Source organism: Symphodus melops (genome assembly GCF_947650265.1).
Source record: "Symphodus melops genome assembly, chromosome: 19".
NCBI lineage: Eukaryota > Metazoa > Chordata > Actinopteri > Labriformes > Labridae > Symphodus > Symphodus melops.
This window is the reverse complement of record NC_136709.1, coordinates 16,589,241-16,733,419: the sequence shown is the minus strand read 5'-3', so window position 1 is coordinate 16,733,419 and position 144,179 is coordinate 16,589,241. Positions and strand designations below refer to the sequence as shown.

General features: G+C 42.1%; 2 protein-coding genes across 10 annotated transcripts in view; one reads left to right on the top strand and one right to left on the bottom strand.

The window, feature by feature from the left end:
* The window catches only part of meis2a (Meis homeobox 2a), a 76,374-nt gene extending 58,472 nt beyond the window's left edge, over positions 1-17,902 (top strand). For 3 of the 5 annotated variants that reach the window (XM_079370293.1, XM_079370291.1, XM_079370292.1), the window contains exons 10-13: positions 10,519-10,577; positions 12,176-12,286; positions 12,776-12,874; positions 15,986-16,124. In XM_079370293.1, the coding sequence (XP_079226419.1) occupies positions 10,519-10,577; positions 12,176-12,286; positions 12,776-12,834 (229 nt within the window). In that variant the 3' untranslated portion in view covers positions 12,835-12,874; positions 15,986-16,124. Of the gene's footprint in view, positions 1-10,518; positions 10,578-12,175; positions 12,287-12,775; positions 12,875-15,985 lie in introns of all 5 variants that reach the window. The other 2 variants (XM_079370294.1, XM_079370295.1) reach the window with 2 other exon arrangements.
* A 12,417-nt stretch (positions 17,903-30,319) lies between these two features.
* On the bottom strand, positions 30,320-85,871 carry cdin1 (CDAN1 interacting nuclease 1). Of its 5 annotated transcripts, none has more exons than XM_079370400.1 (12): positions 85,775-85,871; positions 85,390-85,503; positions 73,777-73,822; positions 72,712-72,776; positions 71,815-71,875; positions 68,807-68,879; positions 61,612-61,691; positions 60,802-60,851; positions 59,236-59,303; positions 57,677-57,742; positions 57,308-57,413; positions 30,320-31,215 (listed from the first exon to the last, which is right to left on the bottom strand). In XM_079370400.1, the coding sequence occupies exons 2-12, from the start codon at positions 85,488-85,490 to the stop codon at positions 31,035-31,037; spliced, it is 897 nt and encodes a 298-aa protein (XP_079226526.1). In that variant the 5' UTR covers positions 85,491-85,503; positions 85,775-85,871; the 3' UTR covers positions 30,320-31,034. The 5 variants fall into 5 exon arrangements, with proteins under 5 accessions (XP_079226526.1, XP_079226527.1, XP_079226528.1 ...); XM_079370401.1 differs by having other exon boundaries at positions 85,390-85,500; positions 85,775-85,861; XM_079370404.1 differs by lacking the exon at positions 30,320-31,215 and adding an exon at positions 56,079-56,691.
* Between the last annotated feature and the right edge of the window lie 58,308 nt (positions 85,872-144,179).

Sequence of the window (144,179 nt, the reverse complement as noted above, 5' to 3'; positions counted from 1 at the left end):
GTGTTTTTTTTAGTTTGGGATGTGTTTCAGGGTAGATGAATGTTGTGTGTATGTTTTGCAAAGGGGGGTTATGGGTGTGTTTGGGGGACTTAAAAAAGGATAAAGGTGACCAGGTGTAACAGAATGGCCCTGAGGGTGAGGGTGAGTGTGTCTGTGTGTGTGTGTGTGTTTTGGAGCCAGAAAGGACAGGAGCTCCTTCTTTCGCTGAGCTCTTTAAACTCCTTGAACCTCTACAAGGTATTTTCTCTCTGTCCAGGCACGCTCGATCTCTCACTCTTTCTCTCTCTGTTTATCTCCCTCTTTCACACTTTACATTCCCCCTCTCTCTCTCTCTCTCTCTCTCGATCTATCTGTTAGGGTATACAATAACAGCTTGTAAATAAGCATGCTCTTCTATCTTTGCTTTGTTTTTGTGGTGTCATATTCAGAAAACAACCTCCCTTGACCTCCATTCCCCTCCTTAAAGACACAATGAAAGTGAGTGTTTTGGGATATGAAAGGGGAGAGAGGACTGTAATCACATCCTCAACAATGTTCCAATGTGTTATTGTTACCTGTTGTCTGTGTGTGTTTCTCTGTATTTTCTGAAGCTGAGATTCATGGCCCCCTGCCCTCTGTTGCTTTGAGATGCAGGCCAATAAGCCCATCATGGAGGACCCTATAAATCAATACAGCCCTTTGTTTGTTTAAGCCATGCTCTGCCCCAGTTCAGGCCTGTTATGGATGAGATATCAGTGAAGTCAGTGCCAGGCAGAAAAAAAAAAGGAGTGGAAAAAGGCAAGAAGGGGGGGAGTCATAGAGCCTCTCCACTTTAAAAAAAACAACAATCCAATCTTAATTGGAATGTGGCCCAAAATCTTCTGCATATCAAACCTTGTAATTTGCAATTCGGGAGAGGTGAGAAATAAAAGCTGCAGCCCGCACATCAACTCACACACATGCATGCACTTTGATGAAGTTATCAGCGCTAGCTGGAGGAATTAGCTGCTATTAGGAAGCGCACTAACATGCATAACAAGATGCAGAGATACAGAGGAAGAGCTGGAGAGAGAGAGAGAGAGAGAGAGAGAGAGAGCACAATGAGGTGTATATTACCCTAATCTAGGGTTTTTCTCTCTGCCTAGGCTTATGAATATTTATTCCTCCCATTAGCGACAATGATGTTTCAATTGGGAGACTATTTGAGCATGTGCAGTGTGCGCTTGGGAGGGGTCTATTTCCCTGGGGGTGGAGGGTGTGTGCCTTTAGTCCCCCCCAAGACATATGCTCTGTCATCTTCTTATACTTTAAGGAATACTGGCATCACAGAATGAGGTAGAAAAACAGCAGAACTCCATGATGGTTTCATAAAAACAAAACAAAACCTTTCTTAAGAGTGAAGTCATTTGCGTTTTGAGCTTATTACTAAATCATGGTAAGACCACTCATGACACTACACAGGCTCAGATACCAGCTCCATATTCTGCAGTCTAGGCTGAATTGAATGTGGCTTTTGTGACTCACAGAGCTTGCTGTATTTGTTTCAGGCTGTCACATATGAAGGAGGCCAGTCAAAGCTGCACACAGTCAGTGGGAGAGCTGATATGAGAGGCATAGGGCTCGCTTCAGGCCACCAGGCACATCAGAGTCCCTGTGGTCTGCTCCACAGTGTCACTGCCGCTTCTGCCAGCGCTCCCCTCCACAAACAACATCAGCTATTTATATCAGCAGCCTGCTGCTGGGGCCTTTTTAGCCCTAAACCCTGCTTCTGACCGTGCCTGCACATGTGTGTCTGTGAGCCCTGTGTGTTCACGCTTATGTATGTCAGAGCGATTATGTGCAATTGAAACTCCGATTAATTATTCAAGAGTGAAGTCGGAGGCAAGCTGACAACATTTGACCAACGACTCTCGTGGTCACTAATATGAGTGAGACGCAAGCACACTCAAGTCAGACACATCATGGAAACGTGCTCCGTGGAAACACTCACTCACATGCCAGAGACACAATGATGAGAAGATGATGACATCCCAGTGGGAGGGAAAATCCCTTTCCAAACACTTACTGTAAGCACACACGCAACAGTGAGTCCTGCACCCAGTAGTCTGGCTTTAACAGACTCAAAGTGCAACGGCACCTAAACCCAGGCTTAAGAGTATTTCGACACTCTATCCACAAGGTTTAGGTGTCACTTTTTAATTGCTCAAACTGCTGTGCATTTTCACCAAATTCATCTGTAATACTGCAGCGGTGTAAGTGGGGGGAAAAGTCTCAATAATAGAGAGAGAATTTGCATTTCTATATATTTTTTTGGGGTTGAGTGGTAAACGGGGGCACCTTCCCTCTGCAGCCTCCCATTGGCTCTGACTTCTGTTAATGCATTTGAGATTCAGGAACCCAAGTTTATGTCTGCATGCTCAGAAGTGTACCCAAGCATGCATGTGTGTTGCGTAAGACCTAACAGTGAGAGCCCTCTTGGCAGCCCTCTTCTTCTACTTCTTCTTTGAGCTGAACCCATTATAGTCGTATAAAAGGAGGGAGAAGAGGAGACGTTTGATATGAGGCAAAGGAAGCAGATTGGCCTTATTTCCTTCCTGGCTGCCGCAGCGCAGACACTTGTGTTGCCTAGACGATGCAGCCAATTGACACTCAATTTTGTTTGAAATATCACGCCTCTATCATGTCATTATCAGCTTCCCCTGGTAATCCACAAAGCCGCCCTGTTTGATATCTGACAATAAGAGAGGGGGGAGTCAGAGAGTCGGGGAATCTCTCTCGCTCGATTACCAGGCAAAGAGGAGGGAAGAAGAGAATGTCGAGAATGAAAGGAAAGCAGAAGACAGAGAGAGAGAGACAAAAGAGGGGGTGAAAGAATTAGAGATAGTAAGATAGTGCAGGAGGGGGGCTAAAAAAGTCGCACATTAGTATCATAGGAGCAAAAAATGAATAGAAACAGACATTATACTTGCCCTCCCTTAAAGATTTACAAAAAGCCCAAGTGGCTGAGCATTGGGGGGGGGGGGAGAAATCTGGGCAATAAGGGTGGCACTCTTCACTAGTGAGAAAATAGGGCGATCTTGTAAGCACACCCACTCATCTCAGGAGGCCTGATGGGTAGTGAGGTTAATGATAGAGCAGGATTCATTCTTTCTTTCTGTTCTCCTCTGTGTGTGTGCCAGCCTGCCAGCATGCCTACATTCTATTTTTTTTGCTGGCCCTGCATGAAAGCAGGAAGCCCTCACCCACCCAAAAGGTGAGGTGCAGAGGAATGAGCGCTACCTTCCAGCGCTGACGACCTCTGTCATGCGCTGTGTGCCGGAACCTTTGACGAGGAGCTAATATTGACGAATGCAAGATGTTTTCAGATACTCTTCAAATAACGCAAAACACAACTGTGGGTCCCTCAGCTCCCGGGCTGGCAGAGAATACTGTTTGTGCACCTATGCACGCTAATAAGGTGTTCTCTTAAGGGAGAAACAAGGAGATTTGGATGAACTCTCTCCTTAATCCCCAGATCTGGTTGTGATGTTGTAAAAAATAAAAGCATTACAAAAACATTCCAGGGCAGAGGTGTCAGGCTCTAAGGAAAAGGGAGGTTAATGACGGAAAATATTAGGGGACTGTCTCAGAGACAGGAAGAGACAGATTAGATGATCCCACCCTCATACCGAGCATCAGAAAACAGGTAGAGCTAGGGCAGGTTAGCCACGCTGGGTTGCTACAATAAGGCCTCTTTCATACAGGTGTGTTGACGCCTGGGGCAGACTTGGCCTTGGTCCATTCCATTCACTCCGGCTGATTTGAACAATAACTATCATATCTCTTAAACAAGAAGGGAGGGTGAAGCATCAAGACGGAGATGCCTGAGAGCTGTGTCGGGGCCAAGAAAAACCCTGTTGCTGTTGTCAGAGCTTGTTGATGTTGTAGTGAGGAAAAAACGGGCAAGTTTTTTTTTTTTTTTTTTCTTTTTTTTACACTCCCCCCCCACCCCTTCATAAACCCCTTTTTTTTTCTTCTCCTCTCCTTTCTCTCCCTCCACTTCTGCGCCGGATTCTGTGTTTTTGTGCCGTAGGACAGAGTGTGGTGAGGAGACAGAGGAACAAAGTGCTGCTGTGTGGAGCAGCAGCTGCTGCTTGCCGGATCAAAGGGGCAACAAGCGTGGTCTTCCTGGCCCAACGCTGCTCTGGAGGTGTTTGACGGACAGTCAGCAGCTGGGTCCGCACAGCCCGCCATGCAGGGGTCAGGCTGCTGGACTGCAAGGCCCAGGGGTGACATGTCCTCACTGGACAAGGGGGGAGAGGGGAGAAGGTGTTAGATGGGAGGGTAAATAGAGGGAGAGATGTCTATGTTTATTTCCTTTGGTGTTTGTATTGCTCTTGTTGCTTAGAGAGCTTCTCCTGGATTTTTACTTCATATTTCTGTTATTGAAATTTGTGTTCGACTGTACACACAAAAAAAGTGAGAATCTGAGATTCTGTATCAGAATCAGATTTATGGGCCAGGTTTGCTCACACACAGGGGATTTGACTTCAGTGAACTGTGCTCTCGATGTGCTAAATTATAACATCAAATATCAACAATACAATGTAGTCTACAGTATAGGACGAATAAAGACCAAATAAGACAACAGTGGAGTGGTGGGTAGTGGTGTTGTAAAAGTAGATTGTATTAAATATATTAAAAAAATATTCCATGTGATATTTGTGAAGCAGCATTGAAGCAACTCAGGTGAATGTAGAGGAAAGCAAAGAGGCAGAAGAGACATAACAGCTCTAGCTAGCAAGCTTATGCTACAATAACTGTGACGATGTATTAAGAAGTAAGTTGCACAGTAAAGCCTAGAAACAGCGGCACATTACATTTATAAATGTAGTGTGTAGCTAGCTGTAGATATTGAGTATTTATCAGCTAACATTAAAGCAGCTTTTAAGCTAACTAGCATCTTGTAAAGATTCCTTTAAAGTCCCAGGATAATAACAGCTTAACCCCCAGTGAAAATGATGTATTTTCTCCATGAAACAAGCCTAAGATTGGCCTGTCATCACTACGGAGTCAAACATAATCTAATTGTTGCAGTAGTTGAAGCTATATTTTAAAGGTTAAACCATCAGTAGAATGGAACGTGCCACACTGCAGCTTTGCTCTTCGTTCTTACTGATAGAAAATCTGAGCGAGAAAAGAAAGACACAAAGAGAGTGAGTGTGCCGCAGTGCTATTGATTTATTTTAATTAGCTGCTCGTTAAATCGTGTCAGTTTGCAACACAAATATATAATTCTTTGTCTGATTTTCCACTTGAGTCTTAATGACTCGTACTCCCCGGGTTTCGGAGAGGAATGACTTCTGCAGCGAGACTGACAGAGCAGTGCAAATGTTACTCATATGAGGCTGAAGGGAGGGGGGGGGGGGGATGCCACAAAAGGGCAATGAGTAGAGTAATAAAAAAGGAAAGAAAAACAGGTCAGTGAAAGTCCATGGAGGAGAGGTGAAACAGTGCCCCTTAGAGAGGCAGACAAAAAGGGTGGGGAGGGTGTAAGGGGATGAGAGAGAGGGGGAGAGAGAGAGAGAAAAAGAGGGAGGCAAAACTATGTAAACACAGTGGCTGCCCTGAACGTGGGCCCTCTCTCTCTCTCTCTGACGTTCCTAAAAAATGATCCCGCCTCGCTCTGCTTCACATCTGCACTAAATCAAACACGGGGGTGAGGTAATGTTCGCCCGGCTTATGTCTCTTAACTCCTGTTTTAACTTAAAGACGGGAAGAAGGGAAACTCTATGTACGACAGGATGAGCTTGAGGAAGCTTCCTACCGTACCTGTTTTGTCCTTCGAGGAGTGAAGCCTGTGAAAGGTTCTTTGTCATAGTTTATGATAAATCCACAGATACCGTGGGTTCAGTCTGGTGGCAAGCTATGTATAAACTGTTACAGGGGGGGGGCTGTTAGAACCATGTGAGCTGATTCAATCAGTGTTGTTGACACTACAGTAGATCAGTGTTGGAGGTTCAGTAGCCCCAGACTTCCCCAATGTCTGAACGGACCATAATTAGTGTTTGCTTACACAAAACACACCCTCCTCATGGGGTTAATTTGCATGCACTTCCTGGTCAAAGGACACTGAACGTTCTCCTCCTTTCTGCCTGCCTGCCTGCATGTCTTTCTTTTTTTTATTTGGGAGGGAGGGGATCAAACTAAAGCCTTCCTCCTTTGATTCCACTGAGTTGTGACTCAATCGCTGGAGGTTTGGAATCTCTATTTCAGTCTGAAGTTCAAGTATGGAAGCAATGATCTTTAATAGGAACCAGAGGACAGCCATGTTTGCAAGCAGTGATCGGGGATTGAGTTCAGCACGTTCTTGTTCAGATTGTGTTGCATCTAATCTTCCCGTAAAGACATACAGGGGCCCAGGAATATGACTCACAAACGGAAACTTGCCCCACCGCCTTTGCACACGATGTTTAAAAATGGGCATGTGCAGGTCAGCCATGAAGCTAATAAACTGTCAACGATTTCTGCGTCACATTTTCAAAGCTGCCTACTCTCTTTGCCTGCTCTGCAGAGCTACATTTGGAGCCGTCTGACGCTCATTTCTCGGAGAAGACATGTTCAGTATTTCTCTGTTTCTCTCTCTGGCTCTGGCTCCGTTTCTTTCTTTCATCACAAACTTGTCAAACGAGTGACCCTACTCCTGATTGGCTGAGTTCCCTCTACTCTCCACAGCAATTGGCCAGACAAACAGCAAGTATTTCTCTCTGTGTCTCATCTGTCTCCCTCTTTCTTTCTTTCTCTCTCTCTTTCTCTCTGTTGGCCATGCTCCAGGGTAGGGTGGTTTGGCATGACGATTTCTCAGGGAAGGAATGCTGACAACAGGAGCGAGTTACCAGGTGTGGCTGCGAGTCAGTTAACCAGAAACAAGGCCTTTCTGACAGATTGAGATGAGGAAGCAAGAAAAAACAAAAACAAAGAATGAATGCAAGTACTGAGTCAGACGGACTGGTTTGCTTAAAATAACCTTCCAATGTATCTCTTAACATGATGCAGCTGGTCTGTTGCGCTAAAAGAGAGTCCATCAATTAAAATAGGTGTTCTAATGTACATTTTAAGATCGTTTAAGTGTGAGCAGATATTAGTAACCAGGGATGCCAAGTTGATCCAGCCTATAGCAGAGACTCTGCGTCAAGTGGCTCCATCGTTCATATCCGTCTGTTATTTTCCTGTGCCACCTGCACAGCCACAACACTGGGTGCTATGGCAAACGTATGTCTCGATATCGTCATGTAGAAGGGGTCCAAAGTCTTCGACTGAATTTTTACACTCGTGTGTTTGTACACGTGTCCACTTATGATATTTCCAGTGTATGTCAGCGAGAAGGGCTACAGTTGCCCAATTGGCACTGGGGTGTGAAGAATGCGCTGACATGCGCACACACACACACACACATACATATTGACTGACACGTGCATACACATTTGCATGCATGCTCAAAAGCATTCTTAGCACTGCAAGAGCGTTTTTTGACACACTACTTGAAAATGTGTTTTCAAAGGCTAACGGGCTAGAATAAAATAGCTGCCCACGTTTAACAGCAGTGGACTGCCGCCCCCGCCAGCTTTCTCCTGGGGTAATGTACACATTGTGAGCTCAATCCTGAGGAATAACCTCCACACGACCCCCTAACCTTGCCTTTAATTATTTGTTTGAAGACAGCATGGAGTTCCCATGCTGAGAGGTGTATTGTGTGTTCATGTGTGTGTGTGTGTGTGTGTGTGTGTGTGTGTGTGTGTGTGTGTGTTGCTGTTTCTGAGCTCTAACACTGAGCAGAGGCAGGCCATAATAAGCTAGACCACCAGATGTAGATAATAAAACATGGGCTTTTTTTGGTCGGAGTTTTTTTTTTAGCTAGTGTCCCCTGTGAGCCTCCTGTGTTCTGGTTAGCCTACAGACACACTGGCGGGGCTTGTGGTCATGTCCATGGTGTGGATGTGTGGATTTACGGCGTGCACGTATGTTTTAGCGAGTGGTTGGGAATTCCGAATCCCTGTGGTCAACCTCTGTGTCTCTCTCAGGGGGGGGCATGGGTCCTTAGATCCATCCATCCATCCATCTATCCCTCCATCCTGGTCAACCGGCCTTCATCTCTGGAGGATTCCTGGTGGTGTTGTTCTAAGCACACACCATTAGCAGCTCACGGGTCGAGGGAAAACAGTGTTATCAGGCCTGGCTCTGATAATCTCAATTGGCTTTACTCAGGCTGATAAAAGGTGCTCTAAGGCCACGAGAGGGGCCCTCGGTCAGCCCCCACTCCCTCCAGTTCACCGCATCAACTCTCGGTTACTGTGGCAACTTCTTTAGGGTACAAAAACAGAGACGTTGTAGGTGTGTGTGTGATATGGTTGTTGTCAGCCAATGGGGAATGTTTGCGAAGAGGAGGGAAATAAATGAAATATCCACATGTTTGTGCATCACAAAATTACCATTTCAATGAGAACAAACATCTTCCTTGCGAAACATTTTCCCCTTTATTTAATGTGCTGCATTTCCTGAAAGAAGTTTAAAGCCTAAGAGGAGGAACACAGTTTTGAAGGAACATTTCAAGATAAAAGTCAGAAAAAGAAACCTGAAAACTGCACTTTGATCTTACTCAGCTTACTCTCGAGTCCATAGAGAATTTCCTCTGCAGTCGCTGGAAACCGTATGGGCTAGTTTAGCACCTGGGAAGAACATTCCTAATATTATGTGTTTATGGTTATGTCCCAGAATAGGTAAGAACGCATGTGGTTGTGATTTTGAGTCCCTTGGTGTGTCTAGAAAGGGAGAAAGCAGGACATATATTTTGAAAGGCCTTGCAATCTGGTCTTACAGAGGGAGGGAGATAACAGGAATGTATTACTCTATTCTTGCTCAGCTGGTTCTGATGCTTAAAACGTCTTTCTCTCTTAAGCAATGTGGGCATTTCTGACAGCAGAGTTATCTCACAATGCTTCCACCCCTTTGTTCTTACAGAATAGTACTTTCACAGTTGATAAAACTTTATTCTTTATGCCTCCCTGAAATCGTAATTACAATAATATCATTTCCAATCCATCTCTCTCTTTTGCTTATTCTCGTATGGACGTGTTTCATCTTTTTCTCTAGGGGGCCAGCGGCTCCCCCGCGTACCTGCACTCTAGATGCCCTTCGGCAAATGAGCACTGCATCTTTCTTTTCCCAACCGTGCATTTTGTACATTTAACCATGTCACTTTGAGCCCGGCAGATTACAGGCGTTTAAGTTCATTGGAGAAGGTAAGGGCAGGTATCAGGGCTTCATGGGGGATTAGGAGCCCAAATTGGTTCCAGCTCTCCCTTCCTTCTAATGACCAGTTCTTTAGCCCCACTGACGGTGCATTAGCAGAGGGCGGTGCTGCCTTTTTTTTTCTCTTCTTCTTCTTCTTCTTCTTCTTCTTCTTCTTCTTCGCTTTTCTGGAACCATTGAAGGACTTCATGCTGGACAGCTCTGACGTGATTTGAAACCCCTCTTTAATATCAACCACATGGTGATACCTGTTGCGTTAAGTCCATGCTTTTTTTTTTTTTTCATATGAAAGAGGAGGATATAGAGAAAGGTGGAGAGCTTGAATGGCCTGAGTGGCCAGCTTGCCTTTGACACAGCCCAATGTGTCCCATTCTGAGTTTCAAAAAAAAAAAAGGGTCACCGCTGGCTGGCACTCACCTCCAGATGACCTCCAGCTTTACACTGGAAAAGCCACAGGAGCGAGGCCGGCTGGGGAGGCTTTGTGGAGCTGCACTTATTCGCTGCTGTGGTGGTGATAAAACTTCAGACAGCCTAATTGATGGGCTTGCTGACATAACAATACCTTGTGAAAGCACGGAGTGGCTCATGCCTGGTCCTCATTTCTAGACAGCTGGAAGGGGAGCAGAACCCCCTACAATGCAGCCAGAGTGGGGGTCCCACAGAGGGGAAGGGTTGGAGGTGGGGGTGGAATGGTAGGGAGTCATGAAAGGAACCATTTGTATGCTGCTCTTTGCTAACGTAAAGCTTACTTTGAAATTCCAATGTGTGATAACACTGCAGACATAATATTGTGTTGGAGGGTGAGCTATAGACATGACACTGTACTTCATATAAACGTCCTGCATTCGCTGGGTGGAACTGTCTGCAGGAAAAAAACGAAAGAGAAGGATGTGCCACAGTGAGGCTTCCTCTGTGCCCGAGCTGCACTTAATACTTGAGGAATGTCTCCCTGGTGCCCATAGCAACCGAACGTAATCAAAAGCTTTATTAAAAGCGGGGGGAATAGATCATAAGGAACATTAAAAGTATCCCTCACTGGGTTCCCAAGTCAGCACACAATTGCCCTTTTGTTTGTTGCAGTTTTGTTGTGCGCGCCTCTCTCAAGGACTCGCTGGCTAATGTTGCCATTAAGTCATGCAACACAGTTTTGTCTTTGTGCTAGCTTGTGATGAATCTTTCTGTGTGTGAATGCAGGGTTGATTTAACGTTGTTTTTCCTCTCCTGTTTTTTTTCCCCTCTCCTCTCTGCCAGGTTCATTAACGCCAGGAGACGAATAGTACAGCCCATGATTGACCAGTCAAATCGAGCAGGTAAAAAAAAAAAAAAAAGACAATTCAGCCAGCATTCAGACTACTGCTTCTCTCTCTCTCTCTCTCTCTCTCTCTCCCTGTCTGCATGAAGATACCCCTCTAAAATCCTTCACTGGCATCACTACAACCAAAAAATCCTAAACTTCTCCCTTCCTTCGATTTTCTCTACGAGATGTGTTCAGCAGTGGTGCAGGCCATTTGCTGATTGACTCTAATTGGAGATTTCCCATTCTAAGTGGAGGGAGAGCTATATTAGCGCTCTCTCTGTGATTTACTAATTGGACACAAGAGGAGTGCCCGAAAAGCTAGCAGCAATTTATGAGTGATCCTCTCTTCTTCTTTTTTTCAGTCCAGGCTTATGGGGCTAGCCTTAGTTTTTCTACAGCATTTTATTTTATCCCCATATGATCATTGTGTTGTCAAATAATCTATTTTTAGTCACAGGAGGAGGTTTGGATTGAGTTTCATTCAATTCCTTTACTGATTTAGAACCAATATTTGATCTAAAGGCGGTGCTGGGGAGATTTAAATATGTCATAAGGAGATTACAATAAGCTTCATATTGTTAATTGATAACACAGTTCATTTCTGTTTCTGTGAGATAACAAAAAAAAGCACAAAATGAAGTAGTAAACACATCACTGTGTTCTCTTGCAGAATAATTCAGTCACCCTAAGCTTCATTGATTTTGACATCACAAAAAAAAAAGAAGCTCAGTAAATTGTCTCAGGGAGGAGAAAAAGAGTGGGCCTTCCGTCTGAAAATGTCTCCACACATCAGGGTGAAAATTGTCCAAAACAAAACAAACGTGAGCCATGAATAAAACGGGATACACTCGCATACGTGGGTGACTCTTCCTACGATCCCTGTGCTCAGTGTGCAACAAATGTTGTGCCAAACAACAATCTGTCCAAAAACAGCATGACTAACAGCTCCCCTTTAATCTTTACGAATTACAGATTATCCAAGATAATACTGTTATAGTGGCAGAATACACTGTTCTACAGTCTGCAAAGAGCATTAGTTGATTAGGCCTAATAATAGACAAAGCACGATGCAATTAATTACTTGTGCATCTTGATGATTCATCAGGAACTTCTTCAACAAATAGAATCATTTTGTAGGTTTGTGATTATAGAACGATTGGTTTGCCTTTTTTAAGAATAGATGTGTAAAACGTTGGTTGTATGACTACTGAGGGAAAGAATTGCCTGCCATGGCAGAAATTCTTCTCATCCTGTCAAACTGCATGCTTTCTCCTCTCAACTAGAGAACAATGTATCTCCTGTGTGTGTGTGTGTGTGTGTGTGTGTGTGTGTGTTTGTGTGTGTGTGTGTTTGTGTGTGTGTGGTTTTGAATGACACTGGCTGAGTGTGTGTGTGTGCGTAAGAGTGTGTGTGCTTGCATGCGTGAGGACCTACTGTATGCGTGTTTGCATGCCACGCGTCAGCCAATGCGGTCCACAAACATGAGCACAATGTCTTACAGTATGTTTGGGCTGAAGCTGGGACAATTGCTGATTGTCTGGTGTGTTTTCTCTTCTTCTTCCACCCCCCCCCTCCCTCCCTTTTTCATGTCCACGTTTTGACTACAATCAGGTTTTCTTCTTGATCCTTCAGTGAGCCAAGGAGCAGCATACAGTCCAGAGGGCCAGCCAATGGGCAGCTTCGTGCTGGACGGTCAGCAACACATGGGGATCCGACCAGCTGGTGAGTCTGCCGGACTCTCCTCCTCAGCCCTCATGCCTGCTTTTTAAGACCCCAGTGTCACCCTTGGTTCTCGCAGAGCTGATCGACACTGATCCTCTTGACTGTAGCATGAGATTGAGTGACCTCAGCACGGTGCAGGTCCCCAAGCTAGACCTAACTCTAACACGTGAAACACAATAACAATCCTTTTTAAAAAGTCCCTTCACACACAGTATCTCCTGACTAACTCCTGTCTGTCTTGCTTGATTTTGTTTGATCTAATCTAACAAAGCCTTCACAACTGATCATAACAAAGGGATTTGTGGGATGCAATGCAAGATAAAAAAACCTTTAGACCACTTCTTTGTATCTCCCACTTCCCTTTCCACTAATCATTTTCCATCTAAAGCTAACCAAAACTCACCCTCTCTATCAGTGGCTCTCCTCTGACCTCTCTGTGATTCAAACTCCTGCTGACCTTTTTTCCTGGCGTTTATCTCTTCCTTCCAGGGCCTATGAGTGGAATGGGGATGAATATGGGCATGGATGGGCAATGGCACTACATGTAACCTCCATCTTGTAAAGCAAAACGCAAAGAAAAAGGGGGAAGTAAGTACTGGGCTCTTTTCCTTGTTTTTTTTTTGTCTTTGGGGCTTGGGGTTTTATTTTGTTTTCAACCATGATTCCCTTCTACCTAATCAACGCTACCGCTTCTCATACTACCCATCATTTTGCAGTGAGTTCCAACAATTTGATGCTAGCAAGCATTGGTGTTTTAACAGGATGGTTTAAAGGGTAAACGGGAGGGGTTACACGTCTTGGGAAAAAAAAAAAGAAAAGAAGAGGGATCGCCCTGGGACAGAGGGGATCCGACTTGTGGCGCCAGACAAACAGCAACAACAACAGAAAAAAAGGAGGGGAAAAGACAACCTGGCATGGCATGCACAAATTTATTTATCACAACAGCGCCATCGCTCTCCCCATCCCGGACAGCCAATGCAAATGTTGGACATTTAGGGAAAAAATAACATCTCCTGGGGAAGGGGCTGACGGGGAGAAATTAAGCAGGCTCCAGTGAAGCGATAAAGAAGGAGAAGTGAAACTGTCCTCCGAGTGACATAAATCTGTCCGGGGAAGGATTGATGCCCAAATTATCTTATATGCAAAGACGGGAACAGCGCAGTACATTACGCTCCCCGAGCGAGATATACGGGCCGTGGGTGACATGGCCGATCCTTCACTGGGGGTTTGGTTTGAGCTGTGTAAAGGGAGGAATGAAGTGGGGGGGAGGTGGGGGCTGTGGCTGTGTGTTTTGATTATTTTTTACTGGAGGGAGACGATTTAGGGGGGGGTGCAGTCTGACCTGAGACTTACAGACAAGAGCGGGGGAGACATTGAGATAAATTTATAAGGTTGTAGACACAAGCATGAGTGCATCTTAAAAGAAGGGGATCTCTTTCTCACATACAGATACAGTCTCTGTGTGTGTCTCTCTCACACACTCTCACACACACACACACACACACACACACAATCCCCATACGGCTAAATGGCGGCAGTCTGATTAAGCTGGCCATTTCGCCTCCCGCTAGTGTCACAGTGCTGACATTTGAAAAATCAAGACATATCACATCCCGAAGGCGGCAGGGCAGAAGAGATTTTATTTTAACACCTAAACTCCCTTGCCCAATGAGGCACAATATAATAACACTTACCTTGATTAAAAGAACCCTTTATATGTAAATGGAGACGGGATTTTCCAAAGGGTCACAGCGGCAATTCTGCCGACAGAGATCATTTCACCTTCCTTTTTCTGTCTCTCTCCCTCTCTCTCTCTTTCCGTCTCTCACTCTCCCGTCCCCTCCTGTCTTTGCTAATGGCAGCAGAAAAAAAAAAATCAGGAAGCAATGTTCCCTAAAACAGCCACACAGAGACAACATTTGCTCAGGTTGGCTAATTCTTAATATAGGGCTATATAATTTTGAGACTATTTAATTACGTAACATACTTTATGCTTCATGACCAATTACATTAATAGCTTAATACAGAGGAATATTATCCTCTCTTGATTTGATTACGCAGCCACACAATATGGTGTATTTGGTACTTAATTATGGCCAGCCATTGAGCAGGACTGCTGTGCCATAACAGAAGTGAAGGGAGGGAGGGAGGCAGGCATGCAGAGATGGAGAGAGGCCTCAGTTATTGTCTTCAGATGGTTTTACCACTCTTGTTAATAAAGGAGGGGGTCTCAGATCTACTTAACGGAATGACTGCAGCTTACAAGACTGGAGATTACCAGCTTACAGTGTCAAAAACATCTGTTGGGCCTTTTAACAGGAGCCACTCTAGGTTATATGGAGGTGAGGGTACCCATCATACTCCTGCACCCTGAGTGATTTATTTCGTTTATGACCCCGGTAGTGAGGTTTTAAGAGACCTGCTCTGACAAACATGTGCATTTCAAATGAACTGACATGGACAGGGGGAGTATAAGAAAATGGCACAGCTTTCAACCAATGAGGCTGGTCATTAATCTTAGCCTTTGCTGTCCCCCTTTTTTTCCCTCTCTCCCTCTCTCTCTCTCTCTCTCTCTCCTTTCTCTCCTCCTCTTCTTCTCCCTCCCCTCACCGGGGCCCTCCAGTGTAATTTCTTAATTGCAGTGTACTAAGGTGGAGGAATGCAGAGAGTGAGCATGCCTAGTGACCTTGCAGCGACCTCTCCCCTCCTATTACAGCTTCTAATCCCCCCGGGGTTCACATTACAAAGCAGGGCCAGCCCAGACCCAATCCCAGACCCAGGCCCCCTCTGGCTCCAGCGGGGGACCCCCTGCTCTCACTTGTTTCTCCCCAAGGTCCAGGCCCCGTAGAGCAGCCATGTTCCCATACTCCAGCCCCTGGCTCCAGGAACAAAACCCTCCACTTCCTCCTGTTTTCCCCTCTTTCTGATTACAACAAACAGCAAACAGTGGCACTGCTGTGTGACCTGGGTCCTGTCACAGTGTGAGATATCCAGCATGCTGGGGTCTCTACACATATGAAGTAGAGTCCATCTTTAAGCGACATCAAAGTCCCCCACCTGCTCTTCCCTTTTATCTTTGCTACTCTTGTCTTGCTGCTGTTTCCTTTCCTGCCCTCTTTTTCTCGACTTTTCAAAAAAAAAAAAAAAAACCCTACACTCCAGAGCGGCGCTTTGTTTTGCGTAAAACTCTTTCATGCAGGGGGAGAACCAAGGCTTTAATGCGAGTTGTCTTGGTGATGCAACCAACTGAGTCCTAAATTATTTAATAACTTCTTTTAGGGGATTCTAAATCACAAAAAGACGAGTCCCCATGAGACAATGTCACTCAAGCCGGCCGGGGAATTGACTGTTCGGCTTGTAAAAGTATTAGCACTTCTCCACATCAATACGCCTGCTTGGTTTTCATCACATCCTCGAGGAATACAGTGTCTGTCTGAGGATGACTGAGGATCATTTTTCAACCTGAGACCTGACCACAACGCTATTGGGCATTGTAAACCACTCACCATGGGCCTAAAATAGACTGACCAATAATGTCTCTCTTTACTTGTCGAAGCTAGGACACGGTGTCATAAAACCTGCTAAGCCCTGTGAAGTCAGCGTTGTATATAAATTGAATTAAGGCCTGTTAACAGAGATGTGAAAAATTGTTTTATTGACTGTGCGTATTCATTTCTTTTGTTTTCGTCTTCCTCTCAGGTCTGCCAGGCATGCCAGGGGAGTACGTACCTCAGACCGGTCCTATGGGCATGAGCATGGCCCCGCCCACCTATACCAACCCTCATCAGATGACCTCTCACCCCTCCCAGCTCCGACACGGACACCCTCTCCACGCGTACCTGCCCGACCACCACGCCCACCATCCTCATCATCCTCACTCTCACCACCACCATCATCCCCACCACGCCATGCTGATGCATGGAGGACCCTCTTCGCACCCAGGAATGACCATGTCTGCACAGAGACCCCCTTTGCTCACCCCCATTGACCCCAGTACTGGAGGACAAGGCCTGGACATCCATGCCCAATAGTATAGGGGAACTTTTTGTTACCACGACAACAGCAGCTACTACAAGAAAAACAGTTAAAAAAACAAAAAAAGAAGTCAGCAACCAACAATAAATCCTATTTTGAGACTATTTTTAAGAATAAAAGCGAACCCTTTTGACCAGAATTTGACACTAAAGAAACAGAATTCCAGATGAGCTGTGATAAATCTTTTCTTTTTTTTTTTCTTTTTTTTAAAGACTTGTCAATTTTCTTACTTTCATCCAAACGGAGGACCAAGCTGACAAGAACACTTTGTAAAGTCTTGGGCTTTTGGTAAAGATCAACAGAGGATGTTTTGACATACACGTGTGCAAAGAATGGACAAACGCGCACACACACACACACACACACACACAAACACACTTCAAAATCACACACTTTTTTTGGCACACTCTGGCACACTTACATACACAGCATCATAAACATGTTCAGTACACTTTAATGTCAAACGCTTTGAAACTAAAATCACTCTGGAAGATTAAAAAAAAAAAAAAAGAAACAACAGAAAGACTCCAAGAGTTATAACTACTGTAGTATAAAAAGTATAGATAAATAAGTTAAAACTTGTGCATTTTTTTGTTGATCACATGGTTTATGTTTCCTGAGCTAGTTTTAGAATTAAAGGTTAACCTTTTCTCTCTCACACTGTGTGTGCTCCTTCCTGGAGGAGAAACTGTCTCGCAGCACAGCACTAGACAAGAAAAAAAAAAGAAAACAATAAGAAGATGGAACATCTCAAAAAAGGCTCCAAACCACAGAGGGCGATCAGGTCCTGTCCCTCACAAGAACAGGGCATGATGGGAAAAGGCTGCTAAATGACACCGGATCTCTCCAGAAGATTCAGTTTGAACATTTGTCATGCCCTTCTTTCTTTTTTTCTTTGGTTCATGAATGAATGTTTCCCTGTAGGTTTTAAAGGAAAAAACGTTCTTTGTTTGAATTGCCCAAGCACTGGATTGTGTTGGTTTTATACATTTTTATTTTAATATTATTTTATTTTTTTGTACCCTGGACTCTCATTGGTCAGAGCCTATTGAAGGAAGCTTAAAAGTGGAAAAGCAACATCCTACGGAGCTTTCTTCATCTGCCGATCAACTCTCTTGCCATAAGGACAATACTGACACAAACGTTGATTCTGCAGCACTGAAGAAGCATTTGATGGTTGATGCACCAAAAAACTTATAACTTTAAAAAAAAAAAAAAAAAACGACAAAAAAAAAAAACTTAAATTATGAACTCAATGCTTTTGGGGGGAAAAAAGCTGAGAGAATATTGTAACAAACTTCGTACAGAGTTCAGTCTATTAATTGTTTCATGTTAGATATTCTATGTGTTTACCTCAATTGAAAAAGAATGTTTTTGCTAGTTTCAGATCTGCTGTGGCATTGATATTGTATGTCCATGAATTCCTTCCTTTTTCAGCACGTGTTCCTCACTAGATGATAAGATGCCGTCTCCCTTAAGCTTTGTCAAAAATACATTAAATACTTGTATGAGGACTGTGACGTAATGTTTAAAAGGTGTTCAGTCACAAATGCTGTAATAAATATTTCATTTTTGATTTTTGTTAGATTTTTGTGTGATTAACTGTGTTTCACCTCAAATAGTTTATTATGGTCTCAATTATCAGATGATCAGAACACAGGTCTTCTGGGTACGTTGTCTCCTCTCAACAAGCAAGTTTATTTCTGCAAGTGGTTAAAAAAATTCAAGTCAAATTTTTAAAAAAGTTTGAAAGCAGTATTTGCAGCAATTGTCTTTTTGACCACACTAGTAATGAAATTACTGAAAATTAAACTAACTGATTATAATTATACATGGCCAATTTATTTTGAAGGCCAAAAATGTTCCAAAAATTTTAATTGCTGTCACAATAATGCAAAAACAATGGTTCAAGTTAGTAAGGGATTTTCCCAGTGGCTTTGTCTAGCACCCAAAAGATAAAGGATCCATATGATGTGGTGCTAAATAATAATAATAAAAAGTGGTTAATAAGTCAAATGTAAGAATAGTTAGAGTAAAATATCATTTCTGAGGACATTTTTGCAAAGATTTTATGTGAGTCAAATTCCCATTAAGCTTTTTTTTTAAATAACACATTTAAAAATAAAGATTCAATACTTTTTTATATATATTTCTGACTTAGTACAAAAGCAACCTTAACTTAAAGAAAGACAAAGTGATTTTTATATATTTTTTTTTTACTTTCTTTGCGTTCAAACAAAAGGTTTACGGTTTTTGTCCCCAGTGAATCTGCCTCTGTATAGAACCATGAGCTGGCCCTGTCTGTGTGCTCGCTCTTCACAATCTGCCGTTTTGCAGCGCCGCCTGTCGGTTGAACATGGCACCTCCGTGCAGTAAAACACAAATGGGCTTTGATGGGCTACCTCCTTTTTCCTCTCCATCTCTGAGCTTGTGTTCGCCCGCGGCCATCTGAGCCACAGCCTTAAACCACAAATGACAACATCACTCGGGCTCAAATATTTTCTGTCCTTCCCAAAGAACTTTATACATTTGCTTTGTCAGATTCAAGGCCTTGCATATATTTTTCCTTCACCTTTGAAATTCTTACAAGGAATTTTATTTCAATATTCTCAATAAAATAGGTAAAAGCTCACTCTTGTGTTTACATCAACAAATAGTGCATGACCAAAACTATAATAATAATAATAATAATTTGACAGCCAATAATAACATGAACATTTTTTAATCAGTATTTGTTTTTATGATCAATAAGTAAAAATAGCCTGGCTTGTATTTCCGTTTACACTCATGAGATTTGGAAATTATTTTCTCATGTGGCCTCCTGATGTTTTTATTTAATTTTGACAAACTGTTAAGAAACATTAAATGGTCAATATATGAATTAGATTTAATTATGTAGCCTATTTATTCATTTGCAATTAATTTAAAAATCGTAAATAAGTCTAGATTTTAAAAAAAATCTGCAAACAGATTTGTTTATGCAGCAGGTCTTTGTGCCTGATTCTTGTGATTTATTTAGGCTAAAGTAACGGTTGGCTTTTGTATGTTCCTGTTAAAACGGTGATGTAACTCACATCTTTAAATAATAAAATAATAATCCTTATACACTCAAAATAAATCCGCAAAAAATATCCCGCACAGAAGACCTAATTTTAAATCGTACAACTAATATTTAAACATTTTATTTGATTTACTTTTTTTTTTTTTTTAAGCACAACTGTCAGCCTGCATCATCCATTTTCGGCTGTCTTCACATTTGGTCTGAACGTTACGCAGTGTGTTTTTATAGAAATTCCGGACAGAATAGCTGCACAGTTGATCTTTGTTTAACACTTTTTCAACACACGCAGAGGCATGTTAGGCCTTAACCAGGCTAGAGGAAAAAATGTAGCTATTTATTGGTCTAACACTGGAGTGTAGTTATTGATGCATCCTCTTCTCTCAACTATTCAAAACCTTAAAGTCCTTCTTTTTTGTTTTTCTCGAGCTCCATTATTCTGCGGATAAAACGGAAGGAAGAAGCCCTCCGTTTTGTGCGGAGATTATCAGATGAAAAAGAGAGAAAACGTGAGGATTACTGTGGATGAAGAGGATTTTAATATTAATAGTTTTTTTTCTTTTCTCTCCCCCCTCCTTCTTCCCTCTTTCCTTCCCTCTCTCTCTCCCTCCCTTCTCTCCCCCCACCCCCCCTTCTTTCCCCCGATGAGACAGAAGGTAGATTGCCTCTGCTGCTTTCCTTTTGCCGATTCGGTGTGACAGGGATGATGGATGATCCAGCCGAGCTAAACAACTCCTCCCCTTCATCTCCTCCCTGTCAAAGCCAGTCCGGGCTGCTGCTGCACGAATAAAATAAGGAATATATTCCCTCTGCACTGCTGCACAATGCAGCCTGCTCCTCTGGAAGACACTCTTTGCGCGCGTGCAACAATATTAAAAGTCCACACACAGTCCCTCCCCAGCCTGAAACACCATGTGCTCTGAGTGTGCGTAACAGAGGCAACATGTTAATAAAGCCCATGTTATTGGCTCTGTTATGTCTCTGTAAAGCATTACCTATATGTGTATTTTTGGATGCACATGTGAGTTTTCTTGCAGCAAGGGAGACAAAAAAGTTTCTGCGTTGTTTTTCTGTCTAAATCGCTGATTGGATAGTCATAAAAATGCACGCGCATGCAGGAGCAGTGTCCTTCGCTTTGCAGCTGTTTCTCCCCCAAAAATGGCTTGCTCGCTCTGGGGGACAGTTTTTAGGTTTTGTGTGTGTGTGTGTGTGTGTGTGTGTGTGTTGCCCTCCTTAAAAAAACAAAAAAAAAACATTTCAGCAGTTTTCTCTCCTCTTGCCATAAGGTGTTTCTATGACGACGTTACGTAGGCCTGTGCGCGCGGGTCAGAGGCGGGGGTCCCTGGGAGAAAAGGGCCGCATTTGGCTGATCATTTATCAATGTCAACCGCATAATGATTCTCCCTGCAGTCCCCCTATTGATGAGGATAATTACATTAGCTCAGAGTGACTGATCAATAAAGCCCAGGGAAAATGTTTTATTATAGCACCACCGAAAAGGCTTTCTTTAACAGAGGACTGGCTGCTGTTTTTTTCTTTTCTTTTAAAAAAAAAAAAAAAGCAGGGTCTGATCTGTGCAATCCAAACTCCGGAAAGATACCTAGTGAGAGGCTTAACTTCGTCCGTATATTTAGATTTAAGTTTGTGATTTTGTATCCAAATGTTTAGGGAATAATACGTAAAACAATATGCAGGGGCTTCTCTTTTTGTTGGCAATTCTTTGAATGTATAACATTTTTTCTCATGGGATTGAATCCAAACATATTTTACAACCTTCTTTTGGTAGCCTATAAGGCTTCACCTTCTCATGGAAGAAAGTATCGAGCTTTACATAAAATAAAATAAAAAATCTACTATTCAAACATTTTTAGTTTGTTTTCAGTTTACCTGGAAGTCAGAAAAGCCCAGCGCTGGACTTAAACTTCTAATGATTTAATTCAATTAAAAAAAAAAAAAAATAGGTCAATTTTTTTTCTCTGCAGCATATTTTCAAACAACACTTTTATTTAGGCATTAATTGGTGCAGTTTTATAAATCCCACCGGCCTTGAAGTAGAAAAACTTCAAAATATACCAAAAAGTATTGTTTGGTATGTCAAGCAGCAAATAATAATAACACAATAGGCTAATAATGAAGAGAAAATGTGAAAGAGAGGAGGCCAGTTTAAAACACTTCTCATCTCTCTCTCTCTCTCTCTCTCTCTCTCTCTCTCTCTCTCTCTTTCAGCATGCGCGTGTGTTCTTTAATTGTCAACAACTTCTACCCTGCAGGAATGTTGCAAACTCTTTCGCCTTAATTCTCCGTGGTGCTCCGCGCCAGCTCCCATTTAGCGCTGATGAACGTGTCTCCAGGAGACAGCTCCATTATCTATTTATCATTTCTGATAGTATTTCCTCAGACAATGGAGGAAGAAACGCGCCCACGGAAGGTCCCACTCGTGCTCTTCACTGCCCTTTCACTCACGCGCGCACTTCTTCATCTATTTGATGACAGTTTGGTAAAAAAATGAAATTAAGATTTTATCTGAATTAAGTCTTGTCGTATACGAATATAATGTGAACATGCTAAACACGTTATTTATTTAGTCATGTATTTACTATTATTATTATTTACCTTAAAACAGCTTAAACATAATGCATTATAGTCTTACATTTTCAACGTTTAAAGCAACTTCAAAAATGAATCTTATTTATATGTGAGATTCAGGACTTTTTCGCGCATGGCAGCGACCATTGAATTAGAGGCAATTTATTTTCACACTTCAGCGATGCTTGTCTTCTTAAAAATGAGTGACAGTCACCCTTACACCCCCTCCTCCTCCTTCTTTGCCAACACACACTCAGCCTGCAAAAAAAAAAAAAATCTTAATGATGTGAAAATTATAATTAGTCAAATAACATAGCTATAGGGGTTTTGAATGAGCAAAACTTAGAAAGTGCAGTGGCCAGTTGTGAAGAAGAAGAAGAAGAAGAAGAAGAAGGGGGCATGTGAGTGCAGAATAAATAAAGCGCAATAAAAAGGGAAATAGCCGGAGTTTAGTCAAGCCTTGAGGTACTCAAACCTTTATTTCAATCAGTTAAGATTTAATTAGGAAAGCCCCAGGCCTGAGAGTCTCTTTTTTTCCTCATTATGTTGCTTCTCCAGCGCTGTGTTACAATGGCCCCAAGGTTGTCAACATTTGACCGTTTTTTTCCGCTGAAATAATCACGCTTTATGGCTAGAGAAACCATAAGACTCGCAAATAAATCTGGCATTATTCCATTATGAGGCGGAAGTCCGAGAGGGGAGCGGCGAAAACATCGATTTTCTTAATTTATGGGCCGTTGTCCTAGGTTCATATTCTTTTTTAATTTTTTTCTTAATTTCTTTCGGTTATCTCGACAGCTTTAAAAAGGAAGGTTAGAAATATCTTGCGGGTTGCCGAGGGCAGCAAAGTGAGACATTTCACAAGAATTGTAAATAACAGAAGAGGGAAGAAAGACAAACACACACAGAGAGAGAGAGAGAGAGAGAGAGAGAGAGAGAGAGAGAGAGAGAGAGAGATGGAAAAATGTGAAATATCTACGGGTTATTGATTCATGTGCACATTTCAATATAGGCTCAATGCACGTTTCAAATCAATTAATTATGAACTCAAACATTATTGATGGTCGTTATTTGTTTGTTTGTTTTTTTGGATAGAGAGAGAGAAAGCTAGAGACCCCCTCCCCACCACACCCTTGGGCGCACTGCTATTACAAGATGGCGACCCCTTCTGGAGGCCTAAGTAAATGTGTTTACAGAAGAAGAAGAAGAAGGAGAAGCCTTATCAGCTTTGATATAGTGCACTCTTCTATTTTTATCGTCCAAAAATGTATGCAAAAGAAGAAAACAACCTTCCGCCATTTTCCCTCCTGCATGGTAAGAGTCTGACCTGCAACAGTAAATGTGACCTCCAAAGACTCTCATCTCATATTTACTCACAGGTATATAGCTCCTTATGCATGTATTAGGCGGCCACGTTGATGGTAAAATCAATAAAGATGGATTGTAGGGTCAATATTATGCTTCGCACCTGGGGACTTGTTGCCCGGCTCCTTCTTCCTGAGAGGGTGACAGAGAAAGAGAGAGAGAGATTTATAATAAGAGAGCAACATCTCTGCAAAAGCACGACGAGACGTGGTGTGTGTTTAAAGATGGAAAGAGAAAGAGAGAAAGAGTTCTGGGGCCTGAAGAACACTGACATCATTAATCATGGCCCACTTGAAGATTAAGACTGAAAGTATAGAATCGGTAACCATTATCGTCTCGGATAGCAGTTAAAACCTCTTCTTATTTTTCAAAACAATGTAATGACAGAAAGGTCTATGCAGAAAAAAAAGCGTGTGTGTGTGTTGGGGGGGGGGGGGGGGGGGGGGGGCAAAGAAAGGAGGAACAGGAAAGGGAGACTGGTGCTGGGATGGAGTTACAAAGAGGAGGAAATAGCATGAAGACACAGAGGTGGTCCACTTCATTATGAAGCCTTGACTGATTTTATATTGATGAAAAGAAGAGCAATTCATGTTTTAAAATAAAAAAATACAATGTTGGCCTATAATGCATTGTTACAAATAGCTTTTTACAATAACAATAATAAATAGCCTAATCATCTTAAAATATAGTTTCCCTTATTATGTTAGTATATATATATAGATAGATAGATAGATATACATATATAAAAAGAAACACACATATTACCGTTTTTTTTAGCATGTACGATGTTTAATAGACTTGATGTGTTTTTACAGTCACTCGGTAAATAAATACTGATATTAAAAAAAAGAAATCATTTCGTTTACAGATGCTATTACACAAGGTTTTACTGACGTTACAAAAGGAGACAAAGAAATTTCATATTTCTTTTAAATGTCTAACTGCTTCGTCGATAGTCCTGCCATCAAACTTACAATTTACTTCAAACGATTTAAAATGGCCCAGGCTACTATTACATTAAATCTATTTACCCAGGGCATCAAGAGATGTTTATTTGGGGGTTTTTTTTAAATCACAAACGTATTTTCTTTTTCACAGAAACTGGTGTCACTTAATTGTTCCCAGTGATGTCTATGGTTAAACCACATGCGATCAAGGTTGAAACACAATCTGCTGTGTCGGAGTTAAAAAAAAAAAAAAGTGTCCACGCGCTGTTTAAAAAGAGTCGGTGACGTCCTAACAACACGCCGTTTTAATTTGACATTTCCGGGTTTTTTTTAAGTTCAAATATGTCAATGAGAGATGTCATAAAGACACATAAAGAGATACGTTTTATAGACTATCTGCTCTCTTATATTAAACCCTGAATAACTTTAAAGTGCATGTTTTTATTCTATACCTGGTTATTCACCCCAGTAGCCTAGGGAGAGCTAGCATGCTGCCTGTTAGCAGTTGGAAGCTGCAGTGATGAAAAGCAATAGCTGGTGTCATGAACTTTTTTAGCACATCACTACAGCTGGTGGGAATAAATAGTAGCCAACTGAAGAGAAGCAGGAGGAGGGGGGAGGTGAGGGAGAAGCTGTGACATAAGGCTATTTGGGTGTGTGACCACAGGGAAGCTGGGTTTTCATATCTCCTCGACACAATAAAAACCCTGTTGTGAGGGACTGTCTCACAAGTCCAACTTTGTTTCTCAACAAGGAGTGTAAACTGTTGTCAATATTCCGATAGCCTTCATCTGCCAATAATGACAGGCAGCCGGCTTCCTATCTTATCTGCGGGCCAGGTAGCGCCGCACCTGGGGGGAATAACTGCTGCGATAAAGAGCGTCTGGGCCAATAGAAAGGCTCTTGTCTGTCTGTGAGGAGTTAATGGAGAACGCCACTGGAGACAGGAAGTCCTCAGAAAGTGAAAAGCACTTTATTGTGCACCTGAATGGTCTGGCGTAGGATTTCTCTCAAACCCAATGGGAAAACCACATTACAGGTCCTTACACAGGGTCATTACAACAGGGCAATGGAGTTCAAGTGATCCATTGCATTTGAATGACAACATCACATCGCTCCATTCATTCTTCCCTCTTGTGTGACCTGACGATGATCCCTGTGGGACTTCATTTGCTGTCAGTGAAGTGATGTGCTGAAGTTACAGTGGAGAAAAGCTAGATTTGGCTCATTCAAGTTTGCATAAAATCACTGCAGAACACATCTGAGTCGAGACAGTTGTGGAGACTGTTGCTTTCTTACAGCAACAAGTTCAGGCAGCCATAATCCACAGTACACTGCAACATGACATCATCAAGCCTCTAAAAATGAACTGCAACATCGATCCCTCGCAGGCTGACCTCCCATAAGTCAAATATAGACGATGTGGGACATGTGTTTGGATGGAAGTGTATATTTACCTGTCACCGGGAACTCAAGGACATGGCAGCAGAGAGGTTTTTATCCAGCCCAGGAGTGGAGTGTTTTGGGGTGAAAATGAGTTGTAAAAGTGATAAATGGGCCACATTTCTCGAGCCGAAGAGCACTGGAGCTGGCACAGTGCTTACAGCCAAACATTTAATTGCTCAATACAAAAAAATACACGTGAAGCATAAAAAAGGAAAAGGTTAATCCAGACTGCATCTTCCCTCTGCTCTTTTTCATCTTTAGCTATGAGCTGTTTAACTACTTAACAGCACAAAAATATTAGGTTACCCAAGGCAACAGTTCAATAAAAAAGCCAATCACAACTGCCCTTTCAAATATTTCTAAAATTAAGCAGAGTCTACACATAATAGAGGACTTGTCTCATCCATGCGTAAAGAATTCATGCCAGGATTTATTGTTGTGCGAGAAATGATCGCATGGCGTGTTTTGACAAATACAAGGCTCCTTCTGAAGGAGCCAGCACAGTTTTTCAGGGAAGGGATCTGCTGTTATCAACCAGATTTGTAGCTCTGATTTCGCCCTGGATTCAAGCTGCTTTTCCCCTTCAAAGCACCAAAGAAAACCTGTGGTTGATGTATCCCATAATAGCCACACTTGTCTCCATGGACACCGCCACCACCAGTGTACAGTAGCCCCACCTCCTTCAAAGTGTTTTTATTTCATAATAACTAGCTTGTGACAGTTCTCATCAGGAAATTATGCTCACAAATAGAGGACAGGACAAAGGGTGAGCCAGGGTTTGTTTTGGCTGAATTAAATTTTGTCTCTGGATTCTTGCAGCTAACCTTTTTTTCTCTCCGCAGTCATAATTTCCTACCACACAGCTCTAATCTTTTAGAATGTCACTGGGGCTGCCTCTTCCTCCTCCACCCTGCTGTTCTCCGCCGCTCATCCCTGTGCTGGCCTGTACCTGTAGGTGGACGTAACCAGGACTCCTCCAGACCCTCGCTGAGAACAGGAGATGACACACTTTCTGGGTCACTTCTGTCACGGTCCAAATGCCACTCAGGGGGGGCTGACCTTTCCAGCGGCCGATGCTGGAGCAGGCGGCCTCCATGCTGGCTGTCACCCCTGTGGTTCCAACCACAAACACACACTCCCCAGAGCTTTTTTTTTCCTTTTCTTCTGCAGGATTTGCCTCCTCCATTTTATCCCTGACAGTACATGTTAGAACAACGGAGGTGAATCAATGCTGACAAGCCAAAATAGCCGCTGTAAAATATGGTTGAAGTGCAAGATCTTGGCTAAAGTCAGTACCCACAGCGATGACCACAGAGACATGACGGATCAGGTCTCACTGGAAGGAACTCTAAATATGCTTCCTGGATTTGTTTGAAGGTGTGGGTTACACAAATGAGAGCTTGAATCTAAATGTAATACCTCAATTAGCGAGAAGCCAGTCAACACCTTTCACTTCAGTAAAGTACAATCTGGGATATTTAGACTTCCACTGCCAGGCTGGTCCTTCTAACAAGCAGTCATTTAGGGTTGTCAATGTGGAATATTTTAGTGGTTATTTTTTTTCTTTTTGCAGTGTCTTCAGAGCTCAGATTTTGTTTCGGCCATGTTGCTTCAAGAGCCACATTCTCAGTGACTCATACTTCTACCCCTGCCCTCCATAGTTGTTCAGTTTCCCTCAAACATACCATCTGCTCTCCATCCTGTCAATCACAAATTCACTGCATCGCCATTTAAAATCCCCCGGACCATTTTTCTCATGCTCCATTGTTGTTTTTAAACAGCCTCTGATTAGCAGGCAGCGCCTACTAAAAATAAAATCTCTTCCTATCTGCGTTAGCTAAGGGCAGAGAGGCTGTCCCCCCCACCCCCCCTCCTCTCAGTACGGTTATTCAAGCCCTCTGAAAAAAAATAAATCCTTTTTTAATTTCAAACTGGCTGCTCTCAACTCTTCCAGGAGAACTTTTATTTATTTCCACCCTGTGATGTCTCACTGACTGAGGGAGGCTGAGAGGATCTCTACTAAAAGCACCAAGCAGCCTGAGGCAGAAACAGGCCAGAGCTCTCTTCACATAAATAACACAGCAGCGTGGAGGAAGTATGTTTGGTGGTCTGCTGCAGGGATAGAACCAAGCCTTCACTCTGTCTCTGGTTCTGTCCTTCTCAGCGTCTCAGTGGTCTATCGAGCAGCTCGTCTGAAGAGGCATAAAACAGCAGGATGTGGAAGAGATTGAGCCAAGATGTACATCTGAGTGGATAGTGGACTTCCAATAGCTTGGGGGGCCTGGGCAAAACAGAGTGGATGCTGTAAACTGAATCAAACTAATCTGACACATGGGAGACACATATTTAAGAAATGTTACCAATATTATAATACTAAAAAGCATCTGTAACGAAAACCTTCTGAACAGAGATACTGGGCAATATTTTAACAGAAAAAACACGATTTCAAACGTGCTTTTAATTTGTTCTCCTTCATATAAAATGTATTATCAGTTGTCCTCGTCTATAACTGTAAACAAAAGTTGTTTAGAACTCGTCTTGTTCTCGCTGGATTCCTCTTGAGGATCAAATTTCTCCACAGCTCTGGTGTCTTGGCCGCAGGAAATGACCTCTCCAAACTGGCCTTATTTGGAGAGCACTCGAGTGCCCCATTGTTGTGACAAGAACAATGAATCTAAAAAGAGGTGGGAGACAAGGGCAAGGAAAGCACAAAATAAAGATGTCTGGCTCTCAGAAATCATCAGATGGAGGTTTGTTTTTGTCTATTTTTTGCACTCCCATCGGGGAAATAATATCAGCTGACGCCGACGTCTGTGTTTGCCTTTGATGTGGATTTAAAAAAAGCTGTATTTAGTTTGCATTGTGTGCAGAACCTAATTTATAGGAGTTGACCCTGACTCCTCTTTTGTGCGACAGCCATCTTGGAATACAATGACAGGAAGGCTTGAAAACTTGAGAGGAACTGAATCTGCTGTTTTCCATTTTTCCCCCCCTGTTCTTATTCAACAGAGACTTTTCCCTGCCTGAGTTAAATAGCTCTGTTTTTGTGTGCAACAGGAGCCATAAAGTGATGTCTAAGCATTCCATGGCCAGGCAGTAGGGCCTGGTTTAACTGGACACATGGGGACAGTTGTTTTGTACCACATGGAGCAAGGGGGGGGGGGGGTCAACAGAGGAAGCCATGGCCGCCTGGCGACCTCGCAGTGACCCACTGGCCTCCTCGTGGAGGGATCAAGGCCTAGATGGGAGCCGGCTGAGGGTTAGAGGTTTAAGGGTAACAAATCATGCAACACTTTAGTGCTATTTAACCCCCACATTCCATATCTCTCTAACTGTGTGAGCCATGCATAACTGTGCAAACAAACATAGAAACAATGTATTTTTAAAGTCCATGGGGGCGGATCTCTTTAGGAACAGAAGGTTGTGCTACAAAGTCTGTAATGGTGGAAGTGTCTGCCTTACTCAGTTCTCATACCACAGCAGTTAGAGACACTAAACGTGTAAAATGATTTTAATCTCAGTATGAGATGGGTTCCCACTTTTACTTTCTTTCCTCTTATCGTTTTTGTGTGTGCGCTGTAAAGAGGAGAGACACGACAGGGACCCCCTATAGGCAGTGCATATCTGCCTCTAAAAACATCACTCAAATTTATGTCCTCTTCAGGTTCCCTTCGCCGAGCTGTGTTTCTTCCATTGGTGCCTGCTCATAAAAAGGAGGAGAGGACTGTAAAGATGTGCAACAGACAACCTTTAGATAGTCACACACACCTTGTCATGGAGATCAGAGATTTTTTTTTTAATGGACCTGTAGGCACTCATAGCTTAGGACCAAGAAGTAGAGAAACTCATGGAGAGGTTATGCTTTGATTTCCATTACAAGAACATTTACATAGTTATTCATAATAATTACATGTGTTTAACAGCACTGGGATTTGTTTTAAAAACATATTACAGAGGCATTAGAGGACTGACTGTTTTCATGTTGGTGGCACACAGACCAGGTTCATTTACATTTGATTTGACTCGGATCTTAGCTCTCTCTGACTCAGCAGAAGCCTTCCCTCCCTCCATGGAGCTCGCTGACCGAGTAAAGCGGGGCTTAAAACATATTCGAGTTTAAACTAACCTACAGAAAAACAATCAGTGATGAGAATGAGTCACTTCAACAGCCTGTTTATACAACAAGAAAAAGATGACTTTGGAATGGGAAATTAATTTTAAATTTGATCATAAAAAATCATAATGTTGGAGGAAAAATGCCAGAAAAGCTTTTTATTACAGAGAATTCAGTCTTTAAAAAAAACTACACATTTTTAATGGTTAGGAATTAGTGATGGCCATTTTTCATTAACAAAAATGAAAAAGGATCACTCAGTTTTGATCTTTAAAAAAAAGTAAGTTACAAAAATAACGTTTTTTTTTATCATGACTAAAACCCTTAATTGTATCACAGAATACAGTGTAGTATTTAAGTATCTAAGTAAATCCTAGAATATGAGCATTAATAACCAGACCTTTATTTAACACCAGACAAACAAGGACAAAACAGGAAGAGCTGTTGAGGTTCGTGGTTACCATGAAAGAAGAATTACAACCAAAGTGTCAAGCCTCATACTTTATTTTGAATTAAAACGATTTCATGAAGATGAGCTAGTTAATAATACATCTATGAGCAGACAAATCTGCATCAACCCTCAGTTTATAATGTAACGTAAAAAGGTCAGAGAGAGAGCAGCTCTAATCAGAAATGATCCTGTTTACCCCCCTGCAGAGCGACTTAGAGGGCACTGAGTGACGCAGGTGAGAGTCAGCTGTCCACTCAGCCTGCGGACCGCACCTCTCTTATCTGCCGACGGAGCGGAGGAGGAAGGAGTGACAAAGGCCAGGGCTTTGGGTGTGATAAGGAAGGTCTCTATGTCCTGCTTTGGCCCCGGCTCTTACCCTGGCTGTCCACGGCGAAGGGGCCATCCAGGGGCCAAGAGCTGACCACGAGCAGGGAAGGCTGCGGGGGGGAGCGGGGTGTTGTCTTTGCACTCAGGTATGAATCTGAGCCTGTGCTGTCAGATATACACAACGCTGGTGTGTATTTGCATGCGGCGGCTTTGAGGCAGTGAAAAGAGAGAGAGGGAGGAAGAGCAGACAGAGGCAGAGGGTCAGGTGGAGTTCAGGGCAGATCTTTTGCCAGGAGTCTCACTCTGCAGGAAAGTCAAATTGCTTCCGGATCTCGGTATCCACCCTTGTTCTTACCCTCCCCACCTCCTTGCCTTCCTCTCTCTCTTTCCTGCCATGTTGAGTTTTTTTTTTTTTTTTTTCACCTTTCCTCACTCTTTTGTCTCGACTCTGACTCCTGTGGTGGTGGGTCCGGCTGGGCAGCATGGCACAGGGTGACAATGTCTGTAGGGAAATGGTCTTTGAGCAGGATACCTCTGTCTCTTTGGCAGTCCAGCTCTCCTATGAAACCGTACCAGTAGATCACAAGACCTGGGCCGAACCTGAGGAGCAAAACCAAACACAAAGTCGAGCCTTTGTTAGTACATCACTGCTGTCATCCAAGTGATTTCTTAGGTAGCTCGGAATTAATTGCTTGATGCTTTTTTAAATTCAAACCTGCAAAATGCCTACAGCTGTTGACTTTGGATTTGAAAGACAAAAAGCAAGAAAAAGTAAAGAGACAGAATGATGGGACAGAAGTGTGATTGATCTATGAGAGATCAGGTCGCTTAGGTATTTTCCTTTGATCACAGTCCAGGAAACATGTGCGGAATCAAACAGAAAAAAAAAAAGAAGCCGCCGGGGAAGATTAAGATCTGTCTGACAGGGTGATACACACTCGATCGCATTACAATGGCAGTGAAATAACAATAATCTGTGAAATAACAAAGCTCTAAACCAAAGCCCCGGCATCCTGTCATTGGAAGCCTTTGGCACCTCACCGAGTTCAACAGAAAGTCTGAGACTAAACACTCTGCATCTGGTGGCTGAAGTTCGCCAATGCTGCAGTGTCCAGCTGTTTCTTTCTCTTAAAAAGCACAACCAACTTGGCCTCAGTTGGCAGACACTGCAGCTCCTAAAATCTATAAATAATAAAGTGCCAAAGATGTCTGTCACCCAGTTCGGGCCATTTAAATAAAGAGATTTCTTTTTTTGAAATCTTTTGTTCTCTCCCGTTGCTCATTTTTCTGCTATCGTGTTTTATAGACACTGTAGCTACTGTACACCTCGAGGTCTGCTGGAAGGTGCCAAAACTATTTTTTAAGGAAGGAGTTCTTCACAGGGAATATGCTACGTTTCACTCCTTCCCCTCTCTGAGGCGATGAATCATCTTTCCAGCTATTTATTACGCCCCAAAGAGCCACCGGTGGCCCCTCTCCGCCTCATATAGATCATACCTATTCTTTGAACATTAGCTGCCATGCATAAAGACATGTCACAGTTGAACTCTGAACGAAGAGCACCAAAGCCCCCACATGCAAGACCAGATTCAGATGGTTTGACGGCACTCCGGTCCCAGACACTCTATATCCTCAGACAGTTAACAATGTTGTGGGGGGCCTCCAGGGACCCAGACAGGAAGCTAGCCAAAGGGCCACGGAGAGCTTCAGAAGTTCAGCGCCAAGGTAAAGTGCGTAAACTGTTGAACCTGTGATCAATCATTTCACATTAAAATCTGGACTCAAACACACAAAGGCGTTATTCTAATTACGATTATGGAAATCTTTAGTCTTTCTTTTTTTTTTTTTTTACGAGCATAATTTATGGGATTGTACCTAGATTGATGACCCTACAAGTTTGACAAGGTATTCTTACCCCATCCATGATGAAGTGCAAGAATCAGCTGTCGTGACATAGGCAGCTGTATGTGTCTTCTGTGCTGTGTTGATCAGGCCTTGAGGTGGTGCATGTTCTACATAGAGAACCTGTATGGTTCACACACACATGCACAAAATTATGCGTATCTACAGTACACACACACACACACACACACACCTCTCTCTGGGAGAGGCCCTTGCAGCAGTGCATGCTTCTGCACCCCATCCGTGCATTCTGCGTTTTACAGTGTGTGATTTACGGTGCTGTATCTATGAGCAAACAGGCCAAAGCTAACAGCCCTGGAGAAAGCTCACAGATGCACACTGAAAGTTCACCGCAGAGTCACACACATAGCTCAGTCTTCATCGCCGCTCCAGCCCCCAAAGTCTCATCGTTTCCATGCTCCGCCGCCGCCGCACACAGCCGCCAATTCTTAATATGGAAATGTTATGGAAACAAAACCTAAACATTTACATTAGATGACTTTGGGAAAGGGGTTATGCTCTTCTTTTTATTCAGCCGCAGAGCTGTATGTATTTCCTGTGCTGTGCAAAGGGCTGAAAAAAAAAGAAAAAAGAAAAAAAGAGAGAGACTTGTCTGCTCAGAGTGGAGAGAGGCAACCTTCTGAAAAAGGTTAAAACTGTACATCAACAGATAAGGCGGCGGTGCACGATACATCATGTCTCGGGTCTGTCTGGGGAGGCCAAGCACAAATTGAAACAAGCTAAATTATAAACACAGGGGAGCCATGTCACCAAGGCCTTTCCTTACGGTAAAGAAAATAAATGGACTTTGAATCCCACTCAGAATTAATACAAGTCAATAGTACAGGGACCTTGAGCTAAAAATCCGAGACTCGGAACAATAACACTGAGGGGGGGAGGGAGCGGTCAGGGGGCCAAGACTGAGCCTGATGGCTACAGAGGAGATTCTCGAGAGAAAGCTCCAAACTTAAATATACAGTATATGACCCCCATCTATTGCACAATGCAGTCACTGAAGTTTGTGTTTAAACACCGGAGGAGGCGGATGGAAGTTCATTTTTTATATTTGTAGCTAAATTACGGTTTATTATGTGGGCTGGCTCGTCTTAACCTGGCGCGTGTGCTTACAACACACGTAACCTCAACGAGCGAGAGTCAGCCATCTTCCAATAAACACCTAACAACGTAACGAGTCGCTGAAATTGTTTGTGAAACGTAGCTAATTTCAGCCAAGAGGCCACTTGACGAGCCTGGGCGTGGAGTGCGGCAGCCAGCCACGCTTTCGTTAGCGTTAATGAGCGGTTGGTGGTCGCGTTTTAAAGCAGGTGCCAAGCAGCTCGCAACGGCGGCTTAATGAGAGCAAGGCACTCAGCTGCACACACACACACACACACACACACACAAACCTCAAATGGAGAAGAGGGAGTGTTATTAGTGTCTGCCTGCACACACTCAGAGTGCTGCAGCCGACCGAGTCACACTTTAAACAAATGCAGAACACAAGGGAGGAAAATGGACTGCACAAGCTAATAAAAACACAATAAAAGCACAGAGTGAGTGTGTTTTTTTTCTGTGTGTCTCTCTGATTTGTTGAGAATACTGAGGTTGCTGAAGGTCACACAGCAACCCCCCCCCCCCCCACCCACCCACACACACACACACACACACAAAAGTCAGCATTTTACTTTTGTACACACATCAAGGCTAATTTGATCTGTCACATTTGGTGAGAAAAAGCTTAAGGAAAACTGGGGGCCGAGCACTTCTGCCAAAACACATTACACTACGTGATGAATTATCAATAAAATCAAGACAAATTTACGCTCCACCTTAAAACACACCGTCACTTCATTTTACAAACCAACGCTGGCCCCGTTTTAAACAAGCGCTGCGGCAATGATTTAGACAGCGTAAGCCTGTACCTGAGGGTGAACTCTGTGTCTCCGACGTCTCCCTACAAAGACCTCTTTGTTTCCTGCATCCATACATCAGGTCACAAGGTAGGAAGACTAAAGCACGGCCAACATTAGCTCCAGTCAGGCTTTTCTCTGCTCTCTGAAATGCAGGTATGGAACCTGCTCAACTTCTTTTTTTTTTTTGACAGAAAGTATCCAGAGGTAAAGTGGGCTAAAAGTCTCTGTGTTAAATAAAAAAGGTTTGTCACAACAAAATGTGTATTAGAGACAAATAGCCTTTTTTGGTTTGTGAATTGCTGGTCAATGCAAAAGTCAGTTGCTCCTGAATTTTATAGGTGGGTTTTTTTTTGGGCATGTTGCAACCGCAAAGCACGATAAGCTTAAAACAAAAACAAAACACAATGCATGCTGTGATGTTTATTGGCTTTTAGGAAATTAATTTGCTTACTGTAAAAAAAACTAATTGGAATGGTGGAGTGTTCTCGGTAACGTTACCAAAAAGTGGACAGAGTGAATGACAACACATGACTCGTCAGTGGCTTGATCGGTCAAATGATGGAAAACTAAAAGGTCAGTGACTTTGTGAAGGGACTCAGACAATGGATGTGAGATGGGACTGTATGTGTGGCGTTTAAGAAGAGGGGTGGGCAATGACAGAACGCCTACATGCTATATAATACAGCCCTACAGCTAATCACTGTACAAGCAGCTCTCTTTCTTTTTTTTTTATTGCAGGAGCAGCGACCCTGATAACAAAGACACCCTGATAGCACAAGCTTCCCTGCACATAACACAGACCGTGTCTTCAAAGTCTGACCGACCGGTGGGACGAAGACGAACAAGGAGGTGAATTCAAACTATACATCCTCCTGTCCACATTTAACAGGAGCTGAATGAAAGAGTTTACCTCCCATAAGTTATTCACATGACTCGAGCTAAGAATAGAACGCCTTCTTTTCCCTTCCCACTGCAACCTTCGTCTTTATGGGCACGGCAAAGTTCAAGTCTGCTCAGGTATGTAAAACACAAACACTAGGCAGACGTAGCATCATAATTAAGGTGGAATAGAGGGCAATAAAAATCAAACAACATCTTCCTCCAGCTGTAATTCACCCTGACGTTTTTATGTTTTTCTGTGGCTGATGTATGGAACTGGAACGGGGCAGGGATGTAGTTGGTCTTTGTTTCTGTTTGAGGTAGAGAGAGTGTTTTTACGCGTACGCGTGTTTGTGTAGTGTAGTGGACGGTTTAACATGGAGGTGCGGAGATGTAATGTGTGTGTATGAAGGGTGTGGGAGGTCAGGTCGAGTCACCGCGCCGCGAGTCTCATGTTGCACTTGGAGCTAATTTGCGCTCACTGATGCGAGATAACAGATAGCAGAACAGAGACTACGGGATCCCATTGCTTTATCTGGTAACCATAGCAACTACGGTCCCCTCTGTGGCAGGACAAGCCCTTGGCGCTCTGACCTCCAAGAAAAAAAAAAAAAAGAGAGAGAGTCAACGCTCAACAGAGTAGAACACCGATACACACACACATACAGCACCTTCAATATCTGTACGAGGAGATAGAAGACAGATTTTTTTAAATGAACTCTGACAAAAAGAAGGTATGTTACATACCATGTAATCCCTTTTCCATAAACACATTTGTGATGTAAGGATTAGTGTTTTCATGTTTAAAATGCAATAAAGCAATATTAAAGTAAACTAAAAAGTCAATCAATTAGTTGGATTTGTCGAAAAAACAAGTATTAAATGTTATGTATGCTTCCCTTTTCCAGACAAATGATTTCAGAAAATCTTAATGCCTCGAAAAATCTCAATTTTAAAATGTTTCTTCAACTTATTAGTTATTTCAGTGTAGACCCAGTAAATTAACAAACTAAAAAAGGACTAATTATTCCCATGAACTTTTGCATTTTTAGAATTGTCCATTTCAGTTTATTTTAAGTCTGATTTTTAATCCACTTTATCTGACGCCATTCTTCCTCACAAACCTTTATCACCTTGGTCAACTTCTCACATTAACCCAGCCTTATCACCTTTCACACACACACACACACACACACACACACACACACACACACTCTGAGCAACCCTATACCCATCAACTGATTGATAAAAGGGCTAACACCTGATTGGGTGAACGAATAAGCATCAGCCCTTATTCCTATTTTGGTGGCGTCATGTACAGAATATAGAAACCAGATCCTCCCGATGCCATTTGGTCCTGATTAGGATCTTTTTCTTTTTTTTCTTTAGTATCATGCTTCCCAAACATTCTCCAAGAAAGAAGTTACAGTACAATCAGTGAGTTGGAACACATTAAGTCCCCAAGCTGAGCATGTGGCACACCACATTAGCAACACATATCTGAGGGACAAGTGTATGTTTTTTTGCACTGGTCCTCTCTCAGATCTACGTGGTCACGGTCGAACGCGCTGTGACACACTCTGGTCTGCTTTGGGTGTAGAGTGAAATCCAAACAAGGAATGGCCTGGCTTTGTTTGGTTCGTGTTTAGAAGTTCTTCCAAACGGCATCGAGGACACCGCATGTGACAGGACGGCTAATCGCTCTAGGATGACATCTCTGTTTAAAGTAGTTTTGAGCTGAACAAGATATTTTTCAGAAGTTCAATGGATCAGTCTTTTACAAAGCGTATCCCTTTTACATTTGGCCTTTGCCATAGAAGCGTAATAATAAGATCTGCTCTGCCTCTGTTTGTCTCCGGCTGTGTGAGGGTTAACAATCAGACGGTCAGAGCTCACCTGATCTCCTCTCAGATATCGACTCCCCATCCTCTATAATGACCCTCTACATCATGAAAACGGCCGGATCTCTTCAGTTATGACACTCTGAGTGGGTATTCATTAACACTTGATGTGGATATTATTAAATTCTATTACGGCAATGGCTGCAAATTATGTCTCCTGGTACTCTGCAAGTACTGTACTGAAATCATGAGTAGGCAATAATGGTATCAGTGACGGTGGACGTGTGTGAATACTTTTTAAAAAGGCACACACTGACCAGGAATGAGATGACCTTCATTAAATCTGAAACACAAAGTCAAAATAGAGCAAGAAAACGTTTTTTTAGAGGTCTATTAAGTCTCTTAAGCCAAATATAAGCCAAAGACGTGTCCAGAGAGTCCCTCCGGCCTTTGAAGAGTCCCTGTGTCTATAAGATCTGCTTGAAGACAGGAAGCTCCCCGTGGTGGCGTGTGAGCAGGCTGGGGGCGAGTAGTCTGTGCTGACTGAGAAGACCACAGCGTCAGGGGGATACATGCTCCTTTAACCTGTTATTGTGAACTCCCAGCAGCCCTGGCCGATAATTGCCAAGCGTCTCTTGGGAAGCACAGTCAAAGGCAGGCTGGCGGGGGGGGACAGCCATTTTGTGTCTGTCGCTGCTCCTTCGCCTCGCACCGCCCTGGTCCTAGTCCTGCCCTTAACCCTGGCGGTTAATGTGTTTTCAATTTAGGATGATCCCCCCCACACTACAGGCACAGCCCTAATCAACAACAGTTTGTACTGTAACCCTATCTGCCCCCGTGAGGGCAGCGTCAGCCTGACCGGGCGCCTGCAAACCTGGTGTGTCCAGCAGAGGAACGGTGTTATGTGTATATACATGGATGATATCATGTTTATATGTGACGTCACGGGATGTCAGCTTGATACCTGACTTTTTTTTTTTTAATGCTATGGTAACAAACCTACATATCTACAGGCAGGAGTCTTCAGTCAACACACGAGAAGAGCTCTCACACACGAACAAAGCACAAGAGGCCTTGTAAGAGCCCGAAATGTAACAACGACCCAAAATGTTAGAAAAAAAAAAAAAAACAGTAACAAAATTTAATAATTGGTCAATAATGTAACAAAATGCTGAGCCCAAAACGTGCTAACTTTTTATAACCCAAAATGTAACAACTTTATTACATTATGGGGCAGGCAAAATATTTTTCTCCTAATAATGTAACAACTTGTTACAGTTTGGGCAAAAAGTTATTACTTTTTGCAGCAATTTGTTACATTATCAACCAGTTATTCCATTAATTTCTTTACTTTTTTTTCTTGTAACATTTCGAGTAGTTGTTACATTTCGGGCTCTAACAGGCCTCGAGTCACCTCGAAAGCTAATTTAATGATGAAAGGAAACACACACAATGAAAGTCTGTTCTCTACTTAAACATACAGAATGATATGGGGAAAAATTACTCAATGACAGCGGAACAAGAATATCCTGGCTATGATTTTTTCAGTTGGCTTTCATTTGACACGTGACTCTGACATCATAAGCATGTGGTAAATGTGCCTCTAGTTTTGCAACTTCTGTTTCCATTCTGTAAAGCAAGAATATCCACTAGGTTATCCTTGCATCGTGTTCAGAAATAATTCTTAAACGCTACTTCATTGAAGGCGTAATCAGAAGTGAGCAATGGAAAGGCAGGTGCGAATGTTTGTTGTCTCGGCCCTCCTGGCAGTCTCAGCATCCACGAGGAGAACTCGGCCCCAAAATTAGAGTGTGGCCTCTAATGTCTCCCTGGGAGAAAAAAAAGAAAAAAAAAGAGGCCTGGCTTTCGTCCAAGTCAGCACCTTTGGAAGTGCAGTCGTGTTACCACCACTAAATCAACATGTCAGCGCCCGGCCCAGTGAACTTCTTCACCCAGACTCCATCGCTTACAGCTACCCCACACACCTAATGAATTGGTGTGAATGCCCATCTGTCCGCTACAATGAGAAGGGGAAAGAAGACATGAGGAGAACTAAGGAACATTTAGGTTTCAGCTGTTGCATAAAACATTTGAAGCCGTTCAGTCTGGAGATAATCAGCAGACACAAAATGTCACGTCATAAGTTCTGAAAAAAGGCCAAAAAAGCCAAAGCCAGGTTAAAGTTTTCTCACCATCTACCTTGGCCTCTGAGTCTAAAATGGAACTGTCCAATATTTTTTTTTTTTTTGGGGGGGGGGGGGGGGTGGCAGAGTCAGGCTAGAAGGCCACAGAAAGCCGTGTGCTTACTCGGCAGTCTGTTTACATTCCTGAGGGTAATTTTAGCCTGGGGGGGGGGGGGGGGGGGAGCAGAGCAGGGGGGCCAACATGTCGTTGGGGCTTGCCAGTGGTCGACGGGCCAGCCAGGGCAGTGGCGGCACCTGGACATGTGGGTGGTACATAAAAACACACACAGTCATGGACCTCCAGCACACACATCACTCCAACTGTGATTCTGCAAATCAATAATTCAGTAGGATTGGTGGGTGGAGATGTAAAAAAAAAACCCCACATCTTCAAACTAATATCAATAGCTACTCTGTCCAAGACTGGATAAAAAAAACAGAGTCATGAGGAGGCCGAGAAACACTGAAGTTAGGGGGAAGTCTTGCTACTGAGGCCCACTACTGAGAAGCATTAGCTTTGGACAACACAGGATATCCCCAGTGTTTTCACTGATGATCTGGGGTGCAAATCTAATTTCATTGTAGTTTTTAAAATTTGCTATGCAAACAAAACAATAATCCCAGCTCAAGAGTCGCTGAAGGGCTCCTGTGTGCGTGTTGGGATTTGTCTTTTTTATTACTCCCAGCCCAGAGTGTCCCTTCAAAAGGCAAGGAACCAAAATGTCTGTGTGTGTCCGTGTGTGTGTGTGTGTGTGTGTGAGAGTGTGTGTTCGTGCACATGTAAGAGAGAAGGAGAGCGAGAGATAGAGAGGGAAGAAGGGAAGGGAGAGAGAGAGAGAGAGAGAGACTGCGAGCTTATCGAAACTAATTAGGCGAGGGATCAGGATGGAAGTTAAATACTGGGCTACATGTAATGAAAGAAGCAGAGTGGGGGACATCCAGGGGTCAGGCCCACACCAAACAGTGGTCCTCAGGCAATCTGGTATTGATTTTCACTCGTTTGGGGATGAAGGTGGACAAGGGGGAGGGAGAGAGAGAGAGAGCGAGACGGGGAGCAGCGGTAGTGCAGAGTCTAAGGGTCTTGTGAGTTGTCAACTTGACAGTTTAACCCCTTTTGGAGAAGAACAAACAAACAGAGGGATCTCCTGGGCTGACAGCGTTGATCTGTCATGGCGATGACACTGCAAAGCCCCACACAATGCCCACACGGGAGAAGGAGAGTGGGGAGGAAGAGGAGGGAGGTTGATACAGATATGCAGAGGCACATTCCTTAAGCCTCGGAAGATAGGAGTGTGCTCTGTTTAAGATCTGTTAAGCCTGATGTATGAATACCTGCAGCCTTAAACGAATCAAAGTAATCAGACTTGATTTCCACTTGAGTGGTTCTGATACTGATCTCAGGATTGGTACCAGGACTGTGACGACACCAGTACCAGTACCAGTACCAGTACCGATACCAGCGTTATGCCGATATCTGAGTCTGTATCGATACCAACTGATTCCAATCCCTGTATTAACACTCGGGATGGCAAGAAAGACATTCCCATCGATTCAAATATACCAGAGTTCTCCCAAAACAGACGATACAATGCGTCGCTAACGGAGCTTTTTAGATACTGATACTATGATGGACATTTGAATTTGACTTGTACCAATACCCGCTCTAATACCAATACCACTTTTTTTTCCTCTGATACATGTTTGGACTTACTTTAACGTGTTGTTGGAGATTGCTTCGTATGCCAGTCGACGCATAAAATCAGAATGCTGGTGACAGACTTATTCCTTTGAAGATGATGAAAACACACGGACCAGATCTGACAACAATACCTTGATGACCTTTTTCGTCATGGCATTCTGTTGTAGACTGTTGAATGGCTCCACCAATCAGGTCTGTTTTGGTAGTTTTCCCCCCGCCCATGTCAAAAAGTTTGGATTGTCTTTGACGACGCAGTGTGGGTGAGTGTCCACGCAGACACACAGATGTCAGCGCTCTCCCTCTGTCACTCAATCTGTGAAGACCGTCGACCCCCCCCAGCGCCTTCCCTCTCATGTCCGTAAACACTTGAAGACCCCCTTTTCACTTTTCCCCTCAGACTGCCTCATCGGTTTGTCACATGGCCAAAGGGGACTCCATTAGCCTGACCGTACACAGAGCCCCCCAGCTCTCACTTAAACTTCAGACACACACACACACACACACACACACACACACACACACACACACACACGGAGGGAGGGAGTGTGATCCGCACCGTTGAGGCTGTCCACATCAAATTAGAGTGGCCCCTATTGTCCCTATTACGACCTGGGAATGCGCCATCATGACGGATGCTACGGGGTCCCTCACTTGTCAGGAGTTGTCAGACAGATCTGGAGTCTGGATACACACAGCTGACAGGTAATCTTAATGTCTTCAATTAGCCCAATTAGGCCTGTCATAAACAATTCGATAAGTGCTCGACCAACACAAACAGATACAACGCACGCACGGGCTCGCGCGCTCTCAGCGCGAGGATCTGCGGGGTATTAATGAGAAGGGTAATGGGTATATCAGCGGACGCTCGACTTGTCTTTTGTTTCAAGGAGGGGTGTGCGTCCCCCCCACCCCCTTGCTCTCAGCTGTGCACCGCTGCCTGCTACCTGGTCACTTCAAATTGTACTATCTCCTTTCATTAGCGCATCGCCGGCTGAGAATCTGAAAGGCCGTGACAAAATTCATTTGAGGCGAGGGAGAGCAGATTGCCTGAAGCAGGTGGTATAAGGGAGATAAAACAAAAAGCAGCACCTTTGAGAAGCTCGGGGTGTGTGTGTGTGTGTGTGTGTGTGTGTGTGTGTGTGCGGTTTCTACCCGTGTGTACGCAGGCGAGGTGTTTTATCCTGGTCTTCACATTCGGTTCTCTTCCCTGCTATGGTAAATCGGTAATGACACCAAAGTGCTTCGGAAAAAAACAAAAAGACAGGACGAGCGAACAGGGACCAGGGAGGACTCAGCCCAGTGCACACTTGGAGCGCTCACAAAGCCGTGGTGAAATCTAAATATTGTTTCTAGCGTGACTAAACAGGCCAACACCTTTCTGTGCAGAGGATGTGTGAGAGCTAACGATGTTTGATTTTGTCTGTCCTTCATTATATCTTATCGCATAGCAACTGTGACACCCACACTACATCTCCTTCTTTTGTCCTCTAACCGTTTCTTAAAACCTGCTATTTGCATCCGTTATCAATTCCTTTTTCTGTCAGGTATGCAAAAGCACGTTTCAGCAAACCCTGAAGCACCAGCTAATGGTTAAAGCCGAGATTGCATTGTTTGCAAACACACCCAAGACCTACGCAAGTTAGCATCAATATTTGAACAAGAACTTCACCTCAATGCTGCCTTTATCTCAGGCACAGGGGCCCTTAAATGCCCCGCATTAAGAAACAATGCTGACAGTGTCACTGTGAGGCTTGTACACTCGTCTCTGGGCATCAGAAATGCACACGCATACTGGGGGGGAAAACCACAACAAATCAATTTAGAGTAATTCAGTTGAAAAAAAAAAAAAAAAAAGGCAATGTGATGACTCGTGAAATATATTTTTATTCAAAGAATCCCTCAGAAAAGGGAAAAGCCGACTGATATCAGCCAGATCTGTGATGGACACCTAACTCTCCGTCTGATCTTTACCTCAAGTGACGGCTGGAATGCCATCTGAGGAGGGGGGGAAAAAAAGGAAAGAAAGAGAAAAGCCGTCACCGGGAAGTTGTAATAGGAAATTGCTCTTGGCAACTATTTGTTCAAGCACCAGATTTTTTTCATCTTTATGCCAACCCAGCGAGCCCCCATTGGAAAACAGGGCAGGTCCCCCTAATGAGTAATCTATTTCAAAGCAGTCGTGTCTGGGCATGACAGTTTACTGAGAGGCTTGAAGAACTGGTAATTACCAGTGTTACGGGGCAATTAATGCATATTACACTGCGGCACTCATGGCGGTGACTGTCAGCTCCCCAATAAAAATGAGCACTCTTCAGCTAAAGGGTGACATTAATTGGGCCCTTAATGACTATGCAGAGGAACCAAGCCAAATAGGAACAAAACAGGGGACTCGCTCCGACTCCAGCAGAGGGCTGGAAATTGGACTAAAAATGAGATTAATTGCTGTTTGGAAGAAAAAAAAAAGGGGGGAAAAATGTGGCGAGGGGAGGCGGGGGGAGAGGTCGGAAGTATAGGGTGCAGAGAGCAAGGGCTGCTCATACAAATGACAATTCAATGAAATATTTCATACTGTATTTTCTATACGGTGAAGAGCGCAGGCAGGTCTTGAGTGCTTTGTCTTAGTTTGCACATGTACAAGTGCCAACACTCAGTTTTGTGATCTTTTTAATGAATACATCTAAAGTGAAAAGAAGCTTTTCCATTGAATGCAAATGCAAAGCAGGTATATAATATATTTAAATATAGCTGTAAATGTATGTAAAGGAGATCAGGTAATAAGGTCTCCATAATGTGCAAAAGAGAAAATGATCTTTGAAAGCCGTTATTGAGAGTTTCTGGGTTACACACTCTCCTGTGAAGCCTAAGGCCTTGAATGTCTTTCCACTTGAAACAGCCCATAGAAAAAAAAAAATGAAGCAAAGCTTAGAAGTAAATCTGCCAAATGCAGGCCTTCCACCCCCAGAAATGTTTGTTTATAGGGAGATCAAGGTTGTGCAGAAGATATGAAGTAATTCTGCTTAATGTTGCTAAAGCGAGGCACGAATGCTGAACACCACCTGAATATGCAAGCCCCAAATCACTAAAATATCAGCATGCGAAACATGCCGTCATTTGCATATATTTTTGATTTTGGATTTCCGTCCTATTTAAATATGCAGTTAGAAATAGTCCAGCACTGCCTCTTGCGCTGTCACGCTGCACACTCACACTGTCATTGGGCCTGATAGAACTCTTCCGCTTCAAAGGGAGCTTTGCAATGGAGAGGAGAATGAGCAAATATTTGAATTGCAAAAACACATCATCTAGCAAGGGGAGAAAATTCAAGACAACTTTTTTGGAGTTGAAGACACCCCCCCCCCCAACCCCCGGTGAGCTAACCCTCTGCACACAGCACACACACAAAAAAAAAAAAGTCAACATATTCATAGCAGTAAGTAGGCTCCCCGCTAATTTACCGTATCCACATTTGTGTAATGGGATATGACACATTTTAGAGGGGATTGCGGGAAGAAACTTTAATTTGAAGAGAGAACCATAAAATGTTTAAGCTGTCCCTGTATTTAACTGGAATCTAGCACACAAATCCAGGTTCTCAGACAGCCTGACATGGGTTTGATTACAGACTGAAGCGTAATTAGCTACTTAAGTTATCCTCCGGTAGCTGGGAGTGAGCAGTACCACCACTGAAGCTAGCGTTTTTTTCAGCATAACTAAAGAGAGCTTTATATTCCACGGGAATACCTTTCCCCTCAGGATGCAGCACAGCCAGTGTGCGGTCATTTACATGCAATCAATCAGGGAGAATCTCCGACTGCCTACAACTTTTTGCAGAAGTTGGTAAAAAAAAATAAGTGCAATACATTTTCGCCATGACAGATCAATAATATGACTCAGAGCATATTTGAAAAGGAGCTCCCAAATGTGATGCCAGGATAAATAGAACCTTTAAGCCAACAGTCTAGCCACGAAGGCCATGAACAGCAATAAATACCCATCTTCAGACGTCTGAAAAAATACCCCTGCACAAGGGGAAAACTGTGTTTATGATTGTACATTTATTTACCGCTGGCTGAGAGAAGCGCCTTGAATTTAAAGTCGTGGAAAATGTGAGCGTCTCGAACACACACTGAACGTCTAGAATATGTGCAGAATGACTTTGATTTGCAAAATAAACAGTGGGAAGACGGGCAATCAGCTACTGGTGGAAAAACAAGAATCAAGGCTTAATTATTCACGGGCATGTCAAAGCTTTAAACGTAAGACAAATAGTTTGTGGATTTTGTACGATAATTAGAGGATCAAATTAAGTCTCCTTCTAAATCATTCTTAATACGAGCTAACCTGTAAAAACAGCTCAATACTTGTATTCTTAACGCACACAGAAAGCATTATGAAGCCAGAGTTCCTCAGTACACTGTCCAAGCCTCCTGTGGCCTCACCACCATGTGACTCGCCTACGTGTAGACAAGTTGGAGACAGGTCTGAGCAGAAATCAAACCTGAATGATGGATGGCTTTACTGCACAATGACCTCTGTCACTGGGTTCTTGCCCTAAATCAATGCGAGCGATAAGGGGCCCTGCGCCAGCGCTTACCTTGGTATGTTCACCGGCAGACCTTATCTATGGCAGGAGGAAGTGTGAGTAATAACTAAAGACAAGCCACGACAAAACCACTAACCCCACCTTGTCAAACATAATTTACTATGTATATCCCTCGACCCCCCCCCCCCCCCAGCGCTGCCGTTAAAAAAAGTAATTATGAGAACCAAAGACATTTGGGTGTTATGCAAGGTTGACCTGTTGTTTAAAGACGGGAGAGTTTTTGAAGGAAATGTCGTGACACGCGTTCATTCAGAAAAAACAACGTTTGTCCATAAAGCGACAAACTTAGTTTGAGGTTTAAGTTGAGCGGTAGTATAATAAGAAGTTGTTGAAGAGCTTTCAGTCGTTTTTTGGTTTTGTGTGTGTGTGTGTGTGTGTGGTTGAGATACCAGAGAGACACTTAAGAGTCGAGCTAACATGCTTCCAGGCAGTCCCATCAGACTGGAGAGAGAGGCCAAACATGACATCAAACGTTGCAATTAGCTGACCCCTTTCTCCCAGAGTCACAGTTTGCCTTTAAAACCCTGATTAAAATATGTTTGCTTTCTCATTCAAAATGACATCTGACAAGGTTAGTAATATTTCAACTAACTGCAAAAACATTCTTGTGGCCGTAATCCTTTTTTTTCCACCACTTTGCAGGGGCGCAGGTAACCTCGGAGTGAGTTTCCCATGAACTCAGCGCAACAATTTGAAAACAAAACGGCCGAGAGAGAGGTGGGGGGGAGACGAAAAGGGAAGAGTAGTTCAAAGTTTCACTTGAGCGTGTTTAGTTTCAGCTGAAGCTAAAAGTTACAGGATCATTATTGCAAGAATTTATCCAATTTCGGATTCAAACCACAGAGAATATTTAAAACGGAGGCGGTCGTCTTTCCTGAAACCACAACCTCTGTCCTCAGCAGGGACTCGGGGGGGCTGAGGACTGTCAGCAGCTCTGCGGATAGAGTTCCTCAAAGTGTTAAACCCCCTCATCACCACATTAAGGAAGGTGTAGTCTGTAGTCAAATGACTTTCCAATGGAAACTTGTAAAAAAGATGTTTTTCATGGTGTATGCCATTAAGAACGTGTAATTATATATATATATATATATATATATATATATATAGTTTTACGTGAGCAGTCAAGTCAAAAGTTTGCTTTGAATACAACTGAGTCCAAGTTTGAAGAAAAAGTCTTCGAAGAGTCAACAAACTTGAAGCAACAAAATGTAAATGGTGTCCGAGACGCTCTTTGTCAGCGTGAATTCCTGACACAAAAAGCTGCAGATAAGCTTTGAATGAGGGGAAGAGATCAGACCTCGTCAGGCTAAAAACTCGCTCCAAAGTGAACAGTTTTCACATCTTTTCCAGAAGCAGGAGAAGAGAATGCAATGTGTCGGGGCCGGACAGCGAGCCAGTCCGGGTTCAGCTGCAGCTGTGCTCAAATTGAAGTGGCACTTTCTATCAGAGGCCTTTCGCCAGACAGCTCTATTCTGCCCTTTCACTTGTAACCTCCATGACACACAAGACACCCATTACAAAAAATAAGAGTGGTCATTTTAAAAACAGAGCCGTCATTGAAGAGACAGATTCTGGGTGTAGCATGGGTGGGTGGGTGGGTGGGGGTGGAGGAAGATACATGGTGCGAATGTGCCAGCTGATAGAGATATCAGTCAAAATGAGGAATACATTTATCCGACGGTTCCATGGCGTAGGTTCAAAGGGGGGTGGCTCAAAGCCCCAAACTCTGCGCAGAGTTTATATTTCACTTGTAGGAAATGTATGCCGCTGTTATCTCGCATCAGTCCAAAGAAAAAAAGAACCGGGTATTGCGTGTTTCAACTTCCCGCCCATGATGAAACGTTGGAATTCGGATCATATCATAACCCTGCAAACTCTGTGAGCCCCTTGACAAAAAAGTTGGTTTATAGCACTCATTGAAAATACACTAAGAACAAAGGGAACATATTAGCATCATTAGCACAAAGGGAGTGGAAAGGATATATTAGATGTCACATAGAGAGCACATTTGTTCGAAGAAGTTTTAATAGGGTTCAGCAGCCAAATGCTTTTTTTTCCCACCCTAATCATTTACAGACCCGACAGAGCTCGCAGAGACAAATCTTTTGACCCGATAGATCCTCGTACATTAACCCTCAGAATTGATGAGCAAAATCAGAAGGTCACCGCTTGGACACAGGCTCCTCATGTGTCTTTGATTACACACTCAGGCTCAGGGATAGGCAGGCAGAGATGTTTAAGCTATCAGGCAATCAGACCGCCGCGAGACGTGAAACTCAAACCAGAGGGAGAGAGGGCTGCCTGGGAACAAAGATGGAGGGGGAAAAAAAGAGGGTCCCGATGAAGCACTTTAACAAATGCCAGGCCGCTGAGGAGAGACTTCGATGGGCTTGTATCTCTTGCAGTGTTTTTCTGGCAACAATGCGATGAAGTGAATTAATAGTGAAACGTAAAGCAAAGTTCATAAAAACAAATGGCTCTTCATCTGGTATTTAACCTCGGTTCATTATGGAACATCAGTCAAAATGACTGCTATGAGGTGCAATCAGATCTAAGTCTTACATAGTGAAACAAACAATTCAAACCACACTACATGTTCTTTTGGGAGGTGTGTGAGGTCACACGGTGAAAGGAATAAATCACTAGTGATGGGTGCAAATTAGGAACAGAGAAGCTGCTTCAGACGTCATTTGTTGTGGATGGGATACAGAAGCTGATTGGTGTTTGTAATGGTCCGACCGATACGGGATTATCGGGCCGATATTTGGGAGCGAAAATGCCGATACCGTTATATCGGCCAGAATATTTCTTAGATGCTCGATGTTAAGAGATTGACTGTTATACACAGACATCTAATGCTATGATCTGTCAAATGCAGTCATCAAACACTTAAGAAGATGACTTGTTTTTTTAACAATTGAACAAAGGCCTTTGTCAGAATAACAACATTGCACTGAAACACTTTTTTTTACAAATAAAAAATAAACCTAGTTATATCGGCACATAGAGAAAAATAGCCATTAGGATAATTGCAAATTTCCCCCTTGGGGAAGAATAAAGTAATATCTTATCTCAAGTTATGTTAATATTGGCTGATATTATCGTCCGGTCGATTAACGTGATCTAGTTTTTGTGACACGTTTTTGAAAGATTTGTTTTAAATTCTTCTGTCATACTCTAACTGCTACTGCCGTTTTCTAACTTACACTGCATTTCATATTACTGGATGAACCATTGCACTCTTTGTATGTCTTCAGGTCTTCAACAAAGTTGTCAAAGTTCTTTTTTCTTTAGTGAATACTGAAAAAGGTCAAGCAGTTTATGGATGGTACTGAAATCTACAGTTGGAGAAATTTGTGTATGTGCTTATTAAATGTGAGTGTCTCTTTTGCATTGCTTTTAGTATTCTACGCAAAGAAATTCATTTAGTATTTGTTAGGATTTACAAGACGAGGAAAGGCGTTACTGTGCCGACACGGGAAACAAGAAGGTGAAATCACTGGAAAAGAAGGAGAGAAGTAAGCAGGGGTGGTATGAAAAACACAACAACAAGGTTACGTGAGGGACAGTGGGCCTATAAAAAGAAGCCTACTGTCTAGATTATCTATAAGGAACCACTTATCACAGGCGACCAGCCCCACACAGTGACTGATGGGCCTCCACAGACCATGAGTACCAGCACATTATCTGGTGCACACAGAGCTGCTCTTTAAACACAAAGGCAGAAATATGAAGCATTGTTTCCTTGGCTGTCATTGGGTAAAAAAAAATATTCTATTTTTTCTGGGTCTGAAATAGAAAGAGGGTATAATAGCCTTTGTGCACAGAAATATGAGACAATGCTGACCGACATATAAATTAAAACACGGATCAAATCAGCTAAACTCAATCATGACTCTGTGGCATGTAACCGAGCACTGATATAAAGTCAAGAATCTTCAAATCCAGAGTTACGGTTACTTTAAAAATGAAGCATGAGTAAACTACACCATACATGGAACAATGCATCTCACAGTGAGGAATGTCTGTGCAGACCGTGCAGATCCAGAGGCTGAACACGTTTCACTTTTCCTTTAAACACTCTCTACACTCTGCATGTGTGCCAATTCTTTACTTTATTTTGCTCAGCTTGCTATTTTAAGATGAGAAGCATTTTTTCAATTATTTTCTATTTCTGTATTGCTTTGGTTCTGTTGGTTAATACAGCAGTGATGAATATATGTATATATACAGAGCAGTATTTCATATTGCTCAAACTGAAATAAAATTATTGTGGGGACGCAAAAGTGAGGTCAATCAACCACACAGAAATAAAACGGCAGAAAAAAAAAAACTAGGACAATCTTCTCCTTACAAAAAGCTTCAAAAAGCAAAGTATTTGCCATATGATGAATTCATACGTCCTGCACTAACATCCAATCAATGCCTCTCGACTGTACCTTATGGCATTCCTTCAAACACAATGTCAGGACCACATCGGTTGACAATGACACACAAACAAACAAACAAAGAATCAGAACAAATTTCCAATCGACTGGGATTTTACATGAATATGTTTCTTTGCTCTCCTTGGAAACGACAACAGAGGGATTCATTAATACCCCCCCCCCCCCCCCTTCAGGAGGTTGAGATGAATGTAAGCCCTTTAGCTGGTCAGTGTTCAGAAGTGTTTAAAGCAGCTGTGGAGGTGCATGAAATAAAATACTTAAGAGGGCATCAAGAACCAAAGGTCCTTGAAAGCATTAAATATTCGTGTTGGAGCTTTGAGTCGACTAAGCTCTAATGTGTGTGTGTGTGTGTGTGTGTGTGTGTGTGTGTGTGTGTGTAGGGAGAGAATCTGTTTTTTTAAGTCAGCCATTTTATGCCAGATTCAGCTAAATTTAAAATGCACAACTTTTGTATGGCAACAAACTTATCTACATGAAGATATTCCTCAGCATTAGGTGAGCACACAGGATTGTATGCAATGCAGAGGAAGCACCATCTATCGTGGGCTTGATCTATTTGCCAAGCTACCTTCAGTAAGGAAAATATGACTGTATCTTTGAAGTAAGTTTGGTTGTAATGTTGGCTGTTTGATTGACTTTTACATAGTGCCTCTTTCAGCCCCCTGACTCACTACGCTTTTCACAAATTCTTCCCTGAATGAAACCCAGAAGGTCATTGTGTAGGAAAAAAAAAAAACACAGAAGAAAAAGCCAGCAAGCGAGAAAATCTGCGAAAACAAACGTGTCCATGTTAGTCTGACAACATACATCGTGAGAGCTGACAAAAAAAATGTCCGTAAATCTCTTTAAAAAGTTCCGTGGCAGAACAGGAATTCATGGATAAGACATGCTTGCGCCTCATTTGACTCCAGGCTTCCTTCTCCATCTCACGGTGTCACACGTAAACGGGAAGACAGGAGGAGGGACACGAGTCGCTGGGGTGCCGCTTCCTGTCCCGCTCCTCGTTTATGCACACAGCGGCCGTGTCAAAGCTGCTCTCACACTCAATGCTAAATGACAAATTTGGATAATGCACACATACAACCCTACGAAAAAATAAATAGGAGACATGGAGGCTTAACCCGAGCTAAATCCTGAGGCTGCTGGAGACCTGAGACTGAGGATTACACCCCTGACGCCTTAAACAATGCACCCAAATGTGCATCCTTAAAAGCATGAAATCCTTGAAGCATCAGCGACGACTTGTCATTCGCCATTAATATTCCAAGTTGCTCGTGCTTTGGAGGCATTCATTGCACTTCTGTGTGTCGATGTGCCCTAAAACAAACACTTGCAAACCCCCTAAAGGCACCACCATTGTGGATAGCTATTTTTCTAGCTGTGGAATATTCGGCGAGTGGATGTCATAACAAAGGAAACAATAAAAGAGGCCACGTTCCTGCACTGCATGGGGTATCCATGACTATAAATAGGAAGAAGGCGATGTCAGAGGCGCTTACGCTTAACCAGGAAAATTGATTTTTTTTCCTCTTCAAAAAAAAAGAAAAGAAAATGTATCCTTAGCTAGACTTTTCCATGCAGATAAAGTAAATATAACTCCACACCTGTTAAACCCTGCAAAGTCACTTACACTGCATCACAAAAAACATGACAAGCCCTGCTGCCAGGAGTTGCAGCTCTGCATATATTGACTCACTGTTGCAATGCAGCGCCTTTTTTTTTTCTTTTTTTTTTTTCTCACTGTTCCTTTCCTTCCTCTTTTGTTGTGCACATCTCTGACAGGAAGGTAGGTAAAGTTTGGCAGGGCACAGGTCTTCGAGGTGTCACATTGTCACCCCAGAAGCGCCAGCACCTGTCCTCAGGGATGGCCCTGTAATGTCCGGCTTCATTGGATCAGCAGCAGCTATGACCTGCGGGCGCCCTCTCTCAGGTGACATCCCCTATCTGCTCTGCTTCTATGATGGCCCGGCTGCGGCTGCTGGGCTTGTATTACTCAACGGGACACTGTGTATGCACAAGCAAGCATTTCTTAAATGCACGTCTTCTTAGATAACCAGTCATAAATATGTTATATATATATATATATATATTATAAATATCTTTAAATGACAATCTGGACGCACATTTCGATCGAGCATCAAATGCTTCTTAAAGATGAAGATCATTAGCTTAATCCGCTAAAGATTGTCTGCATAACATTCATTACACTGCTCTAATTAAGAATTGCTGTCTTTTGATTGTTTGATGTTTCGAAGAAAGAAAAAAAAAAAAAACACAATTACCACGTGATTGTAAACTCTATAGCATACAGATGCAGCTGTGTCAACGCACATAAAACATCACATAAATCAGGTTTTTTGTCTTTTCGTTAGCCAACATGTCAGCGAGAACTTAAGTGACGATGTTAGCGGGAGAGTCTGCAGTGACTCCTCAGAGTTACGACTTTTTATTAATTGTAGTTCGCTATTCCATGATGTGCATCAAAGATGTGTTGCAACAAAGAGCAAGCTGTAACCTAATTTATTCAACAACAACAACAACAAAAAGAGAAGAAGAAATAAATGGAATGGACATGAATATGCACTTTTGGATCATGGGAATATTCTGTTGGTAATTATGGGAGGACGTCAATGATCCACACAACAAACAGATGAAAACAATGTATGTGCGTGCAGTCGAGTCAGAACAAATTTCTTAGTGGTCAAGCCAGATGATGTATTACGGCAAACCCAAAAGTCTTAACCCCCAATCCATACGAGGGAGAAATGAGGCATACTGTCCCATTATGTTGCCATAAATCATTTTTTGTGTGTGGACGGCTGACAGCTTTTTATCAGATGTAACCTTTTCAAGCCTCCATTAAGAGAGCTAACATTTTCAACTCTGACACATTTGCAGTTTACGAATCTCACAGTTGATTTGCTGTGTGTGTGTGTGTGTGTGTGTGTGTGTGTGTGGGTGTGTGTGTGTGGGTGGGGGGGGGGTGGGTGGGTATAGACTCTGAATATATTTCTTTTCTCCAAATGTTACATCTTCTATTTTAATCTGATGTACTGTACATCAAAGTAATTGTTACGCTGGAAATCGAGTATTTGGCAGACTGTAATGTATATTCTGATTTAATCTATTGATTCTCTCATTGAACACAATGGATGCATGGATGGCAAAAAGGGATTCTTTATAATCTACAAAATGAATTGTGGACTCAGAAAAGGGATGCAGATAGTCCAGATTAGACACATCAACACACAAAACAAGGTTTTAAATCAATTTTCATTGAGCAGTATGGTCTGCAGTTTTCCTCAATAAGAAGAACAAACCGTTAGGAAGAAAAGCAGACGGTTGCAGTGTCTGAAGGACTAAGAAGGACAGAGCTTGAAGGACTGGCTGTAATAATAAAATGCAGAAAGAATTCCACTTAATTTGACGCTGGTCTATTTACATCGGGAAAAGAAAACAAGAGACGAAAAAAAGCGTTGGAAGGAGCTCAACAAATGCTCTGGAAGTTCAAACCTTAGTCCTGAAGGCCGAAACTAAAAGTGTTGATTTAATGCATGGCTGTGGGCCTCCTGACTTTTCATGATGATGGGACAGTTAGCTTTGTTTACAGTCTGTGATTGTACTGTCCAGTTTAGCCACTTCGGAAAACTTTGCCTTGTTTTTTCACTTAAAAAGGTAACTCATACCATGACTCACTGTTTCAGGCACTTTCACTAAGTGATTGGTCTGACCTCAGAGTCACATGACTAAACAGCAGGAAGAGTCTTTGCTCTCTCCTGTGCTTGCTAAATGTTGCCATAAGTGTTTTGCTTATGGACTGATGGAATTATTGTTGGGTTTCTTTAAACAGTAACATTAAGCATCACTAATTATATTGGCAAATATCGTCGCGCTGAACGTCTTGTCAAGTGCGTACACAGTTTGAAGTCCTACGCATCGACTTGATGAGATAATTGGTAGTGTGAACACTTCCTTAGAAAAATATAAAACGTAATAACAAGTATAGATCTGCTCTTTTTGTAAAATGTATTGATCCATTTGTTAGGAAGAACTACAGATGAACTACAAATGAACTACAAATGATCAATCCTTCTACGGTCTTTTGTCCTTTATTTCAGAAACAAGGAGACCCAATAGACATATTATTAACTAAGAATACTTCCAGTACATACTATGGTCAACATCAAAGAAACAAAGAGACGCATCTATTTCAACATGTTGCAGATTTATGATGTCATTCATATCAGGAAATGACTAAGTATTTAATAAAATACGCTAATTACTAAGTACAAGGGCAGAACTTGACTAGCTGCAAAGGGAGTTGTGGGGAGAACTTTGCCAACCATAATTGATTTAAAAACACCATAATCAAGGAGGGGCAGTTAAGGTGGCACCACATATCTCATTACATGCTGTGTTTAACCTTACCCACTCCTCCTAAAACACACAAGAGGCTCATTATGTGTTTAATATTCACCAGCAGGTGAATAATTTTTATGCAACTCTGATAGTTGGGAGAGATGGATAACTCAATTACGTGAACATCCGTCAGAGCAGAGGGCTCGCTGCCTCTGGAACGCCACCAGCTAAGATTGATGGCTGGAAGACACCAATAGCTGCTGCTTCACCGTCTCATCCAGGCACTGGGCCTGAACACGCCGTTTGATTCTGCACAAGACCGTTTTTCTTCGCATTCCCCCCCCTTTCTCTTTTCTTGGGAGCATTGTAGGTGAAGCGTCATTACCCCTCACTCCACTGAAGAGAGGTTCATTATGGGGCTAGCATGTTGGCAAGACTATTGTTTGGATGATAAATGCAGTTGGTGAGGGCTTTGGAGGGAAAATTAGTTATGTTTTTTCTTCATCTAGTAAAAAAAAAAAAAAAAAAGTCTCCCCATAGCTCACTCTGCAGTGCTTGAGGGCAAACCCCGAAACAATTAACACAAGCAATGGGGGAAGCAGCTCAGTTAAAGCAAAGAGGGAATTCATGAAAAATAAGCAAATCACTGCAAATGTCAATCAGGGGCGATGAAGTAATTACAACCATTGCTTTGTGATTCCAAGGGCAGGCAGAGGAAACTCAAAGGTTTGGAGTCAAGCGCTGAAATGTGAGTTTGAGGAATGAAGGAATGGACAAACATCCTAAAAAATCAGCGCTTTAGGGCTCGTCCCAGGAACAGACCTCGCCTAATGAGAAGTGAAAGCAGGGTGATGTCACCCCATCACTCTCTTGCCCCCCCCCCCCCCCCCCATTTCTCTCTTGGTTTATGTTTTTGTGACTACAAAGCACTGACCCCAAATTCACTCCCTTCACTTAACGAACGCACAAACACGCTCACGAGCCGCACACGCGCACTCTTGTACCTCAGACGATAAAGAGAAAGATGAGGTGCATTTTCAAATGTCAGCAGTAAATGTCAATTAAAAATTACAGGGGTGCTGGAAAAGGTAGCGTCTGAAGGGACTGACATTTTGTCTTTTTTGACACTACAATGTTTATCTGACCGGGCTTCTGGCTGACATGATGGGATCTGCTTTGTCAGTTCCTTAATACACTCGGACAAGGCCGCCCCAGTGAATATCAATGAAAGACAGCCGTGGGCAAATATGTGAGGCTCAATCTAACCCCGACTGTCCACTCAGCCTGTTAGTATTCAGATATTTTGACCTACTGTAAACTAATGCCACGAGTACCAAAGATGGAGACAAAAGATAGATTAATGCGACTTACTCTTATATTTATGAAGGCTTCTGAGGCCAGTTGTGTGAGTGGAATTCGCTCTTGTTATAAAAAAAAAAAAAAAGAAGAAGCTGAAGTCTCACTTAGACAGCAATCATTTAATGGTTCCTTATTCAACGCTGTGACGGAATGTTCTGGAGCTTGAGCAAAGCTTTTTATTGTCACTAACTTTCCCTAAGAACGTTAAATGAGGCCTCTCAAAGATAGTTACCATCAAAGATCAGCTTTTTTCTTTCTTTTTTTTTTTTTTTTACAACCTGACAGCACTTTCTTCTGGAGGCAGGCCCTTTCCAAATAAAACTGTTCCTCAAAGAAAATAAAACACACCATTGATTACGACCTTGACCTCATCTCCTGCTTTTTAATGGCTCTGTGATATTGAAGGAGTCATCTGCCCTGAAAATCAAATGATTGTTCTGCCGGCAGCTTTTGAGTGGAATCAGGAGGTCAGTCTCTTAGCAGTGCTAACAGTTATTGAATGTGAATCCAATCATTAAATGAGAGAAAATAATGGCTCGACATAACATTTTAAACTTTCTCACAAGTTAAAAGATTTGTAAACGCATAAAGTTTCTCAACTGACAACTAATTTTGTCTTCATCTAGAGAGCATTGTGTTTAAATAAATAAATAATAATAATAATAATAAATGTGATTGTTTAAGGTTGTGTGATGTTTCACTACGCGACCACCAAAAACAGCAAAAAAACCAGAGGAGAGCCCGGCTGTGCCCGGGGCTCTGGAAACCTCCTGGCACTCCGGCAGAATGTCACAACATGTCAGCTGGCCGTCACAGCTGAGGGGGGCCGAGGCCGTAGCGGAGGAGCGAAGGAGGTTGTGTGGGCGGTTTTTCAAATTGGTGACTGGAACCTTTTGCCAAGGGAGGCAGGGATGTAAAGAGCACGTGTGAGTGACCCCACCCCCTACTCTTCTCTGTGTGTGCATCTCCCCGATGAATTTAGTTTGGAAATCGGCCGACAGTATCTATCAGTTCATACTGTGCTTTCAGTTTCTAGACAGCTGACTTTGTTTGACAAGCAATCATGTGACATAAAACAGGATAAACAGGACACCGTGAGATAACTTTCAACCTTTGAACTAAAAACTAGCATGCTGAAAAATACAAAATTCATAATCTTAAAGCTCAGTCGTTAGCCTCTTTTCTTTTTAGCAAGAAGAAAAAAACAAATGGTCATTGAAAAAATGTTTTTAGTATCTAGCCTCAGTTTTCCCAAAGTCAAAAAAAGAAGAAGCCATTATTGCTTCTCAAATGTGTTCATGACAAAACAGATGTGTGCTTAATCACACATTTCCCAGTTTTCCTCCAACACAATATGAGTAGGAAAACAATCCTAAGCCACTGGCAGGGCCTTCAGGCTGTGAAAGGCTCCAGTGACGGGAGTGGATGTGGAAGCATTCGTGACAGAGGAAGTGGTTAAAGAAGAACTAGTGATGGTGGTTAGTGGAAAATGAAGACTAAACTCACCTGTTCCAGTAGCTCCAGAACTGCTCGTTGAGATAGGTGCGATGACTGTGATCGTCCCCGAACGACGCTTTGCTCTCAATCCAGTGCACGATGTGTCCTTCTACAGCTTTACACACAGAGAAACCGTCAGAAAAACCAGGGACAAAAAAAAAAGGCCACACGGGCAAGATCCAGAGGGGACAAGTGACATTTTCATGCTTTTTTTTTTTTTTTTCTTTTTTGCTGTCAGTCTTCAGAAAAATCAAAGAAGATCTGACATTAATTTGACAAGGTTTTGACAATTGCACAATCCGGTTTGAAACACGGTAGCTAAGGTTAAGAGGCAGTTATTTCAGATGAAATATTGACATTTGTAATGTAAATACTAACCTATGGGAACCTCCAGGATGATGTCAGGTGTTTTGTCATAGCCCATAGTTCTCAGTTGGTTTTCATCTGCGGGAGATAAAGTGCAGAATTTTAACACTTGACTTTTACTTTGCTGTTAGTTTTACTCTTCACTGAAGTTCTGCTGCAGCAGCTAACCTAACAACCTTCACTGGTAACCAAAGTCTTTATTGTTAGCAAAGCAGAAATAACAGTAGAGGACAGCAAGCACAGTAAAACCATTAACTCCACCTGTCACATATTCGCTGTCGTAGCACAAAAAGCTGTGAAGCCCAGTTACAGAGCTTCTTTCCACTTTGGCAGAGCTTTATAAAATATACAGCAAGGGGACAAGGTTGGCATTATAGACTGTGTGAGCCTGACCCCTGCCTGCGCAGGCTGCAGCCATTGTCCTTGACTTCTGGTGCGCTTCGGCCATTATCCCTCCAACACCTGATTTCTCCATTAAATCTCAGGCTGACCAGGTCATTCAGTTCCAAGGGCCTGCCTCTTTGTCTCCAGCCAAGCTCAACTAATGGCGCATGGAGGGGAATTGAGGAGAGATGGAGGGTGGCGGTGTCAGTGGCGAAGAGCAGGGTAGCATCAGCCAAGGGGGGGGGGGGGGGGGGGGAAGAAAGCGAGCTGAGGGAGGTCAGAGAGGCTGCCAGAGGCCTTTGAAACAGAGGGGCATCTTGAGTGTGGTAATGTGTGTGTGAACAGGAGCTTCTATTCATACCTACTGGACTGTTGACATTGTCATGTGGCTCTGATCGCCCCCCCCCTTTTTTCTTTTACATCACCTTTGATTAAAATTAATGGGCCATCCCCGCTGTTGGGTAGCTTATTTCCAATCCATTCATCAGACGGGGTGAGGCGGCCTCAGTGGCCCTAATGTCGCGCGAACTCTGACAGTTTTAGAACACTCCTCTGTACAGCTTGGAGGAAAGGTCAGCACTCCAGGCCCAAATAAATGATATGGTCTTAATGGCAGAGGGAATGACTTTTATCCTTCATCACTCCTATGACCTAGGGGATGATGATGAGATGGGGGGGGTCAAAGGTAGGAAGGGGGTGTTTGAACCTTTTTTTCTTTTTCTTTTTAACAACGTCACACCCAAAACTACCTTTTAATATCATCAGAACAAGATACTTTTGTTCAAAGTAATAGAAGATAAAGAGAACAATCGAGCTCATGATTGGTTAAAAATAGACACAGTAGTCACCCTCAAGGATCCTTTTATTGTACTAACATTAGAGTCATGATCATGTGAATAGAACTTTCTGATTCCTCTTTGAAAATAAATCACAGAACAGAATCCTTCCGATGAAACATTAAAACCTTTTAAAAGCTTCTCTTCTATACATCTATATATATCAACTGAACGGTGCATTTACATCCAAAGATATTTGATAGCAGCTCCTGTTGTTAGCAAATCAATACAAGACAACATCGAGTGCATCACTCATGTCCAGGTCTCCCTTTACAAAGCTTTCCGAAAGGCCACACTGCCACGAACAGACGGACTCAAGAAATGCGAGGAGAAGGTCAAAGGATGGCTTACCCAGAAAGGAAAGGTTCCTCTCCTGCAGTTTGTCACGAAGCAGCACCTCATGTTCCTGACCAATCGCGCTGAAGATACTTGAGTCAAGGTTTCCAACAAATAGCAACAAGAGTACATTATGCGTGTGCTGAAACAAAAAAGAATGTGCAAACATGTACAATGTCATACAAAGTCATGCGAAAAAATATTCAGCAAACGTGGTGACGTGAACTCGACTGTTTGCCAACACTTCCAGTGAATAACTTCCAAGACTTTTTCCCTACGTTCTTTCCAGATTGCCTCACAGCGCAAATACAGCACATGTCTTTTTTCAGCAATATGTACGAGAGCACAGGCAGACTTTTCAGGTCAACTTTATTCTGCTCTTACTGGAAATCTCCAAAGTGCATGACCTAAAAGAGGAACATTTGACATTTGCCAAAGCTGCAAAACGCACAAAGCGTCTGGACAAGTCACTTCAGTCATTTCCTCTAAAACTCTTAAAGGAAAAATCCTGAATAATAAATGCTCTCAAAAGACATCCTGCATTAAGGTCAAATGTCATATTTGATTGGTGGTGATTTGACTTTTACTGGCATTATAACAGCCCTAAACAAAGCCAACAACGATGAACACATATGTATTCAAAATTCATTCACAGCTTTACATCTGATGTGAGGAGGGAGCACATGCTGGTTGGGCGGTTACGATAAACTCAGAGGTGAAGCAAGTGACTCGACGTTGACTCACACGAGAGCAGAGCCAAAGAAAGTTAAAAAGGGAGGAGGGGAGGAGGGGCTGAGGGAGGAGGGCAGGATGGGACAGGGTTGACTGGCTATGAACAGAAGAACCCAGCCCCACCACACACGCACACACACATGAAAGCTCGGGCGAACACAATAAGATGCAGATTGACACGTTGTACACTCATTCAAATAAGCCTCCTCCCTGTGGAAACACTTGGGCCTGCTAGCCAGCTGTTTGCCACTTAGCAGCCAGGTCTCAACTCTTGCCCCTTTATGACAAGGCCTAGCACTCGCTCAACAAGGACATGGGGTTATTACAGGTGAGCAAGGAAAAAGATGGAACAGAAATAGTAGACATATAAGCAGTATCAATAAAGTACGACTTAATCAAATAAACCCTAATGGGCAATTGAAATCAAAACATTTGGCTATGTAAGAGCTCTCCATGGTGCTGAACATTAGAATATAAGATTCTCCTTAGTTTTATTGTGAATTGCATTTTTTTTTCTTATCATCATAAAAAGGGAAATCAAATGGGTTAAATGAAGAACAGAGCAAAAATTCAATTTAACAAACCACAAGGTTAATGTCCGGTTATTTTCTTGTATCATAGAACATTGGGTCTAATCTGCAGCGTGCATGAGGAGATTTGGCTAGATCAGATCATCCTCTCCTCCTGCGTCTCTTCCCTCCATCACCTTCCAGCGCCTGCATGGCTCGATGGTGGAAACACTTCCTCTGTGAAGCAGAACTTTTATGTCAGGTGAAGCCAGACACATCTCATCCCCCTTTCAATAGCTCCTCGTCAATTTCAGGCTTAAAATTTTATGGGATAGGATACTGTTTGATGCAGTCTACCAGTGGTCCATAACAGCAGTCGTTTATTGTGCACTGAAAAAGAGGGGGAAGAAATATTGTGGCGTGAAAAAGGGTGGGGGGGGGGTTGGGTGACTGGGTGGAAAGGAAAGCCTACACAGTGCAGAGCAAAGGAGGAAACACAGGAGATGCCAGCAGATTGGCAGGCATGACCGCCGGCTCTCACGTGATCTCATCAGCAAACGGAGCGACTGATGCCGTCTGTCAGCCAGGTGGTGGAAAAACACTTGAAAAAAAAACCTCACTGTACAGAGGCACACGATTTGTTAGATGGTTAAAGGAAGGGCAAAAATATTTTTTAAAAAATCTTAAAATTACATAATTACTTCACACTAACTATTGAGATGTAGTCTGTTAATAAGTCGATTAAAGCTCCTGAGACAAACGTACAGTTTGTGTGGACTTTGGCGACCCCTGAGGAAAACGTGGTTCCTCTTCTCTCTTTGTTGATTTTTCCCTGTACATGTGCAAGCAGTGATTTAAAAAAAAACAAAAACAAAAACAAAAAAAAACTCAACTTCACCCTGTCTTCTTACAGTCAAATGTATCACTCATAAATAATCTTTGCATTGGGATACCGAATCAAAAAAAAAGCTGCTTTAGCGACTTTATCTGACGTTGACCCTGTGGCATTGATTTCAGGCATGCGGGATAACCGTACAGAAAGGGTAAATAATGTCCCACTTGTTGTTCTCATTTGCTTTTCAAACATCTTAAACAGGCGTTCATGTTCATCTCAGTCTCTTTCATATTCAGTATGAAACTGTTCACTTACTTGGAAAATATTTTTGGCCAAAATCTGGTCTGGAATTAGTGATGGCTCCTTCAGCATGCTGTTGAGGACAGTTTTAGAGGCTGGGGGGCAAGAGAGGAAGAAAAAAATAATACACCTCAATACAATTGTGCAAAACATATAAAGCCACCCTATCCTGTAAATATACAAGACATATTGTCTGATTGCTTGTACTTCGGCATGCGTCTGTTGGTGCATTATTTCCACTTGAGTCCATTAGATGGCTGTTTGGTGTCTACGCAGATTTTCTCGAGATAAATGTTTCGGTCCGCAGCGCAGGAGCTCCACGTACTTCATCTATGTTATGAACGCCGACTATTCTGCATCTCTCATCCCCATTCTTGCTCAACCAACATTATAAATCAGGGACGGGAAAGCCTGCTGGATTGATTGGCTGCTACTGCAACAGCAAAAAAAAAAATCCTTAAATCACTTCTTAAAAAAAGATTTGGATTCAATGGATTGTATCATTGTGTGACGGAATGGTCGAGGCACGCCATTTTAGTGATACATGGTCCTGAGTGAGTGGCAGCGTCACAGATGAGGAGGGAATGTTTCTATTCACATTTCAGGCATGGCTGGTGCTGTAGCAACACTGCACCGAGAGAGCTGAGCTAATCTGGAACAGGTAGAAACCACACATCCTGTGTTCAATAGGGTCGGATAGAAAAGGACTCCATTACAAATAATGAGCAGACGACCCCTATGTACAGAGACTACAGTCCTCAACGGTTCAGTAGCAGGATTGACTCCGGGCCGCGACCCCCACTCTCTCCTCTCCACACTTCCTGTCTCTCTTCAGCTGTCCTGTCCAAAACATGCAAAATACCCCATAAATAATCTTAAATGAATGAGTGGGTCAATACTTTGGTGTACATTTATAAAATCCAATGGGGTCATTTAAGCGCCTGTTGAATGAATTCCATGAAAAAAAATAGAGGCATTCAGAAAATGTAAAAACCCTAAAAGACGCTTTTTCCTCTCTCTTTCTGCCCCTTTATGTGTCTTTCACGAGAATCCCTCCTTTAACTATCACAGAGAGAGACTAACTGCACTGTGATCCCTCATCTACCTTATGATGAAATACAGAGGGAGGAGGGTGGAGAAGAACAAAGCCCATTCAGCACTCCCTCTCCTCTCTCTATTTCTTCCTCTTTGTCTCCATCTTTCTCTGGCATTTTTTTTTCTCCTCCCCTTCTTCTCTGTTTCAGTCTCTCTCAGCCACAGACCTCCCCCCCCCCCAAGCCAGCCCAACCCATAACCTCACACACTCCCTGTTAAGAGCTGCGAGGCACAGGGGCTGTGCTTTATTTCTTTGCTCATTTTTCTCTGAGATTGGTACCTTCGCACGCAGATCCATACCGAGCTCGCGCCTGTGCAGAGCGGCGCGGGCGGGCGGTGAAGAAAGAGGGTTATATTTTCCCCTTGAGTTAGGACACCTCATGACAAATGATAATGGACAATCAATAAAGCGGGAAATATGAGGCAGCAAACTTTATGAAGCCAGCAGACATATTACTACCCAACAACACTGGTTTCCCTTAACAAAGTCACTACTCGACTGTGCCTAATAATCTGAAGGAAAATCAAAGGACCCGCAACCACATCAGCAATATTGGCAACTTATTCCACTTTAATGGCATTTTGATTGATTTTTTTCCCTCTTCCTAATGGTCGTTTTATAGATTTGACGCTGCTTCTGCAAAACAGAAGTGTGTTATAAACCTCCCTGAAGGCAAACAGCAGCCATTAAAGTTCTTGTCTTACTAGCGCTCATAATTGGAGGTTGACCACCACCACGTTTTGGTCTCTCACATAACACACACACACACATCCAGGACTCTCTCTCCTTGTCTCCCCAGACCTTTGATGTTTTTTTTTTTGGTGGATGGCCATAATAAGTGATAGGATCCCTTTCTGCTGCTCCTTTTGAGCGATGGGGTTAAAAATAGCCATAAAGAGGTGACCTTGGCGCTGACATTGTGGAATTTCAGCCAAGCATTGACCTGATGAAAATGGAAGGCCGGGCGGCTAATAAATCAGGATGCTTTTAAAATGAGTTTACCCTAATGCTCATTCATCACAGGCTGTAATGCCATTTGCAGGCCCAGGATTCGCTGCTGTGCACAAACACAGCAGTAAATAACAACAGGGCCCTTGCATCCCTCGCATCGTTGCAGCCTCCAACATCAGCATACATTTATTAAAGACGCCCCCGCCTCGCACGGCAGCACTCCTCTGTGACACCCTGAGCTCCTCTCTGCCACACACACACACACACTTACACGCCGTGCTTCTAAAAAAAAAAAAAAACATACACACACACACACACACAGACAGACGCGCACATAAAACACACGCGAGGAAAATAAAAAGCATAATCTGAAGAACACCAGACACAGGGAACAAAGCCCTGCAGCGCGACTTTGCACCTTGTAAACATTCGCCAAATTTACTGTAATTGTCGCATGTTGGTATAAATTCTGACTAAGGCGGCGTATCACACCGTCAACATCTGAACAGGAAGAACAGAGAGGAGGAGAATAAAAGATGTGAAACGCTACGCCTCCATTGGGATTTGCTAAAGAAAACAAGCAGTGTAAACAAATCACAGGCCTGTTTTCATATGCAACCGCTAAAACAAGACAAACCGGAGAAAGCAAGGTAACAGCAATACAACCTGGATTTCTTATTGCTTACTTGTGTCATTTTGTAAACCACTCTTCCTTCCACTTCCACTAGGGTGAAAAAGTCATTATCTCAAACAGGGGGGAAAAAAAACCTCATTAGATAGGAACATTCGTTGAGGGAGGACCGTAATAAACAATAACGGATGACGATTGTTATTGCGCTTGACACTGATGAGCTCCTCTGCAAGTTTGTTTATTAATTAAAAAGCCCACTTTTTCCTGTTTTTTTTTTGGAGGGGGTGCTTCTACCCATTTCCTCTTGCCCCCCCCCCCCCCCCGCCCGCATCACACACTCCCCATGCACAAGCCATTGAGCTGTGGAGGGGCACTCGTTCATCAAACTTCATGGAGCAAGGGAGAGACAGGTCCTGATAATGTGCGCCGCTAAAGCTGATTTTCCATGATGAATCTCGGAGCATATAAATTGGCTAATATCTGAAAACATTTACAGATACTAGAGGAATTGACTACTTGTGGGACATGATGGATGAGGCTCCGCCACGCTGGCCGACAGCTCTGCAAATCTCTGCGGCTGCCTAAAGCCCTCATTTGATTTTCCAATTTACTCCTTTTAAATTTATCCTCCCGTATTGAAAAAAAAAAAAAAAAAAAAAACAGAAGATGGGAAAGAGAGAGAGAGAGTAGGAGAATAGAGAGAGTTGGAGATGAGAGGAAGGGAATAAATGTGATTTTTTTTAAGTATCTGTGGTGGTGTGTAGGTGCTAGTTGATGATAGGAGGTGGTATCTCCTGTGCAGGAGGAGACCAGTCCCTGAAGAGGTTACTGGGGCAGAACTGATCTGCTTCCACCTGATTCTCCCTGATAGCGGTGAGATGAGACTCTACGCTGCTCTGTGTGTGTGTGTGTGTGTGTGTGTGTGTGTGTGTGTGTGTGTGTGTGTGTGTGTGTGTGTGTGTGTCAGTAGTAATAGTAGATCTGGGAGGCTCTGCTGTGGAGAGAGGCTTCCTAGGTCAGGCCATTAGACTGTGGCAGAGGCTGACTGGAGCTTCTCGACTGAAAAGGAGTAATTAGTATACTTGTCAAGTGAAGTGCGGGTACGCTGCTGCTTACCTCCTTCTGCACCCACCCTTTGCGTGCAAAGAAAGAAAAAGAAAAAAAACAACCCATCCTGCCTTTCCCTTCTAACTCCCTCCCTCCTCGCTAATGAAGCGCCCTGGCTCTCATTATTTGGAAAAAAAAGAAGAAGAGAGGCTTCAACACTGGAGAGGTGAGAAAGAAGAAGAGAGGAGCACTTGAAGACATGAGAAGAGGAAACCATAAAATCACAGAGGAAGTGGAGATTGTACTGGGTAGAGAAGAATACAATATTCAGTTATCAACACGTCTGATCTGCGAAAACACTGAAGCTATTACGAATATTCTGTCAAGGACCCCAAAGGATCATAGTCGACGCTAACATTCTCACAGTGTTAACATCAAAGGCGGGACATTTATAACCTCGAATACAAGGCTTCTGTAAAGGAATGTGACAATAAATCTTAAAGGCGGTCGAATCACATAGTTACAAAACATGGAGCGGCAATCTAATCTGGAGCTGGGCCTTGGGAAAATGGAAAAGGTCAAATAGCTAGCAAAATTGCCTCCTCAAAAAAAGTATGTCTAAATCTAGAGGCACATCAAGTCCTGTCAAAGGAGGAATAGAGAAAAAAGATGAAGAGATAGCAGGAGGGGGGAAAGGAAGAGCTGCAGCTCCCCCAATGTGCCTTCAAGAGACTTTCAATAGGTCGAATCGACCAAGATGGGGCAGGAATGACAACACGCATGTTCACTGTATCATTTAAGGAAGCTATATATAAGCTATATATTTCCATGTGGGAAAGATGTGAAATACTGTGAGAGTAATATTTTTGTTGCTCTTGTTTCGTCTGTTGATTTCACACAACCTTTCCCCGGTGTTACGGTCTAAATGAGTGACACGCCCACTGCATAAGATGATGATTTTTCGGTGATATTTCTGGTCTTGGTCTTGTCTCGGTCTCACTCTGCCTTGTTCTTGGTCTTGACTTCGTCTCAGTCCCTAAATCTCTTGGACTTTTTTTTTTTGGTCTCCGAGCACATGTCTTGGTTTGGTTAGTGTGGTCTCGACTACAACACTAATCCGACCACAAAGTGGGACATCTACGAGACAGAGGTCAAACTTCAACAACCCTTAAAAGGAACCCTGGCTTACATTAAAGCGACCTCCTTTGGATCCGATTTGGATCTAAGAGCATATTGTTAAGCTTTATGTGACCTTAAAATGGTGAATATAAAGTGCTAAAAACCTTTCTTCCCTGACTGCCTGGTCAGTTTTCATGAGACGAGGAGCATTATGGATGTTGATATCATATTCAATACGTGATAAACCTGCTTTGAATGTATTGATTTATTTACAAGCGCCACCAGATAGTCTTTCATTCTGCTTGACTGATGCGCTCTCCAATACTTCGGATGCAAAGCAGGGAGGGGGGTTGTTGTGTCGTCATATTGAGGTGCGTTTGTGGTGGAGGAGTGTGTACCTAGTGGGAAGGAAGGAAGGAAGGAGAGAAGGGAAGAGGGAGGTGGAGGAGGGGAGGGAGAGAGAAAACAAGCGAGCAAAACAAAACAAGGAAGGGACAGAAAACAATTTAAAACTGTGTATTGATCCAGCACTAGTGATTGTACATATATTCCACAGTCCCAAAGGCCCCATTCCTGTGTCTCTTAAATGCAAAGGGAAAGAGAAGGGGAATAAAAAAAACGATGGTGCGAGGCAAAGGCAAGCCACTCACCCAGTTGGGGGTAATGTCCCTTATATAGAAGTCTATTGATCTTTGCAGCTTGCCTGCCCGCCCTCCCTCTGGGGTCCGACAAAAACACACAAATACACACACACACACACACACACACTGAAGCGTGTTCTGCTGCTGGAGGGGGGCATGACGGATTTGCCTGACAACAGCACTGAACCAACCTGTTGGCTAATTGCCAGCAAAGACAATTATCCTTGCATTGTTTCATAATGGCAGCACATTACTGCAGTCTAATATACGCAGAGGGAGATGGGAGGGTTCGACCGTGGAGTCCGTGTGGGCAGCAGTTCTTTTGAAAAGGCCGAGCGGGTCACAAGGAGACTGCAGAGAGGAGCTCTCGTCAAAACAGGAGTCACACCTCAAAGTCACTGACTCGCCAGCCGGAAAACGATGGAAAGGTACCGTGTGATGCCGTCGTTATCGATGTCAGAGTCATAGAACAAGAAGCACATTAAAAAAGTAGCCATAAAAAGGTGAGCAAATGAGATCGCAGCATTTTAGAGGGATTTGGATCTTTGATAATTTTTCAAGAACAACTACAGCGTCACTCTTTAGCATGCACAGGCTTTAATTCTGCATGGTTCCAGCACAGTTCTTTGAAATTAAACCACAATCATCCTCGAAGTTTCATCTGCTACAAATCTATTCTGTGCAATAATAAAGCATGTTTGCACTGTACGGAGATGGAGGGATGCAGGGTGCTATTATCTGAGACGGGAGTGCTTCTCCTGGATGAATGCCCTGTTCTACAAGCTGCTCAGACGACTATTTTGACAGGCAGTGGATAACGGCGGGTCCAAAGCAATCACATCTCTGACTTTGACAAATGGCTGTGCTGTGGAGAAGTTGAAAATAACACACATCCACTTTAATCTCTTTCTTGATTAAATTGGAAGCACGTCTTTTTGACATCACGCGATTCACTCTCGGAGCACTGAATACTGCACAGCTACATATGCACACGCACACGTGAAACCCTCGGGAAAGACCCATTGAAATGAAATGGAACGAGGTGTGAGTGTGACGCTGGGATTTTTCAGATTGATGGCTTTTTGAATGAATTCAAAAAAACAAAAATCAAAAAAAAACTGACCTGTGAAAAAGAGTCGAAAACATTTGAAGAAATTAAACAGAATCCGCATAGACAATTTTACACGCAATTTCTGGACAATGTCTGACACGTTCAACAAAAATATTTGCATCTGGAATTTTTTTCCCTCCCCCCACCTCCATCAGCGTAACCCAGAACTTGTTTGCTTTTTCTGCCACACTTTTCTTCAACTCAATTTCCCCAATAGGCATGGAGAAAGGGGGGGGGGGGGGGGGGGGGACGGGACGAGGAAAGAAGAGAAGCTATGGCGTAGGTGAATGCATTTGGGGGGAATGAAGCAAGGTGAGGAAAGAAATGGAGGCTGATATAAATAACACTCATGAGGTGAGCTAGCATTGATCCACACTGCAGTTGAGAGGTGGGTGGTCCTCCCGGTGCTTAATTGCCAGTCATGTGCCCTGGGATGCGGCTCCTTCTAAATGTGGTCTGTCTCTCATTAGGCTCGGACAGGCTGAAAATACAGCAGCTAGAATTGGAATTAGGACCCAAGCGGAAAGGTATTCGAAAGACAAAGTGCTGCGATTAAGACTGATGGACGGGATGATGGAAGGAACCAAGTGGGAAATGGAAGAAGTGGTACTTACGCATTTCGCCCTCAAGGTCCGTGAGGAACCTGTCCAGGATGATGCGAGCCATCAGCGCAGGAGACAGATCCACCTTCACACAGGTTGAATAAAAACAGAGGGAATGTGAGTTAATAGAGAACAGGCTACAGCATCAACGGCCAGTTGACTTCAAAATACGGCTGAGCCGTTATTCCTCTCTGGGGAATTTTCCATTTGCAAACCTTTAGACTAAATCCCAAATTTACAGTTTGATGTGTGAACATGTTTCAAAGAGCTTTAGAATAAGGACACTGAAATTACACAGCTGACGTCACATCGGTAATAATGATTGTAATGGCTCTAAATCATATTATTGCATTTCAAAACCTTGACCTAACTTTCGACAGTCTCTGTGCAAATTGCTCTTTGAAAGCCTTGCTTTGCAATAACCTTTCCCACAGGTACAAGAAATCGCCTATTACGCAGCCAAGTTAGCGAGCGGAATTGCCTTCACCTCTGTCAAAAGGACAACCGTAGTGTCTCATCTCGTATGGAAAAAAGCAGAACACACTACGCCCAGGCTTTGAGACAATGGAGAGCTAATCATAGGATGACCACCAAGGCAAAACTGCACAAACTAATGGGATAGACTGCAGGGAGTGTGGGAATGCAGAACAAGGAGAAGAAGAATAGAACCTGTGGCTGTAGTACTTTTTGAATTAAAAGATGCTTTGAAATGTGTGCATTGTTTTTTTTTTTGTTTCTGCAGAGGAAGAAGGCCTGACGGCTACAGAAGCATAAATGACCGATATTAAAAGCGTCAACAGGTCAAATTCAAAGCAGAAAAAATAACATTTCCAACATTGCAATGATATCGCCGTTCATTAAATGGAATCGTTTCGTTAAATTGGACTCAAACAGATGGTCCAAAAATGTGTTTGCATTTGCCCTTTGTTTAAAAACTATAGGCTGGAAATAAGAGGAAACATGAAGTTCTTAACTGCTAAATTTAACAGATTTTTTCCAGTATAGCGGGAATTAAAACGTTGCTTGGAGTGCTCTTAGCCAGCTTGTTACAAAACACAGTTTGCACAGACGTATATCCTACATTTTCTTGTTAGCATAATTGGAGAGCAAAAGAGAATTTGCCTTTAGCTCACACTGACACTGGAGTGTTTCATCTTCCTCTGATGCTCCCTGCTAACGCTGGGAGCAGAGATGCTTCTGTCTAAACAATATCTTCTTACCCTGAGTAGTATTTGTTCACATCTCCATAACATTGCTCTAAGAAGGCAGCTTGTTAAAAAAAAAAAAAAAAAAAAAAAGCCAAACATGCCTATTATAATTAAGGGCCAGACGAAAAGTTTACATCTTCATTAAGACCCTTGGTAGCATACTGGTGTTAGCATTTTTTTTTTTTTTAGCTTGGAGTAGAAGTGGCTTTCTTTTTCTCTCCCTTCTCAATCTTTTCCCTTTGGTGCTTATTTGTCTGCTCTCTAATGAAATGTCTGGATAACAAGAGAGCATCAGAACAGTCCTGCTAACCTGCCTCAGAGCTGACACATGAAAAATGGCAACATTACCAACCCTGGCCCAGCCTGAATAAAAAACACCTGATTAGTTCAGGTACTTGGGTCTCCCTAATTTTCATATTAATCATGAGTCCATCTCCATTCACAAGTCGAACATGTGACTAAGATTCACAGAAGCTTGAATGCCTGCAACAACAAAAAAATCACTTATCACTTAGTAAAACTCTGATTTTATTAGCCCCAGATGCTAATGGGTGTTACATACAGTTTCAACTTTTACACACCTTGTATGTTTGAGTAACCTTTACATGAAACTCCATATGAAGCATGCAAAAAAGAAAAAAAGTGGCAAATGTGGAGCTTAAGGCCCCTCATTCATGGAACACTTCTGGGGGCAAAAGAAAAAAGGAATCCATGAATACTTTTCATCATTGTTAATCATTTCCCTCTGTTGGAGATATATTGTCTCATAAAGGGATGAAACTACATCAATTAGCGGTCTGGGAGACCATGAGTGCTTGGTTTAAATGTTAAGTAGCATATTAAAATGACAGTTAAATGGTTCATAGACAGTTATCTCGGAGCTGGATTTAATCCTTTAGAGGGAAAAAAAAAAATCATGTGTCAATTAAATGGAGAATGAATAATGGCAGTTAGCTTTGAGGTGCCACTGATGCATGTGAGCTACTCTGGTTTTAGATGAAGAAACCCTTGAATCGGGTTGCCTGCTGTTAAGCACCAATAAAAATTTAAATGTGCATTTACATATTTTAAAAAGGTTAGACGGCACATTCAAACAATCAAGATAAGAGGGAGCTAACAATGAAGACTAACAGTATAACCAAGTGGAAAATAAATTCATAAATATGCACGTCTGGGTTTTCCAAAATCTGCTGAAATGCTGTTCAACATTTTGTAGGAATCTAAAATGTTTTCCATTAAATACGGTAAATCAGCTTTTAAGCTGCGTTTCTTTCTAATAAGAATTTCTGATAGGTTTGTTGGCACTGCATACATGATAAGAGACTGATGCAATGTGTAAGGGACACCACAGCCAATTAGAAGATCAATGTTTACTTGTGGGAAATTTAAAAACTTTGGCACTTGTGAAACTCTGTGTGTTTATCCTAAGAACAAATGCTACGCTGGCCTCCTGCAGCAGACAAGCGATGCAGTGATGAAGAGAAGAATTCAGCTCTGACCCTGCCCTCACCTGTCCGCAGTTTGCTGCAACTCTACTTGAAGTGCAATTTGGAAAATGACATAATAAAACACCAAAAAGTATTTTCACATCTGCCTAATGGAGGCGAGAGCTAATTACATTAAATAATTGATAATGGAGGAGACCATTTTACCAATTTAGATAATGGCAAACAGGCGAGGTAGAAAGCTGAACCTGCAACAAAGTTCTACTTCCAAAAAAAGAAAAAAAGAAAAAAAAGGGACCAACAGTTGTTGAGTTTATTTTTCATTTTTTGATGATAAGAACATGGAAAAATAAAGTTAGACCATTACCTCAATGGCCAGCTCCAGCAGGACAGGAGAAGAGGGATGTGCCCTGGCCTGGCCCAGATACCTTCATTATAACAAAGAACAACAACAGCAATGAAAAAAAAAAAAAAAAAAAAAACATGGGCCACTGAAGGCAGACAGAGGGGTAGAGGGGAGTAGACCAGGCTAGCCAAGACATGCTAATGTCCCTGATGACTCTGCCCTCGGTGGCATATGGCAGGCTCGGTGTGGTTAAAACAGCACTGCTTGAAGGGCTTCAAATTTCCTTGAAGCCAGACAAGCATATGATAGTTAGTTAACCCCTGCCGCCCAAAAAGCCTTTTTTCCCTCGCCAGCTAAAACTGCAGCTCCCCACAGATCTTCCCCAGATCATCTCTGAGGTTTGTTGTCGTAAGTGGATTAGAAGTGCATTATCCAGCCTCGTTTTCCCCAGAACAATGGTCTAATAAGCTAGATAAAACCTAATTGCAATATGCAAAGAGGCTTTCCACCCTACAGCCTGTTTTCCCTTCCTTTTTTTCCCATTCATCCCTTTTCATAGAATTACCGATAATCATCCCATCATAAGCCTGTGGAAGGCAAATGTCCAAAGGCTGGTTTTTATTTTTTTATTTTTCTGCTTTCAATTTGACATGGAGAACAGAGCTTGAGCTTAGCAGGTGCAAGTGGAGGTCTGGAATGAATCCTGAGGGCGGTGATTTGTTTTGGGGAGATTATATCTGTCATGGTGGCCCACCTACTCTCCGGCTAAGGAAGGGACTTTGGCACGTCAGACAACGAGGGGAGACAAAGAGTGAGCGGGAGACGGGATAACGACAAACACAGAAACACAAACAGGGATGGAGATGAGAGGAAGATATGAAGTGTGTGAGACAGAAGAGTAATAAAGTCGTGCAGCACCTTTGATAGTGGCTTTCAATAACTTCAGGTGCATGGTGTCTGGAGATGGTTCTTTTGGTTCTTTTCTGTCACATAGAGAACACAAATGTCATTATTACAGCTTTGATTTGATTCATATACATATTAGGTATAAAAACTATTTATTATTTATCTAATTTAAAAAAAAAAAAAACCTGAAACGATTTGCATTACATTTCTGCAGCTCTTGCTCCCCTTTTTCCTGTGTTGTATATCAACAGTCGAAGGAATCTTGTCTCGCCGTAATTCAATTTTAATACGTTTGCTCAGGGTCAAAGTGTGCACAGTCAACCTTGTTCAACCCCCACCCACCCACCCTCGCTCAAACCTTGTATTCATTTCCCCTTTTTCGATCAAACAATTGCCTTTTCCCACATTCCACTTCCCTGACATATCCATGCAATTCAATTGCCGAAAAGGAGGCGGATAGGGGATAAAAAGAGGAAGAGCATTGGTTAAAAAACAACTTATTTAAAAACTACTACACACAGAGGTAAAAAAAAAAAAAATGTAATTCCAGCGGGACAGGCAGTGTGACTGACACCTGTCAGGGGGATGATAAATGACTCCATTTTCTGCCTGTGCTGCCTTCTGCCACTGGCGGCAGTGGCCATTTATCATCATCCGCTGTCAGCCGTGGAAAGCAGCAGTGACAGTGCGAGTCAGCAAACATTTAGCACACGCAGCCGCACTACACGGGGAAATTATTATTGTCAGAATAATAATGGTTTAGCATAATTTATTACAGGTCCACCAAATAAGCAGGGGCTAGATGTTATTAGACAGATGGATGGGAAGGCTTGGCAGACATCCACCGAGGCTCAGGCAGGCGAGGACCCTCAACATGAACGTGAGGATTGAAGGAAGGGGCGGGGAGGGGGGAGAGGAATAAACGGGGGGGTATGGTGGTGGTGGTGGTCGTGGTGGTGGGGGGGGGCATCCTCCAAACCAATCAGAGAGCTGGCAGTTCAATTACAAAGAAATAAAGGGACATTCATCATTCAATTAGGCACCTGTCAGGGCTCACAAAGGAAGAAAACTTCTAACCTGGTACTCCAGGGAGAAGATGCTCAGAAGAGTGGACTGCGAGTGACTGGAACAAATAAAAGAAGGACAAAGTTAATTACCAGAGTGCATTGCACAGAGACAAAAGGGAGAGGGGGAGCTTCAAAGCTGGGGCCAGCTGCCCTGTAATCTAAAAGAACATGAAAACAAGTGTGGCAAAGTTGTTCCAGATGAACACCTCTGACAAAGGATTCCATCCAGCATGGCGTGGGGGGGTGGAAGAGAAGGGGAGGATGTGTGTGGTATGAGAGATGAGAAAATGATAGCCTGATTTTTTTTGCGCTCACTCAATCATACAAATATTCTTCAACCCCCATTTTCCAGAGATAGAAACTGTAATCTAGATTTTTTTATTTTTATTAATGTAAGTCAGGAACATTCACCCATATCTGAACTATACATCACAAAATTGGCTCAAGTCAGCATTGCATTCAATTCTTGGGTTGGTATACGTTAAAAAAAAAAAATAATAATGGCTTGACCACTGCAAGAAAGTGCATTTGTTTGTGTGAGCTATAAACACAGATGGGAGAAACTTCTCCTGCCTCACTGTCAGTGCTGGCATATGGGCCGTCCTGGAGCCCTCCCAGTGCAACTGATGGGCTTTGAAAATGGAAACTTTCACTGTAGGAAGCTCGGATTCCCAGGAGTCAGTGGATTCCATGTGCTGCCATAAGTTACATTCATCTCCAGCTGCATTCAATGTCAAACACCTGGCAGAGAGGCAAACCTGGAAAACAGTCAGTTTTCAAAATGGGGGGGGGGGGGGGGATGGGTCCCAGGCTCCTTCCATACCCGTCTCCAACTCCCACTGCATCCTTGGAGTTGGAGACATTTAAAGCGGTGACAGGTTGTATTCTAATTGGATCATACATACCTCCGCCCTGCCTATCAAGAAAGAAAGCCCACATGTGCAAGCACAACCGTGCACCAGAGGACATCCCCATAGAAAGTGCTCTGTGCTGTCTCCAGTGGTTTTCCGTCTGCATAAACTGCTCTGGGTACATTGGACTGTTGGATTTAATGGACCTTTCGCCTCTACTCACCTGAGAGTGGTATGTAAATGCTGAATTATTGAGTCCACACAGGCCTGTGACATCAATCACCATAAACCGTGAAATGACCATCATGACATGTAAACAAAACCACAAGAAATCTCAAACGCTGATTTCTGTGTGGAGTGTGTGACCATATTTTAATAAAAGCAATTCAACCGCTGGATTAGTTTAGCAGTTTAACGACAACTTACACCACCAAAGACGTCATTCTGGGTTCTCCAGATGCCGCGTTTAAAACTGTTTTTACTGCTCTCTCTGTCTGGGGAACAGCTAATTCTCCACTTCTTGAACTCCATGGGGTTTGATCCATCACACGGAAGAGTCTCTTCCACCGCAAAGTCACGAGAGTGAAGGAACAAATGTTTGAAGTGAAAGGAGAAGAGGGAGGAACTGTGAAAAAAAAAACAAAAAAAAAACACTGCCGCCTCAGCATTAATTTACAATGATGCTTGGGTATAAAGGGGCCACTGCAATTAAGTGGGCCATTAAATGGTCAACTGTCAACATGTGGACACTTAAGGGAGGAGAGAAAAAAAAAAGTCTTCCACACTTCAACCTTGCACCTGAACATTTCAACAACATTACTGCCTTATTGTTGGCATGGGACCATCCCGGTCGCCCCTTCAGGAACACACATCTGTTAGGTTTTAAATGGATTACTCTTCATAATGAGCATGATTGCTGCCTAATTGCTAAGTCTATACCCTGTTAACTTTAAAAGGGACATAAACTGCTCTTAATATCTGGCAAAACATATCTGTCTCCAAAACTTTGAGGACGCTGGGAACTCTTTTGTTTTTCTTTTTACCTGAAGTTTGTTTTCGTCCACATCAAAAGTAGACAGAAGCAACAGAAACACAGACGAGTGAAAAAAAAAAAAAAAAAAAAAAGATTTTCAGAAGATAAAATAAAAGTAGAGAGCTATGTGAAGACATGAGAGAATTGGTACCTGGATCCAAACCAAGTTGTCGTGTGTTTTATAGAGTCAGTCAAGTTTTACACTGCACTCATATAGTATAATGCCTTTTCCCCCCATTAATAGTAAGTTATTGGGGGGTTTACATTAATGCATATCCAACCTGTGCTCTCCTGGGGACAGTGTGCTTACTTTATGCTAATACATGGAGCCAAGAGCGCTCTGACAATGGGGATCACATCTGCCTCCTGCACAGTGGCAATACATTTTTACTGCAATACATCTGAGTTAAGCAACATAATACCTGCAGTGGCTGGACTCGGTCCTTTTAAAGAGGTTATAAAATGAATAAAGTGATATTGAAATATTCCCAAACTAAGCCAAACCCAGCATGTTCGTCTCCGTCTGCCTTTATTTGATGAAGCGTTTGAAATTATTTATTTTGAACGAGTAATTCGAAGTCGTCAGTACAACTATCTTAATTTATCGGGTACACAATAGAAAAAGATGTCCTTTATTAATCCTGCAAGAGGAGATTACATTTTACACTCTGTTGATGAACATGCTTTACACACATAGGCTGAAAAGCTCCTAGGCTGGTGGTGATGGGGGTGGTGGGGGATTGGTGCCTTGCTCAAGGGCAACTCAGCAGTGCTCAGAAAGTGAAACGGCACCACTGAAGTGACCAGACCAACTTTCAAACTCAGTCCAGAACCGGGACTTCAACTGGCGACTCTTCAGTTCCCAACACAAGTCCCTACAGATGCTAGCTCCAATGTACTGCTAGTATCTCAAACTCAGGGGAGAGGCCTAGAACATTAAAACAAGTTTAGTAAGTACAAAACACAATTTCTGTTTTAGTATACTGAGGTCAAAAAGTTCTATTTATCTTATTTTCTAAAGGCTGATTTGCATTAATCTTAACAGTAAGTTTTAGAGTGTAGACTTTATTTCATTTTATGTTGAAATTCACAATTATCTTTCAAGAGTTAAAATGTCCTACACCCGCCACCTTATGGGGAGCCTGGACTCTGTATGTAAAAAGACAAAAACTGATTTTATTGAAATAAAAATAATCTTAATCCATTCTGAAGTTTACTTTACTGTTCTGCAAGATAAGAGGAGGATTTACAAGTTGTGTTCCAAAAAAACAATTCATTTTTTTTCAAAGCAAACCATGAAGATATTTTCAAAATAATTTCAGAAAAAAAAAAAAAAAAAAAAAAAAAAGAGTCTGTGACATCGCCGCACATCTTTACTTTGACCTTTATGGAAACAGAAGAAAGAAAAAAAAACTCCTTCTCTCTTGAAAATCATTTAGAAACATGGAGAAACAGAAGGTTGGGAGACAGAAGAGTGGTTAGGGAATCATTCCCTCTCAACCTAATTACCCGTCCTTACAACATAAGACAGAGCATTAATATGCACTGGCACCCAAAATAGTAAAGCAGCAGATTAAATTAAAAACAATTAGGGACTTTCACTTTGTCACTGAGCTGGTATGCCTGTCTGGTCAGAGCTTTCGGCTCTATTAAGTCAGGCTATCCACTGGTTATGAATCTGACAAATCCACGTTTGAGTGTTGAATTGCCTTATCTTCTGGTGCATTCAGAGTGGATCAGCGTCTAAGGCGTACCGGCGGGAAAAAAAACAGCAGCAAAAAGGCGAGAAAATCCCATCAACCTAATTAATAGGAGATGGGGGAAATTCAAGCTATCAATTATATTAGGAATCTTTCTATTTACAAATAATTAATTATAAACAATAGCTGTAATTTAGGTAATGAAAGCCACCTGGCTAATGGCATTGGTATCATATGCTGCGACAGTACTTAGCATTTGGTGGATCTGCATGCAGAGAGTGTTGCATGGTGTGACTCTTCAGGGCATGGATCTGGATAATTGAGGCATAGCACATATTTCTCTAATGGATATGAAGTTATTTTAAAAAAAGGGGACGACAAGCATCAATTGATTTACTCTTACAAAAGTGCCTGGAAATATTTCATAGCTTTATCACCTCAATTCACTCCCACTCACATCTTCAGTATGTAGCTCTAACTACAGCAAGTGAGACTATAGGGTTTGCATTAGATCTTAAGCTTTCTCTCGAGCAGGGTGATCGCTCACAATAAAATGTTAAGCATCTATTTTTACGCCGATCAATATTTCACAAAGTGAAAAACAGATAAATGAACACTCTGGATATGCAAATGCTGCTAATTGCACATGCTGATAGGCAAAATGCTAACATCTGTTTCTCAGCTGAGCCTACCGTCATCAGCAGCAAAACAAATGTGTACCGAAAAAAAAAAATAAAAATCTTTACATCTTTAATGTCGAAATGTGATGTTTTTTTTTTTTTTGACAAGCGCAAAGAAACAAACACAAGTCGCAGTGTGCCACGCAGCGTCAAATCAATACTTGCACAATGCGCACACTTGTGTTTGTGGGGTAAATTAGTTCCATTTTTGTAATTTTTGCAAGGCTGTCTTCTTTCCAGGCAAGCCTTCTCCTTATTGCAGTCGATGCATCATCAGTCTTGTAGGCAACGTGACACGTCTTGTTATTTATTCTAATTTCATGGAAGTTTTTGCAGAAACAAATGAGCAGCTAAATATCTAAACCTAAGGGAAGCTTCTCCAAAAGAAAAAAAACAAAAAAAAAAACGGACTCAGTGCACATTCCTCTACATTTACTGATAGTGACCCCCACCCTCCTCCATTTCTCTGTGGAAGGCCATATAATCCTACAAGCCTGTGGGGGACCATGGACGAGACGTGGCTTTAGCAGAAGCACAACAGGACATCACTGCCTACTGTTGTCCTAATAGACGGAAAATATGACCCCTGCAGAGCCCCCCTTTCACTTTGTTGCAATCTTTGAAATTTCTGTCTGCTTAGGTGCCCTGAGATGTCAGAACTGTGATATAACGTGGCAAAAAAAGAGCAGGAGAGATCCCGCCATCTCCCCGCTAATTGTGATTCCTCCTGAAAGCGTTGGATCTTCTAACTCTGTGCGTGACAAAACACATTAGAACCATTACGACGCGTCGCCGTTGTTATCGTGTAATTATTGTCATTGCTGCTTCCGCAAACTCTCGTGGAAATTGAAAATGAGGTCCGTGCTATCCGTCAAGTGGCGAGCGTCCACTGGTCTGGCAAAGAAACACATTACGCTGACCAATTGCCTACTTCCCCGAAGCGTGGCTGGGGAACTTGTACCATTCTGGGCAATTTGTTTCATTCTTCTTTTGCAATTGATCCCAGTATGCAGAGAGATCCTGAGGCAAAGGACTCTGCCATGGCTGCCCTGCTGAACTGTGCTGTGCTTGTTTCCCTCTGTGTGTGTGTGTGTGTGCGTGTGCGTGTGTGTGGCTTTGGGAGTTGAAGGACAAGGCTGACACCTTAGAACACAACACATTAGGAGGTGGAAGAAATGAAGATTTAAAAGAGCCAATATATTTTTGTCCTGATTCGGATGTAACAATTATCAAATCGCTGATGGCAAATAATGAGATTTAAAAATTAAAAAAACTAATAAAATGCCGGAAACAGATCTTTCCTTGATCACCAAGTCCCTACCTCTTGTCTCCTCACAGCAGCACCTACAGGACATAAATGTGGGAAACATGAACAGACGGATGAAGCCTGCTAAGAGGCTTGGTAACTGACACCAAACTGAGGAGATGACTTTAATCCTGTAATATACTTTTTATGGGTGTTTTTTTTTTTAATGATCTTAAGTTAATCAGATATCCTGATGCTCATTGACTGATTGTCTTGCATCAATCGTCACAGAATCCTCCGCGATAATTGCGACGTTACCACCATCGGGGGCCATGTGTCCCCTGTCCTATCAGATCGTGTTGCATCGTATCAAGTGTTCTCCACAGAACCACCAGTGACCGGATGGTAGAGACAGGTCATTTGCTCCACGTTGTTTTAGGGTTAGCAAACGGGATGGATCCACGAAGAAGTCATGAGAAGTGATCACGACTTCCAACACTTAAGAGTTAACAGGTTGGTCCGTTTTTTGTGTCTTGTCCCTTTAATGGAAGACTTGGAGAAGCCAACTCATGTCTGAAACACCTGAGGGAACGCATTAACTAATGTATGTAATATTGTTCTGTGCATCATGGATACACACATTAATTCATGCATGAAATTCAGAAATAATTTGCAGACCCTTCTCTAATGCCTTACCGCTTCCTCTTTCTTAAAGAAATCACTGTTTATTGAGTTTTCATTTGTTTTTCATACTGAAATAGAGAACAGTCAGTACATGTGTTACCTTGTTATTTTGACCCGAAAGAGCACAGCAACGTTTGTGTATAAGATTCTTCAATCAATTAGTTGCATCCATAAGAAAAACTATCTTCATTTGTTTAGCCGTCCAGTAACTACAATCTTAATCCTTCAACAAAGAGCCTCGAATCACTAGACCTCACTTGAGCAACAGGCTGCTTACCTCAGTGTTTTTAGCCCAATGAGCCGAAAAGGCTTTACGATCTATAGAGTGTGCCTGGACAACATCCCGAAGATATGAAGAGGAAGTAGTCATTCCCGGGCTTCCTAATCAAGTAATTGATTGCATCTATTATTCATGAAGTCCTTGGCCTGACATGAAGTTGTGAAGTCAGCACAGCTTCTCTTCTTTCTCCCCTCTCTGCTTACACTTCATTCATCTCTTCACCCGTCCACTGCTCACCTAACCACATAAAGCTGTGGAATTAGTTTGCCAGCCTCGCAGCCTTCAAGAGCTTCACCCTGAAGCCCCAACTGCCACTTTGTGTTTTGTTCACTACGGGCAGCCTGAAGTGCGATGCGGGGGCACCGGGGGCCATAGAGGGGGCGGCCCCCACAGGCTCTGCACTAGATCAGTCTCTGGGTAAAGTCACTGCCATTTTCCAGGCTGCAGAAAAAGCTGCTGAGTTCTATCTTAACAGGAGCTACGAGCAACCCAGTTTATTCCATTAAGATAACATATATAGTGGAAACCAGTTGAATATAGAAACACTCCAAGTGTGACTGGTTATTAACTATACATATCTAAGACTTTTCCCAATAAAGGCCAGCATATCTTCTGATAATCTGACCATATAATAAACCTTCACACAATTTGAACGTTCTAAAACCCAACAGTGCTGAAGGGAATCCTGGTCATGGGCGACTGTGAGTCATGAAAAGGAAAACGATTTGGATCAATAGATGAGTTTCTGATGGGTTTCACACCCGTGCCATATAAATTACAAAAACAGATAGATGACAAAAATATACATCATCAACTACTTCATTTGCTAAACTCATGAGCTTAAAAAAAACCCAATAATAATAATAATATATAAAGCCTTGCCAATAAATGTTGGTTTGCAAGTTACAACGCTTGCAGGAGTTAATCTGTATGGTCTACTTTGTTTGAAAAAAAAAAAAAAAAGAGTTAATAAGTTATACATCAGTGTTTCCCCAAGTCTTCGACAAAGTCCTTAAATATGTCGTTTTGTCTGAGAAACCAAAAATATTCTTTTTACTGTAAGAAAAAAACCTGAATTTTTTTTTAATATTTTTTGTTGAAATGTTCTAGATGTATGTATGTCAAACGTATATCTTACAAGTAGTAATAAATAATACATTTAATTCATATCAATTCATAATTGTGTTTGGCAACAGTGTTATTATCCACTACCTACAGTATTGATCATGTGGATACGTTGCAGCTCTACTGTTAAGTTGAGCTAACTGTGTAAACAGACTGAGAGCCTCGTGCCTGTTAATCCCCAGGTTTAACCAACGCTTTAAAAAGAAATAGATAAACACTACACCCACAATAAATAATCAATGAGCAGGTCCCTAAGCTTCATCCTGAGTCGAGATATTACCATCAAAAACAAAGTGTCTGCAGCCAAGAAATCACCATATCAATGGCACATGCCACAACAAGCCTGTCCCTCGCTTACTCTCCAAAGATCACGCTAGATAAACCCCGAATAACAGAGAAATTAACAAATGCTTGACATTTGCTCAACATCCATTATTCTGACACTTCTTCAGAATTTCAAAGGGTTGAACGCATGCTTAATCAACATTCATATTCCCCGAGCGCGCCCCGGCACCATATTGCAGCCCGCCTCAGCGCTGATGAAAACGGCACATTAGGGCCCGATTCAAAAAACGTTCAGGGACTCCTCACCAGGGAGCTGTGTGTGTGTGTGTGTGTGTGTGTGTGTGTGTGTGTGTGTGTGTGTGTGTGTGTGCGTGTGTGTGTCTAGAAAGGAGGGATGCTTCACACTTTACTTTTTTAAGCATTTTTAAAAACTGAGGCATCTGCCCCTTTCTGCACACCCTCCTACATTCATGACTGTGAAAGGCATATGAGTGAGTGAGCTGAATGGCATTTTAAAGAGGGGTGGGGGGGATGGGGGGAGTAATCATTACATCCAAATTCATTCATAATACAGCACAGAAGGACACAGAGGACTCTCACTTTCCCTCCCTCTTTTTCTCGCCCCTCTTACACAGACTCTCTCTGGGGACAAAGGGTGGAAGGACTGGGGTCCCCTCTCGACCCAAGGGAAGCCAGGCAAGGCCTCGGAGAGCAGCCCATCATTTCCAATTCTAATGCGTGGCAAGAGAAGGACGTGATGGGCCTGATGTCACACACACCCCCCTCGAACTGGCCTGCGATGAGTCCCGTCTCCCCCCCCCTCCCTTCCTCATCTACTAGCCGGCGTCCAGATACGAGGCAGGACAGCATGGCTGGCTAAGAGGAGGGCAAGAAAGGGAGGGCAAGAATGGGGGTTGATATTTGCATGTCCCTCCATTGTGAGTGGGGGTAAAAAGTGACAGCACCGTGTCCAATTCTTTTCCCCCTAGAGCAGCTCGGGCCCGACGAGAGAGGCCAGGCTGACAGATGACTCCCAACATCTGTGTTATGCAGCCGTTACAGATGAGGGACTCCACATCGCAATCGGTCTCTCTCTGTCTGTCTATGGGACACTCCCCCTCTCCTCCCACTGCTCATACTCCAACACAGAGACTGACAGACCGTCCGTGGAAATTACCTTGAAATGGCCAATAACAATCTTATTGTTGGAAGTTAGAAATTTTCCTCCCTTTAAGTCTATCATCAAAAGCAATGATTACAAATGAGATTTGAACTTAATGAAGCATTTAGAGAGTGAAGAGCTGCGGCTTTTCCCTGTGAATGTTCATCTCAAATGTTCGGTTCATTTGCAAAAAAAAAAAAAAAAAAGCATTATTAAACCTTAAAATCTTTACGACTAAATATGGGAGGGGAGATTGAAAACTTTTGGTCAAACTATAAAAATTATTCTTCAACAGATGAACAGAATATTGTGATGCATTAAACATTGTGTTTCCTTCCATGACAGATTCTGCATGTTGCCATTAAAGTATTATACGACTATCTTTTTTTTTTAAAAAGACAAGTTTTCTGCTCAGGAACATGAATGTAATCAGTTACATTTTGCACGACTGTTGTCACGAATAAAGGTCAACGACACGTCAGCAGGATTTGACTTCATGTAAATAACAAATATTAAAAATTACAGTCCAACACCTACACAACATCAGCAACATCTATCATTCTGATGGATGTTTGTATTCTTAAGTAAACAGGGATTAGACGCAGTATTTTCTATATGTTTAATGTATCAAGTAACACTGTAATAGTCATGTTTTCTGCTGGAAATACGAGTTAACTATCAGCTCGCTCAACTTTGCTTCTCTTGGAAACCCTCGCTGTGTTTTAAATGATTTTCTATGCAGTTAAGTGTCCTTCCTATCTGTCTGACTATCATAACCCAACCAGTCTTTCGCCCCTCAGTGAAAGCTTGTCCACAACAAACCCCCTGCCACCCCCCACCCCCCCCCCCCCCCCCCCCCCCCACCCCCGCCTGCCAGCCCCAGCCTGGCCAATATTTACGCAGTGGCAGGGCTCCCACACAGTCTGAGGGGACAGGAGGGGTGTGGGGCGGGGGTGGCTGACTGCCGTGCCTGAGCGCATGCTAAGAGATGATGGATGGCCTAGTCGATATGTTATGTCTTAAGAGCCTGATTTCCTGCCAGTCCAATCACTAACCCTCCAGAGCCCAGCTCAGCTGATTGGACAACCAGAATAATTTCGCAGGCTGTGAAAACACTGCTGCCGCGCCTGTCTGTCAGGCCCGGTGACGAGACTCAGGGATTTTAAAGAGCAAGGGCCTCCCCGAGATTGGTTATGGTGAACGAAAAAATAACAATAACCAGCAAGACTAAACAAAAAAAGCCAGCACCTCTGGGAGAGCGAGATCATGTAGAATTATTGGAACGAAAAACCTCAAATGTTTTCTTTTAATTATTACACCCCATAGACAGCACGACTTTTTGAAAACTCGAGTTTAGTCTGTTTGTTAAGGACAGTTTGGATAAGGAAACCAAGGGGAGAAAGGAAACGCAAAAATAAGCACGAGAAGGACCTCCTTGTGGTGGGGCCTAAACATCCAGGATATTGGATGAACTTTATACGCATGACATATTCTGCAAAAAGGTGACGGTGAGAACAAAAGAACGCTGCGCTGTGTTCTCTTTGGGGACCTGATACCTTCTTCTAGATTGGTGATTAGGGCACAATGGAAGTAGGAAGCTCCAAATGCATACGACTTTGTAAGTGACCTCGACGGGGGGATCAGCCATGGTGTCCTGGCGGCCTTCGGGGATTACACATGTTACGTTCAATAAAGTGAGGGCCCTCAGTGTCAAGGAGAAAGGCAAACACAACCATTAACCTCTCTCTTCGATTCCTGCGTGTGCACCCTCTGCATGGCAAAACACTGGCTAATGCTGTGCCTGGTGGAAACCTTTACTGAATACTGTGTGGAGTTAATTAGACTTAGCGATTATAAGATATGCATTAAATTGGGACTTTAATAATAATGAAAAAAAACCCAATAATAATAAAAAAAGATCCTCAAGGATAAAGGGTGCTGCAACGGAGGGGATCAATTTCATCACATAATTTACAACATATGCAGTTATATGTATATTGTATTGATAGCGTTAAACAACGACTAACAATTTCGAAAAAAAAGTCAAAAGATGCTCCTGCACAGAAATTATGTAATTTCATCATCATGCAAATGCATGGGGCGATAGTAGCTCAGTCTGTAGGGACTTGGGTTGGGAATCGGAGGGTTGCCGGTTCAAATCTCGCACAGACCAAGTCTGGAAGTTGGTTTGGTAGCTGGAGAGGTGCCAGTCCACTTAGCACTACCGAGGTGCCCTTGAGCAAGACCCCAAAACTGCTCTGGAACACTTCACTCTGAGTCCTCTCCATTAATGGATGTCACTAGGATCCTGTTTCTGCATGTGCGTGTATTTCAGCCTATGTGTGTGTCCAGCGTAAACCGAATTTCCCCTTGCAGGATTAATAAAGTATAAATTAGTATCATAATTATTAAACATGAACACACACAACTTGTGTTTTTATTTCGTTTGCTTTCCACATGTTTTGGACTCCTGAGTCTGGAAATAAAGACAACACACACACACACACACACACACACACACACCCATACATACAATCATGCATGAAAGGAAGCGAAGATCAATTGTAGTCCTCTTACTTTGGAAATCTGTCCTTCAGCATCTTCATACATTGGCGGGTTGGTCTCAGCTGCTCTGTCCATCTTGCTATCTCTTTATATTCCGCTCGGGATATCCTCATCTTCCTACAGCTGCTGTGTCAATCAACATTGCAGACAGTGAGCATGTTAAACAACGGATACTCTTGTATACAACGTGAAGTGACTGACAGCTGTCAAAAACAGCTGGACCTGCATTGCTAACTTTACTTAGCTCTCAGTTGTCGCTAACGCTTCACACGTTGCGCATATTATAGAATAACACGTGTTTTTCTTCTCCTTGAAGGGTTAACAAATGACTTATATATGCAAAAAATACTAAATTGTGAGTTTAGCACGACAAATATGTTGTCAAAAGGTTGTTTACCATTGATTCCAGCTGCCTGTGGTTGGTTCCCGATAGCAGCTTCCCGCTAGGAAGTTGAAGATGTGACTTTTGTGAGAGCGCCGCGTTGATTGGGCAATTCATTCCGAGCGCTGAGTATACAAGCAGGTGATTGGCTATATAGCAGTACAGAGGCGGAATCAAGCGTTGACACGCTGCTGCTGCAGCTGCTGCTGCTGCTGCTCACTCAGCGCTCTGCATCCCAGAAGCATCACAGGACTGCCGTCGAATGAAAGCGATACATAGAGGCAGGTATTTGACAAATAAATGCATAAGCTCTGTCATAAACTATCCTAAAGGTATTACACACGCTGAAGTATAATGGACAGAAAAATGCACAACAGAGAGAGAGAGAGAGAGAGAAGGGAGTTGCTTCAATCCTCACAATTTAACATTTGAAATGTACAAATCCTTTATTATTTTTAGAAATATAGGCCTATGATAACCATAGACATGGCATTTTAAACCCCTTAAAATGGACTCAATCATAAGTTACATAATTTCAGACAGGAACTCCATAGTCCTGAGAGAATACTGGTCCAGGCTTTTCTTAATGATTTCCTACAACCTGCAGGAACTTGGAGGGGCCCTCTGCAGCTGTGGGCCCTCAGAATCATCAACACCTTTTACCTCACAGTGAATGAAGTGTTGTAAATGCCTCTGGCTAATTATGTAAATTGGACCAAGGATGATGATGTACGTAAAATAATCTAGTAAAGAAGACTCAGAAGGTTTGCTAAACATAAAAAAAAAAAGGATGTTAAGGTATTATCAATGTTTGATCTGACGGCTGATTTGACATTGACATTTGTTTACACCAGCTAGTCGGATTCTTATAGAATTTAAATTTTATGAGGGATAAAATTTGAAGGTTGATTTTTTTGTTTAGTTTATTTTCCAGTGAATGATTGCTTCTGCCCAGTGTTGATTATAGGAAACATTGTGATAAGACTAAAATCCTTAAGACCTAATTTGTCAAATACATCCCTTGAGATCTATATAATTTTACAATGGCATGGTTGTATAATTAGTCTCTGAACAGTGCTAAACCTTAACCCTAATAGATTTTCTCTTAAACCTTCCCTCTTTACAGACATATGGAGAGAAGACTCAACGTCATTATATGGTGAGTGTTGCAGTTCAGTGTTTTTTGTGCGTGTTTTATATTTTGAAAAAAAATCCAAATCATTTTGCCTGAAAGTGTGCAAACATCTCTGGCTTTGTTGTGTGCCTTTGACAAAATAACTCTGCCGTCTATTCTTTTGACAAACACATTGCTTGTGTCCTCTGTTGTGGATGAACAATGCACTGCCGAATACAGACAGGCTCTATCTGACCTGTGGTGCATCAGAAAATAGAGCTCATTGTTGTTGGGCAGTGTAGTATGATGTCTGAGATGAGCTGAGGTCTCGGGCTGTGTGTTCACCGGCACAGTCTCTGGCTCTGAAAGGGCTCAGTGCTCTGTGGTGGCTACAAAAGGGAGCTGTGTAGTGGGATTGGTATGGCCAGATAAGATCAGGGCCTCTGAGGAAGTCTGGTCTGATTGCTACAAAGGGCTGAGGTCAGGGGCAGGAGGAGCAGTTTACTCATCTAGGTATCAGAAGATCAGGCGGGGTTTTGCTGGGGAGCCGCGTGTGTAATAGGTATAAAAGGATCAGTGTAATGTGATGGTATAAAAAGATAAAAATCCGAGGAGGGGTTGGAAGGCGGTGCACTGTAATGGCCCCAAAATCGAGGGGATTAGAGAATTTGTTATGTGTGTAGGTGTCTCCGCGTTTTTACTCATGTGCTTGTGTTCGTCTTTGATGCCTATGAAAAAAAAGAAGAAGAAGAGGGGATTGAGAGCGGGAGCAGAGGATGCAGGGGGATACTCAAGTGTTATGAAAGCCACATGTAAACAGGGCAGTTGTACACACGGTGCCGTTAACCAGCTGTGAAGCCTGCTCACAGTAGGGGATGAATTTACAAAGGATGTCTCCCTCTGATATCCAGGAGATGCCGCACTGATCTCTGCTCCACTGCTCTCGGCACACCATTGTAGTGCTAAGCACCGTTCCACTAATGGCACTTATATTCCTTAATGCCTGGGAAATAGTTTCATTTTACTTGCAGCAGAGGGAAAGTGGCAGCACATGCAAGGGAGACAAATAGTTTTTTATCGACAGAATCTCCACAGTAGTGGATGAATCTAAGATTTGTGATGTTCTGTAATTTCCTTTACTCATAGCACAGTTTAAGGAAATTGCAAGTCTTCCCATGTCTCACACATTAGTACCTCCTCATATCCAGTGATATTACTCACTGTACAAAGAGAGCATTTTGTTACACTAGACTGTCAGCATTACTGTCATAATGTTTCTTTTTTTTTTTTTTTCCATTTCTAAAGTCAGTGACTTCACTCCTCTGCACCACAGAATTGCTCTCCAATCTTCAGGGAGTCTGGGATCTCTGCTCTAAAATTCACAGTTTAAACATGAGGCAAGCCATAACCAGGAAATGCCTGTAGTATTAGCAAGGTATCGGATTCATGCGTTCCCCCCCTGAACAGCATGACTGCCCCTGAAAATCCCACATCCATATTTTACATCAGGGCAGACAAGGCGCATGTGTTTCAGCCCAGCTTTCAAAGCTGTTTCTTCCATTTACTTTATTATCCTTTAATGAATTTAATTAGAGGACATGTAATTAAATGCAATTGTGCTCACCCCCCCAAACATACACACACATGCATTTGTACACACAAACATATTTGGCTGTGAATTTCCCAAAACAACATGTGCAATGTGAGGAAATGTACTGGATTAATAGGGGATTGATAATATTTTGGGATTGTATTTCACTCTAAACGGCTGCACGAGGAAACAAAGGCTGCAGCCCAGGCTCATTAATCATAGTCAACGGGCTGCCCGGGTGCAATTTGCATGTCCGAGGTGGCTGCACATGCTGCCATTCGGACTAGGTTGCTGGATCTGCCTCGATTTGGCCGGCCTGTTAACGCTGCGTCAATCAAGAATAACCCAATAAGAGTATGACAGAGGGAGAGGGGGGGTGTCATTACTGAACAATCCTTCCTTCCCCTCCCTTATTCCCCTGTCTGTGCAACTTCTTATTTTAGTTAACACTAATTACACCGGCCTGGTTTCAAATGAATCCATTCTCTTGTAATTATTCCTGACATTTTTTTTCTAATGAAATAATTATTTTCTTCTATTTCAGAAATATTTCAATCATGAAAACATTTGATTCTTAAAATAATTTTTAGACAAATTAATTTTAATCCTAATCTTAATGTCTCGCCTTCAGATATTTAGGAAATGATCACTTTTATCTACAGTATAAAGAGAACTTTCTTATTTGCTCTGTATTTTTGTCAATCACAGTTAGGTGCCTCACTAAGCCATTTTAACTCCGGATAATTGGGTTGAGGCGTGATGCAGCGAACTTCAAAATGTAGCACTGTTCCACGAAGCTGTAATCTCACCACCGACTCCGTACACTGAATTCTAATTATCTCATCATGAACTTAAAAAAAAATAGCAACTGTTTTTAATGGCTATTGAACTCCATAAGAGGCTTGTATGTGCATGAGATGCATGTGTGGCTTTTTTGGTGTCAGACTCAGACACACACACACACACACACACACACACACACACACACACACACACAGACAGACACCCACCAAAGCCACACACAGACATGTGAATGCGGCTTGTGTCTGGTCTGGCCTCTCTACCTAGCTCTGCTGCCGAGGCTCACGCTGTGCCCCCCCCTTCACCATCCCCTAATATCCTGGAGGCATTTTTCTCATTATCAAATATTGTTTGATGTCTTTGTTTCTTGATGATTAACCATGGTCACCAAACACTGGTCTGGATTGTTTAAAATTTAATTTTGGGGCTCTGAAGTACCTGCAGAGGAGCTGACTGGTGGGGACACGCGTATTTTATGTATGCTATTTTTCACGCTGAAATGCAAGAGGACACACACTGAAAAACACAATAAATCCTGGAGGAGAATCATTAGTGGGATACTAGTGCTTTTTATGACCATTGTTATTCAACGCTGTATTGAGATGCTGTAAATTATTCTGTTTATTACGGCTTTATGCATTCAGTCCCATTTTCAGAATAATTATGTTGTTTCTTATTCTGCATATATAAACCTACTCTCTCTGTGTGTGTTTAAATAGAAAGATATATATAAAGACATATATATACACTGTAAACACCTATTTTTCACACCTAATTTTATCTTTTCAAAATGATTTTATTTGTAAATCTTTTTTTTTTATGTTTCTGCATTTCATGTTTATATTTCTGAGCTAATTTGAACATCATGAAGACTAACATCTTGCCTAAGGAATCCAAGATTTATGACTGAATCGGCATTGTAAGCAAACAAATATCGAAACAACACTCTCCCCTAATGTCAGCATGTCAAAACTATATTGAATACTTGAAATATCTGTGTATCTGAGGCTGAATAGCAGCCATTGTATTGGTCTAATGATATTATCCTCTGAAATTTGGAGAGAAAGAAAAATGGCAGAAATGAGCGGCACCATTGTCTGCCCCGGTTTTTATTTAAACAAATTGCAGGAGCAGAGAGACACAGACTGAGGGAAAGAACGCGCAAGGAGAGAGACAGAGAGGGAGAGAGAGAGAGGAAGAGAGAAAGTGCTCTGTAAATGAAAGGTTATGCGTCGTCCCATGTGTTTGTATTGTCAATAACTGGAGAAGGCTGTCAAGAAAGTGGGGAGATAAAGGTCAATAACTCAGGCAAATGTGTTTGTATTTGTACACTCCTGCTGATAGCACAGCAAACGTCAGGGCCCCGTGTGTGTGACACCCCACAACAATAACACAAATAGTGGGGCTAGAGAGCTGGAATAGTCATTATTATTGTTGGTGCTGAAAATGAGAGGGAACCTCGACACATGGCTGTGACAGGCGGCAAAGTGTCACTCAAACGTCACTCCATAATGAAACACGCCAGAGATCAGAAAAGGCGATGAGAAAGTGTAAACACAAAGAGATTATGCTGCTTGAGGATTTGGATATTTGCCTTATTTTTGACTTAACTCTGAATAAATATGATCATTTCCACGCTGTTTTGAAAGGACTTGAGACAAATGTAAATATTGGCATAATTACATCAGCAATTTTTTTGTATTTATATAAAGTTGAAAATATTCACAATTTAATGATGTTTGCTTTTTCACTCAGTTCTGCTAAATCAGCATGCATATTTATAAAGCTGCAATAAAAAAAAAATAACTTTTTTAAATACATTTAGCCATTTTTCTCCGAGTTAAATGATTGCTTAAGAATTTTACTTTTGCCTCCAAAAGAAAAAAAAAAAAAAAAGCAGTAAATCAAATTTGAACACACGGTTAAGCTGTAATCTTAAAGCGTAATTTATTTTTCATGATTCCTATATACGTGTTCAAGTGTTATTTTATTCCAGAGCCATTTAGTGTATCTCTCTGTGGCCTGGAGTGTAATAAACGCGCAATTAACAGACTTAACTAATTCATGAGGAACACTGTGAAACTAACGAAGGGCATAACTACTGTACAGACGCTGCTGTCATTGCTGAATATTGTTATTGTTCTGTTTTTAATTGCTGTAGGAGGAGACGGAGGAGGAGGAGGAGGAGGAGGCTGCATGTTTTGAATATACGTCCTCAGTTACCATAGCAAAAAAAAAACAAAAGACACAGTGGCTCCCTCCTGACGCCTATGTCTAACGTCAGAGGTACGTGGAGGTGTTAACTTCTCTGGTTCAACTAGTTATCAAACAAATGAGCCATTTGAACAAACAGCACAAAGAGATCTTATAGAAGAAGTAATGTCTGAAGTAAGAGCGTGTTCGTCTTCATCTGTGTTCGCCCTGTATATAGTTAACACACGTGCCTTATTTTTAATAACGGACGTAATTTCTGCTAGTTTCACCCTGCAATCAGCATGAAATTGTGTGCTCCTAACCTTAGGAAAACGCAAATAATTAAAGCTGTGAATCATTTTAAGTAGTTAAAAAATGCTGCTTTGAATATCTGAGCTTGAAGTAAATTTTGGTGCAAACGAGAGAAGCTCTTTTTCTTTTGAATCGTCCACACAGAAAGCTTATGACGTTTGCAAACGCTGTCCTGTCGTCGTGAGCACACGAAGCAGAGTGCACTTTAAGGATATAAGGACATAAAGTCCATAGGGGGACTAGCGTCTCCCTCTCTCCCCTCCTGTTGGTTTGTTTGTTGGTCGTGCAGCCTCGTCGTGGTTTACATTACACATGATTATGTAAATGTGGAGCTGTTCCTGTGCATTATGGACCCTCGCATTGTCAAGCTCCTTTCTGAAGCAGTCAAGTAGCTATTTCTGAATTCTTTTATTATCTGTGAGTGCAACAAAGAAAGTCTTTTGTTCACTCTTTTGCCGCACACACACTCAATTGCATACACAAACACACACACAGACACACACACACACGTCACACACACTATATGTACACAGATACACGCGCACTGCTCAGGCTGCTGTCCATGACTTACTACTGTCCCCTAGTGGCGCTCGCCTCCAAAGTCACTCCTTACTCTCTATTTCCATCAACTTCTCACTCTTCCATTCACCTGACTCTCCCCCCCCCCCCACCCTCCCCCTCCCCTCGCCTCACCCCTTGTCTTTACCCCCTACCCCCCCTCTGTGTGCCCTCCTCTCTCCCGTATCATGCTCAAACATTTAAAGGCCTGATTTGTCGCATTGTATGACAGAGAGCTCCAATTATGCATTGCTGTGTCCACAGTGGTTTTTGGCTTCAATGGAGGGCTCAAACAGTGTCAACAAAAACAGGAACCCTGATGTTTTGTGCCTATTGTGAGGCCCGAGCTCGTGTCAATAAGGTATTGTTAAGTCCGAGTGCCACACCGAAACTGCCGTAAGAATGTTATCAGACCTGTGGAAATAGGGCGTGCGCATAATGGTGCTAAAATGTAAGTATGATTGTTTGAACAAGCCGACACACATGCACACAGAGAACAGCTTCGGAGCACCGCTTTAAACTTTTACTTTACTTTTTAAGACGTGTGCATTTTTACGAAACAAATACTTTGTTTCCTTTTGTTTGTTTTCCCTATTTATATCTCCATTATCTTTCCTTTTAAGACTATTTTAAGCAAGGGCAAAGAGTACTCTCTCTTACTCCTTTTATCAATGAGCTGACCCTCTCGCCCTACTAGTATGCATTTTGATACTTTTTGTGTATTCCCTTCCTGATCACTGCTTTTGCAGCTCTAATTGGTGTGATAACCCGGAACAGTGATTAAAAACAACAGGGCAAAAGGGTCAGTTTTCATTGGCGGTTGCATGGACACACACACACACAGTCAAGTCACTCATGTCAAATGACCAATTACACAGGTTATAGAGGATGGCACCTCCGTCTCCTGTGCCCCGTCCCTCCTGGGATCGCTCTCCAACCAGAGGGCTATCACTCAAACCCAAACCACATTCATTCATTAGCCTGTTAAGATGTGCATCAATTATTCATTAAGAAGGTGGCCAGTGGATTATATCTGTCAGCACGTGGCTTATTGTATCAAAGGTTCATTATGGCCCTGTTGAGTTAAGGTGCATTACTGTATCTATGAACAGTCCAATAATATATGCTATTACTAATAACAGATTAAAATATGGATTTGAAAAGTTAGATGCCCAGTTAGATTTCTGTTTTACATTTCTCATCACCACAGTGAGTTTAAAAGTTTTCTGGATGCATTGATCTGATCTGAAGCATCATTATGTCGTCACTCAGGAAGACTCAACATCAAGCTGGCTTATCATACAGAATGGTGTCTTCTTCTTGATTTATGACTAAATCATGTTCCCCATCTTGCCTTTATTATTCCTGTCCATCTCTAACAATCTTGTTGCTCACCTCTTTTTTCTTTTTCTTTTCTTTTTTTTTTCCCATGGCATCGTCCTAAGAAATTCACACTCACTGCACTCTGTAAAATCTTTTTTATTAGAATGTTAAAAAGTCCTGCGGGGATCTTTTCTTTAGGAGAAAACTCTCACAGAGAGGAACTAGTAAAGTATCTGTGTTAAACTGCCCTGTCTGGGACTGCAAGGATTAATACAGTCCATTGTTTCCTGTGTGTGAGCTCCATTGACGGTAGACTTAAACTTTCATCTACCTCTTATGCTGATTTTACTGGAAAGTCAGTTTGATTCCTGTTATAGTATGTTCCCAGATTAAACATACAGATGGTTGTCCATATTGTTTTGGGATTGCCCACTTTCTGTTTTTTGATGCAACTTTTGAATTCTTTTTAAGAGATGTTGTTTTTTCACCGATCAAAGAAACCCTATAATTATCTGTTCCCCACCTTTCACCCTCTGTGTGTCTTTTTGAAAAACACTGGAGATTAAAGTGCCATTTTTTTTCTTTTTTCTTTTCTTTTTTTTGCAACCAGCTTGTGTGTGAGGCGGTGTTTGAGCAAATAGAGACGGAGTGTTTGGGAGATTAGCCTCGTGTTACCACACATAGCCAAACTTCTCAGTGTCATGGTTGCAGGGCTTTTCTTTCACAAATCTCTCCTCGAAGTTCAGGAGAGTTGAAGATAGCATTCACTCGAGCTGTATAAGGGTTGTCGTGATACCGGGATTTTGAGCTTCCACACCATATATGAACATTTAATGATATTGATATCTGTTTTGATACCACAGCAACAATAATAAAAGTCTTAGGCAATACTGGCTAATTTCTTGTTTTTCATTACCAGGCAGGCAAACTCCTTTTACACTGTCTAAACTGCACAAATACATTTCTAATATATCGGTACAGAACATTTTAAAGAGATATATATATATATATATATATATATGTAACTTGTGTACCAACAATATTTTAGGACAGCACACAGATATCTCAAATATGCTTTTTTATTGCCACACAGACGTGTTGGGAAAAGCCCTTCTTTAGTGGCTTCTTAATGGTATAGCATTAATAATGAATATGCACAAATGAATACACAAATGACTTGGAGAAGCTGCAGTATTTGAGAATGTGAAATGACTACAGCTCCTGTCTCTGATTTTGGCTTAAACGTTTGAATGGAGAGATGTCATTTTTAAAGCTTTGTTGTTTATAAATAATATCCAGCGTTGCAAATATGATATTTTTTTAAAACTTGGGGGATTGAATAATGAATAATATAATTTTTCCTTTTGTTATTTAACTTTTTAAAACATTTCTTAAGCTTTGCTTATTACTTTCATTTAGTAACATATTGTGCAGTAGTGTGTGTTGATTTTTTTTTTTTGTAGAAATTCTATTTACAGAGGTGACGGTCTTGTTGATTTGTGTGTGCGCCCCATCTGTAGTTTAGTCCTCTAAGAGTCCGACCTGCGGCTCCTTTCATGCTTGTCATTCCCCACTCTCTCTCTCTCTCTCTCTCTCTCTCCACAATTTCTGACTCTACCGTCCTATCTCTAAATAAAGGTATAAAAGCCCCAAAAAGAATCCTTTTAAAGAAAAAAAAGTTCTTTTACATTACCTTTATTTCATAAAAAACTTTTTTTTTTTAACATGATATACTAACACAGGCCTAAATCATGCAGTGTGTACTTGGCCTCCACATAGACGACACACTCAGTGAATACTTTTATGTGGTCAGACCATTTGATCACTCCTTGGTGTATTTTCCCTCCAACCTCTTCTCCTTTCACCAGCCACGGCAAGTGTTAAAACAATATCCAGGTGTCATGTTGTCGCACGGTGTCACCACTTCATAGGTTAGAAAAATTCACAGAAAGGGGGGGAAAAAGAAGTCTGGGGTGTGTCGCTGTTTTCAAAGTTGTAATGCAGGATAAATATTGTGACGAGGTGACAGAGCGCAGACCTTGGACTTTGAGCCACAGCAGACACATTCACATGATGCAATGACAGCTCTGTGAGATGGTGGGAAAATAATTTTTCGCTCAGAGTAAAGAAACTATTCATAACTGCTTTTTTTTTTGTTAGAAAACATTCACAATTTTTCAGATGGATCAAAGTGGCCATCTGGTTAAATTCACAGGGGTTATACCTTATTCCTGCACCTCCTTTAGAGCTCTCAGTGGATTTGCTTAATTTTCTGAATCCCTTTTTCTTCCCCTCAGGTTTGTGCAGCACTTGCAGAGTGAGGCTCTCTCAAGAATGTGTCTAATTTAGTGGCTAAGAGGCAGATTTATACCTGTGCTAGTTATGTAGAAGGTTGCTCCCCGGAGAGGCCCAATGACTGTTTACGGGCGGCCCGACAATGCCTTAGCAGATGATGAAGCACCTGCCAGACTTCCCCCTTGTCTGCTGCCATCCCTTTCTGTCTGTCTGCTTGCTTCCTTTTCCCCTCCTCTTTTTCTCAGCCTCACTCCTTCCTGTCTTCCACCCTTTCTCTCGCTTTGTGTCTTTTCCCAGCCGAGCCACATCTCCTTCAGTTTCCATGGATTCGTACATTTTTACAGCCGTTCCCGCTGCTCTCTCCCCAGAGTGAACCCATCCACTTACTTTGTCTACCTTGGAGAAAAGGGAATCTTTGTCCCCACTTTACACACATGCTGGATAGAGGAATCAACAGCAAAGCACACACGTACAAACACATACACACAAACACATGAACAGAACTGTGGTCAGGTTTTCTTTATGACAGGGAAAGGTAATATCGAGATTGTTTCAGAGCAGTGCCATCACGTGAAATGTATCACTGTCAGGAGTGTGTTTTATACGCCCTGGGCCATCGGCTGAAGCCATTTTGGGAAACAGAAATATCATATCGTATGACCTCCTATGGTATAAAAGTAAACTATCAGCTGTAAATCCGATACACAACAACCACAGCAGTGTGTGTGACAACGAAAGGATGTGAGTTCTTTATGATCTGGAGCTCGCTTTCAAAATAAATGTCAACTGTTTCTTGCTTTAAAAAGCATAATTTAGACCTAAGAAGTTAAACTTTATTTAAAAGTTACTATATATGAACATAGAAATGTAATGTATGTTGTTGTATATAACAATGTTTTATTTTGAAGAAGTTGAAGAATGATTTCTGATACTTTAGTACATCATAGAAGACATAGTTTGCCAATACATTTTACTTGCCTTTCCCAATGTTCACTTATATCTCCCATGCCAGTTTAAAATATTGAAACTTTAAAATTGTTTTGAAAACTTCTGAAATTAAATGTGTCTTCTTCTAGGTTAACTAAAAAAGAATGTCTTTCACTTAAAGCTCCTGTGAGGGATTGTGTTGTTTTTGGTGCCCCCCGTTGACAAAGCAGTATCTCTTTGCTGATACTGCATGTTTAAGAACAGTTTTTCGACCTGCGGTCTTGTTACAAATAAACTCAATGTGGATTGTTGCTGTGGAAAATGTAAACAAAAGCTATTTCTGCATGACACCTACCCTGCGGCAGTGGTTACAGGCATCAAAAAGTATTTGAAGAAGTAAGCAATGTTGTTTCTGGTGGTCTGAATGGTTTTTGTAACTCATATAGAAGCCTTTTTATGAATTTCAATCTGTTTTAAAACCAGGTAAAAACTCCTCAGAGGAGCTTTAAAAATCATGGAAGGTTGAATTGATGTCCACACACTTTATCTTTACGTCTCTCCTGATGCAGTTTGACTACTAAGTCATGTTTGACCATGTCAGTGTTTTCATTCCAGTCCTTCTTTCCCTTAAATATCCAGACCGCATTCTACCCAATGGTCCGTATCTCATTAATGTATGGGGTATGATTCTGCACCTGTAATTAAGTGTCAGTTTATAAACACACAAACACTAATAACACCCAGAGCTTTTCTAGGAGAGCCCACTGGTAGCAATATCCCATCCATCAATGTCCCTAATGAGCCTCCGTACAGACAAGTCAGTGGAGACTTCCTGGACCTATCAGTCCTATTTTTCATGCTCACTATGATAACTACCCAAATCCCTGGCAACATGATATCAGCAAAGATAGTGACGATGTTTGTGTGCATACGTACAGCTGGTGTATGTATGTGTGTGTAATAAGGGTCTTGAAAAAGTTCTCATTAACCTCACTGTCTTTTTAGTGTTGTAGATGTTAATCAAAACCAACACCATTAGGGGTGAGGTGCTTAATATGGCGTCTGCTCTTAATGTCGCCATTAATAATATGATGGAGAGAGAGGCCAACACAAGAAGCTAATGAGGTGTCACAGGTCATTTAGACCAATCAGAAGCCACCACAGGACGTACGCTAAACAAAGGCCTTGGCTCTTCCACGGTATAGAATAGAATGTCTTTATTGTCATCATACAATTCTACAAGGAAATGAAAATAGGACAACATAATAATTGTGGGAATCACCGGGTAACTTGTGATTCAATACAGTACAGCATAACACTGGACGTCCCATTATAACATCAAGATGCAGCAATAATACAATATGGTATACATTAAGGTTTTCACATAATGAATGTCTAGTAAAATGCCGCTTAAATGTGAATGTCTGGAAAAAATATTTTTCACTGGAATTTGGCATCAGTTTTATCTCTTGTGCTTCATCTATTAACTTCTTTTCATTACTGTCAGCGATTATCCCTCTGTCTTCTTCTTGTTTTATTCAGCTGTCAACGTCTTTTCTTTTAACCCCAATTCATGTCATGAGCACCACTGTAAGGAACCAGGAAGTGCGTGGTGGTAAATCAAATCAGCGGGGAAAAGTGTTTAGAGTATCGTGTATCACATAAGTTAGGTTGACAACATATCGCCGTACTGATGTTTTGTCCCACACCTCACCCTTATAAGGGGAGTCGTTCTCTTCTGTTTGTTGAGCTCTTTGCTTATTTAAGTTCTCCGCAAACCCAACTCTGATGATCTTCTGCAGTTTATGAGTGATAATCCTCTTCCTGGTTATTTCATTAAACATCTCCTCCGTGTCTCGCTCTCTCCAGGCTGCAGAAGCAAACAGCACAGAATGTAGCCGACGTGTTTAGATAACAGAGAGATCTACAGTTTCAGAAGCCGAGGCCCCCACGCTGCAGGGAATGGATTTCATGCTTCGGATTGTCACCAGGAAAGGACTGAGAAAAGGTTTGGACTGGGCCTGGGATCAAGCTGGGATAGAGGGATGTTTTACAAAATATTTACAGGGTCATTGTGAGTGCTGATGGCCCTTTGATGGACTTGTAAGAGGAGAAGCCAGTGTTTCTTTATGGCTAAAGTGGCAATAAACAGCGGTTCTGCTTGTACTTGAAAGCAAAGTGAAAAGAAGTTTTGGATTTTCTTCCCTGCATAAAACTAAGGTTAACAGGTTCTGCCTGGAACTTTCAGTCTAAAAGAAAAGTTTAGGATATGTTTTTTTGTTTGTTTTTTAAATGCATTTGGAGCATCTTCTTTGTTTATCAGTTCATCTGTACATTCTGACTTGGAAGTGACAATAAGGAAAGGTCCTGGTATGGAAGATTGTATGTCATTGTACTCTTCTCTGGTCAAAGAAGTCCATCTCACACGTGCATACAACAAACAGTGAAGAGTGAGGGATTTAGTGATGAACCTCAGGGCTCCATGATACACCGTGTCCAGAGCATGGGAGCTGTTTATATTGCACATTTCAGCAAGAAGGCAATGGCAGTTCAAAGTACTTTGCACGTGACATCACAAGTATCACAACAAATGGAAGAAGAAGAAGTTAAAATAGAACATTTAGAGTTGTGTCAACAATTGACACACTGATGGCAGATGGCTTTGTAAATTTGCCATGAGTATTAACTTATCACATACTCTGCTGATGAAGCAGCGAGAGCAACTTGCCCAAGGACACATCGGACATATGGCTGCAGGAGCTGGAGATCGAACCCCTAACCCTCCAGTTGAGAAACCAGACCGATAGATTCTTACTGTCCTGCCGGACACATTCAGTCATACAAATGTATTTACGATTTTACTTTGAAACCAAAAATGTCATTTTTAAATATTTCATCGCATCTAAGACCAAATAATCACATTCACCTCGTGATTAGAGGGCATAATGTAATCATAAGCATAGAGCTCTCTTGAAACACTTTCACACTTCTTAATTATGTTTCTGCACGTCTGTCTGAAAGCAGCCAGCAGTCAGCGCGCCAGCAGGTAATCACAGAGGAAGTGACGTCTGACGACTCTGGTCTGCCGCCGCGATCGGTTCTTTAAGAGCAAAAGGAGGTGGCTGCGTTTCAAAGCTAATTGAGGAGGAGAAAATGGCCATGTCACTCCTGTCAATGTATTATGTTTTAAACCTAGACAGTTGTTGTCGCTCTCACAGGGCCATAATTTTATGCCATTAAAAGTGCCGAGGGGGAAATAGTGAGGGAGGGAGAAAGGAAGCGAAGGAGGGAGGTTGGAAGAATTTTCTTTTTTTTTTTTTTTTACCTCTTGTTCCCTTCACACTTGATTCCCTGCCACTTTTGTGTTGGAAACTTTTGGCATTTCTTGAAAGCATAAAGACTAGTTGGGACTTGAGTGATCATAAAGTCAATCATGTTGGCTTCAATTACCCGGCAATCTCTGTCAGTCTGTGCCCCTTTCAGTCACTATGCCATAAGATGTGCGTGGGAGTGGGGTGTAGATGTGTGTGAATGTGTGTGCATGTGTGTGTGCATGTGTGTGTGTGTGTGTGTGTGTGTGTGTGTGTGTGTGTGTGATCCCTGGTGTACATTAATGCTCATACTGTTAGTGTGTATGAGACAAAAGATTTAGAAGACTTAAAATTAAAAGTGATGGTAGAAGAGGTCTTTTTTTATACCTAACTGACATAAGTCAGATGAAATTGGTTGATTTGTTTGTCACCAAACAAATTAAATCAAAAACTTTTAATTTTTCGAATAAATGATATGCATGGAATACTTTTAAAAGCAGAAATTAAAAACAAATTTGAATGCCCTGCAGGACCGGCCAACTCTGACACTTCTCTGTGAATTACCACTAATCGAAAAATGTTGGCGGGAATTACTGTCACTTGTTCAGATTTGTATGCATGACAACCTTTTTTCATCTCAAAGAATACCAGACCCCACAAGGTCTTTACATTATGGGCAAACATTTGCAATTATGATGAACTCCAGCAGCTTATCTCAAAAGGAACAGGTCCTTACTGATGGACAAGTCGACGTTTTAATGAAATAAACTGCTTTGAGCTGATGAAATAAAGATTGCTCCACCTCGGGGCACACTCAAATTAAATTATCAAGATGGCTACATGCATGCCGCTCAGGTACAGCCTAATCAAACCGCACTTGTTTTATGGAGTTTTTGTGAAGACACTTGTGTATAAAGTGGATAATGTTCGCTTAGATTATTACCATTATTTTGCCTGTTTCTCAGCTCTCCCCTGTGACGGCTTAAGGCCTTGCGCGTTCTCTTTGAGTCCATTCGGAGGGATGAACTAATGTCGAAACCATGTGTCGTCCCCAGAGGCAGGACGAGTAGACACGGCGATGCGTGCACTTTTATGCGTGCAGATAAACATGGGCCTGGTGGTTTGTCAGGAGCCCGTGGAAGCAGCCCAGAGTCCTCTGCCTTAAAACAATGTTGGTGTTGGTGCGAGAGGGACTGACTGGCAATGGGAAACACCTGTGCTGGGGTGAGCAGCCGGGCAGTATGCTGAGAAGGGGGGCTTATTGAGGGGGTTACCACTGTTAAAAGAGGAAGGGACGGCAGGAGGCAGATACAAAGGCCGCCACTTCCTCACCATTTGCTTCTGAGACGTGAGGTTCTTAGGAAACTAGTTACAGTATGGTCTTCACTGTTGCGCCTTTGTGCCCAGACTTTAGGCTAAATATGTTCAGGCAAATAACACATTCATGAACTGAGTCCATCAGATGTGTTGGAATGGGGGAGAATACACTATGGAGGTCAGAAATATGACTGCAATATTCAACTATGTTTCCCAACAGTACTTTTTCTGCTGATATGATCAATCCTCTGACATTCTCTGATGGCAGACATTTAAACAACCGCGTTCATTTTTCCATATCGTAACATCTGAGTGAAGGTTTGGCTGTGCTGTGACAATTGTAAGACTTATTTTTGGATATAGCATAAAGAAGCAGGCTCCCACAGCCGCACAGAAAACCTTCAACTCCTTTGGCAAGCAGAAGCATAGGGCAGCATGTCAGTCAAATCTCAGCGTGGAGTAATGCCTTTTTTTTTTTTTGTCCTCATCTGACGTGCTTTCAAACCTTTTGCTGGCCTGCATGGCTTTAAGGTTAGCTTGTTTTTTGAAGTTATGTTTTTCGGCCTTTTTTGCCTTTTTTAGACGGGACAGTGAAGAGAGACAGGAAATGTTGGGATGAGAGAGACATGCAGCAAAGGGACGAGACCTGATCCGAAACTCATGGCTGCTGCGACGAATGGGAAGCTCGACATAACCGCTAGGCCATCGAGTGCCGCGCTTTAAGGTATTTAGATGAGATCATTTGTAACCTTTTACAAATCCCGGTTGCTCTAAAAATGTGCATTTGTTTTAGCTGAAAGGATGGTTACTTAAACAACTTTATCAAAAAGTTATGCTGCGTGTGAAATGCTTTGAAGTTATTCTCGATAAATATGAAGAATCCTTTGTACGTTTATTTTTTTTTAAATAAAAAAAGATTTCTAGAGGCAATCCATGAAGGCAAGTCAGATTTATGTTTTTTTTTAAATTATACCCAAAAAATGTGCACACAAAGTATACAAATGGAAATCCCAACAGAAAACACACACATCTTACCCTGCTGTACATCCATCAGCCGCTCCTCAGCGGCCCGGCGCTCCACCCTGCAGTCAGGTTGATCTTTCCTTCTCCTGCTTCTCTATCCTGAGGTGCCTGCTGTCAATTTATCCGACTTCTCCTTTTAATTTCATTCTTTCCACAGTGTAAGCATCCATCTCGGCTGTCTGCTGCAGCAGCGTTCGAGGGTTCAGAGGACGCTCGTGTGTAGTCCACAACTGACAGGAGGAAGCTGGTTTACAATGGAGTAATGATCTTGTGCGGTGTGTACACACAGTTTGCAGTCCTCACTGTAATTTTCCCATATTCTAGAGGTGAAAACACACTTAAATGTATTGTGTATGTAGTTGTATGCTGCAGGATAGCTGTTCATCTGGGACATTATTATCACACTGATAATACGGCCTCATGTGTCATAATGTGCTTTACTTACCATCAGAACTATTCATTTTGCAGCTGATGGGCGAAATGTGTTGTTCAGCAAATAAATATATCATTTATAAAAAAGATTTTAAAACTGTTTAAGCAGATCAGACCTCTACTAAACATCTGGTTAGCCAACATATGCAGGTGTGTAGTTTTCCTGGTCCTGCGTAGTGAATGTCACAATTGGCAGAGTTTACTTAAAAGTTTCCTAAAACAATTCTGACAGCAGTTCCCAAAAAGTGACAGAAGTATCCAAAAATTCTTAAAAGGTTTTTTTTTTTTTTTTTTACAAAAGTGTCAAAAAATTGTCCAAAAAAGAGTTCCAACTCACTTAAACTCTTTTTTTTTTGACAAATCCAGAATTTTAAATAGCAATTGTGTTAAACTGATAACATACTGTTTGCAAAAAAGTTGCAAAAAAAAAGCCAAAAATCATGTACATGGCTACTAATATAGACTAAATTTATGAATTCATGTTTTTATGAACTGACACTCACAGCATCAGCTGAATCTGGCATTCCTACTGTTATCTCAAGTATTCATATTGATGAATGATATGTATTTCATGAATCTGGGTTGCAATCAGTCGATCATATTCATGTTAAACTCCATTAGTTTCATTACTTTCCCTCTGACACATCTGGAATTTTAGGATTAAGCACTTTTCCACGAGCTTTGACACATGAGATATCGTTAAATTTAATCTTAATTTAGGACTCCCCAACCTACTTCCCATAGTCCTCTTCTCCTCATCTCCTTTTTCCTGATCTTTCTCTCCCTCTCTCTCCCCCTCTCTTTCTCTCTCTCTGTACGTCTCACAAAATTAATTACTGTATGTTTTATTTTATGAAGGTGTCAGGCAGAAATGATGAATGGCTTGTAATATCAAAAGATTAAAGACACAATGCAATGAAGGACGCGGCTGCTTACTCTGTGGTAGCACTTACATGCAGACACATGTACACACACACAGCATGCACACACAGTCTCTGGGGCCACTGATATCTGGTTTCATATTTGATATTAACTTACTTGGGGGAGCAAGTATGGCCACAATATCATTACCAGTGGTGTAGGGGCATAATAGAAGTGAACTTTTCAGAAAAAGGTCCCTATAATTGCAGCCGGGGCCTTTCTTGATAAAATTCCATATTGATATGAACACTGGTCCCCCTCATTACGGCCGCAGATGAAAAAGAGCATTTCAGTGTTCTTTAATGAGCGCTGTACCAGTGAAGGTCATCTTAATGGGGTTCAACTTGCTGTTGGGAGCCAGAGGTAATATTCTAATGAGAAAGAGCCGCTACGCCACTCGAGTAATTCTGTAATTGCACCCGTGGATGCCATTTTATTGTTGCTCGTGCAGTGCTGTTGAAGTCCTTTGTTGTCATTTGCAACATTGCCTGTCCTCCCTGGTCTGGCTTGGTGGTGGTCCAGCTGAAGCTCAATGTATTAGCAGCACACACACACACACACACACACACACACTCATTACCATATTTCGAATCCACTTCACAGACAATGTTGTGTTTATTGGAAGCTACAGTTTATTCATTGCTTACTTATGGGTGGAGGGACATCAGAAGCACCTAGCAGACAGAATGAGTTTTAACCTCAGTACACAGCAGCGTGGCAGAGCAAGGACAGAGGGGATGTTTGTGCGCATCTGTGCGTGTGTCGGCTGTGTTTGTCTGTGCGTGTGGTGATTCTGAGTTTTCCTGAGTGTATGTGTGTGTGTAAAGAAGAATGCCTGAAGCTGTTTATCCTGCGTCTTTCTACACATTTCTTATAATAATATAAAGTTGTGCTTTTAAACAGATTTACAGTGTACTTACTGTATGTATATATTTTACCCAGGATTTGTCTTATTTGAATATGCATCTATTCATTTTAAACATTAAAAAACAGAAAATAAAATCAAGACGAACAAAACTATAACAAAAAGAAGATGAACAAGGGATGGGACAATGTAACAAGGCTTCAGCACTTTCAAAACACACTCGACCACATAAATATGCTTACAGAACCTTGGAGATGCTGAATGGAACTGTAAAAAAAATGATATATTGATGCTACAAGGTTAGAGGATCTCATCACGATTAGCACACTTACAGCACCAAAAAATGAGGCGATGCGTACATTTTGTGACTCCACCAGGCAGAGCCCCTATGTGCATATCTTAGCTTTGAATTACCAGCTCCAAATGTCAGCGCCTGTTGCAGGGGTATTTTGGTTTCAGTTTTTACAAATGAACACGATTGAGACATGCCGTCCATATTTATATACAGTTCATTCATACCGTCCTTAAATAGACTTACAGTAGCTTTTGCTCCAAAAGTGAAATAGTGGATATTTCTATTTTCCTGTTTTTCTTAAAAGCATCACGAGGAGGCATTTTTAAACCCATGAGAGTACCAAACATTTTGTCTCTAGAAAAAGGCACAAGAAGGGTTAAACATAACACATCCTTTATGATTTATCCTTCCTTCTTCCTTTCTGCATCATCATTCCCTTGTTTGTAGGTCACATAAGCTCAAACAAACATTTCCACCGTGACTTTTGTGCACATTGGAAATACACAACAGTACTAGAGGTTAAACGTCACACAACTTTTCCCCCATTTGGACCTAAAAATAATTTTCAAGTCACAAATCATTACCATTCGTCTTCTTTTCCGAAAGTATTTTAATGCGAGACAGTGATGAAAAAGATGTCACCTAAACTTATAGAGTAGAAGCTCAGGGGCATGTGCTCTTGTGGGAATTAAAAATGAGCAATTTGTCAAATTTAATTCAAAGTGAAGTGGAGAAGAATTTCTTTGCCTCCTCTGTCTTTGACTGACTGATGGAGCAGCTCTGTATGATTCAGGTGTCTGTGTATAAGTATGAGGGACTTTTAAAGGTGATAAAAAAAAAAAACAGGCAAGGCAGTGAATATCATCTTGTAGATAAGACAGCCACCCTGCTTTCCACGGGCTACATCCGTTTTATCGTATCTGGCAGCGAATTAAGGCACGTGCGAGAAGAGGGAGGGGGGGCGGGGGGGGGGGGAGACGGGACGATTGAAAATGAAACCCGGGGCTAAGACCGCATTCAGCCTGACTGCTTTCTTCCCTCGACACCGACATTAGGCTTTGATTCTCACATGAGATCCTCTGATGATGATGATGAACCATAAAAAATGATATAGCTCAATAAAAGTACAAAAAGGCGCGAGTTCATAAAGAGGACCTGAGGGCCGTGTTAGGTTTGGTCCGTGCCGACGCATTCCTTCTCCCTCTGCTGCCTTTTAGAGATGATTACCTTGGATATTTATGGGGGAAACATTTTTTTGATTCGAGGAGTTTGTGTGGCGGGATATTTGAGTCTACGATGCTGCACGTATCCAATACAGCAGGTTTTCTCTTGCCATTAAGGATGATTTATGACCTGTTACGGGTTCAAAACTTGGATAGCGTAGTGTTCTTGTCATCGCTGTAATTGTAAAAAGCCGTGGCGAAATAAAATCTTGGACTTTATCAGTGATGACAGAATTGGAAAACCGACTGTTATTGACACTCCGATTTAAAGGACAAATGGGACGGTTGCTGTTGTGAAGTTTTCTTGGTCACCTTGAAAGTCCAAAAAATCAAAAACGTACAAATGGGAGCCATGCCTTCATATATCATTATGAGCCCATGCCGATACATTGACTTTTGTGTCAATACGTTGTAGGAAATCAGCAGCGTTCTGCAGCCAAGAAATGTCAGCAATATATCGGACCTCTCCTCTCCCCTCCTCTCGTCTCCTCATTGATTCTTTCATCCTCTCCCTCTATTGAAGGAGCGCGCACTGGAGAAGGCAGGCTCCACTGAGCAGCGTCTCCCTCCTCTTCAGGCAGCGTGTGATGTGACTTCAGCCGTGTGATCTCCACCAGAGAAAACCCTGATGCATACAGGAAATAATCAGGGCAACGCAGGCAGGGTTCAGAGGAATGCAAATATTTTCAGAGTGTTTAAAAAACAATACCCCACACACACACACACACACACACACACACACACACATATATATGCCGCCGCCAAATGCTAACCCCCCCCCCAACACACACACACATATTTAACCACAATACATACCCACACATACATCACACAACAGAGAAACCAAAAAAAAAACAACAACCAGCCCCCTGACAAAACTCTCCCCAAGTGCATTTGCATAAAACATTAAGCTTAACAAAATGATTACACCTGACAAGTTGAGTTGGAGGAAGAACATCGCCGGTGGCAGCCAGTTACTTGCAGATCCTGCAATCATTCTCTCGTCAAGCAACTGTTTCACGGCCGCCTTTGTAGGCACTGTCACGCCGCTGCATCGTGATTAATCCGTCCCTTTTGTTTTTCTTTTCTCCCTTCCACCCCTCTCAGTCCCTCCCACAAATCCAATAAGTTGCCCTTAAATCAGGTTACCCTGCACCTTGCAGATAGGAGCATTGTGATGGATATGCCAAAATGCATGCCAGGCGGCGTGTTTTTGTGCGGAAGCACTGTGAAATTGTACCGCTGTGATTCTGCATTATGGTGCTAAGTGTTTGTCTTGTAATGCAATTAAATGTGCATGTAAGCCGCCCCCACACTCCCCAAACTATTGTGTGCTGTATTTAATAATTTTATATACGCTCTTTTGTGACATCGCCATTTAACCCGAGGTGCAATAGAATAATTTAGAGGAGTATTAAAAGAATAACTTTAGAGTGTTTGCCATAGAGAACACAAGCCGGATCATTTCAGAAAAAAAAAAAAAGAAAGATGACTATCAAAACATTAATATCCTTCTCACTCATATAAAGCCGGCTGCAAATTCCTAGCTCTGAATTCTTTGCTGAAGGATAGCTCGCAGATAAAGAAAGAGAGAGATTATTGCCTCCTTTCATTTCTGCCCCCCTGGCAGCGGTAGGTATGGTAATATGGTTTTTGAATATTTGCGAGCATAAACTTAAGAAATGAGTGCTGATAAGGAGTGACAGCAACAGAGGCAGCAGAGATCTTCAGCATGACAGGTGATGTCAAAAACCCCGGTGACGCTGTCACTGTGACAAACTTTTCAAAAGAACAATGCACACACACACACACGTGCGCGCACGCACACACACACACACACACACCCTTATTGAAGTGAGCTGCTGCAAGTCTCTGACAGTGTTGTCCCAGCAGTTAAAAAGTGGAAACATCACCTAATTATGCACGGCGTATTTCTTCTCTGAATACTTACCGTGCGCTTACAAACTTTCAGCGTATGTCAATATGCGCTTCAGAGTGTTGGGTGAACAGGCACGTGGGATATTTTTTACGGCCAAACATACATTAGCTTCTCCAAGAGCAGGTGTCAGTTTAACATGTCGGCTTTGTTTTTTAAGCTTTCTCCTCTTTTTATCTACACTGTGCTTTTATTAGTAACTCTGCAGACCTGTCCGCGAGGAGCGGTGAGGATCATTACTTTCAAAAAGAACCAGCTGGCCCATTGTTTAGGCTCTGCCAGCTGTGTCTATTTTCATAACCCATTTTCCTTTTGTTCTGCTCTACCTCCCTATAAAAGTGCGGAGACAGGAAGGCTGAGTTGTATTTCACCGTTTTTCATGAACTCTTACCCTTACTGTATGATAGCCTAATGCTCAGCACTGCGCTGCTGGTGTGTGCGCCCGCACGCATGTGTGTCAGCGTGCATGTGAGAGTGACTGCGAGGAGGAAAGCTGGGCCTGTAATCACCTAATCCAAACATACACTCGGGGAATCTCATTACTGGACCTAACAGTTCCATTTGAACCTTATCTGGTTTCAATCAGCCGCCCCTCGTTTGGAGCAAGGTGCAGAAACTTGATTCCTTTTGTCTAGAAGTCTCCGCTATCAGGGCTCTCCTGTTTGCCTTGTCTATCAACATCTTTTGCAGCTAAGGGTATTTTAAATTCTCCATCAGCCGCACAGAGAGCACAGTCAGTGGCAGTGTAAAAAAAAAAAAAAAGGCTGCATCTCGTCATCAAGCTTGCAAGTAGCGCCTTGTGACATCAGGAGGGTTTGAATGTGCAGAGTGGACGGCTGCCATGGGGAACTCCCGCTCACCCCACACCCTTCGATGCTAACCCCAGTTCTCCCCCGCCCGCCCCCCCCATCCACATGCAAACGGACATTAAAACGAAACCTGACCCTGGCCCTGGAATCTGTAAGGTACTGTGTTTTTCTCCCTTTCTTTTTTCCCTAAACTGGGAATCCTGCAGCTTGTGGGAGTATGTGTGTATGCGTGTGTGTTTGAGTAGTCAAGAAGGGGGGTCAGCGAAAGGTAACCAAGACGCGACGTCAACCACTCTGAAGTGAACTGTCTCAGGAATCCCCAGATTAAAAAACCCCAGAAGGTTAAGAGAGTCTGAGATAATCACAGGATCTGGAATTCACAATAACAAACTGGCCATATATCTACCTGTCTCCGGCCTTCCTCCCTGAGACGGCCACAGGGTCAACCAAATGGCTGCATTCCATCAACAGCTTTTTTTTCTCCTGCAAGGCTTCCAATGAAGTGCCTGGAAGGATCAAATACAGCCTCTGAAGCTGAACTTCTCTCTCCCTGTCTTTCTCAGTCTTCCTAACCAGCATTTTCCCATCCGACCCTTTTTTTGTTTTTCTTGTCAATCAATCAATTCACTTCTGTTCATACTGCACCCAATAACAACCAAAGCCACTTTATGAACCTTTAAACATCGAGCAGGTCAACACAATGATCTTAGGTATGTCCCTTTAAAGAGACCCACCATTAATCTAAAAACAGAAACCTCGAGCAGAACCGGACTCACTGGTCCAGCCATATCTGCCATGACTGGATTTCCTGACCAAGCTGGAAAGAGGCAGAAAGATTGAGATTGATTGAAGACAAGCAAACAGAGTGACAGAAAAGTCTTTTCGCAAGTCAGAGTTACTGTGACAGCCTCACTTAATCACACTGTGCTTTCAGTTTTTAAAAGGGACCAAAACTGAGACTGAAGGCTGGATATCGGACCCATGATTAATGTTGGACTTTAACGTAAATGCTCCTAAGACCCAGCCGACAGCGTTGCAACTGTGACTTCAGCTAAAGGCTGGGGGGCTGCAGCGTAGGAGCTGAGGTTAGGGGTCTACAGCTTTGTGGCTGGGGTTAGAGAGCTTCCTCTGAGACTTAGTTTTGGAGCCATGGGCTCTGTGGCTGCAGCCATTTCTGGCTTGAATTAACAGTTGAGCAGGGGAGCTGTGAGCAGTGTCTGGAGGGGGCTGTTCGGGTCTGGCAGAGGGTCTAGTAGGGCAGGTATGATTTACATAGCTGTGAGAGAGTCCAGGATCTCGGTCTGCCCGGACCTTTCCCCGGGGAATCTTGTCGAAGGAGGTGCTGCATTATGATACTTGCGTGATTTATGTTCCCCGTGTGCTCTTCCTTCCATTTCTTGACAACTTCATTATTTATTTCGGTTTGTTGTGATTATTTGCTTTAGCACGGTGCCAGATACAGTATATTGGGTACACTTTGTGTAAACCTTGAGCTGCAGCCTGGAGATTTGACTGTGTGCCTGTCTTTGCCTCAGATCTGCTCTCTGTAGAGGTTAGCCTTTGTTGTTGCCCGTGTACCCGTCTAGACACTGAGGATAATTTGTCCCTTTGCTTCCTCCCCTGGTTGCTCCGTTTTCAGCGAGGGAAATTACCTTACAAAAAGGGCAAGGGGTTGCCGATTGAACGTAAGTTATTTCGTCAGCGTAAAGTATAGTAAATAGCCCGAGGTTAGGAGAAAATAATGATATACACTCCTGTCCAGAGGGAGACTACAGCATGAGACACAATCAGAGCCTCGCAGAAAACTTTCTGAAATGTTTTCTGAGGATGTATTTCATCATGTCAGATTACCACTGTGGATAGTAGCATGGCTGAATGGTTATATCATATTCATATCCTGGTGCGGAGTCTAGCAGCAACACTCCTGGAGCGTAGTGCACAGGGTTTAGGCCTGCAGGGTATATCTAAATTCAGCTATTGATTAATGCTGCAGGAGAAAAAAAACAAAACAACGAAAGCCCCTTTAAAGACATCAGCGTCTGCAGTTACACAGCAGACTGTTTAATTCCCCCCTCACTGCTGCATTCAAATTATTTGCTTTCACAGTCGAAAATCGAAGGGTTGTAAAAATTGACTTCCTGTACGGGCGGAGAGAAATAAATTTCAGCAGTATTGACAGCAGCAAAACAGAAAAGCTATTGCCCAGCATTTAATTATTGAAGACATTGATCAACAAAGTGATTTATTTGCTGTGGTTCGGTTAAAAGGCCTAATTGAGTCGCAGTGCTCTGTAAGAGGCTTTTATTTGTTCATTTGGCTCGGATGAGATTGCATGGCAACCCAGAATCAGAAAGCAGGACTTTGGTTTAGTTCGGATGAAAACATTGTGATGAAATCTTTGGGAAGCAGAATTTAATCTGGGCACGTCAACAAAGAAGTTAAAATGACGGGCTTGTTATTAGTTATGATGAGAAGAGAAACAGAACAGGCCTCGGAAATATAGTAAAAACAAATGAAAAATGATATGTGCCCAAGATGGACATGTAATCTAAGTTTATTCTTGTTTAATAGTATAAAGTATACAAAGAATCCATGCACAGTCGGCCCTCACTCAAAAAGCACTCTCATTTTTAACATAAAACCCTCAACTTCTGAAAGCCCAGCAAGATTTTATTTCTATCACAGATATGAGACCTGGTAGTAACAAAACTGCAAATCTCCTCTTCTGATCAATAAGCAAATAGTCCAAGAGAGTCTTCTCCATACAACACCAGGGGCTGCTTTTTCACTGCCCCTCATCCTCTGGAGGAAGCAGAAGAAATCAGGTTCATTCACCCCTTATTATCATAATTTACATTCTATCTTTAAGGTTCATATAGGCAGATGACTGTGGAACAATACCTCTAGTTCTGCTCGAGGTTTCTGCCTGTTGAAAAGGACGTTTTCCCTTGCCACTGATGCCAAGTTTGTTTTCTCATTTTCTGAATCGTTGAATCTCTGTCAGTAAAGGGATGTTCAATTTTTTCTATCGCACATTTCAGCAACAAGGAGATTCACAGTGCTTTACACAGGACTTCAAAAACATCACAAAAAAGAAGCAATCAATACGACAAACCAAACACAGTAATATGATGATGATTTTGGCCAAGACCCTCTATATGTAAAATGTGTTGTTTTTGCGTTAAAGCAATCAAACTTGATTGATTTATTGGCAGATGACGGATTACAAATGTTGACACAAAAACTGGGACAACAGCCAAAGGGTTTTTTGAGGCATCCATTGTTATTTAAAACTGCAGCTTAATTCTTCTTTTACAATCTATTTAACATATTATGGATTATGATGAAGTCGACACCATGCAGTAAAATCATTAGGAACATTTATATAACCAAGAAAATAGTTTCTCCCTTTTATGTTTTGCAGGTGTAGTCGGAGTAGCGTTTTCGTTTGATCTTTGGGCAGTATAAAGAAGTGTTTTTTCTACACCTTCTTTCTCCCGCCTCTTTGTACATCCCAAACCTCTGGCACAGAACTGCAACATAAGGAGGCAGAAGAGAGGAGGAGCAGGCAGCAGGATGTTTTCATCACAATATGTCTCTTAACTCCAGAGCCGCTGAGCGGTCTAATGATCTCACTTTAGACGGGGATGGGAATGTCGGGATTAATGGCATTCCAAGAGGAAGGCTACAGCTCCAGGTTGTGTCCCTGGCGCAGTTTGAGACTGGAGGGAAGAGTCAGACGGCAGGACTGGAAGAAATTATGAGATAAAGAGAATTGAAAGAGAGAGAGCGGGAGAGAAAGGTGAAGGAGGGGTGGTGTCAGAGAAAGAAACCACAGGGGGGAAAAAGTGGGTTGCTCATTTTCTGGATAGATAGATCAGATGGAATGGAACCATGCGTCAGAATGAAGGCAGCTGCGCTTTTGGCAAGGACTTCCTCAGTGCACATGTGCACATGAACACACATTCTCTTCATGCACACACACACACAGATGGAGGTATGGGGTCTTCATGGACAGGTGAGGGTTAGCTTTGGTATTAGCTCTGTGCTGCAGGCCTGGATGAGCTCAGCCTCTGATTTCTCCTTCATTCTTCCTCTCGGGGGCTGTAGCTGAGGGAGCAGTGTTTAGCAGGCCCTCAAGGCATGGAGTCATCTAAGCAGCACTAAGTCCTGGAACTGCATCACGTTTCTTGCTGTGTTTTCTGCCAGATAGCGCTCTGTTTCCGTGTGCGATTGTATGCTTGTGCGCACACTGTATATTAACTGCAGGTTTTTCTTCAACTGATTTCATCGTCAGATTAGTTTAAAAATGTGAAGAATTTCTGCAACATGTGCAATTTATTTGTTTCCAATCCACTTTATATTCAACTCAGGTTACCAGTTCACCCAATTCACAATCATTGGTTCAATAGATAAAGTTATTTGGCAAAATTTCAGACACATTTGAGACACATTTCTCAGTTACTTCAGGCCATGTTGCCATATCGATTTGAATGATGTCAATATATAGCAAATGTAATCTTATTGGTTTAGGGTTAGATTCTAGCTACATGCTGCATTCAGGTGCTCCTCAGAGGTTCACAGTTTCCGAGTTGGAAAGTAATTCATCAGTGTGTTCATGTGTTTTCAGTTCGAGGAGTTTGAATGCTGTCACAACAACCACAAACAACGTGGATGCTATGAAGACGAAATGTGTAATGTCTCTATTACAAGTTAGAGATTTGAGCAAAGCGTTGACGTGAAATAGGCTACGTGAATTAGCCTATTAAAATGTATCTTAACATTAACAAAACATATTTTGCCCCCCATGTTCAATTAGGCGGCAAGTCGGGCACCTAACTCTTTTCCCCAATTTACGACTTGTTGTTCCGACTTGAGCAGGTGTGTATTAGCTTGGTGTGTGTTCATGTGCACATGTGCACTGAGGCGTCTTTTTTTTCAGACGTGTTCGACACCACATGAATGCAGCTACGGCACCAACTGATGAGTCACTACAGTTACGTTTTGGTGCACTTGACAGAGTTCAATCTGAAAGCAAAATGAACCAAAAAATTGTATATGTAAGCGACCTAAGAAGCAGTGTATGTGTTGGACGTGACTTCATTATTTGAAATTTGAAACGTTTTTAATTTTTTAATAATTTTAATCACTTGTATTTAGTGTCCTGAACAACATTTGGATGTATGTAGATTGCCTAGTTTTTAAAAATATAAATTTTCTGTTAATTAAATCAAAAATATATATTTATTTAATTGATTCAAAACCCTGGACAAATGAAATCAGAATTAGTATTTTGTTTTGCTCTCCTTAAAAGCTAACAGAACATAATGCACAAGAAATGCTATTGCGTACATTTCGTTTTTGTTGACTGTTGCAAAGAGCACAGCCCAGTCCGGCCTTCCCCGGAGCGAAAATAAACTGTTATCCTTGGAAGTGTCTTTACTGTACTTAGTCACACATGCATTTATCATGAGGTTATAAATCTTTATGATTGAAACCTGTTAATGACTGAGGGACAGTGGTGGAAGTACACTGTCTCATCTGTTAGACGGCTTGTGATTCCAGTTGCAGGAGACAGATCTGTGGCTGGGATAGTACTTTACCTGGAATCAGGGCTCCCCTGGGCTCACTATAGTGGAAGGCTCTGTAGACTGGGGACCTTGGCCTCATGCTGGGCCTGTCTGCACACAGCAGTTTATGGAGACACCGCATATAGACTGACACTGACAGTTTGATGTCTGTTCGCTGCCTCTTGTGCTTTCCTGTTTCACAGTATAGCTTTCTTTATTTGTTTAACTCTTTATCCTAGCCTCTAACCTTCCCTTTCTTTATCACCTCTGCGTTTGATTTTGTATAAATAGACACTTAAAAGAGTTGCATCTGCACCTTTTGGCCAAAGTGTGCTTCCTGGGTCTGCAGGATTTCAGTCAGGAAGCGCTGGTCACAGAAATATCAATGTATGGTGAAGTTGTTTAATATTTCCTTTCCTCTGTAGAGATGGACATGAGGGAAATATCCATCTCCTGGGATCCTGACCCCATAGGAACTATCTGTACTCCAGACGGAACTCAAACAATCATGTTGGGACTTGACAGGGAGGCTATTTGTAGCACTGGATCACCACCAAGGCATAAGCCTCAACCTTTCAGGGCCTCAGTCCATTTTTAGTGGCGAGTGCAGTGAAAATAAGCACCAGCAGCAGTTTGTCTTTTTACTGCCTTGCATCATTTCCTGCCTCCCCCTCGCCTTTGATCATCTCATCCCCCCCCCCCCCCAGTTTTGCTCAAATACACACTCATACGCAAACAAACTTACACCATTCTGACTCCTCCGTCTTTCCTCTGTCCTTATGGTCCTAATGAGTCTTTCAGTCGAGCAATGATGGACTTGTATTTATTCTCCAGGATGATCATTTTTAGGGAGTGAATATCTCGCCTCTCACAGCCTGGGGCCCATGCCAGGGACAGATCAGCCCCAGCCTCAGGCACTAAAAGGAATGGGGAAATTGTTTTTTTTTTGTTTTTTTTCCCTCCACATGTTCCTACCCATTTTTTTCTTTACTGTAAATATACACACCATGAATAAGTGTTTCTTCATTCTCCCGCCGGCATTATCACTACTTGAATTTTTCCCAAAATGATTTCCCCTCAACATACCCTCCAAAGACAACACACCCAGCTAATCCTTTTAGCTCCTAACACACCGACAATGGACTAACTCCAAGCTAAAGCCCGAGGCTAAGACTTCCTACCTCCCAGCTCAGTAAACAAGGAAAAATGTGACCAAAAAAGCTCTTATAAATGTTTCTGCCTGTCACAGAGACAGGTTCAAGTGTCTTGGGTGGTTTGCGTCTTTAAGTAAACCTCAAAATCCTCTGCATAAAGCTTTATGTTCAGGTGGCAACAAGGCTGGGGAGACAGAGCAGCAATGTGAGATAAATCTTAAACACAGCACATTAATTCTGCATGTGGGACCGTGTGGATGAGAGCGGGAGGGCCTAACCAAACATTGTTCGTCAGCAGCAGGGCTCTGAGCACTCTGACGCACTCTTTATTTACTGTAGGCCTGTGTTTGGGCTTGTGCCATGTAACTCTTTGACCCAGAGAGAAGAGATTGTTGAGACTTGTATCCAAGAAGGGAAACAGTGAGGTATTGTGAGTCTCAGCACAGTGGGGTTTGGTTTTGGTGGGCTTCATCATTTTCTCAGCTTACTGACACGTGTGATTGGTAGTCTCTGTAAATCTTTCTGCTTTTTTTTTTTTTTCTGAATGCACCTCCTGCATTATTTAACATGTTTAAGTGTAACTTTTGACACTCGTGTTTTCAAGATAGAGACACAAAACCGCACACAGCGGGTAAGGGTCATGAGTCAAGGCTCAGTGGGACGGTGAGGGAAGATTTGAACAATGTAACTAAATGAATGTGCACTGCAAAAACATGAAAAGTTGACCTAGAAATATCTAGAGTCAAACAATATAAAATACAATACTCTATATATTTAGACAAACATCTACTACATTGAACTTGTAGGCTCTCACACATTTAGTTTTCAGAGTGCCAGAGACTCTTTATTTATGTTCGACTGTTTAGGCTTTTATAAGCAGTTAGCTTCTACCTAATGCCTTTTCAATCTACTACTTGATGGCTGTTGGCTTTGTTGTAACAGGCTATTGGCTAAAGGCTATTGTTTAATCATCATGTATGATGGCTGAATAAAAAAAATACTCACTCTAATATATTAGAAAAGCAAGATTATTTTTATCAAAACCAAAACAACCACATAAAGTTTAAAATGTACTTTTACGAGCACATTTAAATTCCTGTCTTGAGAGGTATGTATGTAAGACTTTGGTGTCACTTTTTATCTATTTTTTTCCTGTTTATAAAAGCAGTTGAATTGGTGTATCAACAGAATATTCATTTTTTCCGTTTGCATTGAGCAAACTGCCGCCTTTTTTGCACACACTCCTCAAACCTCTGACTCAATACTTTAGATTCCACCGTTGCTCCCAAACATCCCCTCCGTGTTGACATTAGATCCAGAGGATCAGTGTCTCCCCGAGGCAGATGGTCTTTGGGGAGGGGAAGCACGGCTCCTGTGGATGCCTGGATTTGTGCTGGAACATGCAGGACGAATCAGAGCACCTGTGTTCGTTTGGACATAGCCCTGAACATCACCTGATCTGTCCAGGAGCAGAGGGGGGCCACAGCGAGGGCTCATAGAAGTTCAGAAATCCTTAGACCGACTTTGTGTTGACAAAGGAAAAGATTAATCCTGGCTCTGTTAACTTCCAAGAAGAGACAATTACAAAATGTAAGATGTTTTTGATTTAATCTTGCGTCATATTATACATAACTTTCATGTCTCCAACCTGCCTTTCAATACAAATCTTAGTCAGTTAACAGTGACACAGACTTCAAACTATCAGACTTTAGAAGTTCAATTGTTTCAATATTTTCTCTGGAAGTTTCCAAATCTTTTCATGAACCACTTAGAACTTTCTTTTTTCGAAACCTGGCAATGCGCTGTATTCTTGTTCTTTGGGAGGCGAACAGGCGCAGTCAGATTAACTCAGACATCTTCATAACTCTGTCATAAGTCCACAGGACAAATTCAAGTCTAATGATTTGATTGTATGAGCCTTGCAACTCTTCCATCAGTAATACTAAAAGCTGCAGATTTTCTTCACGTCTGGGAAATATTATTTTAAGGACACAGCTTTTTATACTCCAAAGCAGAGCCATATTGTAGCGAAAAAAGGGCATAATGTGGAACAGAGATGCAATGCTGTGATTGTGTCCGGCACATTAACCCCAATCAGTTTACAGACAGTATCCTAGAGGAAAAGAGGGGTTAGCGGAGCACATCTGTCTTTTTTAAAAATTGATTGCCTTTTATATTTTATTAATTCTCTGAAATTCCATGCAATTATTAAACCTTGAAGGAGAAATCCTTCAATAAAATGTTCCTCCTCCAGACTGGTATCCAACACATTTAAACAAGTTACATGTAGAACTAAGTGAAGTGCAAACACAATAGTAGTACATTTAAATTTCATTAGATCCCCCAGCCACTTAAAGCCTTTAAAGCCATCCTGTCCAGTAGACGTGATGTGTGGTTGTCCTTTCTGCCTTGTTCATTCCCACTGTCACAGCAGATGACAGGTAAATGACCTCTGAAAGTGCAAATGCTGTCACTCTACTGTCATAAATGCCTCTCTGCAGCACAAAGCAACATGCATATTTATGGTGTTGCATAAACACTGCCCTTACGTCACACCAGCAGCCAAATGTGTACCTCCTCATGCCACTCATCTCCCACCCTCCAGAGTCCCGATGGCACCGAGCGCCAAATGAACAGACGTCAAAGAGAGTGCCAGCCTTTGTCAAACTCTACATGGTGATTTCCATCAAGGCAAAGAGCTTAAAAAACATCTTTTAATCTGCCAATGAGGGAATCATTTCCCAACACTCCAGAGATAGTAGTGTGGCCATTTCATCCTGTTTTGATTTGGAGCCTTCTGATGAAATCTAAAGAGCATGTCGAGGCAGTGGGGCCTGCTGCTGTGAGGTATCAGTCATCCTAACCTGTCAGAGGTGAGAGACTTTTATAAACTCGGATGATTAGTGGATGAGGAGTCCAGACATGTCGCTGACTGACAGCTGCGCCGCTCTGCCAAAACCTTAATCCAGGAGTGGAATGGCGGGAGGCGATTAATCCTCTGAGTGTTAGCTTAATGACAATAGAAACGCTATTCAATGTTTTTACAAAAGCATTCAAGGCAATTATGATTTTCATTTAAGTATTAGCTTCATATTACAGTAAATAGTGGAGTGAGGCTTTTGCCTCTTGCTCTTCAGGCTGTTCTCATGAAAGGCAAGAGTTTGTTTGTGACCTAACGCTTCAAAACACAAGTCTGTAGGTACCTGTCTTGAGTCATGTCTGGATGCTGTACTGAATGTTTTTTTTATCGTTCATCCAAAAGACCAGAGTTTGATCGCCCTTTAAAAACAAGTTGTGAAAGAGCGTGGATGTATTTTTAAGTTATATAACTTCTTTGAGTCACGTTAAATTAGTTAGGTAATATCTATTGTTTCATAATTCATGGTTCATATCATTTATTGGTTTATGTTATGATAAGGATTAATTTGAACCTGTAGTATGATCATTTTCCTAAACCTAACCAAGTAGTTTGGTGCCTTAAGATAAATAACCCAACTGCAGCCATTTTAACAACGTCTGAATTGTATTTAATATCATCAGCTAGCTTTATTTTGAAAACTTGACCAGATATTGCTTCCCGACTGCCTTATTTTAAAGAGGGGGGGAATATATACATGGATGTACATTGTTGTTCGTAGTCCCTCTTCTTGAGATGGCACCGGAACATGTCTTAAAAACTGCATGTTGCTGATCGGTGTAAGACTCCCACACTGCTGGCTTTTTCTTTCATGTTTGGGCATGAAAACGTGCTACATGTTATTGAACGTATCAATACAACAGAGGAAAGGAACATAGAGGCATGCGGAGAGGAGTATGACGCTGCTTCAATATGTGTAACCCAACTTCCTGCAGACTTTTTACTCTGGGTCTGTTCATAAACGCACTCCTTCTTGGAAATTTGCAGAAGTGCATTGCATGTATGGAAGGGGCTTTGGGTCACCATCCAAGCTGCTTATTTCGCCGATTTGGAGTGAGGAAGTGTTGTACTTTCACACTCATTGCCAGTGAGGTCCAGTTTTTCACAACTGGGGGTAAGCTCTGGGATAAGCAGAAACAATCGTCCACAACTGGTGTGAAATCCTCTCTGGTCCCTTGTGAGGTGCTCCGACTACTCCACCTCACTTTGGCCCAGCTTTCCTCTCAGTGGGGTGCCCTTAAAATGCCTCCGGTTTCCACTGGCAAAGCAGCCAGACTTCCTGTATTTGTCAGTCACGAGATATTGCATACAGAAATGTTGGCTGAGAAATAGTCCAGTTAACAAATCTACAATAAATCTAAACACACTGTTAACTGGTTTATGTCCTTTTTGTTTCCTTTTGGCTACCGTAGTTAGTCTCACTTAACATCCTCTGTGTCTGTGCAAGAAGTGAGGAGAGCTGTGAGTCACATACATTAAAGAGATAGCGTCGGAGTGAATCACTCCAGAACACATGTACATGTAAAAGCATAAGTGGAACGAGAGTGATAAAAGCTAGTGTAACAAAAAGTCAGCGCCCTCTGACCTACGCCCTTCCTAAACGCTGCCATCCTACCTTGAACACTGGGTGATACTCATTCAACCCCATCTGCGCAGGTCAGCTAATAACGGAGACAGTTGTGAAAGATACTTCCCGAAAATTAATCTATTGAAAAATGTGTTTCCTCTTTCCCTTACATTTCACATGACCTCTACTGTTATAATGACACAGACACGAACGGTTGCCTGGCGTAAGAATCCACCTGTAAAGAAAAGTCAGACTAGTCAGAGAGTGGCGAGGAGACGGACGAGCGAACATCAGACGCAGAAGCTCCTTTAAAGTCCACGTTGAGAAAGTGAAAGCCTAAAGGCAAACAGATATTCAAGACAATCTTCACAGACCTTTGATTCTTTAAGTCGGTACATGTCTTCCTCATCCCAAAACGCAAACATGAAGACAACCGTGTGGGTCACTTTGTCAGTTATGTTAACTTTTGCAAGCCACAATGTTAACTTTGATGCAAGAACAGAAAAAAAAGAAGCAAAAAAAAAAAAAACCAACATATTCCTGATGTGACTTAAACAGAACTCATTGTGCCACTTCCTAAAAAGCACCGCCTTAGCAGATGGGTATTTATCCGTAGGTGTGAGTTGACTGACAGGTGCTTTGGAATGTTGCGTGAAGCCGTTTCACAGTTCAGTGTCAAGGTTATGGTGCATCACACAAATCCGTGCTAATCGTAGCCCCTAGTAAGCTCCACCTGACAGCGAGAAACTCCACAGACGATGAATTGTTGACATGTTTTCCGAAACCAGCATGCCCAGCACATTATTTTTCCCCCCTAAGCCTATTCACAGTTACGAGGAGCGCTGAAAGGATTTTGATTGTCTGCTAAAGTATTTAATGCACAGCAAATATTTTAGACACTGTTCATGGTGCGGAAACAATACACACAATTTCCAGCATTCTGGGTTAATCAAGCAGAACTAAACAAACCAAGCCAGTGGGAAGAACGGAGGAAAAAAAAACCCAACACTTTTTGGCATGTGTGGGTGACCTGATTCGCAAAGAAGTTCCGCTATTATTTTATTTTTTTCAAGAAAGATGACCACATCGTTTCTATGAACTTCGTGAACATTAACCTTTTTCAATCCGTCTTGTAATAAATGAATGATAGAAAACAATAGAAGTCATTCCTTATGAAATTTTACAGCATTACTCTGAAATGAACCGCACGGCTCTGCCCTGCAGTGTTTGAAAGGATTAGTGGGAAAAAAACACAATATCGTCTTTGTCAGCACTTAAGGTCTATATAGCCGTGCCTCAGGATATCCCTTTCCCGAAAGGAAGGATTGCCCCATTTTTATTTTATTTTTTTCAACTCTCAAGCTGCTCATCACATTAACACCCCTGCAAAGCAGAAACTCCCTCTTATGATGGGATTAGTCAGAGCAAAGTTTCTAATGGAGCGTAAAGTGCCTTTAAGACATGATAAAAAAATGGACATTTTGTCTTTTTTGATCATGTTGAATGAGGGCAGAAAGGACACGACAAGACACATTTTGCCTTTTTTTTTTTCCTTTTGGCCTAGCTTACATTCGAAACACTTGTTTTACAGAACCTTCCTGTAGATTTCACAGGATTATGCACGGTCCCAGCACTGTCCTTCTGTATCGTCTAACACCTGAGGCCCTTCACACACCCTTCCTCACTGTCCCCTTCCAGATGTTCCCTTTTTTTTTTTTTTTTTACTTTCTCTCCCCATCTGCCATTCTCCCTCTGACAAAATCAATAGTAAGTCCATTTGCTGTATCATACAGAAGCATCTCCTCAAACTCCGGATGGTAATGATGCGATGATAACCCAGGGGTGAGGCGCGGAGGGGAGAATTTTAGACTAATCAATACAGCTGGTGTACAGTATGACAAGGTTTGAGTAAAGATTTGCTTTTCTTCTGCTGAATAAAAATGTTATTTATCATGTGATATCATCATTTTGGTATATTTTATATAAACCAATGATGAAAAAAGGAAAGGTTTTTGTCAGAAAATATTTGACTTTTGCTCTTTCTGATGTTTGTCCTTCATCTTTAGCTGGCTTTAGGGTCAGATTGTGGGTCACAGGCTTGAGTTCTCTCCACCTGTCCCTGGACAGTAGCAGTGATATGAGCCACCATGACATCACTCCATTAATGTGCTCCGCAGCCAAAGGGAGAGTGAGAGTGGCCTTTCTTATGGGGGGGGGGGACTTCAACAAGGGTCTTTTTGTGCTGTGAGCTGCTCCAACAAACCCCACTTAAAGCCAGCCTCCTGCTTCCTAAACATGGATTTAATACCCTCATTAATGATATATGACAGGGGGAGATCAATGCAGACTGCCAGTTAGAGCCTCGGATCTGTGTGTTTGTATCCATGTGTGTATACATGTGTGTTTATGTGTGCGTGCACTTGCTCATGCACTGCCTTTAATGGATACATGCTGTTGAACATCATAGAGAGTGGACCGCCTCTGGATATGTTACACCTCATGGAAGAAAGGATTGGAATAGCAGATTGGGATGCCTTCAGAGGTCACAGCAGCTAATTCTAGCAGAATGAAGGCTTCATAACCTTATAGTCTGCTCTGGGTTGTTTTTCTCTAAATCCCAATTGTGAACGAGGACTCATTTTTTTTCACTCCTACGCTGTTTTTAATCTAAGCGGCAACCTCTGTTGTTGAAAAATGAAGCCGATGCTGAAGTGTAAAATCCTGCAGTTAGTCGAGGGTCTGCTTAAGGCTAGCTGCAGAAGCACTGGAAGTCACATAAACAGCCAGTCAAATAAAACCATTTTCACAGCAGAAATGAACATGTTTACAGTCTGGTTTCAAGCCTCTGGACATGGTACAGGTGAGTTAACCACCGCGTTGAACCAGAAGTGCAGGTTGTTCCATAATTTCTCCATTTTTACAAGGATGAAAATATTCTTACATCATAAAAAAACAAACAAGACGAAAAACACAAGAATTAAATAAACCCTGACATCATCTCTTCATTAATTATTCCTCTTTGTATTTAATGCAATTTTTCTGTCCAATGTTGCTGGGTATCTCTAATGTGTTGTATTTGAAAGCAGATATTTAGTTCAGAAAGATTCTTGGCAGAGCTTTGTATCGGTCTTACATGTTTTTTTTTTGTCTGGCTCTGCATACAACATAACGTTCCCTGTAGAGGCAGACTGCCAGAAACATCCAAATAATATTTAAGGCTGGGATTGAATTTTTACAGTTTACAGAGCATCAAGGTTAAAGCCTGAGTTTTAAAAAGCAAAACTGAAGCACCATCTACTTGACCCTGTGACATTCTATTTGAAGGAACCCATAGCTGAGGTGATAGCTTGTAATAAAGCCCCAAGATCAAAGTTTGGATTTGATTTCCAGCCAGCATGGCCCGCTGAACAAGCCCATCCAACAGCCGTATAGCAACCATCCAACGCTTTATTTTCTTATTAGATTGCTCTCCCAGAATTCCATTTTTATCCACACAGATCTGGCCAGTGAATCACCATTAAAGGGCCCATCAAGCTGTCAGGCCATCCGGAGTGCAGGTGCAGCGAGCCCGCTCCACTGTAAACAAGCAGCACAGAGCCCTGAATAATGGAAGGCCCGGACTGTTTTATGTTGTTCAAGGGGACTTAAAGAGATTCATCTTCTGCTGCTTTTTTTTTTTTCACCAAGCTTGCTTCTCCACTCCAGGCTGAGCTGCTGAACGTTACAGTCTCTTATGAGGAGAAAAAAGATTGGAAAAGGAAATCTTTTTCCATTTTCTGTGAGCCTGAACCAGAGAGCTTTGTTTCTGGAAAAAGAGGTCTAAATGGAGCATTTTATGCCTGGCTGAGCAGTGACACTAAAAAGCTGAGTCTTCTTCATATCTGACAGATTCTCTTTCATTATCTTTTCTCCATAATTTCTTCAGCAGTTAGAGGGGGCTGCCGTTCTTTGTAGAGCAGCGAAATGTCTGACTTAACTGTTCGAGACACCAGATAATTGCCCGCCGGTCGTTCTCTCTCCCCCTCAAGGTCAGAGAGAGAGAGAGAATGGAAGAGCCCAAGAAAAACAAATGCAGACCATAGTGTAGTTGTCACACGCTCCACTAACACATGTGAAGGCTGGCTCCTTTTTTTTTATTTTTTTGTTCTCAAATAAATTGCCCTGAAGAAGTGCTCACACATAAATGTGTCCTGCATAAGCTGAGGTACGAGCAGCGGTTTTTCATGATTTGAGAAAATGGTCCTCGAAGTTTATCTCATGTCGTTGAGTTTGAGTGACATCAGCCCTCCATTAGATTATTGCACACTCAAGACCAAAAGTGGGCTGTTTTCTAGAAATGGACTGGAAGACTTTCATTTTTTTTCATATAAGAAGAATGTTATGCACTAAAAGGGAATTCAAAGTGTTGATTTTTTTTCCCCAGGCAATCGGAGAGAGCCTTCAATTTGAAAATATCAGCAAGCAAATGTGTACGACATACAGCTCTGTGGGGTTGTTAGCACCTTAATGCCCTGTCTTTGAGGGTGTCTGGTTGTCATTATGGGTGATGGCCAACAGTACAAGCAGGTGGGGCTTTGCACTTTCGGCTCGTTGACAGTTTTGCAAAACTGTAAAAGATATTATCCGAGGGGAATGAAAACAGCACTCAGCGGGTCTGTCAGAGAAGACGGACAAGTTAAAACAGATGATGCACATCCCGGTGACTGCACCATCCTTTAAGTGCCCTCCCTACACATGCAGCTGCAAAGAACCCTGGGTCGACACATCTGGCCGGGCTTACCTCGAGGCTCAAGGCGAAGGCCTGAGGGGAAAGACAGTTATGACTAGAAAAGACTTGTCGGAACAGACCAAACAAAGCATGCTGGCTACTCACAGAGGACTAGAGACATGCATGCTTTTTGCTTGCTGTTTTATCGCCAAAATGACACCCCACAGGGAAGTGGGTAACTTTTATTTACTGTATGTGGCTAGCTTCTGTTTACACTGGCTGAGGGTAGCCATGTGACGATGCCTCTGAGACGCCTAAAGGGGAGTAGTACACACATCTGTTGAAGGTGATGTAATAATTTGAAATCTGCTACAGTAACTTTGCGTCATTGAGATGAGAATTTAATACATTTCAAAGTAAACTCATCTGACATTTGGTCTTAAATTGAAACGAAAACAAACAACCTAGGATAATAAAATCAAAAACAAATACAATCTTTTGGATTTCACCACCTCTGGAAAAAAAAACCCACACCATTGTGATACTGCAAAGCGTTACACGTCGTTGAGATTACATAAACGTTAAATTTGTTACAGGAGGATGTTTCCAGCCCATCAAACGGCTAGATTGTCTTCCTCTCTCTGTAGAGGCATCCAGCGCTCGGGGCTTTAGAGGAGAAGAGGCCCAGGCCAGAGAGGGCGCAGGGCAACACGGGGTGAGTGAAGGACACAGTGTGAGGTCACACTAGGGCTCTTCCTGCTCTGTGTGCTGCATGCCCCAGTGCTCTGAAAGGCCAGAGCCTGATTACTGCGCTGGGATCCAGGCGCAGAGCGTTTTCATTAGGGAAAGGGCCAAGATCATCCAGGAAGGTTCCGGCCCATTAATACATTTGAAACGGCGAATGAAAGGAGGGGGTAAAAAAGGGGGAGGTTGGGTGATTTTGAAAGGGGAGAACCCTGTGGAACGACCATGAGAGCCTTAGTGAATAAATGCCCTGTGGATCATCTTAACCTCATTCTACTGTGCTGTGGACTTTTTTTCCCCCCGTCTGTCCTCTCTCTGTCTCTAAGATCTGCAGCCAATTTTCCTGCAATTTAAGAGAAATTGTTTGTGAAATCCATGTCGATCCTTCCACTGGGAATCCATCGACAAAAGTTAGCGAACGGCTGCAGTGCGAGGGCGAACAATGTATGGAGTATCTGGTTTATGACATCATCTGCTTCCTGTTTCAGACTTGTGCTTTTCATACACGCTATAGAGAAACAGACTTTGCATTCAGACTTGGGGATGCTTGTAGTGATCAAAGACACTTTATTCTTGTAAATTCATATGATCTGGTACTGACAGATGTTTGCACAAACTTGTGTTACTGAGGTTAGTATAACGTCTTTGTTTCTGCTCAAAACTATCGTTCTGTACTGGATACTGGATCGTACAAGAAAGCATTTTGTTGCAATTTTAAAGTTTTCTTTGGTCAATGTGATTTTCCCCCAGTTAGTTGTTGCAGCACTTTAGGTGTTTATTACCAATTATCATATCAAGAAAATCTCCTCAGGTCAGTTTTCATACTAGTTAATATTTTATCCAGTGGTGTAATGACTGCTATTGATTTTTCATCATCTCTTATTTATGCAGTCTGGAGCCATGGCCAAATGCTAATCATACATTACTCCTACTCTCTATATTTATATGTTAACTGTTTTAATTACTGTTATGTAAAGCATGTCTCAATTCAAAACCTGTCAGTGTTATTTCACAAGTCTGCTGTGATTCCTCTTCCTGCCGGGTCTTTTTTTTACTTCTTTTTTTTCAACCTCATTTTTTATTTTCTTTTATGTTGTTTGAATCTTCAGTCTAATGCTAAAAATTAGACCAAATACATTTTTTTAGGGCAGTAAGTTACTTTTTGGCCTCCTTCCTATATTCTTGCATAGTTCCCTCATTCCAACAGAAATGAGTTGTGCTATTTACCACAAACACAGAGAGGAACAAATAAATAACATTCAAACAAGGGATGAGGCTAGCTGGGAGGTAACATGAAATGTTGCTGAGCAAATATAGAAATAAGGAACAGTTTTGGAAAATGAATCCATTTTATCCCTTTAATATGTTAACCTACACAATGCAGACCGACCATGACCCTGCGCACGCCACTGGCTCAGCGCACACCTCAGACAGTGACCTCACCAATAACACAAAAGCCGGCGTGGGGGCCTGACGAGCCGCAGCAAAGTGAGCCGTTAAAGCCTGACGTGTGTGTTTTGTCATTGAAGCACGACAGGGAAGAGGTTGACGGTAAGCACTGAGCAGTGCTCGGGGAGCAACAGGGGTAAAATAGGCTCTGCGACTTGGCAGCAAGGATCACAGTCAGTGCCAGCACAGCTGTCCGGCAGGCGTCTCATTCAGAGCTGCTCCCAACGTGAGAGCGACGACCGATCTATCAGTACAGCAGCCGGGCACACAAGGACACAAAGGTGTGAAAGCAGCTTGCGCTGACAGAGATTTACATGTCACGATCTGTCCTCATAGGCTTGTGCTGAAGTGATTAAATTGTCTTGTCTATCTTAGTGGCACCAACAGAGTATTTTGACGTCCTAATTAAATACGTGGGTTTGTTTTGCAAATGCATTAGGATTTTTGGACGGACTCCCAACAGCACTGTCGCTGCATGTCTTCCCAACAAAGTGCTTCTTGTTTACTAAGTTTTAATACTTACGTTTGTAATCCAGTCAACTGGTAATAACTTGCAGGGCGCCAGACCTGTGGAATCTCTTTAATGAGAAGAATAGTGAGAGAGGAGATTTTATAAGCAGGCGTTCCTCTCTTTTGCCAGGTTTTTGTTTACGCCTTCATTATATCTCCACTGCATTATCTGATGCCTGCATCCTGAGTCCAATCTCTCGCTGAGGTTTTAATCTCCTGACGCACTCGGCTCACTCCGTTCACTGTCCTGTACCACACAGAGAACCGGAGAGGGGTTATATTACAGCACATGAATCAAGGCAAAATGAAATGCACTCCAGACGCTTTCAGATGGTTTTAATTTATGGCAGAAGCCTGCGGATACAAAAAAAAAAATGCATTAAATGTAATCTGATCAGTTTATTCGATGGTGAATTTATGAGCAATCGGACGTTGGTTGTCTGGCTGACTGACTGATTTTTGAAAATAGACTGTGATAGATTGCAGATCTTTAACCTTAAGATGTGTTGTATAAAAGCTTTAACAAAAAGAGTAATCATAATTATATTTATCAGTGGCATTTCATGTAGTAGGTGTAGTATTCCAACGAAAACATTTTAAACAGGAAACACATTTTTCTGTATGGCCTCCAGCTTTGTGAAGTTTTTTTTTTTTTTTTTCAGGATTTATTAAATTTATTAAACAAATCTGCAAACTCGTAAAATTTCAGATAAATAGAGTCCAGATACTCTCAGAATCAGCCACTTGAGTTACATGTGTGATTTTTCCAGTGCCAGTTAAATGGATTGCCTTTCTCCATCTCCTCTGTTGTGGTCTACATTCCATTGATGTCTCAATTGTAAAAATCATCTCTCATTCTGTGTCCTCGGAGATCAAATCAATTTACGAGCGCTGGATATCTGTCGTTGGACCAAATCCATTACGGTCAATCCATCCCAGCAAGGCGTTTGGCTTGCACATTAAGAGGTCCACAGGCATTTACAGTGAAGTGAGGAGACGCATCAAGTTTTAATGCTCAAAGCCACAGAAACCAAGGAGGACTCAGCCTGACTCATTAGTTGACAGTAATGCCTTGTGGCGTCAAAAGAGAAGTGCAAAATGCTGTCGAACAAATATTTTTTTTCTTCAAAACACAAGTGATTGGAGGTTGTTTTTAATCTTTTGCTCTGCTGAGCAGATAATGCATGGCCACAAGGAAGAACATTAGCATACAATCACACCATTTGTTCCAGCTTGTATGTGGATGCAAAGAAGACAGAGGAAGTGCATCCATCAGCAGATTCAGGCCTGTGCTGAAAAACAAAATTGCGCCTTCCTTCCTTCAACTCTGACCCCATTGCAACCAGTGACACCTGGTAAGCGAGGATGTTCCAGTGACTGCAGAAGGATGTGTCTCCTTCTGTGTACTTGGGGGGGGGAAGCACAGTATGTGCGCTCTGGTGGTGATCTCAGGCTTGGACAGAGTGTCTTCGTTAAGAGGAGATGTTGATGTTCTTCAGACGGCAGCTTGTGAACATCTGTGTTGAAGCTTTTCTCGCTTCCTCACCACCCACCACTGTGAAATCAAGATCAACTTCAAACCCATTTCTTGCTGCCCATCTGCCTGCTCCCTCACTGCGCTGCATGGAGGCATTCCTTCCTCCTCTCATCGTGAAATGCTCAGAGATAATTTTCAACATGCTATGTTTGCAGCATGATTTAAGGGAAAGACATATCAGCCAGTGTGTCAGCTTTTGGTCCACACTGAAATGCACATCTATTGGATGGATTTTGAATGAAGAAATTCTTTATCCCATGAAGGTGAACTCCGCTGACTTTGAGGATCCTGACTTTTCCTCTAGCACCACCAGCAGGTTAAAGACTGTTTATGGAGTCTATTTGGTTGGAAATCTTTGTGCCCGAAGGATCAGTCATTAAAATGTTGAATTTGCGGTTGATATTTTGGTTTTCAACTAATTATCGCCACAACTTGTGGATCGAAAACTATGAATATTAGAACATACGTTTCTATACCAATCAGGAGGAATCTTCCCTGCAAACTGAGCCTAACCTGCAGCAGAGAACAAAGGACCAATCAAGCGAAATATTCCCTTTGTGTTTATCTTGTTTATTGAGATAGTGAAGAACCTCATGTGACATTAGCCTCTTATACCCAGTTAAATATTGTTAGAGGGATTGCTCTACTATTCAAGACCCTTCAATGTAAAATACTGATCATCAATTCTTCATATTTCATAACTGATAAGCTGCAACCTAAGGTGCTAAAAATGAAGTTGATACAAAAGTGCAAACAACTGCTGTGTCAACTTAAGTCTGTTTGCAAAAGTCCAGGTTGTCCCATACACACATCATACTAAAATGTTTGACATCAGAAATAAACATGTTTAAAGCCTAGTACAGGCAATTTAGGTATAAACAGCTCATGTCTTCATAGGCACACGCGACACAAGAGGTGGATTTCTCCAACTCACGATTACGATTTTATGAAGGATAAGAGTTTTGTATAATTATAGGCTTAACATATCTGACTGTGTTGTCGCGGCTGCAGACAGCTTCAGACCAGTCTCAGCTTCTTCACTTTGCCTGTAACTAGGTTGACCAAATGCTTGGGGAGATTTGTTTTGTTTTGTTTTTTTGGCGACCGCCATTGATGGGCATTGAAAAAGCACTTTAGAAAGCAGTGGATGACATCACTGATACTACTGTACATCTATGTTTTAAACTCCTTTGTGTTTAACTTTTGGGAGTTCCCTTCATCTTCACCATAGACGCCTACCTAACAGATATGGAAGAGCTGACAAATAAAAACCAACACTGTTCAAATCTGAAACCACAGTGGTAAAAGTGCATATTTGCAAATCTTCTTTCAAAGATGATGCACAAAGCGTGTAAATGAAAAGGCCAAGAATGAGGCAATAGCGCTGTAAAGAAAGCATGTGATAGATCTTTTCATACTGTTGTTTCTCCAGCTGTCCAGCACCTAACTCTGAGTAATTGCGGCAATTGTTCTCTCAAACTGGACTTATAAAAGGCCTGTCTGAACATAAACAAAGTGCAGTGAGCAGCAGAGGAAAATCACAAGCAGCCGTGTTTTGACAAGTGCGTGATGAGTGTCCACACACTTGTACGCTCGTTTTCTATTAGATAAGCTAACTCTTACCCAGGGTGTCTTCCACCCTGTCTCTCTCTTTGTGCCTGGCTGCTCACATAGGCTCGCCTTTTAATGTTAAGTTCTGAGCACAGTTTTGCAAACTTTCTTCAGTTAAACAAAGACAGACTACTACAGTATTCCATCTCTTTGCTTTCTCCATTGCAAGTGTTGAAATAGTTACAAGGACTTGATGGTTGGTTCTGTAAAGATAGTCTGAAAAAAAGAAAAGAAAGAAAGACTTTTGGATCTTGCAGAAATTATTCACGGCTGTAGTTCAGAGCAGCGCTCATATGATGGGCTGTGACAAGTGTACCGCTCTAAGCACGTCCCTGCCAGCCTGGCACTCGGTGCTGCATGCCTTCCACAGACACCATTAGTGCTCCGAACTGGGAGAACGACTCCTCATCACACTCTCACAGAGGAACAGGGGAGCCGTATAACGTTTCTGAGATTTGGCGGCAGTGAAGTTTGTTTTGAAGGCTCGCCAAAGTGCCACATATGATCTTAGATTTGCTTTTAGTCTGAAATAGTCTGTCAAAATCTTCTCTGGGTTCTCTTGTTAGTAGAAGGCGGCAATGAAAACAATTTTCATATCTTTAGGCGGCTTTTAATGAAGATTTAGTTTAACCTTCAACTCCTGATTTGTATTTAGTTTTTCATTAAGGTGCCTGAAATATACATAAATATATATATATATATAATCATTTCATTTCATCATCTGCCAATTGATTTTTTTCAGCAAATCGATGCCAGCTAATCTGTAGCTATACTTTTGAAGCAAACTGAAAAAGATGAATAAAAAATTCTTGCACAAATGACTTGAGGACGCCCTGGTGTTTTGTCTGTAATTGCCCTGTCCTCTACTTTGAGGTCCAGACAAGAGGGGTTTATGCATTCAGTGACGATAACAAAGGGACTTTGCTTAAGGCCGAGTGCGAGGACAATGACATGTCACCCTTGTACACACACATCAGAGAAAGTGATGGGGCTGGAGCGATCCCGGGCTATCATAACGACCCTGCACTTTCCTCGCCATGCATGTATTGAGATATGCCTGCCTTTGTACCTTTGGTCTATTATCTGTCTGGGACTTGGCCTGCAGCTATCAAGATGAGTCGCAGAGCTGAAGTTGCGTTGGGCTGCAGAACTAGAGCTGTCTGACAAGGAGAGAGAGAGAGAGAGAGAGAGAGGGGTTCAAACAAACCTAGCCTGTGAATTATGGAGTAAAGCTTGCTCTGAGCATTGTGTAAATTAGTCATGTTACATATGCACAGGCCTGAGGTCATACACCAACCTAAAGACAATGGTGACATCTTTCAGACAGTTCATGCTTTTGCTCGGACAATAGAATTAACTCAGAAACATATCTAAAGAGGGAATCTTTTGATTTATTCATGTATTCCTTATTTTCTGTTGTTATACCAATGAAGAGAAAATTCCCCAACAATACTTCTGTCCAACTACTTTTTGTTATTTTCCTTTTCCATTTATCGTCTTGTAACTTGTCGGGCACCAACTCACCTCTACCTCTAAATGAAAGGGAGCAGCTGCCTCCTCCTGACAGGTTATTATTGATGCCTTTCAATGTGCTGTCAGGAGTTAGATCTGCAAAATTGTGGGTTCAGTCTTTGCATGTTGTCTTTCCATCCAGGAGCTATGAGGCAGGTGACCAGATGACCCGTCAAACAACTGTTGGAAAGGGCATTTGAATTCTGACAGTTACAGCATTGGAGGAGATCACAGACACAAACAGGTCTGTTGGTGAAGACTGTAACAAGAGTAAGGAATTGTTTCTGCCCTCATTAGTCACTAAAAAACACTTAGAGCAAATGTTTTTATTTTTACCCCAGAAAAGAATCTGCAAAGACCCTACATTTTTTGGGAATAGCCAATCAATCAATCAGGCCAGGAGACACCAAGCTTATAGAGCATATAAACTAGAACAGCAAGCTAAAGTCTTCTAACCTACCAGCAGCTCTTACATTCTTAAGCTAGCTCTTCAAAACTTTTGTTTAATTGGTACCAAAATGTGTTAAATGACATGTTGTGGTTGACAGGAATTCATGCTTACATAAGCTAGCAATCTCTTGGCTTTACTTTCATAAATAAATGGCACTTTTCAATTGTATTACTTAGATTTTGTTAACCTTACTGAGCATGTAGAAAAAGTTTTATGAAACCTTTTGAAGATCCAGAGGTAGCTTTATAAAGCCTGATAAACTCCCCCTAGTGTCATAGAAGTCGGTGTTAGTTTGGGATGATGACTATTTATTTAAAAATGATATTTGAGAGAAGAAAAGAAGAAGTAAGAAGACCTTTGTAGTTTGCTCCTTATCTTTGCTTGAGGCTAGCAGCCTGAGGCTATGTTAGCCGCTACAAGCAAAAAGAAGTTTTGTTTCGCCGAGGAGGAAAAATGCATGGAGTAGAAAAGATGATCTTTTCACAGACTTGTATCAATGCATTATGTAATCATCAATATTCTAAAGTTGTTTCGTAAATTTTAAACTTTTTGAGTCACTTTTGACCGCCAGATAAGAGCATGGTGTTAGCACACCAATGATACTCATACCAACAGTCCCTTTAAATTACTAAATTAAGACACTGTTCTGCTGTATTTGACTGATCTCTTTTATCCTCTTTGTATTCTTCTGAGTAGCCCAAAAGCCTTACCTTATATGCTCGATTTTTAATACAAATGTGTGTTCAGCCTGCCAACAATATGTCATCAGTGGATAGTATTGTAGTGGACAGTGTATGTTAATAATGAGCGTAACTCCTATTTTTTACCTTGTGTTGAGGTGACCCCTCCTGCTCCTGCGTGTTTCATGTTTACAGTCGTGTTGCGAATGTATGTGTGGCCTATTGTTTATAATGAGAGGAGCTCATCTAAAGACAGGGTTCAGACGAGCTGCCTGTGTTGTCTGCCCGTGCAGAACTTCATGAACCGGTGAACCTGCAAACCTTGAAATGCAGATCTGAAGCCTGCAGAGGAGTGATGACAGCTGTCATAGCTCTGTACAAAAGTCAAACAAAAGGGAGAGGAGAAAAAGAGAGGGAGGGGGGGGGGGGAAAAGAGAAGAAGCAGCAACTTCAACACTTTTGTGCTGAAGACACAGGAGGAATTTTTTTTTTTTTAGAAGAGGGGGTGGTGTTGTGTGCTGAATTCTGCTACTCAGCACAAAAAGTGTCGGATTGAGAAATAAATAAAGGCTGTGAGTGACCACTTGAAACGCTGCTGCGCTGCAGGGGATTCTGCTTCCTTTGTTTAGATGCTAATATGCTGCTGTGATAGCAATATAGAAGGAAGGGGTCCTCCTCTGCCTTTGATACACATTATCCCTCTGCATCTTTTTTTACTAGCCTGGCACAACAAGAATAGCATCCCTTGGAGAGTAAATGAGGCCCTTTTGTTAGAGGCTGACCTGCAGGCACTGAGCAACCATTAACATAAGCATATGGGTAATATCTAGCATTGCAGCCTTCTGCTTTTGTGTATGAGAAATAATGATGCCTCAATGATGTGGCTTTGTTGTATGTACAGTACTGTGCAGGGCGTGGGGGGGTTGGGGCATTAGATGGTCAAAAAATGATTCCAATTTAGGTTTCAATGTCCTCATGCATCCATATTTAATGTAATGCAGATATTATCCTCACACAGGCTCGAACTATTTGTGACCTGGGTTGTGTCCTCACTTTTCTGTGTAAAATGAGCCAGCGTGCCACACACAGGGTCATTGCACTGGATCACTTCGTTAGCAGCTACGTTAAGGGGGTGTGTGTGTGGGCAAACTTAAGTGAGACCCTGAGCAGGAAATGGACAGGAGGGGATCAAAATGAGTGATGGAGAGACAGACTTCGACTGGGAGAAAAGAAAAAACACCAAACTAAAAGCAGGGACCTTCTCAAGTTTCATTTTAATAGCACAGGGTCATTTTTCTCCCTTTACGCTAAGCACAGGCCTGGCCATTAGGGCCTCTCTGTAGAATGTGTAAACCTCCTGCTATTAAAACCACAATTTGCACTGTCAGCTCCTATGAGCCAAATCTATGACCACACTACTGCCCCTCCCCCCTCAGCACGACTCAAACCCCCTTTTTCCCCTTTTGTAACAACTTTCAGGCCACAATAACCATCATCAGTTAAAGGCAGTGGGTCCATTACACTTCCCCCTTTTCACACAGCCCTGCATTAAGCTAATATTATCTATTCCCAGAGTGGCTCAGCCCTTCACACACCCCATCAATTATTAATCTCCTTGCTCACAGCTAATGTTTGTTCTGAATTATTTAAACCTATCTTCATTTATCAATAAACATAAATGTTAAACAAAGAATGCTGATGACTGTGAATTACACTGTAAAAAAAGTTTATGAGATTATTTGAATGGGGGTGATTTATGTATGTGATATTCACTGGTAATGTTGCAAAGGAAGCTCAGAGGATTATAAAGGGAGGGAGAGAAAGAGGGGGGAGACATTACCACAACAGGGCTGGTCACTTTGTTTGTGGTTGATATTTTATGCACTTTAGCAGTCAAAAGGAAAAAGACAATTTTCAAACCACGTTTCAAAATGCTCACTTGGTTTTCTCCGTAATACTTTTCAGAGCCACAGAAAGTGTGGCATGAAGTTGAGAAACATATGCAATACTATATCATATTAAGTAATCTCTTGAAGCTTCTCATAAAATCGGAGTAAAAATAAACTATTAGTGAAACATGTATGTTGGGAACTAGAGGTTTTAATTTTTAGCTTCCATAAATATATAGGCTATCTTTTTTTTTCAGCTGATCAGTCACTCCCTGCTAAGTGCTAAAGCTAGCTCTTTAACTCAGTAGAAAGCCAAAAAGAGCAATAAGAAATTCAACCAGTCTTAGATGACTGGAGTAGATCCTGAAGTATGTACTTATTCATAAATGGACTTTGAATCCATGGATCATGATTCTTAATCGAATCATGACCCCAAGAATTGAAATCGAATTGTTTCATGAGACACCCAAAGATTCCCAGCCCTACTGGGAACTATTGTTAGCAATTGTGAGAATACACAAGAAAAGTTATCTGAGGGGACCTTATTTGTTCTCAAACCATTATACGTTATACGTTAGCTGTGTGAAATTTGCTCGTACCAAATTACCACATTCCTCAATCACCCCAGCCAGAGTAAAATACATCACCCTGGCCTCGAACTACACACACAGAGCATTTATTTCTATTGGTAACTGAGTTACATATAGCTTTGCTAACCTTATCATTGTTTTGCATTAGCAAACACGTGTAAAGTTAGCCGAGATGTCCTTGTGATATAATCTAGTGTTCAAATTTTATGCAGCTAATTTACCCCACTCAAGCTATACTTCATGGTCAAAAAAAAAAAAAATGCACCACAAACTAAACTCAAATCAGCTGAAATAGACAACTGTGGTCCACACTCAACTCTCATGGCTGTCACTTTGCACGAGGCTAAAGCTATTACCGCAAAATGTGTGTACCCAATTCGTGCTGTTGTTGATATATCAGTCTAGCTCTCCTTAGAGGCCCATTATCTGTCCATAGACGTAAACACAAGCTCTCCGCTCTCTTAAATTAAGAACTATCCCACCGCAGCCTTTCAATAAATGATGCAAAACAAATAAATGTTGCATTTTCTCATCCTGCTAACACATTGGGATAATCTGTACAACCGTAGAAGTCCTAAGGGGTTAGGTTGGGGGTAGCAGTTGTCATCCAAGAAGTCTGTGCTACCTTCAGTGTGGAATGCTGAATTCTTTGCAGTCTTGCCCTGTAGCAGAAAAGATGGCTTGAAATATAAGAGGGAATATAAACAGCCTTTACACATATATCTGTATTACGTTAGACAAAGAAAGAGACTTCTGGGTGTACATGTGCTCTCGGAGGATATGGGTAGAGTGGGTGGGATTGGTTCAATTCCAAAATACCCAAGACCCTCATATCCAATCCACCTGTTCTTATTCAAACAGTCTGAATCGACAGATTACATTTCACAGAGGACAAAGAGTCGCAGTCTGCAATCACAGAGATAGGAGAAAGAGCAGCCTCACATTTATAGTGACACCCAGGGGTGTAATTCTTCAAGTGATTTCAGATCACTCACTGACACTTCCCTTCTATCCTCATAGTCCAAATTTGATGGCCCCCTATGCAGTGCCACACCACGGCACCTCAATCCACCCACCCTCCCCACCTCCACGTCGCTGTCTCCCGTGTTGGGTAAACAAGGCGGAACCCTCGTCAGCGTGGTTAAGCTGGCGGCTCGTGACAGAACGCTGAATGAGTGATTTAAGGTTTCAAGTGAGCAGCTTTCACAGTTAATTAACCTGCTGATGGCTGTGCATGTGTGGAGACGAGCGAGGGATTCAGGGAGAGGAAAACCCTCTTCAGTTGCTTCGCCATTTCAAGTTAAGACAGCCATGTGCATTACTTTGACATGCAGGCTAAAATGTTCCAGAGGAGCAGTCAGTCATTAGTTTCTCTAGATAGAAGGTGCTGGTTCTGCAGGTTCAGCTTTGTTGTCTTTCTTCACATTCAAACACAAGAAAATGTTTGGGGCAAGAATGTGCTCAGAACCTTTAGGGTGTGGATGGACAAGAGAAAAAAAATATATAAAGTATGTTTTCTTGAATTTAAGACCATGGCATGTTTAAGTACTGGCAAGGTAGACAACCTTTCAAGGGATTTTTTACGTGTTACAGTATTTGACCTTGAAATTTGAGTTCTTAATTGGTAATTACAGAAACCTTAAGCTACTCACTCAGGAAGGCTTGCTACCACTGGGATGTCCCTGCTGTAAATTTCCAAAACCATTCATGCTGGGAGGTCAGGGACTCAGGGGGTTGATCTGATCTGCTGTAGGCTACTGCAATTTCAGAAAAACACATAAGCACACATGCACTTCGAACGCGTAACATTAACAGTCATCAATGCTATCAAACTCTCGCCATGTTTCTCCGGAAACCTGATCTGTGGTGTGCTGAAAGCTGGGTCTTCACCTGTTAGCAAAACACCCACCAGTCTCCGGAGGTCACTGTGTGCTTTTCTCTGGTTTTGCCACCCAGGCAGGAATGAATGGCAATGATAGAATGGGAGGATATGTATGTGTGATTCATGCCCCGATAATTACAGTGTGTCCTCTCATTTTTAGCAGCTGACTATACAAACAGATGCTTTAGAGATATGCCCTGACAGGGGATTTGTGTGTTCCTTTAGTTGTACTCTGCAATTTAACTGAGGCGTCAATTTTCTTGAAGATGAGTGATTTATTTTTATGGCACTTTATGGGACGTTTTTTTTTAAAGTTTGCTATAACCAATTAATCTAAGTGTAAATGGGTGCTGAGATGACAATCTACATAAATAGCATAATTGTCCCCCACAATGGAACACTGGCACATTCATCTGCATGGCAGTAATGTAAAATCTGGGCTAATTTACATCATCCTTGAGGCAGTGCAGCAAAAACAATTTCCCAGTGAGGGCGAAAGCATTGACAAAAAGCAAATAAGAACATGTAAGTCATTATTGACTCTTAGCCTCTTTTAACTACTCTCCTAAGGACACTATAATTGTCTTTCCATGTATATGAGTAGCTCCAGGTTGTTTCAGATTGTTCTTTGATGAGTTCATGTATGTAGTCCCTGTAAATTGTACAATCAAGGTTTGTACTGGTATGGATTGGAGGATGATTGCAGGAACATATATCTGACTTCTCTTTTTTTTCTGTTTTTTATTTTAGTTCTTGAAGCTATTGTTGAGATTTTAACTGGTAATCAAACAGAATGAAATAAATAGATCTGTAAGTCCAACAAGCGCAAACCAGACCATGACAACAAGATTGGTCATTTCTATAAATCCATTTTAATGCCAATTAATTAAATGTCAATTGACATTTTAAGCAGTGAGCATTGCAGGAGAATACTACCACACAAAACACTACTAACTGGGCGCATATGGCCAAGAAGTTAGGCTGCGTCCCAAGCGGGAGGCCCTGGTTTGTGTCCTGAATGTGGCTTCGTTCATACATAAGTCCCCATTCTCTCTCCCTTGTTTTCCATCTGTATCCACTGTCCTATCCAATAAAGCTAAAAGGCCCAAAGGTGTTTTTGTTTTTTAGAAAAATGTACTGGACAGGAATGCAAGAGATAAGAAGTTTTGTTTTTTCTGCAGGAGGTGCAAAATTCAACCCAAACTGAAAGTTTCTCATAGAAGCACTTAATAAGTTCAGTTCTTTTTAAATTTGCGTAAAACGAAAAATCATGTGTATACAGTATGTTTGGTTTATAAGACTACAACAACAGCAGCTAGATTCAGAAAAATCTACCTATTATTCAGCTTTGTAATAAAAGAATTAAAGGTATGCTAAGCACATTCGTTCTTTGTTGCTATCATCTCTACAAAACAAAATGTTTTATTCTGGCATTGTATACATTTTAATTCATGTATTTACACAATGTATTTAAATTAGAGACATTTATAAAAATCCAACCCAGACTTTGTCATAAAACTCAGACAAACATACTTGTATACATACATGAATGTTGCAGGAATAATGTGTATGCATACATGCTATTTTCTCTAAAGGGAAATGGGAGTGTTGAAAAAAAAAAGCTGCACCACTGATCTATGGGACGCAATGATGCAGCGCTCTCCCAAGGCACTCTGGGATGCATTTAGGACATGCATGGAGAAAAAAATGGCGGGTGTATTACCAGAAAAGATAAATCTATCTCATTAATCCCTGCTTCTTCCAGGCTGGGAGGCACATCTAAGGGAACATGCAGAAGCAGTATGGTAGTAGGATCTTTCACACAGATGGGCAGAGAAGAGAAGAGGAAAGGAGGAGGGGCCACAGTGTCAATCTGTGCACCATTAGACAGTGCAGCGACGACAAGAGGAAGAGAGGGATTAACTCGATGTGGCCCTCACAACAAAATGATCAATGATGACTTTGTCTCATCATTGAAAAGATGTTTTTTCTTTTAAGCCTTGCATTAAAAATTATTCCCACGTAATTAGGATATCCACAAGATATGGGAATATTACAAAGAGCTCAACCAAATAATGTTTCTCAATATTCTTGCTATTTTCTTTATAGTTTCAAACATAGTATTTATTGACAGTAAAGACATTTCTCAGTCACTCAGTTGTTTTGCAACCCACAATTCCCTTGTTCCGTTATTCTCCTGCTCGTTCAAATTACCACCAGTAAATTCCATTGATTTCAGTCAAAAAAGACATTGATTTTTACCCATCTGAAATGGCCGGGGACTCCATAAAACAGATAAATAGGTCATAACCATTTTACCAGCCTGTAGAATCCCACAGAAAGATTTAAGGGGTCATGAAAGTCTGATGGTTAAAAATGAGGCCTGTAGAGCATTCTGTGAAAGGTCAATATACCAAGGAAGCAGCATTACAAAAAAGCTTATTATAAGGTGTTGATGGCTGATGCCTTATACCAGATGGTAAAATGAAAATTGTCCTTTTTAGGCCTGAAAAGTTTTTAAAAAATGTAATTGTATTTTTTTAAGCTTTTGATTACAAAGAACACAAATGTAGTTTGACTTACAAGGCTGAAACCTAAGTTGATTGCAAATTCAATTAGACAAATTCCTTTGCTAATTTCAGAGGCTGGTTGATATCTGATACACCTGTAGCTGGGAGATTTTCCAAAGGATAAGGCCTCAAAATGAAAAGCCCTTTGCTTTAAATGGTGGTTTGCCAATATAAATCCCTCCACTGTGCAGTTAGCTGCTGCTTTCAGTTACCTGCATCACTTAAATGAAACCTTGTAGATGAAGGTAGTGATTTTTGGTGATTGTTTTTTTAGTCTGATGTTTGAAAATGTTTGTTTCTTAAGGGCATCTAAACTGGAGGTAAACCGGCTTTTTGTATTTTTATTTATTATATTTTGGGCTTTTATATACCTTTGTCTTAGAGGAGGGCAGTGATATAGTTGGAAACTTTGATGACAGAGGGGTGTATGAACTGTGGCAAAGTACAGACGCTCAGAATCAAACCAATTAGCTAATTAGTCTGAAAGTTTTCCAAATTTATCATCACAAGCCAAGCTCAAAGTGACATCTTCAAACTGTTTCTTCTGGCGAACTAAAAGATAAAAACCCCAAACTTTTTTATACCAAGATGGCAAAAACAGCATAAACATCTAAGAAGCTAGATCCACCATGTGTAATCGATTTTGCTTAAAACAGCACCACAATTAATGCTAAGAATCTAAATATTTGTTGATCCATTTTCCTTTTGACAGATAAATCATTGTATTTTTAAAAGCAAACACTCTTGGTTCACCAAGTGTTCAAATTTCTGTTGCAAACCCATGATTTTGAATCCTTTCATTGCTAACTTTTAAACTGAAGCTAAATGGGTTTGAGCTCTACTCTCCGAGCAAACCAATGGTCGATAGAAAGCAGCGCTGAGTTGTTGACAGGTGAAGCACCATTACTAATTTATTTCTCCCCTATCTCTTGTCTGGCCCAAGAGTCGAGGATCCTCTGTCTGGGGGGGCAATCTAGATTTCAGTCCTGTCAACCTTTTATTTCACATGTCAGAATGGTGACGGACAGTCAAGTGCTTGTTTGCTCTTTCTGTCGTGTTCAGCCACATTGGAAGTGATGGAAGAAATACACTAAGTGCACATTTCAAGGACCCTACATGTCTATATAGAATAGCTGCACTGTACAGGTGGTGGTGGGGTTTCAGCAAGGAGGCATCTTCCTTGTCTTGATCCTCTTGCGACATTGTTTACTACTGTGATAAAAAAAAAAAGTGAGTTAGGTAGAGTTGGATTTGGGAGTTGGGGGCCTGTCTATATAAGCTAAAATGAAATCTACAATCCATATCAAGCAAGCAGAAAAACAATCCCAAAATCTGTATTTTATTTTGTTTCACACAATCCTCTAAACAAGAAAACTAATTGTATTATGTGCTTCTTTTGGTTGAGCTTCCAGATCACACAGGCTCCTGGTATTAGCATGTGGTTTCCTTAAAAAGTGGGGACCTCAACTCGTCAAGTGTTTTTAAATCAACATATCAAGTAAGATATTTTAACTATAACTTCTATATTCGTACATTCACAGACACACAAACCTTAAACGAAAAGAAAATCTGTCTTTTTGGGTACAGATTTCTGAAGCAAATAATATTTCACTCAGACGTAGACGTTCAGCTCAGCCAAATCCACATAATGACATCAGATTATACCTCTCAAAACCATGAAAATATATGTCTTTCAGCAGCCTTGGCTTTGAGGTTTGTGAGCTTCAAGGGCTGCTGCTTTTCTGGATATCTATGAAAGGTTTTGTTTATACTTTTATGATTTATCTAGAAGTAGTGAGACTTCCACCCTGTTAAACCGGAGATGTTTTAATGATAGATTTGTACAACAAGGAGAAGAATGATTAGCTAAATTCACAGCAACACTGTAACAAGCTCATGTGGTGACTTCAAAGACAGACTTGTACAACAGCTGCAACACCAGATCAGGATCAAATAAATACCAATCATACCAATTAAACCATCCATCCATTTCTTTCCGTTATCCGGTTTCAGGTTGTGGTGGCAGCAAGCGAAGCAAGTTGACCCAGACGTCCCACTAACCCAGAAGAAGTTTCTGGCGCCTGCAGGTTGATCCTGTGAGGTGTTCTTTCAGTTGGACAGGTCTGCAAGACCTCCTAAGGAGCATGACCAAAAACTAAACTGATCGCTTCTTCAATACGAAGGAACAGCGGCTCGACTCTGAGCTCCCTCTAGATGTCTGAGGTCCTCGCCCTACCTCTAAGGCTGAGCCCAGCCAATCTACCCAAAGCTTATGACAGTGAGGGTTGGAACTTAGATCAACTGTTAAATCAAAAGATGCCTGTGTTACTGCTGTTGTTGCACCCATTTGTCTGTCAATCTCACCGTCTATTTTACCTTTATTCCCCCCCGAGCTGATTTTTGGGCCACATTGGGGCATATAAGGTAGTGAACAAGGGGAATAAGATAACAATTGATAGGAACACACTTTAGGTAACTACAGGATGCACATAGAACCGCAGGTATCTAAAATGTCGTGAGATACTGACGACAAAAAAAGTTTTAGGAACATGAGCAAAAATGGGACAAATGACTAAGCAGAATCTTCTTGCTTCAACTTTCACCAGCTAATCACCAACTGTCTCTGCTGTTTGTTGCTGGGTATCTGGTCTCCTGTACAGGCACTTTTCTTATCCATGTTGATAAAAACAGCTGTTACTTGCAACTAGAAAGAAAGACTTGTAAGCAATTAACTACTTCCAGCTGAGCAGACTACAGAATTTTGTATCAGTTTTTGTTAAAATACCCAGGAACCAATTTTCCTAATCCTGGTGGATTTTAATCTACTGCAAGTTTTTTTTTTTTTTTTTTAAAGATTTTGTTTTTGGCCTTTTGCCTTTAATGATAGAGGGAGGACAGTGGATAGAGTCGGAAATCAGGGAGAGAGAGTGGGGAGAGACATGCGGGAGATGGGCCACGGGCCGGACGCGAACCCGGGCCGCCCGCGCGTGAGGACTGAGCCTCAATACATGGGGTCGTGCGCAGTGCCACTGCGCCACCGGCGACCCCAATCTACTGCAAGTTTAACACAAATGTTGATATCTCTGATATCAAGAATAAACCTAATGAGACTAAATTGGGCACATTTTTATCCAGACCTTAACCTAACCTACTGAACTATAAAATCAGCCAGCAGCCACCATGCATGCATTCTATAAAAGACTTTGATGTAGAAGAATTCTTGTACATGAAGTATTTAGATGAATCAAATTAGAGAAACCCTGGGTTGCCTGTGATGTGTCCACTGGTAGAAATGAGTCTTGGCTGAGGGGTGGAGTCCATGTCTCTCCCTCTCTGTCAGCCGGTTTGGAACCTGCACAGGGGAACTTTAGAACAAGCCTTTGTTTTGGTCGACTCTCCTCCTCTAGCTCTCCTGTCATCCTTTGATCATGTCAGGCTTCTTCTCTCTCTTCCTCATTCTTTGTCTACCCTCATGGTTCTGATGAGAGAGAAGACAAGTTCAGGACTGTGCCGGGAGAGACAAAAGAATCCCATTTACCTTGCCCTTTTCTTCCCTGCAGGGCCCTTCTTACCAGGACCCCCTCCTCAAGATTCCCAGTCAGGTGACAGCAGGTAAGAAAACACTTCTGGTTTCTCCCAGATATCAGCAGAGACTTTTCCAGCAGGGGCCCGTATTAGCACTCCTCTATGCACTGTCAATGGTATTCGTCTATGCAAGACTGGGGTCAGCACCTGTGGATAACACGCTATGGGCACTATAGAGTGATGTCAAAACGTGTCAATTTCATATCAAGTGTTAGTAATTTTAGGAATGCAGAATTTTTTTTTGTTAC

Excerpts from the sequence above, each read along its gene's own strand:
- cdin1 (XM_079370400.1), bottom strand. The coding sequence starts at position 85,490 with ATGAGGATATCCCGAGCGGAATATAAAGAGATAGCAAGATGGACAGAG. Across the intron at positions 68,880-71,814 it reads TGCTGGAGCTGGCCATTGAG|GTGGATCTGTCTCCTGCGCT; the intron begins GTAATGGTCTAA and ends ACCTGTGTGAAG. Across the intron at positions 61,692-68,806 it reads GGACCTTGAGGGCGAAATGC|CCTCTAAAACTGTCCTCAAC; the intron begins GTAAGTACCACT and ends CTTGCCCCCCAG.